Source organism: Gavia stellata, chromosome Z, assembly GCF_030936135.1.
Source record: "Gavia stellata isolate bGavSte3 chromosome Z, bGavSte3.hap2, whole genome shotgun sequence".
In the NCBI taxonomy this organism is placed as follows: Eukaryota; Metazoa; Chordata; class Aves; order Gaviiformes; family Gaviidae; genus Gavia; species Gavia stellata.
In genome coordinates this window covers 60926602-61070780 of record NC_082637.1, presented here as the reverse complement: position 1 = coordinate 61070780, position 144179 = coordinate 60926602, and the positions used below count along the sequence as shown (strand labels likewise).

The 144179-nt window shown below is 39.2% G+C and overlaps 1 protein-coding gene across 1 annotated transcript; it reads left to right on the top strand.

The window, feature by feature from the left end:
- Window positions 1–37762: 37762 nt before the first annotated feature.
- ST8SIA4 (ST8 alpha-N-acetyl-neuraminide alpha-2,8-sialyltransferase 4) lies at window positions 37763–97475 on the top strand. The gene is made up of 5 exons (XM_059833905.1): window positions 37763–37896; window positions 42608–42739; window positions 53146–53403; window positions 63033–63326; window positions 97172–97475. Exons 1-5 carry the CDS (start codon window positions 37784–37786, stop codon window positions 97452–97454), a joined length of 1080 nt encoding a protein of 359 aa, XP_059689888.1. The 5' UTR covers window positions 37763–37783; the 3' UTR covers window positions 97455–97475.
- The last annotated feature ends 46704 nt before the right edge of the window (window positions 97476–144179 follow it).

Here is a 144179-nt window from a genome sequence, read left to right as displayed (position 1 = left end):
AATGAGAGTCCAACACAAAACGTAGCCCATTTCAATTCTTTCAGCAGGACTGTAAGAAATCTTTTTAAAGCTAGAGTTTACAGAAATATTGTTGAATGAAGTACAAAGGAAGGATGGAGAAGTAAAAGTAAGTTTAGTCTTCCCATTTCTGGTTCAGTATTTATTGACTGGGTTATTTAGGGCTTATTGATGTTTTTCTTGGATAGATTACTGTATGACAACTGCCTGGAAGCCAATGAAAAAGGTTTAGGTCTATTCAGCTTCTCTTCTGACTGTTGGAAGAACTTCTGGCTATGAATAAAGTCCTATTAGATAGGGGTTAGGGTTACATGTTTTCATTTTGAGACAGGCTTTCTCTTTTCATCTGTTAGCAATTGCTTTCACTTGACATAAACCCTGACATAGTCCATGAATTACTATGTCTTTTCCCACAGATCATTTTGTTTCCCTTCTGGGATTCAAATGGAAGCTTTCTTATAGGACAGAGCTGCTAAAAGTAGTTTTAACATATTTTGTGTAATATATAAAATATGCACTCCCTTTTACAACAAGATTATGTAAAACTCAAAAAAAGTCCCCAAAATGTTTGATAAAAAAAGCCTTAACCTTCTCCTCCCCAACTCCATTCTCACCATTGCATAATATATGGTTTGTGGTTAAAACTGTTCTACAAAGGAGATTATTATAGGCACAATATGTTCACTTTAACTTGCCACTAACACAAAAATCAATCTTTCCACCCATTTCTTAAAGCTGTTCACTGTTATTTCCCAAGAAGTGTTAACACATCTGGTATCAACATCAAGCAGAAAGCACCCAGTGACAGCACGCCCTTTCAAATTACAGGTGGACCAAGATCACTCTGGTATGCCAGAGGCAAAGAAGGGCTTTTGGGTGCTATAGTTGTCTTAACTAAGGACTCTACCTGTCTTCTTATGAGCAGGCAATTAGTTGAGATAAAAACCTGAATGCTGTATGTATGCAGTGCAGACTTGAAGTCTGTGTTGCAGTCTAGTGTAGAGATGCCCCAGGTAGATTTAAACAGATTAGCACATTTTCCAGCAGCCTTCCAGCTACTTGGTATTGGCTACTTTGTTCTGCTTATCTCCAGCTGTTACACTTTATCATTGCTTCTAGTACCTAAAGAGTGCATTTGAAGCCAGTTCAGCTATCCTATACAACCAGCCAACATGCAATGTAGATACCCTATTTTTAGGTATACTGAAGTGCTGCTTTCACTCCTAAGGCTAACAAGAGCAGCAATAAACTCCATTCTTCTCTTTCCCTTCTACCATCCTTTTGTAGCTTCTGGAGACTTTTCTTCTGACAGGTACTTCTAGAAAACTTTCAGAGTGACAGCAGGTTTTATGCTGATTACTGGCAGTGTTTTCACTTCCTGTAGTCCTATAGCTCCAGCTGCTTCTGTTAAAGTTCCATCTCTGGAGAGAGAAGTTCCAGAGGACAAAAACGACCTCTATTTCATAATTTGTTTGGAAAATTATTTTTAACTACTTACTGAGACAAAAAAAATTAGTGACAGCTACCCTTCTTTATCCTAGAAGATTGCTGCAAAAGCATTTCTTAGAGGGTCTGTGATCTCCTTTACCTCTGCAAAGCATAAAAGGATTTATCAGTCTTTCAGACCTTGAAGGATATCATAAAGGAATTTAAGGCATTACTTCTGTTCAGAGAATAAAACTGTCTTAGATGCTGCCAGGTGGGCATTTAAGGGTCTGATTGATATGAAGAAATAGTAATGTATTACAATTTTTAAAGATTTTTAAAGCATTAAATTAGTCACTGTATCCTCTCCAAAGCAGGCAGACCTGTTTGGGAGATGTATCATGGGTGAAGACATCCAAGACATTACAACTATGTCTATACTAGTATGTTAAATAGCGATAGGGAAAGCTCTCAGGCAAAGGAGTTAAGGAGTCCAACCCTGTCTATTAAACTGTTAGAAAAGTCCCTGCCATTATTTATTTATTTATTTATTTATTTTGGGCCTCTTTCAGCTGGGGATTTCCCTTGTCTTTCTGTGTATGCATTAGAAGTTAGTCTGGGGTAGGAGGCCATTTTTAGTTGGCAGCTGTGACACCTTTTTAAAGACAGTTTAATAGCGCAGACACAGGTTGTTCCGTGCTAGTTGGCCTCAGTGCTAGGTGATGGTCCTGTGTTAGTTTACTAATATAGCTAGTGAGTTTCCAGCATCTTCTTGAATATCTAGCAGCAGAGCACAAATGGGTATCTTACTGCAATTTGTCACACCTTCTCAAGAGAGTACAATGGTGCAAAATTTTCTCCATAGGGTAGGATTGTCTCTGGAATTACGGAAACATCTACAGTCACAGAAAGGAAACTACACCACTTTATTCCAATGACTTGAACTAAACATTTAGTTCTTGAAAATTGGTATGCTGGTATTGTGTGATGGATGCAAAGCTAAATTAGATTCACCTTTCTACATTAGGATTACCTAGTAGCACTGAAAACAGGGCTATAGACAGGGCAAAGAATGAGAGGTGCTCAGTTTGGGTGCATTGACAGTTCAAATATGCCTGAGTCCTTTGAGAGAGGAGACGTCAGCAATGGAAGGTCCTGAGGTAATGGGGGCAACACAAGAAGAACTGACATGTCTTACTGTAAATTTCCCAGGCAGAGTAGGAGATTGCTACTGGCTGGTGCTGGTAATTTAAACACTTTGGTATGAGGCAACGGGCCTAGCCAGATTCAATTAAAAATTATCTTAATTTGAAAATATGAGAAAGCTGGACAGTTTAAGGGATGTTGTTTCAGCTGAGGGCAGACCAGTAAGGAGGCTGTTGAAAGTAAAGCCTAGATAGAATAAATATTTATTTTTAATTACAAATACTATAATATGATAAAGGAGTTAGTTATCATAAGAAAAGCTTTTTCTCTTTTCCTCATAGGAAGGTCAGTTAGTTCCTTGTAGCATTTTGGTTTGAGCACCTGGCAATCTTTATAGCAGGTTTGGGTTATCACGTGGGGAAACTGGGACAGGTGGATGAATTGTCACAGTTCCCAGAGACACTGCAATAGCTACAGAGCTGTCATCTAAACTGAAGGTGGGGTTTGTTACTACCCTGTTACTTGGACATCAACAACCAGTGCTGTATTTACTATTCCTGACAGTGCCTGCTTGAAAATGTATGCTAAACCTTGTGCCTGGCCTTTTTAGACTTCAATATAGGTTTTCTTTAGATGATTGAAGTTTGTTCACTGGACTTACAGATGCATTTCTACATATTTATTTCTGAATGTGTTTCCAAGTTGCATCTTCCCTATAATGGACCAGCATGCCCTGCTGTGCTGTGGAATACAATTATTTTCTCTTCTTGTCTGATCTTGAAATTGAATTCAGGAATATGGAGATATATTTTTCTTTATGTGTACTGGTTAATCTGCAGTATAAACCCAAAATCTTCTTTTTCTAACTCATTTGTATGTGCTTCATAAATATTACATTGCCCCCCAATTATGCACCATCCAATCTGTGGTATATTTAACATCACTATGCACAATTGTGTAGTTTTTTTCCATTTGCTGCTGTTTCTGTAAAGCTGATATTCTCAAGGATGTTTGATACTGTGATCAGTGACAGGAAAATAAACACCTTTGGAGGTTCTGGGCAAAACTGATTTTTGCCGAAGTCTGTGATACAGCAAGGAAATGAGCATTCCAAGAGCCTGCCCAAGACCCTAATGTATATACTAGCATTTAGCCTGGTTAAACCAATAGTGCTAAATAATTAGATAATTTCTTTGTATTTATGAAGAGGTAGTGGTGGGAGGAAAGCTGATTGGTTTTTATATACAATTTTGGGTGTTCAGTGATATAATCCCAGGATAAGCAGTGCATTTAGCTGCTTAAATAATTCTAATTTCAGTACGTACTCAGAATTAAGCTTGGCCTTCAGCTGTTTTCTAAGTGGTGGTCTCTTCAGTTAGTAATAGTGTTTTACCAAGTTAATATACACTTGCTGATTGGTTAAAGGGCTTAAAACTGGAGAAAAAATAATGAAAAAATGTAAATGGCTAAACACACCTCACTGTCCTTAAAAATGATTTATGCATAATACATACAGAAAATCCTGTCCTTGTGAAATGAAAAGTTTCTTCTAATCACCATCATGAAAACTGGAAAGAATTTTTTTTTTAAATCTCATCAGAGGAAATTTGAGTTCTGTTCTGAACAAATAAATGCCTTTCTAGTTTCAGAATTTGGCAAGAAATTTCTATAATCCAAATGATATTGAAAAGTATGGAAAAAAAGAAATATCTAGAAAGAGAATATTAGCTTGGAACACTACAGGTAAGAATAGCTTTTTGACTTCCAAAGTACTATCCAGATTTTAAAAACCTAGAGTAGTTGGTGAACTGAGTTGTAAACACAAAATATTGACATGCTCCACTGTTCTTGAGTAATACCACCAGAAATTTGCTGAGTAAGATACTCACCTAAGATATGAAGTTTTAGGGTAATATCTCATTTTAAAAAAAAAAAAAACATAAAGGAATGCTCTGATCCTGAGATCTGTTTTTCACATGCTTGCCAAGTTCTTCATTAATCAGTACGATTTTGATGAGAAGGCTTAAATATGTTCACTACTAGATAAACTAAGCTAGTATTTTCTGGTAGACTAGGGAAATTTGTATGAAAAGTTTGTAACCATCTCTCTTGCTGACAGGTAAGGAAGGAACCTTATAGCCACACGGTAATGTTGAGAAATCTTTGAATACCAGATTTCTGTCTCTGCATCTATAAAGCAGCAGAGTTACTAGAAAAAGCCCCAGATTTAAAGCCTTGGAGAACCACTGAATTAACTTTTTTAAAATCTATCATTATCTGCCAGCTTCTATACAAATAGTAATTTTTGGAAAACAAACAAACAGGGAAATGCATATCATTAAAAGAAAACTAAGAATTCCTACTTACATGTTCTTTATTTTTTTCAGCCAGAGCGTGAAAAGATGTATTGCAGCCAAAATAAATTTTAAAAGTCTAGGTAGCTCTACAAGGACTACAAATTAACTTATGCCTATTTAAATAATCACAGAATCATAGAATGGCTTGGTTTGGAAGGGACCTTAAATATCATCTAGTTGCAACCCCCCTGCCTTGGGCAGGGACACCTTCCACTAGACCAGCTTGCTCAAAGCCCTGTCCAACCAGGCCTTGAACCCTTCCAGGGATGGGGCATCCACTGGGCATCCTCTGGACAACCAGTTCCAGTGCCTCACCACCCTCATGGTGAAGAACTTCTTCCTTATACCTAATCTAAATCCACGCTCTTTCAGCTTAAAGCCATTACCCCGTGTCCTACCACTACACACCCCTGTAAAAAGTACCTCTCCTCTTGTAGGCCCCCTTCAGGTACTGGAAGGCTGCTGTAAGGCCTCCCCGGAGCCTTCACTTCTCCAGGCTGAACAATCCCAACTCTCTCAGCCTGTATTCATAGGAGAGGTTCTCCAGCCTTCTGATCATCTTCATGGCCCTCCTCTGAAGTCACTCCAACAGGTCCATGTCCTTCTTATGTTGGGGGCCCCAGAACTGAACGCAGTACTCCAGGTGGGGTCTCACAAGAGTGGAGTGGAGGGGGAGAATCACCTCCCTCGACCTGCTGGCCATGCTTCTGTTGATGCAGCCCAGGATATGGTTGGCTTTCTGGGCTGCAAGCGTGCACTGCCAGATCATGTCAAGCTTTTCATCAGCCAACACCCCCAAGTCCTTCTCCTCAGGGCTGCTCTCGATCCATTCTCTGCCCAGCCTGTATTTGTGCCTGGGATTGCCCTGACCCATGTGCAGGACCTTGAACTTGGCCTTGTTGAACTTCATGAGGTTTGCATGGGCCCACCACTCAAGCCTGTCACGGTCCCTATGGATGGCATCCCGTCCCTGCAGTGCGTTGACCGCAGCACACAGCTTGGTGTTGTCAGCAAACTTGCTGAGAGTGCACTCAATCGCCCTGTCCATGTCGCCGACAAAGGTGTTAAAGAGTGCTGGTCCCAATACCGAACCCTGAGGAATACCACTCGTCACTGGTCTCTACCCGGACATTGAGCCGTTGACCACAACGCTTTGAGTGACCATCCAGCCAATCCTTTATCCACCGAGTGGTCCATCCATCAAATCCATATCTCTCCAATTTAGACACAGGTGTCATATGGGACAGTGTCAAATGCTTCGCACAAGTCCAGGTAGATGATGTCAGTTGCTCTTTCCTCATCCACAAACACTGTAACCCCATCGTAGAAGGCTACCAAATTTGTCAGGCATGATTTGCCCTTAGTGAAGCCATGTTACTTCCATAACACTGGAAGAAATTTAACAAGGAAGAAATTCTTGGGTGTTGCTTTAAAGCAGTCTGCAAATATGAACTTGAGTTGAATCTTTTTATAAAGGGAAAAAAAGCCAAACAGAAGTCAATAATATTGATAAAGTAATGTGATACTTACCTTTGCTGCAATTCAGTGTGTGTTTAGCTCACAAGAGATTTTTAACCGGTGAAAGGCATGAACTGGATGGAATACAATGTGAACCTTCAATACACACTAATGCAAAGTCTGTCTGTCTTCTTTAATTAACTTTGCACCTTGAAAAACCATTCCAAGAACACTTCATCTGCTTTGTGAAACTGCAGTATTCTCAAGCTTGATTACCAAATAAGTTAATACAGAACTCTAGTTTTATTGGGTTATTTTAAATGTATTACGGTTTTCCATCAAAATAACTTCGGAAGTACCATTATACTACCAAAGGTCATTCACTTCTGTGATCTTTATGACCAGGCTGAGCAGCAGACATGCTCTCATTTACAACTGAGCACTGAAATCTCCCTAATACTTACCACTTTTTAGTCTGGTACACTCCATAGACTTCAGTGGAATAAAACTGCCATTCTAATAAATGTAGAAATGAGAGTTTACGGGGTCAGGAGTGGGGTTAAAAATGTACTCAGCATTTCATATGTAAGAAAGCTACATCTCAACTATATAAAATGTTCAATCTAAGTTACCAAAGCTAGCATCAGATCCAAGAAAAGCTGCTTAAAGTGGAACTTACAGGCAGAGCGAACATATCAAAGTATAAAATTATTGTCTTGGACACACTGATTAGCTTCTGTGGTGCTTTTGAGCATATCCTCCCCTGACTCTGGTATAATCATGTCTGTGTGATGACAGTTTCAGTAAGAGATTTTGTCAGAGTAATACTGTCAGAGCTTTGTCCCAAAAGCCAGGAGTGTCTGATTGAACTCCTCAAGGTGAGGAGGGAATTCAATCCAGATCTTCCTGTCTGGGTGAAACCTTTAAACAGTGTTGTATGAAAGGGAGTACTTTACTACAAAAAGCAGGCTACAACAGCACTGCAGAAGATCATGATTCTCCCTTTGTTCTTTGAAAGAATGGCTGGAGATACATTTATAGTGTATGCATCACAAACAGCTTCTAATTAGCAGCTCAGTGGCCTTTTTGGGGTGGCTTTTGCTTGATTTCCTTTGCTTAAATTGATCTACTATAAATAAATTCATCATTTGTTGAGCTGGAGGAAGAGGTTGTCTTCAAGGAAAGTTCATTAGAGCACCCAGCATAGAGGCTATCAGAGCCTCCATAAAAGAGGCAAAGCCTGCCCAGGAATGACCGAGATCAAGCCCACAATCCTCATTATTTGACAGTTTACATAAACACTTTTCTTGTAATTACAGCTCCTTTAGATGCTTCTCAGAAAGGATTACACCAGGAAAGGATGCCCAGTGGAAAAATGTTTCTGCCTGCTAGACTTAAAGACCTCAGCTAATAAACAATTAGCAGAGGACAAATACCTAAAGTAAACCTGTCTATTTCTCAAAAGCCAAATTATGCGTGAAAGATGCCTTTATAGCCTACTGCCATATGTTTTACCTTAATGCTTCTCAAAGCTAGCCAAAAAATGTTAACCGAAACAATTTGTTTTTCCTCAGCAAATATGATCTAAGATAATTTTGTGAAATTTTCTCAATTTTAATAAAAAAATTTCCAAGGGGACAGATTTCAAAGTTCCTATTGTAACCTTTACAGTTGACACTGAAATGTTTTGGAATTTTGTTTTGGTTTTGGTTTATTTTGAAGTATTTTGCTATTAACACTACATTGATTGAGTATATCACAAATAGGTGACTCTGAGTTCTGAAAAAGAAGTTTTTGCAGTGGGTCACACTTACATTTAAACTAACAGGGACATAATACAATATTGAAACTAATATATTATCATAGAGTCATTATAATAGTGCATATATTTTATATATGTCATTACATGATTCAATAGTTGAAACTTATTGAGTAAAATTTAAAATTTTGTATACATGCTGATCTCATAAAACATACCATACAAATATTCTGAAATAAAACAGAAATTGCAGTGTGAAAATTGTGGCTTTTAAAACTCCATTTCATGAGACATTCTTAAATGTTTGTATGTTCTTTCTCCTTTTTTCCCCCCTATGAATTATGATTTTTAATTTTATATTTGGTCCTTTCTGTGACACAATAATCTTTCTCTCTTGAGGTCTCTTTGCCTATAATTCAGAAGTTGAATATATTGAATATTGAATCTGGTTTAAAACTACTCTAAAAATAGAAAGTAGGCTATGCCATCACATTTTAAAGAAAAAGTCACTGTAGAGTATTGCTTGATATTTAGTGGGACAATATGGTGTAATCTTTTTATTTGCTTAGGCTTTCAGCTATCGAAGGTAGTGGCTGATTTAGTAAGGGATCTTTTTTTTTTTTTTACCTTGAAATTGTTGTACGGAAGGCATATTAAAAGTATTTCTATCTCTGCATTAAATTCTGTTGTTTTGCAAGAAATTTATTTTTTTCCTAAACAAATCTATTTTAATTTAAAACAAATTGCTACCTTCCTTTTCTTTCTGTCACTGTTGAATATCTTTAATTAAATTGGTCAGTAAATCCTTTTATTTAAATATAAATGAATTTGATTTTACAGCTGTGGGTAAGAAGGCTTAATTTCATCAGGTTTCTTTGGCTGAATAGGCATAGATTTATATATAATGCATGAGTTCTATTGCTTATGCATTCTCATATCTTAAAATAATTAAAAGAAACAAGCATTTTTATGGAACTAAGTACTCAGTAAATTGGGTAATCTGAATCACAATTGTGGAGTGCAGATGTGGTTGATTATATGCCTTTTCTCAAGCTGGCATGTCTTTAGTGAAATTTGTGTATTAGTTGTAGTATGCTTGCTTATTAAACAAACAGTAAATTGTTAAAAGAAAATCAATGGGATTTCAGAACTAATTTTTTGAAAATTAGGAAATAGGAGAATGAGTATTGACTATGGAAACTCAGTTAGCCTGACTGAGTGCATATATTGTATTTTCCACAGGACCTCCTATTTCATTCAGTGTTAGTAGCAGATACTGTTCACTTAATGAACTCTTGTTCAAACTATGCTCTGTGGACGATGTTAATAACTTACTTGTGAAATTGCTGTGATATTTATCCTTATGATTTCAATGCTAATTAATTATTTTCACAGCATAACTTTGCGGTGAGGGAGTGACACTAATCTCATTTTGTAGACATACCAGAATTGGCCACAACATTTATCTAGCAAGGTTGAAGTGTTAGGACCAGAGTTTTACCATACCATTGTGTACATATATTAAAAGTATAACTCCTGGTGACTTCAGCAGTGACTTCCATTAAGTGCTTGACACTGCAATCAGAGTCTGTGTATATTGGGTTTACAATCCTATTTCAAGAGCCCTCCGATCTCTTTCCTTTTCTTCTCCCCTTTCAAAAATACCCAAGGTGTCCCCCACCCTCATCCCCACCACCTGCTGTGAATGGTCTCTGGCTTGTGCTGTCTCCTTGGCTCTGACAGTCTTAGTCAACCCTTGCCAAACTCTACAAGGTATGATGCTAGCAGTCTTTTAACACATGACAGTGCTTCAGCTCATGCCATAACCCTGGGAATTTGGAAATATTTTGTACTGGCATAGCCACAGGATCTTGACTACACTTCCCAAGCAATAAGGTGGTGCTTACAGGAAGGAACCCTAGGGCCAAGGGAAGAGTAGGATCTACCGGTGTTCATTATTTTAACCAGAGCTTAGCCCTCCTCTTGTCCCATTCTCACACAAAATATTCTACTTTATTCATACCATTGTTCTATCAGCCCAGGACACACCAAATGACATAGGAGAAAAAGTTAGGGAATAAATAATGTGTTTTGCCTGTCCTAACACTATGGGAACTAAATTAAGGTGCAAGCAACTTGATGGTGATATTTCTTAGCTCTAGAGTGCCTGCCTTGGCAAAAACAACAATATTCTCTCAATAATTACACCACTATTTAAAAATTTTTGTACTGATGATGAAAATTGTCCCCTGTGACAACTGTGAGTTGAAAAACACAGCTGCTGGAAGCTGTTTCTCTGTCTGATGAAATTTTGGCCCTAACCTAACTGCTGGTTAACACAACTTTGTAAGACTATTGTAAGCTCTGGTAGCTTGATCATTCAATTAATTTTCTTTCAGAGGTAGGAATGTATCTATATTCTGATGGACTTAGACAAAAGATAACCTGCCTTATATCTTGTATTAAGCTGCTAAGAGAAAACAACACAAAAACACACCCAACCAACCCAAAAAAACCCCAACCCCAGGCAACTACTAAAAAAGCAGTTCAGAATACTTTTAACATTATTTTTGAGATGTAAAACTTACATTTACATACATAAAATGAAATGTGCAGTTAATAATACTCAGGTTTTTAAAATGTCATGTTAAATGTCATAAAATGTCATAAATCATTACTCTTCAGATTTCTGACTAGTAAACTGGAATTCTTGAATGATCTTTTATTAAAAAATCTTTGCCCTGCAACAGAGCATTGTGGACTTTGATTTCTTTATCAAGAAATAATTTCAGAGAGATTTGGACTGAATGGAAATCAAATTAAAAGTCTTTTAAATTTTTTTTTTTCTCTCTTTTCAAATACATGGTACATCACCACTGCAGGGGATCACTCTCATAGTTGCTGCAGCTGTTTCTTTGTTGTCTTTACCTCAAATGAAAGTTCATTGCAAGCCCTTTGCATTCTATAAGCATTGAAATCACTGGTTTATTTTTTAATTTGTGAAGGTGTGAGAATCAGCAAGGAAATAATAAAATAGACAGAAAATGGTTACATTGTACTCATTTTAGCATAGGAATGGAACCAAGCTTGAGCACAGGCTAAGAGATTGTAATCAGCTTTACAAAAATGAAATCTTTATGTAACTCTGAAAGTGGATATTGGCATAAGAATGGTGTCAATGTTTAACTTGGGGAGAATGTGGTTTCCTGATACTTCACTTAGTTTAAACAATTCCTTCAAACACCATAACACCATCTGCAAATAATGATGGTCTTACCTGCCTTGTTTTGGAAACTGTAAGGCTGGTGACAGCTTCAAAAGTGAGTTTCCTTCATATAAGGCAACTTGTAGCTAGTTGCATTTAAGATAATCACCCAAGCTCTTAATGAATACAGCAACACTTTTTCCCCCATTTGTGTGTTAAATTTAGTACACCTGAACTCAAACAGAAAGAAGGAAACATTTGTCAAAACCTCCAGAGAACCTTCTAATCCACAAAAGATAGGTACCTCTCCTCTTTTTAACTGAGTACAGGGAGTCACAAGGTATCTGTTTCCATTTTGGATCCAGTACTTTGCTTTTTGCAAAAAAATTAAGATACCATATATAGTTACATATACATATATATGTGTGTGTGGATGTAATTTTTATATGTATATGTATATGTATGAACATACATGCATAGCCATATAACTTTCAAGCTTCAGAGTTGGTCCAGATACAGGAACAAATCCTGCATGGTGCTGAGTTGAAAGTGCAGAAAACAGGCAGGTCATGAAAAAAGATGACACTCCAGTATCTTGCATAGGTACTTAGAACCAGATCAGATATGAGCTTAAACATGGACAAGAGATTTTGCTATGTTTGAAGGAGTTTCCTTTGGCATAGTACCATTATAGATGTTATTTTATGAATAATGTAGATGTTAACACTATAAATATTTTTCTCTGCAGTAGATTCTTCCCAAATAAGGATAATCCTTTATTTGATGTTACAGGCTTGCTTATCTTCTTACATTTTCCATTGTCATAGTTTTCTGCAGTGTCCACAGCAGGACTGGTAATTTTTTTTAATTTTAGATTTATTTATTTAATGCTGGAGTGCATTTTTACATTAGCATCATCTGTTTATTTTTAATGTAACTCTTGCACATAAATAATCTGTTGTGCAGGTAGTAAGATGAAGTTAGAGTGGTTATTGCTGGAAGAGAATATTAAGCCCTGTACAAAGTATATACAAATGTATATTGTGCAGAGTAAGATCAGATGCTCTCTGTCCTATATTTGGATAGACAGTCACCACATAGAGAGGAATCCTATTCTGAAGGTAGTAAATGAGAATTTAGTACTGACATTATTTGATAAGACTGCCCTGTGAATTGAATATAAAGCTCTAGAGCATGTTTATTCATGTCAGACTATTTGACTTGCCCCTTTCCATTCACATTTCTTGTTTTTAGTTGTCTTACTGACTATGCTTAGAGAGGCCTGCACTGACTGTGACACTGCTCCAATTCTTTTTGACAGATACAGAGCCTTCTGGGAACGGTCCTTAACACTCTTCTTAGGCCGGTCTGGCTTGATTCAGCCAGGTTTGATAAATGAGGAAACAAGTTTAGGTCTATTTTAAAACAAGTATACTCCAACACTCTGACTTTGTTGATAACTTACGCTTAGGCTGAAGGACCCTTTCATTTTAGGCTTGCCTGTTACGTGTGTGGGTAGTATATTGTCTGTTGACTCCACTAAGCTCTGTGCTTATCAGCTTTTGAAGACTTAAGATACTGCTAGTATTTCATTGTTCTACTGCGGAAGGACAAGAATTTTCATTTCTGTCCTCCACAGAATGCAGGGCTGTATTTTTTTCCTTACAGGATATTTGGAGCCTACAAAATGTGGGAATCAGGAATGCAGGATGTTCCCTCAGCTTTACAGTGAACAGAAGAACTGGCCAACCACATAACCCAGGGTAGGCTGTGTCCTGCAAAAGTGTGCTCATAGGCATCTTTGGATATTCCGGGCTGCATGGTCTAACCTAGTATTTCTCCACTATAAGCTTATGCCACATTAGAGAGGGGATTGTTGAATGAAGGAGAGGTGCAGGCATCAGAGTGAATATATATGATATTTAAAATCTTTCCTATATGTGAACAGTCTAGAGAGCTCCCTTACAAGTTCTCACCCTGGAACCACTTTTTATGAGAAAAGAGTCTAGGGTGTTGCCCCAAACTGAACAGCCAATGGCACCTCATCAATGCCACCATCTAAAGAATGAAATTAATTAAATTCATCTAATCAGTGAAATACTCAGTAACAAATTCCCAGTATCCAAAGTGGAAGAGTCACTCAAAAATAGGAAAGAAACTCAAATATGAAACTGTAAAATTATTAGACATGGTGTGTAACTCTGTTGTTTCATGAAGGCTCAGTACCAGAAGAGAAACAAAAGTGTATTCACCAACCTTAAAAAGGGCTTTAGGAGGATCATGGAGCAATACAGTGTTGAGTCTGGTTTCCATACTAGGGAAACGGCTTCAAATTATAACAAAAAAAGGAGAGTTCATTGCAATTAAGGAGGATCCAGATAATGTGCTGCTTTTATATTAAAGCAAATTTTAACATATGCATCACTAAAGCCACTTAAGAAAAAACTGACCTTTCATAGGAAAAAAAGATTATCTTCTTATGTATTAATAACCAATTAGGAGTCATTATATAGCTGGAAATGTACAGTCAGTTTTCACAAAAGGATGTTCTCTGAGGGCTGTTCCACCTGTCTCTGACATTTCAATCCACACTTTAAAGTGAATAAGATCTTTAAAGGAAGTTGAAAGTGAGCCTAGTATGGTGGGTTAGCCTTGGCTGGCAGCAAAGCACCTGCACAGATGCTTGCTCGCTCCCCAGACCCCTGCTCTGAGGGCAGGGGAGACAATAGCAAAACAGGATTGAGAAAAGTCACAAGTCAAAATAAAGAGAGGGAGATCATTTATAAATTACTGTAGAGGGCAGAATGGGCTTGACTTTGTATTTATTGCCAATACACATATTTAGTTACTGATTGGGGTATTGGGAAACATAAACAAACATAACAACACACAGGGAGAAAAAGACCTCCCATATTCTCAGGCTCAGTTTCACTCCAGAACCCTGTCAGCACCACAGGTTATACATTCAGTCTCTCCAATGAGGCCATGAGTGGTGCAGGGTGTTTAGGGTCAGGATGTAGCGGTTACTCTCTGCTGCTCTTTGTTTGTCACACTTTTCTTCTGCACTGTTGTGGGTCCTCCAGAAGCTGCAGCCCCTTTTGGGGAGCACCTGCTCTGCCATGGAGTACCTCCTCCTCTGACCATAGTGCTCCTGCCATTCTTTCTCACTCCTGCTTCATTTCCTCCTCCTGTCTTTCTCCAGTGTTTTTTGCCCTTCCTTTCATTTCAAACTTTCCACAGAGGCACCACCACCTTGGCCAAGGGGCTCAGCTGTGTACTGCAATGGGTCCACTGGAGCCATCTGGAACTGGTTGTGTCTGGAACAGGGCAGGCCCAGCCTCTTCTCACAGCAGCTACCCCTGCAGCCACCCCCTGCCAGCACCTGTGCACCTGCACTCAGTACAGGGACTAAGCCGGCAACTGCTTCAAAATTATTCACAAAAGACAAATCAAAAATCTCTACAAATGGTTGCAGGTACCAGCTGACTACAAGATAACATGGCACATGAAAAGCAGAGTTGATATATGCACAAAGCTGAACATAGGGAAAAGGACCCTGGATGCTGGTTTGACAGTGAAGAACTTCAGATTAAAGGGCATTTTTGCCAGCCAGGAATGGTAGTGGGCAGCTCAATGCTCAGTCCAAAAACCTGGGAAATGCTAGGCAAAGAATAAAGAAAAACAAAGAAGAAAACAGAAAATATCACTATTGTATTGTCACATCTTGAACACCATATACAGGCAAGCCTTGTAATCCTATTCCAAAATACTGAAGTACAAAAATACAGAGAAGGGTAACAAGGATGACTGAAGTTATGGCATAATTTTTACAGGAAAAGAAACTAAATAGGCTAGGAATCTTCAACCTGAAAAATCAAAGACAAAAGCCAGACATGATAGATCCCTGGAAAATCAGGTATGGTAAGGAGAAGATGAGTATAGACTATTCATTTCTCCTTTTAGCACAAAAACTGGCAGGCATCCACTGAAATGAGCAGGCAGCAGTTTTTTCTGGGTTTTTTTTAAGGGGAAATGCTTTTTCACGGTGTGCTTAGTATTAAACTGTGGAATTAATTTCAATAGAAGGTTGTAGAGGCCAAAAGTGTAAATGGATCTGAAAAAAAGATTAGGCAAATTAATGGAAGATAAGTCCATGGGGACTATTGAATGTAATCACCTGACTCGGGATGTCATGAAACCACTGATTCCTGGGAAGGCATGCCAGCAGATGTATCACTTCGTATTTGTCTTAGGGAGCAGGCGTTGCAGGACACTGCTGAAGGCAAGTTATTGTCCAATGGTCTGAACCAATACTACAGTCCTTAAAGTCAAAAACTGGGAGTAACCTGACCTGGTGTAATTCCATTGAAGTATATACGTACTAAAGAAAATGGTCTTTCAATTTTACCTCCTTTTCTCTATCCTTCTTCTGTTGAGAAGTTGTAGGCCTTAGTTGCGCATTTTATTTTCTTAGCTCCCCCCCCCCCGCCCCCGAAAATGCAAGAGAGGGGAGTATGAAAATCAAATTTCAGTACCCATTCCACACCTACTAGTTACTGACCAATAAACCCCTATTCTGGAAAAAGGTTCAGAGGAGCTGGGCAGGCATGATGTTGCCCATGAAGCTCAGGGAATAATGCATGGTGTGACTGACCACAGCTGTTGCAAAGAAGCTGACTTTATCTCAACACAAAGGAGACCGGAAGGTGGCCTTTGTTTTAGGTAAACAGTTATCAGCAGTTGAGTGGATCAGCTGGTGGTGTAAATGTTTCTCCCTGAGTTCACTAAAGCAGTGTGAATGTCCCACTGTCTCAGCCAGACCAGCATGGGGGGAGTGAATATGTGGTTTAGCCCAACATAGAGTATAAAAATCAGGCAACTAGCAAAGGAATTTCAAAGAGAGCAATGGGCTTGAGCTGGCTTCAACCTACATATGCCTTCCTGGTCACTGGGGACGCCCAGCATTGTTTATGGTGAGCATGTTATAGGACTGGTAATAGGAATCACATTGGTATTGTAACTGAACTGTGTATTGCAATTGCTGTATTTTGCTAAATGTAACTTACATTTGTATTGTGTTTTCAGCATATTTTTTATCATTCTGCTAAATCAGAAATACCACGTAACATCAACTATCTTCAAATAAGTAAATTTGATATTAAAGATATCCCTCCACACATGAATATCTAAAAGAACCTGGTCAGAGAGTATTGGACTCTGACAGTACTGCAAATCAACACACTTCCCTTGAAATTGCACAATTAAAATTAATGAAACTATGCTGAGGGGCCAGCCATACCTGAGGAATATTTCAAAGCTTCTGTTTGTTTCTCTATAAATGATCTGTCATGGCACATTTTAGGTCCAGTTTGTATGTGTTGGTAGATACAGTATTGACTGCAATAGTAGACTTCGGTTTATTTTTCAGTATAGAGTCTGATGGTTGATAAATGTATATTGTATAAACAAGATAGCAAAAAGGCATTTCAATCTTCTCTGCACATTCATTTTATCATTTATGGCGCAAATAAAGCTCAGCTCACCCTATCTACTTTGGACTTCTCTTCCTTGTTGTTGATTTCATAGGTTTTAGCTCTCTACATACTACTCAGCATAATGAGTTTTTCAATCCTCTCCATTCACATAGCGGCACTCCAGACACCCATAGCTTATTCTTAATAATTCCCAAATATGTCCACCCTTTTTTCTGAGTAATATCAGAGCTGATGAAATGTTAAGCTCTCTGATAGTCCTAGCATGTGTTGAAAACACATTCTTTCTACCATGTAGTATTTTCCTCTGGCAATTAGATGTCTGTTGGTGTCCTCTGGATTCCCAACTTTCATTTCCACAAGTTAATCTGGAACCAGTAATTACATTGAGAATGCATACCTTTAGTTTTGCCTTTAATTTTTAGCTTTTTGTTGACCAAACAAGTAGATGTAACCATATAAGTTGAAAACACCTGCCATTTTGTTACATTATTTACTTTTGCATAGCCCAACTAGTGTGCAGTTATTGCTGAACACGTGAACTGACTCAGCTATTGTATTCATTGGTTGCTAATACGCTGTTTCCATTGAAAAAGGCTAAGGTTATCAGTATGCCATCATTATCAAATATGCCATTGCAGCGTGATGACCAATCTGCTTGAATTTTGGTAGCACTAACACATAGACTTACGACAACAGTGAAATGCAAATTTTGATTTACAATTCAAGGTTGCATTCTTTCACCTCTAATGGTTGGCAGAGATATTAAGTACACCATGAGAGAAAGTGTAGGCATGCAAAATGTACATGTAATAGAAAAAAAGCTGTAGTCCTTCTAAAGTACATAAAGCATATATATTCTTTCCAGTCATTTGACGATTGTCTTTGTAACTGTCAGACTTTCTGTCAGTTAATGGCAGACACAAACAGTAAGAATGACAGTGGCAGCCTGCAGTTATCACCTGAGTTCTTGTTAAATTGTTCACTTACCTCTTCATTTTAACTATGCAAGCTCTATAGCTAAGACACATGAATATACAGCCACGTGCATATAGATTTTTCTCCTTGGATTACAATACCATTCCAGCCAGCTCTACAGCAAACTGGAAATTGTTTCTTGACACTAGTCTTTAGACGATAGTTTTCTGTGATAATGGAGCATGCAAAGCCAGTATATGCTTTCTTCTAAAATTACTTATCCTGTTTTGTCCTGGAAAAAACTGGGAAAATACATCCATCTTTGTGGGGGCAGTGCTCTTCTGAGGCAAATCCTGACATCAGATGCACTGCTGTTACACCTCTGGCATCCCAGCTGTGGCAATTTACATTGCAATTTCCTATTATATTTGCCATGGTTCTGCTCCCCAGTCTTGGCATTGATGCCTGCCATTTTTATAGATACAGTTATTGGTTTGAGCTTGAAAGGCTTTTTTAAGTTGATAATTGATCTCATAATTATGCCTGTTGAGTTCATAGCATCATCGATTTTATGGCTTAAAACCCAGCTTAAAACCATTAAGCTCCTAGGCCATGAGTAATTTTTCTGCTTTGGAAATTATAATTAATGTTGTTTTCTTTGAGAGAAAAACATCTTCCCATTGTAACTTCATTATTAATTTATTCTTTGTACTTTGTTTTTCATCTCCTATCTCTCTACATTCATCTACTCCAAGAAGTTTGACATATTAGTCCTTCATGTTTTCTCTCTGCCTGCATGCTTTCTGTTTCTGCAGACATTGATTTTGTGTTCCAGAAATCTATCTGTAGAGTTTGCTTCTCCTTTAGTAACTGATTCCTCAAAGGCCTTTTGTTATTAAGGCTCATCAGTCCAGCAAATTCAATGCCAATCTTTTTTTTTTAATTTCTCTGTCGTTTAATTTCTCTTAAGACAGGCTTTTGACCTTTCACTCATTCTCCTACATGGGGAATCAGTGAAATTACATCTTTTTCTCTTGCGTGCCCCTGCCAGCTCGTCATTTGTATGCATTTCCCTACCCTTATTTTATGAAAATCTATTTTGATTACTTGGAAATTTCATTTGTATGATTTCTAAACAGCCTTTCTTTCTAAAGTCTGTTAGTCTAATATATTCTAGCTTGAGACAATTTAATGTTTTCAATCATTTCAATAATTCAAAAAAAATTGTTGACCCCTGGAAAGATTTTCAGCTACTTGGATTCCCTTATGAAAACTATTTGCTAACAGAAAAATATTAGCTCTCCGGCAAAGAAATTAGCACCCTCATTTTTGGCCTAACACTAAGGAAAACTCCATTTGTAAATTACTCTGACATTGAAAGTACCTGTGAATTATCTTTTTTTATACATATATATATATATGTATTTTTTTAAACTGGACTACATCTTTCATGGAATAACAGAAACAGACTTTCAGTCTATTTCACATTGACTAAGGAACATAAGAGTATGGTATTACATAGAAGGCACTGCACAAGTCAGCAAATTTTGACTCTGTGGCACAATAATGTAATGACCAGTGTCAAATAAAGATTCCCATCACACACCACAGTAACAGTTCGAAAATGAAATTTTCTAAACTTGACTGAAGGTTTTGTTTTTTCTCTATAGAAGGAAAAAAAAGGAAAAAATAATTGTGGAAATTGCATAGAATATAACTTTCCCCCAAAAATATTTTTATTAGCTCTAGCAGTTATCACTTATCTTGCCCTGAGCTCCAGACATTAATATCTTTAATGTTCAATATGCATGTCATGCTCCTATAGTAGTAACTTTCAACTAAAGTGTAAGGACAGCATTAACTGGAACACATTAACTTTATGACACGCTGATGTATGAAAGTAAAGCAAATTTTGTCAGGACTGCATCCCCTCAAATTGCAACTCCCAAGCAGATGCTTTACGGCACACAATCTTTTTATACTTCATTGTCATGGAAGTAAATGCAGTTTCTAAAGTGAGAATTGTGTATGTGTGTGTATATATATATATATATATACATATATATAAAGGATTATTATGAAGTTTAAAATATCACTTTATAGACAGTTAGCTTGGTATGTAATAATGACAAATCTCCAGTTTTTCTAGTGTGTTCATTAGTGGCAACACTCTCACCCAATCTCAGATGTCCCTGTAACTGGAAAAAAAAAGAAAGTCTGCTAAGTATCTGCTTTATTTCAAAGACAGCTCATGCAGCAGAATAGCAAAGGTATTCTTTTTGGTTTTAATTGTTTTTTATACAATCCAGTGCTAAAGGCTTTTGTGCAGTTGGATAGGCCAAACAGCACTGGAGGCAAAGGAACCTGCCTGGAATAGGGAATGGAGATCCAAGAGACTATTTTGGATAAAATAGATGTATTCAGATTGGCTGGGCTTGGTTTTTAAAGATCTCATATTCATTGTAGGCCATTTAAAGAAAAGCTTTGTAATGGTAAAAATGGTAATTTACCAGAAAAGACAGGCTCCAGAGGTTAAATTAACCTAACTGTAAGTTTGTCCCACTTACATTATATGTTTTCTTCTGGTCCCAAGACTGTGCTTAAAATTGCTCCCCTAATACTTCAATAATGTCATAACTCCAGAAATAAATTCAGAAAAGCTGGAATTATTTTCACATTAAGGAAAGGCAAAAAAGGTCCCAGCAATCTTATGCCATCTTTAGCAGGTATGCCCTTGGAGAGCTTATTATTATAATGGCTAGGAATAATTGAGGCCCTGACAAATTCGAAAATGATCACCCTGTTTTACTCATGTTCCAGACAAAGTGATAGTATTTTAACTTTACTGCAAGAAGAAACTTACTTTGTTTTTTATCTTATTGAAAATGGACTTTGTGAAGTGCTAACTTCCTTTCTGATTCTCAGCTAAGGTTTAAAACTACCCTTTTCATTCCATTTGTCAATATTTGTACACACTGACATGTTTCCAGATTTACATGAAGAGAAGAAATGATTTACAGCATTTTTAGCACAGAAAAGAAGGAGACCTTTACAGGTCATATGGCATTAGGGATAACTTTTATTCAAAAAAATTGAAATTGCACATAATTAAGGATTTACATATAAGCTGAAGTTTATTAGTGAACTCAAGGATATATACTTCACTTTTTTTTATGTTTTATTTTTCTTCTGTTTTCTATTTGAACATCGAAGATTAAATACTGTCTGGTTGATATGACCTACCAGAAGTCTCATTAGTCCAGTGAGTTTGTGATTGAAAAATAAAATGGAATTTTTTTTTTGTAGTTACTAGACAGCTGAAGCTGATAAATGGAGAGACCTTTCTCCCTTGCCTGTTTTACTACTTTGAAGAGTAAGTCATCTGCAGACATAAATAATCTTTTTGTGTATTAGTATAAGGTTGCATTTTATTGATATGGCAATTCCTCATTATCATTCTAAAAATTAATAATATATGTATGGAAGACATATTAAAAACAGGGAGGGATGGTATTAAAGAATTCAGCAGTTCAATAAGTACATTTTTATTTTCTGTTTTTTTCCGGTCTTGACTGAAAAAAGCATTCCTGTTCAGAAAGTTGTAATGATATGAATGATTCTCTGAATTAGGTCTACAGAGGAAAAAAGCGAGAAATTGGGCAAGTAATCAATTCTAACACATTAAAAATAAAACACAATATACAATTTGACAAGAAGCCAAAATGCTTTGGTAAACATACAAAAGGACTTTATTGTTATTTTTGGCAGAAGAGTTCAAACATCTAAATATTCAAATATTATGTTTAGACTCTACCGAAATATGGAGTTACTAGGTACCTATACACTATAAAATTCACCCAGTTGTATGTTTTCTGAGTTATTACTCAGAGCTTAGGTATATTTTACGGCCAGGGTTGTAGTTCATTCGCATACTAGAAGGTGAGCTATTTCTCTTGATTTTTAGGGTCTGACACAACAGATATTCTCAGAGTATGCTTTCTTGGAAATCATTCAAATGAAATGCAGTATTGCATTTGAAGAGCATGCTATTGCAGTATTATCAACATACCCAGTCTACTTTTGTATTTTTTGCATTTTGAATTGTTACATGATGGGATTAACATAAACATAATATTTGGATTGCATTTCCTCATTAGCAGAAATTTTGCTGAAATTAAGGTGCAAGAACATAGCTTTAGAACATTATTCACACTTCAGTCTTTAATCCAGGCCCAAAAGTCCAAAGCATAGTACAGCAAGTTGAGCAGGGCTGATGAGTAGCTGCTTAGGATGGCACTAAGATAAAATCCAAGTGGAATATGAATTGGTTTTGCCCTTTGCAGATCATGTGGTAGGAGCAAGCGCAGACTGACCCAGCTTCTGTAATGTTACCTGTGTGCTTCTCTGTTTTGTCACGTTGACTTCTTGATGGATTAATTCAACAGTTTGTTAAAACTTTCCATCTAAGTAATATTGAATGTTTTTTACATATCTGCACCATGAGAGTGAATCTTGTCCTTCTTTAAGTCCTTCCAAAGTGCAGCCTTTGAAAATAATGATGTGATGACTGTAGTCTCCTGTTTATTCCAGTGTATGCATTAGATGTATTTGTTTTTCAAACACAGAATTTGATTATGGATTTTAATGCTCAAAACCCCTCCTATATTTGGCACTTCTCCTTAACCTGTATTTATTGCTATAAATATTAGACCACATATGCATCCTGTCAGTAATTTTAGATCATGACTAGAACTATGCCATTTTAAAAACAATTCCATCCGTTCTTAAATGTACCAAAAAAATAGAATGAATCCGAAGAAAGCATAGAAACATACAAATAATATCTGTAAGAATTGAACAGTATCCTAAACAGGGTACTTTTTAGTTTGAAATCCTTCCAGACTTTTTGCAATTAAAAAAGCCCTATCCAAAATACAAACAAATATTTATGAATGTAATTTCTGAAGTAATACAGGGGGAAATACAGTCCACTACATACTGCAGTGCAATGCTTGGGTCTGTCTTCTTTCATGTGCTTGCTATTTTGTAAGCATAGCCAACGGTCCTGAGAACATCCCCTAATAAAGAAAGATGAAACATGTCTGATTTTCTCTGCTGCCTGTAAAGTGTGGTGGAGCCCTCTCTGAAAAAGTGCCTCAAGCACCATATTGAGTTGCAAGAGAAGACAGCAGCTGTTGTACTGTTCATAGGCCAACTATAAACAGCAGTAAAGAACATTCTTGATATTGACACAAGAATCACTCCATACAACATGCTTGCAAGCACTGGTCAGTATATAAAATCTAACTAGAGTGTCTGATAAATGTTTACATGTCCATAAATATGCTGTTAATCTAATGCCTAAAGATAAGCAAGTGCGTCCACAAAGCCAGACAGTCATCAGGAAATTATTTCTAAAAAATCTCTTTAATATCCATTGCAGGTATGCAGGGTAGCGGTGGTATATTTTTACCTCCTTATTGTTTTATTTAAATGAATCCAATTGCTTTTACGTTGAAAAGCCTTGAGATGCTTCCCTGAGAATCTTAAAACACGAGGTGAGCAAATGGAGGTGACCAGAGTAATATTCCAACCATGCCAGCTTTCAGAGATTCACTTACTGCTCAAATAAAAATGTTACAACAAAAGTAAATCTTTGCTTTAGTATATGTAAAAATCTTACTTAGCAGGAGAATGTATGTAATTTTTTAGGTAGGCCAAAGATAACTTAGGCACATTAAAGATAATTTAATGTAGGGTATTTCCTAAAACAGAATTCCTTTTCAAATGGTGCATTGTCCTCAATCTTCTGTGTGGCAAACTGATTTAGGTCTATTAAGGGTAAAAATTATTGGCATGGACTCTGTTCTAGCAAACTACTATTTTGCCTAAAATGTGAAAATATGTTGAAGTGCTGAATGATAAAATAGCTCAGCCTACTACCAAAAAGCAAAATGCATCCAGGAAAAAGATAACTTTAAGTCTTGGCTCTGTAAAACCCTGAGAATCCTGACTGAGTCCAAAACTTCTTAAAATGGGCTCATCTGCATGCATAGTACCCTTTTAGGACGACACACATGCTTTAAATTAAGGAGAATGGGACATTTTTTTCTTAATATTTTGCAAAATTGAGATCTCCATTTTCTCATTTTGACTGGGCAGTGCCTGGTGGATAGCATTTTTTCAAGTAGTTTATCACCGTCTTTATTTGAAACCTATGTCTTGTTATTTAGTCTGTTGTAATAAAGGAGTTAATTATAAGATGTTTCCTTGTATATCTACAGTGAGTCCTGACAAACAACAGATTCTGCATCACCACCAACCTCAAATTCTTTGCCTTTTTCATCAGCAGTTTTTTTTAAATAGCACATTTTGTTAATGTTGCTGTTACTGATTGTGTGATCTATTGCCTCTTGTCCTGCATGCTTCAGCATTTTGCTTTGAGAACTGTTCCATTTATTGCACAGGCAGCTTGTTACAGTCAGTGATTTACCCTTCTATGTTTTTTTCTGTGATATCTATGTCTAATTAGGTGGAGTTTCTTTCTTCCTCTGCTTGCTAACAAGAGCATTTGTGAAGCACAGTTTTCACTGGCCCTGGAGATATTTGTTGGGATTTGCAGAGCAAGTCTCTTTCCTCACACTAATTTTTTATGTTGCCTTTTATGTCATGTGGAATGTGGTCACTGACTAACTTCTGACTGGGATATTCAAATACATATGACTTAGCTATATTGCAGGTTTGTAGAACAATGGGTCTGCAGTTTCACAGGGCATCTTGCAATTTCCCCCAAAATCAACCCTTTATGAATGGATCAAAGAATTCTTTAAATTTTGAATAACTTTTAGTCTAGCATTTTTTCTTGCTCCTGGTGCAATATATCATAGGTTCCTGAACATTTAAATGTGTAGGATTTCACACATCCTATTTCTTTACACTGTGATTTGCTTCAAGAAGAAAACAAAAGCTTTACAGTGGCTCAGACTGACAGAGGTGGGAGGAACTGTGGAGGCTTTACTTCACTTTTGCTAAGTGTTTGTTTTCTTTCCCAAATCATGTAATGGAAATGTGACATACACAAGTGATGGCAATAGGAAAAATTCTAATGTGCTCAGCTTTGTCAAATGCCTTGAGGCATAAGGTGTTACCTCTGTTACTGAAAACTATTGAATTAACCATCTACTCCTACAGATCTCCTTAGTAGCATGGTCCAGAAACTTGGTGAGAAAGGCATCCAAAAGGTTGCCTTGTTTGGGTACTGAAGGGCATCACTGGGAATTGAAGCACGTTTAAAAGATCAAGGGAGCTGAGTTTTCTTTCCCACCTTCCATTTCTTTTTAGAAGAAGGCAGAAAAAGCCTTCTCACAGCTGCTGCTGTGAGACCTCCCCTCCCATTTCAACCTCATTTAAACATCTGAGAAGACCATCTCCATAAAGGCAGGTACAGCTTCAATCAGGAACTCTCGTTTTAAAATGTTTTACTTCTCAGATACGGAAACTCTAAGGACGGGCATCATGAACAGACAAGACACGTTACAGAGAGACTGGCAGACTTCTTTCACTGCCTGAGAAAGGGAAGAGCAGCCTTGGACTGACTGCCCACAGAAGAGCATTCCCACAGGACATGTAGAAATGCAGTGGCTGGAAGGAGAGGGCAGGTAGGTAACTGTTCCAGAAGAGCTAAAAACATTGTAATTGTAAGGGGCTGACTGAAGTGGTGGCTTCAGTTAACGTTCACTCGAGACCTGAGATAGAAATCGGAGGACTGCTTTACTTAATATGAAAAGGGAACATACCAAAGTAATAGTTTTTAACTGAAAAGTAAAAAGTTACTGAAATGACAAAACAGTAAGTCTTGCAGTCTTAATTGATTAAAATGAATCCTTCCTGAGAGAGATGATAGTAGTTGGAATACAGAGCAACCCATTAGAACAAACAGACTGATGAAACCTCCTAAAACTTACTGGACCAAGAAGAAACTTGGAGATAAGAATGAACAGTGCTTTGATACAATGATTGCAAGTTCAAATTGGCTTAAACAACAGAATTCTGATCTGGAAATGTAAATATCAGAATCAAGGAGAAGATACACAGGCTGTGACAAGCCAGCAAGCCAGGGCATTACTTGGCACATGATAAGAAGGTGCAAGAAATGCAGCAGAGTTTGCATGGGCTGGTCAGTACCTATAGAGAATGTGGGTAAAGAGAAGGACAGCTGCAGAGCAAGCTGAAATGTAGTATTTTCACTTCTACTTTCATCTCCCTGGTGGAATATAAGAGTGAGCTATACTTAAACACAGGACTCTACTGTTAAGCACTATTATTCATCATTGTTATAAAAGCTTCACCTTATGAAAATGCTACTTTCACTTGAATGGTAAAGGATCAAATTCATTTTGCAGGAGTTTGAAGACATTTCCCAGCATCTAGGAAGCCATCAGTAAAGCAAAATCTAAAGCTGAAACTGAGCAAATGACACACAATTCAATTCATTAGAAAAACTTCTTATGCTGTACAGCAGACAAAGCGAAAGAAATAAGTAACGCAGTGGGTAATTGACTATATTTAGGGAGTCAGGACAAAGGAAAAAACTATTCTGTAAACAAACTCAAAGAATTGGTAGCCTGCCGGAAAAGACGTATCTACTGAGGACAAAAAAGGACAGTTTGTGTAGTGTAGGATCTGTCAGTGGCAAAAGAGGTCTGTAAACACACAACAATATTTCATCTGGAGAGAGTCCCTTTCCTCAAACTGCGTTTTGGGTTGTCCTGTAGAAAGAATTTCACAGGGGAATACAACAGAATAGTATAGCTGCGATAAAAGTTAACCTAGCAAAGAACAATGATTTTTTGCAGTAAGCCTAAGCTCATTCATCACCAACTTGCTTGCTTCCCCAGACAGTAAAAGTACAAAGTTCCCCGTAAAAAAACCATGTTTTTCTTGAAAATCATCAGCCTGAATTTTAAAATCATTGCCCTAAGAACGCTGCTTTGCAAGATGTACAGCTCAAATCTTGATAATCTGAGATGCTGCAAAAATGCTAAGAGGAGTCCTAGATGTGAGACACATCCAGCATTAAGTTGTACAAATATTCTGAGAAAGGTGCTGCTAAAGCCCATTTGCAATGGTGTGGTCAAAACAGGCTAATGCATCACAGGTGCTTACGAAAGCTGAGTGTCAATATACTGATACTGAGAGATACTCCCATATTATACTATAAAATCTGTAAGCCATTGATTTTTGGGAAGCAAGTGCCACCTGGAATTCATCATAAATGAGTTGCCATATAGTTATTGCCAAAAGGGCTTCCTAAGCCCTTCCTCATCATGAGAACACAGAATATTTCTGCACTCTGTACCAGAGCTTGGGCTGGTAGGACCTGACTCCAGAGCAATTTCCAGTCACAGCCAGGGGAGGATTAACATAGTACACTGCAGCTCTCTTCTGTCCCTTCTTCTCTTTGCTTGGTGTTTTTTTGTTTTGAGGCAAGGTCATGGAGAGGAAGCACAGACCTAGACGTGGCACATCTGTGCTCTGCACTGTGGAAATTCTCCACTGAGAGCACACAACCAGACTACAGCACTTTGCGGTAGCTGAGCAAAATAATTTCAAATTACCTGTTTCTGGGCACAAATCTATATTAATCATACACTTTTGTCTAGAAAGATTTTCCCACTCTCCAGTCAGCCAAAATAGACGTGTAAAAATAAGTTCTCAAAATTCTGCCCAGGTAGGTGGTGATATCCTGTTCAAGCACTTCAGACTCAGATTTGTCTCCTCCTCTGTAATTAGACAATCTTTACATCTTGTGACTTACAGCCCTTTACATGTGTGTGTGTATGTATATTCCTTTCCTTCACATGTTATTTTATTTCAGTCAGGGCTTAACCAGTGATTTCAAAACCAAACAATCTTTTTGCTTTAATGTTAAAATTCACAGTCTTTGATAATTTTGGTAAATCAAATTTACTTTCCACAGCATTTCTCTGAACTTTAAAAATAGTTTTTGTGCTATTTATTTCCATCAAAAATAGTTATTTTTGATTTTGTGATGTAATTTCCTTTAAAGAACACTAAAGTATAAAGTATTCTAAGCAAAAATAAAAAGTTCTATTCCTTTTATTTAATGCAAGTCATATTTTTAAAAGTCAAAAAAAAGTCTCTGAAGCTGATACAGTGCTTATAGTAACTCAACTGAAAAAGTCTTAACGTTGACAAGCTTCTAAAGGGCTTCTATAACTATGACTGTTTAAGATTTTGTATGCTTTTCCTGAGTCATCAAAATATGGAAAAAAATTATTTCCCTCTCTGCTGTCTTTGAGCAGACTGCAAGTAATATGATTAGATTATTAATGCAATTTCTATTGGACACATTTGTACTTCTTGGGATTTTTTAAACTTTTTAGCCTAAGAGATAATATTTAATGAAATACACATAAACTTAGGGAATATCTTTCTTGATATGTTCTTGTTACAGTTAGTGGTTTCCTATTTTGAGTATAGGACTGGAAGGTAGGAGAGCTGAAGTGATATCTCAACCCTGCTGAAGTAAATCAAAATTCTAGTGTCTACTTCAGCAGAGTCAGAAACTCAACCTTAGATCTGCTTCACATGCCTGCCGACTGTCCTGGGTTACATATGGGCAACCCCATTTCCGTGTGGGTTTTTCTTACCCTGGTTGGTGCCAGTGTCTTCTGTGTGGACTGTAATTTCTGAGGTGGGCTTTCCCATGGGAATTCAAATACGTAGAACCCTGATCACCTGTGACTGCAATACCAAATCCTAGTTAGAAATAATATGGAAAAAAAATAAATGCTATTACTGTGTTTTAGAGAATTACTTGCCCTGAAGAGGCTATTGGCTAAAGATCTTACTTGGAATGTGATAGACTGGGGTTTTTTCCTCTCTTAAGCACTAGGCAATGGTGTGAGCCTCTTTCTCTCACTCATACTGTAAAACTGTCATTGAAAACTGTCATTAAAAATGAACTTGATCGTAGCAGCGCAGGCTGAGAGTACAGCTTCACAAACAAGTTACCACAGCAGAGGGTATACTGTGAACTTAGAGCATCTGTTTGTTGTTATACAGTAACAGTATGCATGCATGCTTTTGTCTACAACAAATATGAGATCATGCTGAGGTAGCTTAACTGTCAACAAACAGGGTTTCCTTGCTCATCTGACCATAAAAGCTCTATAAGCTGCTGATGAAGACAGCCAAAAACCTTCTCTGACAGGGATTTGAGTTCAAATCCTTTGTATGCCAGGTGAGTACAGAACAGGCTAAACTACTGGTAGGTCTGACCTCTTCCACTGACCAGAAATTCAGTTTTGGACATGGAGAACATCTTCTTTTGTTGAAACTTACAAAGACACCACAAAATTGTTGTTGAGTTACAGTTTTCCAATTAGAAAAAAAAGGGAAAAAAATTCACAACAAACTGTAGGCTTGATCTCAGCAAATGCCTTAAAGTGTTACTGTCAAAGAGATAAGTAAGAAAATACAGCTGAAGGCATATGGGAAGCTCTTTTTTGTGACTTTATTTAACATAAAGCAATAAAAGTCAGGCAATTTTGTAGTATCTATCTATATACCATTTAACAACCAATAAATTAAGCAAAATTAAAAAGAGCAGTAGTAAAAATGGGAATTAGTTGCCAAAGAGTAAATGGCTCCTGCTGTGGTTTGAATTCAGACAAAAAGCTTCTTTCCCCACGTCCAAATCTAGGTGGGTATCCTGCTGGGAACTATTAGTAAAATGATGGTTCTCACTGGGAGGCCATTCACAGTTATTAAAATATAGTAGAACCTCACAAATCCACCATATAGCTCCTCAGAAAATCTCTTTCCTGTTCTCAGTCATGGAAAATTCAGGCAGTAATCTCTCAGAATTGTATTTTCACTACAATGTGTTTAGGAAATATATTACTCTGCATGCAGTAACCACTTACGAAGTGTTATAAATAAATGAAACTAAAACATAGCCTTTCACGTAAGGAAAAAGTAATTTCATGTTGTATCTCCCTCGCTTTTATAACTGTGATTACTCACTTGGAAAAAAAAAATCAACATGCAAGTGCTACATTAACAGGTGTAAAACAAGTATTATTATGCCTTTCAGATACTTCCTAAACTTCATTTCTGCAGTAATAACTGAAGAGTAGTCTGGTAGCAGGTGTGCTGACAACTACAATTAATCACGCTGTTCCCTGCGTTGTGTTTGTCTACTGCCTCTTAGCAGAAAGCAGGACTTAAAATTTCAGGCAGACCCAGTCAACATTGCTTCTGAATATGTGCCTTGGTGCTGTATTTTGTGCATGGGTCTGGGCTGTGCAGAGACCTTAATTCACCTTGCTGTGATTCCAGGTTTTTCAGCTCTAGAAGCTTGCCTAAAGCATAGAAGAACAAAAGAGAAAGTTTGAGCTTGTTCTAAACCAACCTGGACTTTTTGTGCTATGTTGAATGAGTATGCAAGAACAGAGATGATCTGCCTGACTCTGATCTCACTTCCTATCTTGGGCGGCCTACTGGAAACAGCATAGGAACAACATAGGGCAGACAGTTTGGGGTCTTCCTGTTGTCCTATGTAGTAAGGGACTCCACTGGGATCACTGATATGAGGCCATCTAAAAACAGAACTGACTCAATGCAGATGAGTTAAGCTTAACCCTCACCATAACCCCTAATCCCAACCCTAACACTAACCTGTAACCCCTAGCCTCCTAACCATAACCCTAAACTGTAATGACCATAACCCTAATTCTAATGACCCTCACCCCTAACTCTAGCCATAAACCCTAACACCAAACCCTGACCTCTCACCCTAAACCTAACCCTTAACCCTAACCCTTAAGAGAAGCCACTTTGGACGAAGGTTTCACTGCAGGCATGAGCAAGCACAAAAAATCAGGACTAACCCAATGCTGATGTATAGCCATGATCTTTCTTCACCTCCCCTTCTGCAATGTGGACAGCTCAATTAAAATCACAAGAAGGTGTTCATAGTCCTTTGAAACTCTTAGTAATTTCCCATGACTCATAAGGAAAGTCTTGACGGAGCTAGCCAGTAGTAAAGGTCTTCTTGATTAACTCCCAGCAGTCTTACCTGGGAATACTTAAATGATTAAGCTTAACTTCAGAGTCTGAAGGAAAAGATGCCTTGTTGCCCTTATGAAGAGAGGAGTTGGAGGTTTGGTGTAATCAGAAAGAGGAGTGCTTTCTGGAGTTGTAATAATTTATCTAGTTATGTTTTGGTTTTTTTGTCATTCACAGATCATTAAACTGTAAGGATGAAAATATGGCCAGAAATTTTCTTGACTTTCCTTTATTTGACCAAAAAGAAACTTTTAAGTAAAGAGCAGTCTCCTAGCTGAACGATGCTTGATGTTCTAGAAAGATAAATTCTTCGTTCAGACTCCAAAATAGAATTGTATCTGAACAGTGAAGTGAACTTAGGGCTTGAACACAGGCTCAGGCACATTTAAGCAAGGGAGACAACTGTTTTGTTCTCACAGGAAGGACAAATCAAGACAAAAGGCAGACAAAACTGTATGCATTTCTTACGTCAGCTTCTTCAGTAGGCCTGAGTTAGGCATGCTCCTCCATTAAAGTAGTTTCTTGTACCTTCTCTAGACTCTCAACTTTTTCTCCCATTTCTTTTGTTGGACCAGATACAGCTGTTTCCCTCTCTGCCAGTTCCCAAATCATTAATCCCTTTATCCCCATCCTTATTCTATATCTACTTCCTCTTCTCTCCTCTTCTTTAGTTTCCCAGTGTTCTCTAATTCTTATTTATGTTTCCTTATTTTTTCTGTTCATCACAATTATAAAAAACCCTAAAGGCAGACTATCTTGAGTCTCACTGAAAAAATATGGGAAGTAGTAGAGCTCATGATTATCAAAATTTACACACACAGCTTCCAGGAATGTGATAGCCATTTTGAGGTTAAGGCATAGTAGTTTATAGCCATTTTGAATTAGCAGAAAATTTGCATATTTATAACCAATGTCTATGGGAAATTTGCAATATCCCATGTCACAAAAGTAAGGAAGAGATCACGACAACTGACAATGTCTTCTTTTAGGTTGGCCTCTATCTGCATGATCACTCTCCTTGAAATGTTAATACATTTTGTATTTAATGCTACATAAAAGTGTGCCTGGATCAGAGAAGTCTGCAATGCAATAACCACAACAGTGTGTGCCCCTAAACTAAACATCGTTCCTTGCTGTTACACTACAACTTCATCTGGGGACCTCTGTACTGGATAAATACATTACTGCACAAAAGAAAGTAAAACAGAGACTATGGCTTCATTGGGATTTCGTTCCAACGCTTTCCAAGGAATTGCTGTAGCATTTCTTCTAGAGAAAAAGACGTTCTCTTCCTATCACACACACAAAGAAACTGCTGAGAGATTCATGTAAGCTTATTGCAACTGCCTTCACATCATTGATCCTGTGGTTGTTCTGCAAGGCGATTGCAAACACTAAGTCATAATTGCATGCTAGTCACAAAAACAGAAGGGGAGGTGAATCTGGATTCTGACCTGCTTTTTCTGTCTCTGAACATCAAGAGAAATTTAAGCACTACCAACCGAAACCTTGAGTCCTATACAGTGGAATACCTATACAAAAATGCGGTTCACTACAGCATCTTTAATTCTCCTGCCTATAGAAAAGCCGTTGCATTATAAAGCTCATGTGTTTGAAATGCTGCTATTTGCAATGCTAGTAATGCTAAAAATGTAATACAGGACCATACTTCTACTACAATAGCAAGTAGTTTATATTTCAAAGAGGAAGACACATTAACTAAAGTATGTATGGATGATGACAAATAGAATCATAGAAGATATTCAAGATTTGGCTGTAAGAATACTTCTGCAAAGTATTATTGTTCTGTACACATTAACGTTAAGCAAACAATGGGGATGTCTGGTGTCTTTGATGAGTCATCAATGAAAACATTGAAGGGTATTGATGTCTTCATGAAAACAGATCTAAGTTTCAGTAGTACCTAAAAATTTCTCAAAGAAACATTCATTGTTTTAATTGATGTTTCTTTTTTACAACAGAATTTGAACAGTTAATAGTGTTAAACACATTGCATAGGACTAAATCAGAGTTAAAGGTGTTAAGCAAATGCAAGAATGAAGCCACACCTATTCCTGAAACAGAAGCATGTACAAACACATGACCTTTCAATTTCTGTTAAAAGTTATTGTATAGGAATCAGAAAGCTCTACTTACTGTAAATTGAGCAGATTTACATTAAAATTATATATTACAAAAAATAGTTAGAAGGCACCTGAAAAAGTTACCTCATCCATCCTTCTACCTTGAGTGGAGATTTGTATAACTTGGTCCTAAAGACATCCAGTGATGGAAATGCTACAGCTTCCCCAGGCAAACTCTTATAGTGTTTCTGTACCCTCAGTGATAACAAGAACAGAATTAAGTCAGAAGACATTTCTGGGCACCCACACACAACATGTAACACTCTTAATGCAAAAGGGACTTCATATGGTAAAATGTTTTAACAAATGTAAATGTTTCAAGTGTCTAGCTACTTTCTTCAGCATGAAATACAGCCTTTCAAGAACTCTTTGCTGTAGGAACTAATTAGCACTCTGAAATTTGAAATGCTTAAATGCATGATTATTTGTATTATTCACATTTTTGCTCTTCCAGTAGTCTTCATGAAAGAAATTTTACTGTCATCACCAGCTGCCATGAAATAGGATTAACTGAACATGTTTCTGGGTTCACAGAGCTAAACTATTCCTTTAATTCATATAAAATAAACCATACTATTTGATGTAAACCCTGTTCATTATTTAAACGTCATTAGATTGTATGAAAAAGAGGAAATAATTTCAAGGCACAATTCAGATAGCTTGTTAGAGTTATTAAGTAATGTTGATGATACTGATAATGTTGATTAAAGAAAGGTAATTAAAGGAATTTGTGAAGTACTAGATATGAATGTTTACGTTCTCTATACAGTAAACTCATCTTGTGTTATAATAAACTTTCTCATTGCAGATGAAATGCACCACCTGGCTCAAGTATGTTATATATATGCTACATACCTATATACTATATGCATCTGCCTGTTACTTGAGTACGTCAGAGCGATAAAGAATAAGAGTATATTAGGAGGGAAACCTGGTCAGAACAGCTATGAGAGGGGTCTTCCTCACTGTAGTCACAGCTGTAAGGCTATTTTTGAAACAGATCAGGACTGATTTGGGAGAGCACTGAACAAGTTGGCAACTTGCCCTGGATCAACTTTTAAGCAACTCCTGTGACTCTGAGACCCTGCTACACAGATAACCTCAGAGCTTAGAATACGATGTGCAGAAGGTGAAGATGGTGAATAACTGCAGGATCAGATCAATGGAGATGATAGCTGGCGGAGCTGCCAACAGCAGAAGTTGTCAAGAACAGGTTAGATGATATGGGTCAGGCACATGAGTGATACCACAAATCCTGCCTTGTGACAGGGGATGCATTGGGTTACCTCTCAGGATCCCATAGTCCTCTTCTGATCCAGCAGTGTTTTTTCATCCCACGTGCATGGGAACAGCCTGAATTTTCAGGAAAATGGCCACAGATTATTAATGTGTGCTTCTGGAGAAGCATGTGTTTCTCCCTATTTTACTCAAGTGCAAAGTGACAGTTTTACATTTTAATAACTGAATAAAAGTTTTTGAGTCTTGATGGTTTAGAGCTTGTAGTTAACAGTGTTAGACAGGTTCCTCAAAAGTGCTGGGAGCATCATAGAGCACATGCTGGTACTGCCGATGGTATTTAAAACCACATAGACATAAAAAAATCCTGAAAGTTTCCACTTGCCTGGATGAGGCTGCTGTGGCTACCTGTACATAGAGTCAGTTTGGAGGCAACTTTTTTGGCCGCTTGGCGTGATGGAGGTCAGTTTCAATCAGACTGGTTGCAAGCAGACTGAGCACAGAGAGAAAAGTGCACTGCTGGGCAAGGCACCTAATGACACGCATGAAACAACAGTCGGTACCGAGCCCACGATCAGGACGGTTTTCTGAGATGAATAACTCAATAACAACTAGTTTGTTATTAAGCAGGCTTTCTTTAATACAGCACTGGGCAGCACCGGCGATTGGTCCACCACGAGTGCTCCAATGGGTTAGCAAAGCACCTCAGTTCATATACAGAAAAATCATACATATTCATCAGATTTCTAAAAAGGGCAGTCGTATGTGGATGAGTTCCCGGAACTCATTTGCATAGTCCAAGCATGCACAGTAAAATAAGGGTTAGGGTCTTTTCACCCTCCGGTGGTGGTCGTTCAGTCTTCCTCACACTGTCCGCTAGTTGAACTTCGGGTTCCTTTGTCCATACATGGTCATGAAATTGGCTCATCCATCCTTTGGCCTCGGAATGTTACAAAAGGGTCAGTTTGAACTAGTTCTTTGGCACTTACCTTGACACAAAGGTCCTGAGTCCCTGTTACCAGTGATATACTCAGGAGGCATATGAGCTACCTCAAGGCCCATTTGATCTTGTCAGGAAGCGAGTTACACAACTTGAAACATCCTATTATCAACTCTGCTCAGCAAATAACAAAAACTATGCAAGTAAAGCTTCTATGTATCACAGTAGGGTCTCAGCCAGGGACCTTCAGTGATTGAACCCTTCATTCACGTGTCACCATCAGTCCTCTAGTCTCTTAGATGCAAGCAGGGATTCCTTGTGTGGGGTGAGGATTAGTCCATATGAAGCAGCAGGGGAGCTGGATTTTAAGCTTCAGGGGGAAGGAAGCGCAGTGGAAGGTGGGGAAGAAGAAGACGAAGGCACACTACTTTCTGAATGTGCACATGGCCTGGCACAAAACCAAGAGCTGCTGTGGCTAACTGACATTGTAAGCTGCCATTGGTAGTTGTGGGTGAAGCAGAGTAAAACCACCACTGAAGGTGGGTGAATTTGGGATCCTCGGTATACATTTTCAGTACCTGTTGCTGATGAACCCATCTAACTGTAAAAATAGTCTAACATACAAATACAATATGGCATATAAAAAAGAGTATTACAGGTGTTCAACAGGGCTGACAAGACTGCTGGAATCCTAACTTTTAAGCTGAAAAAGTGATGCAGTTTTTACAACAGTATTAAATAGGGTATTGCATTGAATCCACTTTTTTTCTAGAAGAGACTGTCTGACATGATTTATACCAAGTGAAATTTGAAGTTCACGCTCACAGACAGAATGGTTTTCTATCCTTTTACTGCTGATGCTATTTAAAGGTCACTTTCTGAGACTAGGTTATCAGAGCCACAGCAGAGAAGAGCACAGAAAACACAGCTTGATCTGGCTTGTGTGTAAGGAAATTGCAAAGTTTCCATTCCATTCCTCTGAGGCTGAATTAAACAAAATTGATTTTTAGAACACAGCAACTATTAGCAGCCCTGGCATTCTCAAGGATTTCTCTAACCTTTCTTCACTTTTAATGCCTGTGAGGGAATACGCTCTCGGGAAAGAAAAATCCATGCTTATCTCCAAATTTGCTTGCATCTTGCTGTGAAGTACGTTACCAAACAATTCTGGAGACAGCCTATCAGATCAAACAGATCCAGGGAAGGTTCTGTCATCCCATGAGCTCCTGCTCTTAAGTTAGGAGGAGTCACACTAGATTTGTCACAAATCCTTTGTGGATCCCCGTGGGAGAAGAGTGATGTTGGTGTTGAAGCCTGCTCCATAAATGCAAACTTAAGGGCTGTGGGCAGATCCCTGTCACACAGAATGAGGATTGTCCAGGACAGCCCAGTCACGTTGAACAGGGCAAAATAATACTGAGAAAAGTGGGTATAGATCATGATTTATTTTTCATGTTGCGTTATGCATTGTAAAGGGGTTTTTGTGTTTTGCTTTGGGGTTTTTTGTGCATTTCAGAGAAACCGTCCGAGCAGAAGCAGGGAAGTTACTGCCATGTTGAGACCGTCTAGCTGAAACAGGACGCCGGGCAGCGGGGGTTGGGTGGTGGACTTGGCCAGGCTCCGGGGCTAACCTCCCGTCGGGGGCGTGCAGAGGCCCTTCCCTTCCCCTCCCTTCCCCCCACCCCCCGCCGTCTGCCCCTGGGGCCGGGGAGGCTGCCAAGGCGGAGGTCGGAGACTGGCAAAAACCTCCAATGCCCTTTTCAAGATCCTACCGCCCATCGGGGTAGAGGGGAGAAAAAAAAAAAAAGAGATTAACAAAACCCTTATCCTTCTCAGAAGAGGAAGCGTATCGTTTCTTTTTAGTGGCACTGCGCTGGCGGTCTTTTTCTCAAACTATCTGAAACCCAAAAGGCAACGGGGCCCAACACGCTTCAGGGGAGAGAGACACCCCCTCCCCAAACACAGCAGGGCTACAAAAAGGGGGCCTCCACCCTCGGCCCAGCGGCTGCCGCCCGCGCACCCCGACCCCGCGACGCGCACCCCGACCCCGCGACGCGCACCCGCCGCCGCTCCGAGCTGGGGCTCGCCGCTGCCTGCGGCCGGGCGCCGAGTGCCCGCCCCCGCGCGGCGCCCATTGGCCGCGCTCCGCCCGCCACCGCCCCGCCGCGGGGAGGGAGGCGCCAGCGTCGCCGCCGGGCCGTCTCCGCCGCGGTCAGAACGGGTGCGCAGTGGGGCCGGAGCCGGAGCGAGAGCGGAGCGGCAACGAGAGGAGCGCGGCTCGGCTCGGCTCGGCGGGCGCGCAGCGGCGGCGCCACGGGCCCACGGGCTTGTCCCCCCCGCCGAGGAGAGCGAGCCGCCGCCTGCGAGCCCGGCTCCTGGGCAGGGAAGGACAGGGTGAAAGAAAGACAAACTAAACGCCAAACAACCCTCAGCGTCTGCGCCCGCCTGGTTTTTATTTTTTTTTTCCTTCAATTATTTCGGAAAAAACATTACTGTGGTTTTGGCAATTTGTGCCGCGTGTGGAGTTGTTTTCCGCACACCCCTGACAAACAAAGGAAAAGGGGGAGGGGGACCGCGTTTCGCAGAAGACATGCGTTCAGTCAGGAAGAGGTGGACTGTGTGCACGATAAGTCTCCTCCTCATCTTTTATAAGACGAAAGAAATAGCGCGGACCGAGGAGCGCCAGGAGGCACCGCTGGCCGGGTAATTGCGGAGCGCCGTGCCGTGCCGGGAGGGCTCTCTGAGGGGGCGGCGGGGCCATGTCGCTGCCTGAGGTGCTCCTCGCGGCCGCACCCGGGTCTTCGGGTCACGCGGGGCCCCCGGGCCGTGACCTGCTCACAACGCAAAGTGGCACTCTGGCTGCTCGGCGCAGGGAAGGGGGGGGGGGGGGGGGGGGGGGCGTGTGCGGGGCGGGGGTACCGCTGCGGGACGGGTTGCTAGCGGGTTTGGCTGGCGGAGCTCAGCGGCTGCGGGCGAGGCGGGCGGGAACGGGTGGGAGGTTGCCCGGCGCGGGGGTTGCGGCTGGTTATGCACCCCCAGACCCGGTGATAGGGCGCGCCGGGTAAGTTCACCTGCCTGCGGCCGTTGCCGAGGGCCGGGGTGGCTGGAGGTGGTGGCGGCGGCCGCCGGAGCGCGTTGTGCCTCGTTTCCTGCTTTGGGAGCCCTTCAGAGGCGCGCCTGCCAGGGTGCGCGGCCGCTGGCAGCTGCGGGTGGCCCCTGCCTCCGTCCTTGAAGTTTGCCTGGGAGCTGTGCTTAACTTCGCTGCTCCTGGGTGATGCTGGCTCTTGAGAGTGTGAGGGACATCCCCCTAAGCTCCCGCGGCTCCTCCGCCGGAAGCTCTGGTCCCTCGCCGAGACCCTCTGTTACATATTTTCTCTCTCCTGCCTGTCTTCGGTTGAAAATAAAAGGTGAACAGTCCCTTGCTTCCCTTGCCATTTTTCTGTTTGCACCTCAGCTTTCTCTTTGTCGTGCATTGTGGTTGTGTACGTGCATGCCTGTATTCCTCATTTTTCTCCCAATGTGCAGTTAGCCTATGAGGATGTTGGGTTTTCAACGAAGCCTGTTTCTCTTTGGAGGGGTACAATTTTTTGTTTTGACAGGAGGGATGCATAAATTACATGGTGACATAGTAAAATCCGCAAAGGTCGGGAAGGGGCTCACACTTCGTTTGCTTGTGCAGATCGCCTCGGGGGGAGGTACATTCACAGCAGATCTTCGTCCTTTGGTGTAAGCCCTTGCCTTAATTTGAGGAGGAGGCATAAGGAGGTTGTAAGTGCCCGTACGGCCCTGGAGGAAGCTGGGGCAATTACAACCTACTTAAGTCTCCCCTTTGCCCGCGCGGTCCCCAGAGTTAAGGCAGAAGGTGCCTCCCTTTTCCCCGGCCCTTGCCCAGGCAGGCCGGTGCAGGAGCGGGGCGCAGGCAGCTGAACACAGCTGGACACAGCTGCGTGGCGTGGCACCTCACGGGAGCAGGGGGTGGCCTGGCCTGTGTGTGTGTGTCTAGTTGATGATGTGATGTTTGCTTCCCTTGGTGTTAAAGATTTTCACAACTTACTGGTAACTTTCCCTCTTGTTCAGCCTGGGTGTAAGCCCAGTTTCTGCCACAATGCTGTGGTATCTGCATGCTTATGAGATGTACAGTAGTTTAAAATATCTGGGTTGTAGGTGTGCAAAAATACGTGTGAAAACAAATGTGTGAGGGAGAATCAGCATTAGAGATACCCATGTTTCTTAATATGTACTCCTTCCTGTCAGACTAGAGGTAGCTGCTAAAATGATTCAGAAATTAGTCACTAGGTACAATCCATATACATTTGAAAAAAGCCCCCTCCAGCTTATGGTACATCGTTTGACACAATTTAAAAGGTACTAAAATTAACTGATGATTTAATATTAAATGAAAGAAAATAAGTGTATTTGGTCATAAATATGTATGCCTTAACAACACTTTAAAATATAACCTTAAGGTACTTCTGCCACGTCATTTAGTGATACCTCTACTTCTTCGGTATCAGTGAGCCTTCTTGTACAGTATGGTGCTACTCACTTTGGCTAAGGATACTGGCACATAGTTTCTTTTCCCAGCCTGTCGTCCCATCCATTACTTTACGAAGCAGGAAAAAAACCCCTAAGTGTACTTCTGGTATCTGCTGCCACTATTGATGTTACACTTGCCTTTCTCCTGAAGGAAAGGCTCATGCCATTTGTTTATTTTTGACTGGCCACATGGGAAAGCAAAGTCAGTTTTCCATGGGATGTTTTACTTCCAGAAGTACCAGTAAATGCAAAACTGTGAATGCACAAGGTAGCCCATTTTATGGTTATTAGTGACACTGCAGGTAAATCCCAGACCTTCGAAAAGGGACTATGTGCAATTCCAAAGTATGTGATAAACCTTAAATCGTCCGTGTTCTCATAGCAAAGTTTGCTAGGACAATAATTGCGAAAGCGTGCCCTTCTTTAACTGGACAGTAATGTCTCTTTAAAGGTGAAGCAAGTAGTGAAACACCCATATTATGTGGAATGCAGTATTTCTTAAACAGTGTTATCTTCTACTGATATGGAATATGCTTGAAGACAGTTATTTATATCTAATGAACTGTTTTCAGGAGAAGAGATAGTCTTATTGTATTGGTCTGATTGCTCACCAAGGCAAGGTAATTCAGAGTGAAGGTTGACACTGTCAGCCACAAGTTGCTGTCACACTATGGCAGCTGTTTCATTTACATCAGAGAGGATTTGCAGTGATTCTAGAAGATACAAAGTAGCCCAAATTTATTTCATAGTTGTTTACACAAAGAATTTTCTGGAGTAAATTCAGCTTTTTATGTATTAGTTTATTTAATATTAGTTTAAGTGAAAATTAAATAAAACAGTACCAATAGAAGGGAGACGAGCATGTAAATGAACACCTTTGTGGTCATAGTAGAACTTTAACACAAAGTGCTTAGGGCCTTCTTTTAGCTCATGAGAACATAATTTAACATTATTTTACTGTACAATCTGTATAGCTTACTGCAGATGTAAATTGTGAGTATGGAAGACAACCGCATTTCAAATGCTATGGTGCTTTAGGTGTTGGCAACATATTTTGTTGCTAAGTTTTGTCACCTGTGTCACTGTTAAAAGTGTTTACTAGATAATGTTTAACCCAGCATAAACTGGAGACATCTCTGAAGTACTTTTAGACTGAGTACTTTACCTGGATATATTTTGGTAATTTTCCTTTAGATGCATACACTCAATGCATCTAGAAAATACATGCAGGAAAATATGTGTAATAAATATATTTACAACCATTATGGAAAAACTTTGGGAGATAAACCATTTTAAAATAGCAAAATGTATTAATTGCATCCTGGTTATTGACTTTCAGGACTTCTGCAGCATCCTCCCATGCCCTCAAGTTAGTGTGATTTGGGTAATTTGCATACAGATCTTACACCTACACGATTACTTAAAGTTGTAGGTTTTTCGGTAGGTGGCACTCTTACCTATGAGTCAGTGCAATGTCAGTGCTGCAGCGTGTTGGCATAGAGGGGATGAGGGAGGGAGAGCGTTGATAGTAATCGATGTTTTTGGCGAAGTGTATAATACTGGTTTATTAGTTACAGGGGCTTTTGCAATCATAGCACTTTTTGCAAATGACTACATGTTACCAGTTTTATGAATTTAGCTTAATTAATGTGCTGTTGCAGGTTAGTTTAAGTTTAGTCTGCTATATAATTTACCAAATATTAATACTTCATATATATACTTCAGTAATGTTGCTGTAGCTCTTGCTAAGGGCCAGGGTCCAATTGTTTTAAGAACTTACAGCCACAGGAAAACAAGAGTCAGCGATTCACTAGAAAGCTTACAGTCTCACATCTTTTCCATTTTGTTGGTTGAATGGCTAGCGGTCAAAAGTTCTGTTTGCAAGCTAAGTGAAGTTACTGTTATTGGCAGTATTTCAGAGTGTGAAGAGATTTCTGTATATTACTGTTGTATATACTTCTGACATACAAGATATGCTACATGGTAGAATGTTATATCCAACAACTTTGATATATTTATGATTAACAGCTATGTTTGAACTCAGCTGAACATTGCTCTGGCACCTAAATGGAAACAGTATAGAAGATAATGGAAACATATGGAGATAAAAACAGATTTTAGACATGACACCTTAAGTTGTGCTTGCAGTGTTTTAGCTTCTCTGTTACATTTGTGTGACCCTGTTGGCTAATATCTTTGCAACTGGTACATTTTGATACCTCATCAGTTGTTCAGTGGTCATCACCCACTGCTTACTATGTTTTTTAATTTTTTTTAAGGTTACCTTACCAAAATTTATGAATATGAAAAGATTGATGAAGAGGATAAGACAACCGGGGTTGTTTGAACATGTTCATACAAAAGTTATAGGAACTCTTGGAAAATTTTGGGGTTTGTGTGCTGTTAAACTCCAGAATTTGATGCATGAAAGTCTTTTAGTACAGGAGGCAAAGGGAGTCTATTAGACCATCATTGTAGAACATGAGCAGTTGCTGGGGCAAGGCTTGAAAGTTAACGCTTAATTCTTAGTTTAGTACTGGAAATTTGGAACGTAGACGTGCAGAATCTCCCTCACAAACATACTGGGGTTTGGTCCAGGTTCACAATTTGGAGTTTATTGTAATTTTTTTATTATGCCTATTTCATGACAAATACAAACATATTTAAGCTCTTAAATGGCATATTCAAGTATTAGATATAGGTGTCCCATAGATTTCTCAAAGGAAATTTGCTTTGGCAAGCAGAATAAGTCTGAAGGGGAGATGACTGCTTCTTTTTGTTGTGAATAAAAGGAAGCATCACTGGTGTTTGTGACATAAATGACTTAAAACTAGAGTTAGCCTTGATACAATTGTGTCTTTTCTATATTTCATTGCAGAGATGGTGAACTGAGTTTGAGCAGAACAATGGTCAATAGCTCTGATAAAATAATACGAAAGGGTGGCTCCTCAATCTTCCAGCATGCTGTAGAAGGTTGGAAGATCAATTCTTCTTTGGTACTGGAAATAAGGTGAGTGTCTTAAATAAAAACCAGTTAATTTCATATTACCTATAATTCTTCTGGTCTGGAAAACAGTCATTTGATTTAGAGTTGCAGGTGGATGTTTTATAACTGTACATATTTAGCATGCAGTGTTAAATGCAACTAAATTACATTAGACTCCAAAGTCAAGTCATCCTTCATAAGAATAAATAAAATGTTTTCATCTGTCTGTGTCAGCCAGACCTGTACAGTTGATATCTACATTATGCATGTCCACATTTGAGCTGGCTGTCTAGAATTCTCTTGCAGTCAGTGGTGAGAAGTTGGCACTTTTAGGACATGATTTCCTCTAATCCTAAAGGTCTGAAATAAGACAGATGGAAGTATTCTGAACATACCAATTTTTCTCCCTTAACTACAAAGGGAGCTTAGGCAGACAACTTAGATGTAGGAATCAAGAGCTAGGACATCAGGTACTGCAAATCCAACCCTGTCTGTGGCTGGTCCAAGTCACAGGGTCAGGCATTGACCATACCCATATCTTACAGAGTCTTCTTTCCTGAAGTCAGAGATGCCAAAAAGAGCCTTAGGCTCATGCTGAATGGGGGAAATACAGGAGCAGAGTTAAAGTGAGTGGTAGTTCTGATGCATCTTAGTAGTTACAGTGGGTCTACTCAACTTGAGGCCTGAGAGAAGAGAAAGCGGAAGCCTCTTAGTGTGTTGGATTGTCATCTTATCTTCCCTGTCTTAATCAGGAAGGTGGCCAGTAAGAGAAATGTATGGAGCCTGGATTGGCAGTATGGAGGGCTAGGAGTGTCGCATTCTGTGAAAATTTATAGAAAATAACTATTTTTAGCAGCAACCACATAGCAGAGTAGACTTGATTTTCTGAATATTAAGATGTTGAATAGGAATTTTATCTAATTAAAATGTGGTTTCTGTGTCATTTCCTTTTCTACTTTTTTTTTTTTTTAGTTAAAAGACAGCCTACAAAACCCTTAAACAGGCAATGTTTCCATTTATGAAAGCATGGTTTCTCAGAATGAGGAACTTAGGGGGTTTTTTAATGACCGCTATTTTATGTCCCTAATTCTAAAACATGCAGAAGAGATGAATAGTTCAGAAATGTACGAAGCTGTAGTAAAGGACTGATGTTCTGGAAATCTTATGCTATGATGGACATGGCACAGCCCCACTGCAAAAGCTGAGGAACAGCATCAGGGATGGAAAGGGTGGCAGAATTTGGGTAGGCAGCAAATTAATACTCTGAAGCCTGTAGCTGTGTCTCAGCTGCCTGGCAAGTGCTCTGGAGCATTGTGGAGTCCTCACTCCCTGACTGCCTAGGCTAAGGGACCCTCGGGCACTCAGCTGCTCCCCAGGCACCTGGGTTTCCTACTGGTGAAGACCTGGTGGTCACCCTAAAATGCAGCTGAGGTGCAGCTCAAGAATGGGGTTTCTTCCAGGACCGTCTGTTCAGATGCAGCCTGGTCAAACGACCAGTGTATGGTTGTGCCGTAAAGGCTAAGTTCTGCTTGAAGGTAGTCTAGGAAAGATAACCAGATTTTTTATATCAGTAATAGTATTTAAAATTTATATGCATATAACTGACTATTTAAGATAGAGAAATATTGAGTAAGTTCAGTAGAATTTCAAATCATAGGTTATGGATCTGACAATTAGGAGAAAATAGCACACTGTTTTACTTGTGAAGTAAACTGATTTCAAAGCTATTGAGTGACTATAAGTAGAGACAGATAATTCTTTTCAGTCATTTCATTGAAAAATTAAGTGTCATTTTTCAGAACGATTTAAAACCTTGCTGCTCAAGCCAAACAACAGGTAAAAATGCTACAATAACTTTTGGATTAAAATTAAGAGAGAAAATGATGCTTGGGTTATGCTAATTTTTCACCTGTTTTAGAAGCAAAATACATCATTCAGACAAAGAGGTAGAACAGTGGAGAATGCTTTAGATTTTCTTAAGCCTGTTATTACATGTGTATCATCTCAATCTACTAAAATCATGAGTTTCAAAATCAGTTTTTTCCTTATTGTTGGCGGGGAGGGAGAGTTATCTCATTTTACAAATTACTAATGTGCTATTAAGCATCATGATGTGATTATGTAGTGTTTTTTAAACATTGTACAGTGAAGGATGTTTTTTTGTCTAAGTAGTACTGTGAAGAAAAACATGTATTTTGTACACTGGTTTAAGCAGTAAAGGTTCCACTTTATCAGCATAAGGATTTTCTGTACAGTAGAGAGCATACAGCTGAGGTTATTTAGAGGTCCACATTGCTTGTCTTGTTTTGAGATGAAATAGCTACCATCATGAACACCGGGGCAGAGAGCAGGTGTTTTCACTGAACCAGTAAAAGATTTTAGATTAATGTGACTTAGGGCCAAAATTTGACATAAACTGTATGAAAGGAGTATGAAAAAAACATATGACTGGCTACCAGCCAGTCATAATCTTTCTAGAAGTACTTTTTTGCTAATGTGCATAGCATATTCAGTTACGGTACTCAGTGGTGAGGGAGGGAAGTTTGGCATGCTTTTCCTTGAGGAAAGCCATGTGCAGCCCCTTATGATACATGTTCCACTCTGATGCTGACTAAACGATGTGTATTCTTCTTTCACTTTTACAGGCGGTTTGCTATGCAACTTTCTTCCCTGTCACAGCAGTAAGAAGCATCTTAGCCGTAAATATTTTTACACTTGCAGATCTATCAGGACTAACTTCAAATATGTCTAGCAATCTTCTAGAGTGTTTTCATAGTTAAACTAACTGTTCAGTCCTCCAAAGTACATTACATGCACTGTGTAGACTGTGAAGATGATTCATACGTGATTATTGAAACTGTTAATGTGAACAGTGGTGGTCTTGTGGTGTGAGGTTGTCCATAGCAAATAACGGTAAGAGAGAAACAAACAAACAAAAAAAAGCTAGTGCCTGTTGAATAATGTATAAAAAGTTCCCAGTTCTTAGTAATGGAGAAATAATTTGTGAAACCATTACTGCACAGCATGAAGACATTTCATAGAACTTACAATCACCCATAAATGGCAGCTACTTTTGTTTCATACATCAGCTTGACACACACATTAGCAATTTTAAAACGTAGAAAGTATTTGATAGTGAGTTTTGCTCTGTGTGAGGACTGTTGATCAATGGTATGTCTGGACCTAGTTGGCTGGCAGCTGGAATATTATGCTTTGCCATTTTCTTTGTTGACCATGGGCATCATCTCTGGCCATCTTATTTTTGCTCAGGTTAGTGACCAGTCTATCAGCTTTAAAGGTCCTATGAATTCTTGGCAAGGCTGGACTCAGATAGGAGTCAGTGGGTGAAAAAGCTCCTTTATTGGGACCCCGTGGGAGGATGAAAAGCTTCCATTGGGTTTCTGGTGTCACAGGATGCTCTCTGGGACTTTGCAGCCAGAAGAGGCAGTCTAGGGAGTGTAGCAGCTCTTTTGGGAGGGTAGCAGCCCTTTGGAGATGTTAAGCAGGCATTAGAAAAAAGAGCTAGACTTTCTGTAATTGAGATATAAATGATGGGTATTATTAATTACTTGAGATGGTAGCAAATTTGCTGCCTTGCCAATCATGATTGCTCTAGTGGGAGAGTGATTTTTCTCAACTGATGTTACTTTGTGATTGCTGACAACTTCTTTAAAGAATAATTCCTGTGCCTGAAGGAAGAAGGCTGCTTGCTTGGCTCCCCTTCTGTCTGCATGATTTCAGTTATGAAGAAGTGAGAGAATCCACCTTCTGCATGGTTTTGCGTCTTAAGTCCTTTCTACTCTCTGTAGCTGTGAAGGTTTTCCAGTTAAGGAAATCAGGAAATTTCAGTTGTATTGAAGGCCATACTTTCAGAAAGGAGAGATGTGGCTGAGATGGTACAAATCTATCTGTCGAAGCCTTCCATCCACGCAGGACTGATGTCAGCACATCTGTGACCTGTGTGAAGTGAACTACAGTCTGATGTCTTAGTGTGTGACTTTCTTCTTCCACTTACTTTTGATTAAATATGGGCATTTGTGTTGGAAGGAGCAGATGAAGGTTTTGAATTGCAGGAAGGCAAAATGAAAAAAAACCCAGTGTGTTGAGGATGTATTTATCTCTTTGCAATGTAACAGAGAACTTGATGAGTGGAAATTTCCTGTCAGAAAAGTGTGAGAACTTGTAAGATGTTAACGGCATCATAAAAAAAAAAGTGCAACTTCCTCCTTAGAAAGGTTCAGATTATTATCATTGTTTATCTTTCAAGTTAATATGAAACAGCTATGGTAAGTCCCTGAAGTGCAAGCAGTAAATACTGAACTGACAGTGGAGCTCTGTAGCTTTTGAAGCAACATTTTGGGGCCAGTTGTGCTGCTTCCTTCAGATCTTCTGTGTCTCTAAGGCATGCAAACTGGGGCTTTCTAGTCTGGTTTAGTCATAATAAACCTTAAGGGATTTTTGCCTCCTTAGAACCTTGCCTCAACTGAAAAGTCAGTGTTCACTTGTCAGTTGATGTGATTAACTCCTTTGACTCCTTTCTTCTGACTCTAACTTGCTTAAATTCATAAAAAGTTGACATATGGCTGGCCTTCATATGGTAAGCAGTAGTTTGGTCACACTCTAGAAGCCCTCTCTTCCTTTTGCAGGCCCACTGAAGATTTGTGCCTGATTAGTATGTGGTTCAGCTACCGAAGTGACCTTTCTGGTCAAGGGAGAGTGGAGTGCCCTGAAGGGCACAAGGAGGGCTAGAATTGAGACAGCAACTTTCACGTAATATGGTGCTTCTGTTTGTGTGGTCCTCGATGGGCTGGGGAATGCCAGGAACCTTTCCACAGTTAGTTGCAGTTAGGCATGTTTTTAACAAATCCAAATCTTAGATAATTTTCAAAATTAAGTAGAAGAAAGTGAATGAGAATCTGCAGTAACTTCAGTGGGGTGGGAGTCTCTTGGGGATGAGATGTCACTGGACATTAACTAATTATGTATCAAAAGGATTTTGTATGTTTTGTTTGTTTTCTGAAAAAAAAGGCAAAAAAAAAAGTACCAAATGAGTCCAAAAAAGTCTAAAACTTGAAGACTCTTCAATTTAAAAGAGATCTAAAGTCAGCACTTAAGCTGTTTAGTTACTGTCAAAGTGGTCAAGACAGTATTTAGAAATTGAAATACTTATTTATGGTCAGATGCCTTACAAAGCAAATAAAAATATTTGGATATAAATAACCATTGGCCTTTCAGTAATAAACAGCTCTTTAGAAAAATAAAAAAATAATCTTTTGTTTTGGTAGCATGTGAAAAATCCTCCCTGTAGTTGCATGAAGTGCACATTCAGAAACATAGAGCTTAACTGTTAGACCTGTGTTTAAAACTCCTAAACTGGTCTGAATTTATTAGAAATCTGTGATCAATTTGCATAGAGAGAGCACAAAAAGGAAGTAGGGAAAAGGAAAGATAATTAATCAAACTAAACTATTCTTTTTTCCCTTACTCAAACATACTCAAACACAGTTTCGTCTTAAGTACCTGTTTCTCTTTCAGCGCTAGAGGCGAGCAGAGAGTTGGAGAGCGCTACGCCTTTGCGACAGGAGTATTTTTAGTGTTATTTAATTAAAAAACAAAACAAGAACAAACTGTGTGGTAACACAAGCTCACAGCCTGCCCCTGTAGATGGCTGCAGCTCCTGTTGGTCTCCTGAGAAGGCAGCAGGGACTGCGAGTGTTTGCACTGTGTTAGGTTTAGCTTTAGTCTGACTGAAAGGAAGTTTCAAGAAAATCTCTTCAAGGAAAGCAGCATTAACTGGCAAAAAGTATGCTTTACCTAGGTCGTAGTCCTTGGTGATTTCAAAGGCTGAGAGCCGCCCTCTGCCTTCCAGCTGGCAAGTGTGAAGCAGCGTGAGGACTTGCTAGGGTTAGAGTAGAATCATTGGAAAATCAAGTTGTTTAGACCTGTGTGAATCAGTCAGAGAAAGTCTGCAGGAGAGCAACAAGAGGGGTCAGAGCTCTACAACACATGACCCGTGCAGTTGAAAAATAAAAGTTTAAAAAAAAGGTTGGATGGCTTCTTAGCCTCAGGTAATTGAAGGCTATTGCAGTGAGTAAGGAATAGTCTGTCCTCCACACACAAGGTATAAGGAACAAGAAAAAGCTTCAGTTGCTGTGGGAAAGATCCAAGCTAGCACGAGGAATATGGTGCTGCTGGTGAGGCTAGGGAAGCACTGATGTAGACTGTGTGGGGAGTTTGCCAAGTCCCCACCACAGGAAGTTGTTAGGAATATATTAGATAAGCATGGGCTGGGGGTGACATAGATAAAAGCACATCTTCAGTGGGACTACAGTATGGACTAGATAATCACTTTGTCTGTTTCCATAATGTGGTTGCTGGTGAGCTAGCCCAGCTTCCCGGGTACTGAGGATGCACTTCAGGGGCTTTCCTTCATGGCTGGGGTCCAGACAAGTCCAGATGCCCCAGCAGCAAGGATTCCTGGCACTGCCTTGCTTGAAAGGAATTATTTTCCCAGGAAAAGTGTTGGAGGTCATATTTTAGTGTGACAATGTCTAAAAATATAAATCTATTTGTAATCTTGAAAGTCACATGTTTAACTGATTTATTTTCTTCCCTTAATCCACGCAATTCTGAGACAGATGAGGGAGAGTTTGCTGTTATATAATAGTTGTGTAGTACAAAGACAACAGTACAAAATAAAACTAGAAAAATGCACTTCAGTAGGAAAATGTCACCATGTTGCCTCAGAGCAATACATATTTATATAATTTGGAAAGCTATTCAGAGACAATGCTGTCTGTTACGTGTACTTATCAGATAACCAGGAGTTGTAGTTAGTATTTAAATATAATGAACATCTGTTTCTGGTTATCAGAGAAAAACCCTAGGTCAACCACAGATTGTGACACCATGTTTCTGTGAGTAATGTAAACATGTTACGAACAGCTGCTTAGCTTCAGATAAGAGCAAGGCACATCTGCCTCACCTGCCCACGAAGGCTCAGGCCACACCCCAGATACAGTTTTATTCATCAAAACAAAATTGAAGACTTGAAGACTGCCTCACATGTTTCTTTACACATCTTAGCTTAAGGTTGCAGAACACCTTTGCTTCAGGTTTACTAAAAAGCATGCTGTTTTTTCCTTTTCTCTAATTGAGCTTACTTTTGAATTTTATATGCATCTGGATGTGGATTAACACTTATTTTAAATTATTTTGTCATGTCTGTTTAATCAGAATAACCTTGTTGTGCTATTTTCAGTGCTCTTTGTGGGACAGAACAGAGGTTTAAACAAGTTCTTATTATTAGCCAGCATCAGGACTGACGGAGACACTCATGTATGTACTTTCAGTTTTTGTCATTGTAGTAAATTTTGTTCTCTTAGCACTTACATGAAAATGGGAAGTACTACTGTCTTCATGGTACAGATGAGTCAGTAGCACAGAGGAACTTAAAACAATAGTATGAATATCTGCATTCTTAATCATATTTCTGTCAGTATTAAAAGATATCTGGACACAGATGAATCAATTAAAATATTTTAATGTTAGCATTATTACACATCTCTTATACAGGGATTCTTAGGTGTACTGTAATACCTGTGCATACATTCAATTGAATATGCTACTAACAACTTCAGATAAGAAAACTTTTTAAAATATGTGAGAAGATACTACGATTCAGTGACTTTTGCCCATCTCAAAATTTTATTAAAAAATAAATTCCTTACACATTTTGGAAATTCCAGCTTTGTTAAATAAGTGGTTGATTATCTGAGTCTAATTCAGGTCCACTTGAAACCCTTTGTAGGACTTCTGTGAGCATATGTAAGCACATAGATAGATAGATAAATAAGCTTTGACTGTAAGTAACCAAATTAATAATGGAAGCCAAGGTGCTTTTATTTTTTTGACACTGTTTGCATAACTTCACTGCTTTCCTCTTATGTTTTAAAATAATACACAAGATACCTTATTCATGCACATGTTGCTACTAGAAACAATATTAGGCCCTTCATTCTAGGTATCAGGGATGGGCGCTTTAAATTATGAAAGCACATCTTCTGGTGATCACATGTGACTTTTTTTAGTCAGAGCCCTAGGTTTCTGTACATTTCACACAATTTCTTTTCCTTGAGACTCATTTGTGGTCACCCCTTCTCATGGTGGAGTACAGGTGAAGTGAGTGGATAGCTTCGCTGATGCTATTGGTAACTTTTGATGCATTCGTCTTGTCCTTTACAGCCACAGCTCTGGTAGGTCTGTTCTAGGGTAATGAATTTTAGTAATTTTTAATACTGCTAGATTGGACAATTCTTTCTTTCTTGCTCCTTTTCATTTTGTAGCAATTTCTATATCTGTTGCAGAGTACCCACAATATGAAGCTTATGAAACCCATGGAGATTTTAAGTCCATTCAGCTTACAGGCTGAAGTGGAGTCTTCATCTTCCTTTTACAGATATACCTTGCCTGGCCTTACCAACAGCTTTAGACACTCAGGATTTTAACATTGTCTATCCTGCTCTGTTACTCTGAGTCCCTCGTATGCCTCCGCACAAGCTGTCTTTGCTCTGATGTTGCTTCATTCATACATGACAGCTGTACAGCTATAACAGACAGCCCAAGACTTTTTTTCTTCGTCCTAGTTTAAGAAATGAGAGAAAACACTTGAAAAAATATTTTTAGCATGTTTCACTTCCCCTGTGGATTTTAAGGTCAGTTCCAGAGTGAGTATTTTGTATCACTGGTTGCAAGTTTCAGACATGCTCTTCCCTCTTGAGGCAGTGATACAAGATGGCTGGTGAGCATGGTGTTCCGATAGTTCATCCCTTTTCACTTGAGGGGGATTATTTCTCCTTTATGTCTCTTAGTGGGTGTTGCAACTGCTCGAGTGGCATCTCTAGTTATCTTTTCCTGTTTTGATCTGCTCTGAGGAAGTTCTGTTCTGAAAACTTATTACATAAAAATAGCATTCTCTTACTCAACAAAATGTCTATTCTGTTTTAAATTCCACCTTACCTGCTGACAGCAGTGGAAAATATAAAGTTACTGCTTTTCTTCTTGTCTTGTTAGAGTTGCAGAGGCAAAAGTTTGTTTGAATTAGCATGTGGTGAACACTCTGCCCCAGCTCAGCACTCTGCGTCTGTTCCATGAGTGTATTGTACTTAAGTATGTGCTTAATTTCACATGTGATCTTTACGCCTTTTCACAAATGTACATACTTTGCAAAGCAGGGATGGACACAAGCTTGTAAGTCTTTGCTCATTTGCAATCCTGAGCTGCTAGTGGCTCCTGCATCTCTGGCCTGGAGTCCTTTTCAGCTTCTTAGACCAAGGATAAATGTGTACTGAAAACTGCTCAATACTGCCAGTGCACGTATCAGTCATTACACAGCTGGAGTCATTAAAAGTGTCTTTTTTGAATTTATGTATTGAAAGTGTGTCAGTTTTTAGACACCTGCCCCCACCCCTGTGAGCAGGTACAATTACCATGACTTAACTTCTTCAGCTGACATTTAAGCAGACATTCTTCACCTGTTACTTGCTGTGGACTGGGAGTATACAACTGTTTAATTACCATAGTTCACTTGACCCGTGGTAGCTTGTTAAACCCTCATATCTTGATCATGTATGTCTGAACCGTGCTAACGGTTTAAACAATTAATTGCAGAGAAGCAAGATAAAGGATTGGACTAACCTGATTTAAAGTGATGGTAGAGTTCAAAAGTGTTTCTATGAGTTCAGCTAACAGCTTGACTAGACCTTGAGCTGCAGTAGTTTAATTTGCAGTATGTTTTTAAGCTGATTTTGTTTAAATTGGTACAAAAGACTGTGGGTGTTCTTACTTCAAGTTAATTAGGATAACTTTGGCTGAACTTCAGTTAATTAGGAGCAAGTTTATGCTAAACTGAATATGTTGTTCTTATGGTGAAATAAGAATCTGTAAGAAAATATGGCTATTCCTGAACCAAGCTGATTTGTGAGAGATGAGATTGTAGTAAAGCGTTTATTTCTTAAGTCATAAATAGTCATATATTTAACTATGTTTCTATGATGTTTCTATGAAAACAAACTGCTCTGGTCCCTTTTCAAATATGTGTTTATTCCAAAGTTTTGTAAAATACTGAAAAATAGTATGCCTTCTAATTTCCAAAGTCATCTTCCCTTGTTCTCTCAGTGCCTTTGTCTATAGGAAGTCATTAAGCTCTTTCACTGTAGTACTTATGTGTTAGATTGTAACCAAGATTTGAACTCTGTCCTAACAGCTTTGCTGTAACTCCATCCTAGAGCATGGGAAATGACCCTAGTCTCTCTGACACTATCTACCCTCCTCTTTACATCGTATGCTCTGTACAGTCTATATACTATCAGATAAACTCCATGCGAGCAGTGAGTATTGGGTTTTATCTATGCATTTTTCTGTCAACCCAGAAAGAACATTCTTCGATTCCTGGATGCTGAAAGAGATGTCTCAGTGGTCAAAAGCAGCTTCAAGCCAGGAGATGTAATCCATTATGTACTGGACAGACGTCGTACCCTAAACATTTCTCAGGATTTGCACAGCCTTCTTCCTGAAGTTTCCCCAATGAAGAATCGCCGATTTAAAACCTGTGCAGTTGTTGGGAATTCTGGCATCCTTCTGGACAGTGGGTGTGGAAAAGAGATTGATAGCCATGACTTTGTAATCAGGTGAGTCTTCATCTGCTGTTGAAGATACAGCCTGCTATGTTTCTTGGACAAAAGCTGGGAGAAATGTTTTAATCTGAGATACAGATTTCAGGCATTATCTGAAATTGATCTGAAACAGTATCATTCACTGTGTGATTTCCCAAATTTAAATACAAGCCCATATTGTTGACAAGAAGATTATTTTTACAGTGAGAATAAAACAAGGGCCAGATGAGAGAGGTTTGTGCTACTTATTTTTGCTGTTTGTTGTTTTTATTCCAGACAAAATAAATACTCTCACTGAGACCTTGGTAGAATAAATGCAGAATGTGTTCTCTTTCAAAAATATTCTTTCTTAGCTCTTGTTCAATAAAGATGGCCTATTGTAAATTACTGCATCACTTATATGCAGCATGGGGTAAAATTTCAGTGTGGTGTATTGATGTTGAACCAGATCACTGCTATTAAGGTAACTGGAAGTCACACTTCTAAATCCCTTCACATTGCTTTAAAAATATATCCCTGCAGTTTGGGTAAAATGTTGATACGCTTCACTCTTTATTCATTCTTCAAAACATGCACAATAGAATACCTTTGGACTTCACATAGCAATAGGAAATAAAAAGGAATAGCTGGCCTCATTTGACAGCCTGACATTATATGGATATAGAGAAGATGGGGCAAGAGGTAGGTCCTTTTGCTTTGGAAGCAGAAGTTTCTATTGGTTTGGTTTGAGAAGGGTGAAAGGGCAGAAAACAGCAGGGCAGTGATAGAGAACAATATAGAAATAGTTGTCATTGCGTGTTATTTGCTTTTTCTTTTCTCACCTTGAAGAAAGATGGTGGCAAAAAAATATCAGAAGGATATGGAAAAGTTACAGTTTTTCAGTACGTAAATCAAAACAGGGATATACACATGAAAGTTGTCTTTTATTTGAAAGGTGTACTAGCAAGTGGCAACTGAAACAATAACACACCACTCTTTCATTTTCCTTATTTGTTTTGCTTGTACCACTATAGTCTTTCAAATTAGCATCCTTATTGCAGAAGGAATCAAAAAATAAATACCACATTTTTAAACCACATTTAGGCTATGGCATGCTTTTGTACTTTCTCAGGGATTAAATATGATTCATTTAACAGGACTACAGAGAAATTTAGATCCTAGATTTTCTAGATGAAAATTTTCTTTCAGAAGGCAAGGTACATACTTTTACTTAAATCATATGCTGAATTTATTTGAAGTCATTTCCATGCTCTTCCCCATGTTTTAACTAGGGGGAAACTAGGTGATGATATCTGATAGGAGATTTTAACTAATTCAAGCCATGTGGAGTAAAGATAATATTCTTAGATTTGTGTATGAATAAAAGAATGGTGAAGCTTAATAGGAACATCAGGAAGTTACTGTTATTTAGACTGGAGAAACATCTCTCATATGCTGTATGACTAGTAAAGTGATCAGTGTAACAACTAGTCTGATGATATTGTGATAATAATCTTTGTAAGGTTCTGGGAGTAGAATACTTGACCTTGCAGCCTATAGAGAATTTTAATACAGTGAATGTTTTGGATTTACAAATCAAAGTTAAAACATTTTAGAAGTTCACAGATTGTCTCATAGGTTAAACCATATGATAGTTATTTATGTATGTCTGGATGGGTGCATAGGTACATAGCACCTGTTTAAAGTAAATAGCGATGAATTTATTTGTATTCCAAGTTAAAGAGAAAGGCAAAGCATTCTTCAGTTAGTTTCCTACGTTCCTCTTCTTCCATTTAAAAAAAGTTGTATGCAACATGATATGTAATCACATGATGTAATGGAACAGGCATACATACCACTTACCTCTATTTCTATTAGGATTCTGGTATTAAAAAGTACCGTGACACACTGTTACTCTCTTAGCTTTCAGCTGATTACTCTAAAAGTAAAATGCACTCATTCTACTCACCACCTGACGTTGTTCTGAAAAGCAGTTGCTGTATGTACTGTACGCAGCTAGGTGCATAGGCTGATTAACAAAATTTTTGCAGAAACTGATGCTGAGTTATGTAGCATTATGCCTACGTGCTGCGACAAGTGTGTCATACTATTTCGGTTAAATATATTATCCAGTTGATTTTGATAGTACTGTATGTTCTTTTTGAGATCTGAAGCAATAGTGTGTGTTTTCGAGAGTTGTTTCTTAGTGCAACAGTTGAATGTTAGATCTAACACCAACATTACCATTAATTTAATGATAAAACTGATCATGAAGATCTGTGAAAGTGAAGAGGACACAACAGACATCCAGCAGTATTTGCATTACAGTACAGTAAACGCAATATCCTGAATTTTAATGTTCCTATGAAGGTGGTATGAAGATGTTAGTAATAACTGATGAAGACACAGAATATACGCTTTATTAAGGGTAAAGAAGAATGTCAGTACCTTAATTAATTTAAGGCTGATAGTATCTGTCAATGTCTTTGAAAGTCAGCCAAAGTTACTAATAACTGTCCATCTTCCTTTGAGATATTCCAGTATATTCAGTGCTTTCTATATAACAATGTCTCTCAAAGAACATTGATCCAACAGAGTCACAGGACAATTAGAATACTTCTATTATGAAAAATGTTTAATAATAGGCACCTAAACTAGAGTCAAATAGTAACCATGCCTGCAAGCCAACATATAATTCTGTCAGCAATTTTTACAAGTGAAACAATATAATTCTTCTTTAGACATCTCTGAAAGTGCATAAATAAGGATCATTTTTGCAAGCAAGGTAATATCTTGTCAGCATAAGCAGATTTACAGTATTTACTGAACATTTTAAAGTGGCCTGGTTTTAATTACTTGATCACATAAGGCCTCATTTTGTTCTCACAGCATCAGAAACCAACGGTCTAGGGACATATCTTCTGCTAAGATAAAATGGATTAGTTCCACAAGTTTAGTGAAGTCATGCCTATTTTGACATAGAAAATGTGACCCATGTAGTTAGAAGGCTAAGGAAACAGCAGTAAGAAGTGACTTCTGTAAACCCATATACAAATGATCAAAGATTCCAAGGTGGTTTCTTAAATAAATAGGTGTCCTATGAGCATCCAAATGCAGAACACATAGGGTTAGCCTGACTCTTTCTATAATTGCCGTGAGATAAAAGGATAAAATTCTTTTAAAGTTGCTTACTCCTATTGTTGAGCTTTTAATTTAGTCGTTTTCTGAACAGTTTCAAATGCAGGAGAGCTTCACTGATCCATTTGTTCATTGACCAAGTGTTTTGATTAAGAGGTGTGACAACGTTCAGAACAGTCTTAGTCTAAACATTGCCTTTTTTGCTGTTCTCTTTTTGAATGTTCAAACTACTGCTTTTTTCTACATTCCAAACTCACAACCCCAAAGTGCTTCTCAAAAACAATGAAAAAAATCATTTTTCCTGAATTTATTGCAAGGATAGTAACATTTTGTAACCCTTTCTGTCCCAAAGGTGTTGCAGAACTCTTCTGAAGTTTTCTATATCAGAATAGTAAGACTTCTGTAGCATTTTGATAATTGCTCTATAGAATATGCCCTTCTTAGACTTAGCCCTTAGGAATGTGTAAAGGTATTTTCACATAAAAAGGCAAAGATAGAAGTATTCAGGAAACTACTAAGTAGGTTTTCTTACATTAAAATAGCATTCTCAATGTAAGAGAGAGAATTAAAAAAAAATTTTTTTTTTCCATATGCAACAAACTTTCAGTGATAGAAATTCCTTTCTTTATTTTGGTGTCAAAGTAATGGTATTGGAAAGCATAGTAAGACTCTGTAATTCATGGGTAATGTTGCGCCAAGGACTCACAATAAAGAACTAAATGTATTTTGCCACTGTTTCTAAAATACCACTTAGACCTTTTCTGCCACTTCACTCTGCTGTGTCAATTGAGGATAACTTGCATTTTAGTCATTGGTGTTTAGGAAGATGCTAGGAAGAAAGTAGTTAATGATTATCACTATAGGTTCTAGTTTGGGCAACAAGATCTAAAGAAGATGATGTTACAAAAACACATCTTCTAACTAAAGTAAAATCAGTCATAAATTCAGGATTCTTGTGGACTTGTGTTATAAAAGGGGTATCAGGTCAGTAATGGTATATTTTACGTGGCGTATCTTAAGACAGCTGTGATTCCTGTGTGTGAATAGAATCCATAATTATTCTGTACCTGAGGTTCTACACAGCTTGCAGGTCTCATGAGACATTCTCTACTGTGCCATACAGAGGATAAGGACTGGGATGAAGTGAGATATGTCAGGGGATTTCCTGCTAATCCACATGCTTGTAGTTAATTTGAAGCAATTTTAGTTTTATCAGGAGCCAAACAAGTACACAGAACATGTGACAACCCATACATTTTACTAATCGTTAGATTCAGCAGGGGGAAATAGGAGGTTTGTGCATTTTTTTTGTAAATCTCCCTTTTTTGGGTGTATGTGTATGTGAAAGTTATCACAGTGCTGCTGCACACCTTTATTTGAAGAACCGGGTGAAATGATGTGTTACAAACACTCAGGTATTAGGGTGATGTGCTTCCTGCAAGTAGACTGGGTAGAGGATGCTCTAACCCTTAGGTTGTCTGTTGCCTTGAACTTAACTTTTTTTTTCCTCCTGTGTGCTTGAGCCTTGAATTTTACTTTCACATCCAAGTGTTTCTTACAATGTCAAGAATCTTTGAATTCAAGATTCCGTTTTTGATTCTTGCAGGAATCTGGATATGAACCTGAATATAAAAGCTTGCAGGCTGTTCAGAAAAGACTGTATGTTATTGATACTACTTTAGCTAATGCCTTATGTTTCAGAGAGGTTTAATGTTAAGACTTCCAGCAACAATCTAATTTTCATTTTTTGGCTTCTCAGAGTGTATGTGGTTAATTTTGTGTGATGGGTATTTTTGGCTTTGCTCTACAAGGAGAAGATATTAATGAAACAAAGCATGTTTTTACAGCACTTTTGTGCAGCTTGGGCTTTAGAGTGGTTTCTAAATATTTATTTCAACCTGTAAAACTGGAGTGCACAGATTGTTAAAGGATTAACAAGTGTACAGATTCATGGCCAATTCTTGCATTATTACTGTGTGAAGAATATTCTTTTGGTTCTCATTGTCAAATAAAATGGAAATATTGATCAAGCAAATTTTTTACTCAAGCAAATTTTTATGGCTTTTATTTAAAGTTATCTTGAAAAAGAATACTGATATATGTGGCCTATGGATATTATGTATTGGGCATTTACATGCATATACATGAGCTGTATGTTTATTAGTGACCAAGCAAACTCACCTGAGTCTCTGTGAAATAACTGACTTCTCATTTGAGTGTATTTTTGTGAATATGATCTCATTATTTTATTTGTTAAGCTCTGCTCTCTAAAAGACTAAGTATGTTATGGATGGGTTTGGGCCATAGAAGCATCACAGCAAACACAAGGTTAATTACTTTGATCTCAGTGTGGTATAGCAGCACTTAACTCCATTCTTCAGTCTTTTCTCATGGCATGCAAGTCCAGCCATTGACAGTTCTTTTTTCCCCACACTTTTTCATAATATATCCCTCTGTAACTAATATATGCAACAGACAGTTACGGAAGAAACAGGTTTTCAATCACTGAGAGTTTCTGGTCTGTGTATCTTAGTATCCCAGTTATTCTACAGATACCCAAATACCATGTGATATTTCAGACATAAACTAATTTTTCCCGTTTACCCCAGATCTCTTTATGGTGATAGCATTGCAGTGCATGTTCCTGTTGAAAATGTTCTGCTATCACACTGAAAGCTCATGTGTGGGAACCTCTGCATTGGGCTCAGGAGAAGGAGCTTTACAAACCTTTATATAATGTGATGTATATTCTCAATGCTGATATTTACAGCTGTTTGCTTAATTGCTCAAGTCAATCTTCAGTGCTATGTGTGACTGTTACCTGTTCTCATATTCTCAGTGTTAGTAAACTCGTAGCAAGTTTGTCCTGCTAGGCTTTGACCTGCCAGGCCACTTACTTGCAGGCTGACTTAACATGAAGGCAATATTGACGTTTTTTCAGAATGAATGGAAGATGGTGGTATGTTGCAGAAAATGGTGTTTGGGAGTAAAATTTTAAGCAATCGTATAGTTGCAAGGTATCAATAATGTTGCTTTTGAGAGAGAGGAAACTCAGTAAATTACAGTCTTCTATTTATTCTTCCTGCTGGATTTGATATAGAAATGACAACTTTAAAAAAAAAAAAAAGATGAGGTTTTATTTGTTGTGTACAAATTCCTAGGCATGTAGTGGTAAAGCTCATGGTGCAGAGTCCCCTTCACCTCATCACTTTTGTGGATATATTCAGCATTCTGTGCCTTACAACAAATGAGCTAAAATTAAAGAATGTAACAAGGGAAGGGTATTGCATTGCCTATTTCAAAGTTGTTCAGTTAATAGGCTTCTTAATTTGACTTAAAAGAAAATAAGTGTATGTTTATGTGTGTCTCTGAATACAAAGTTTTCTTGAAAGAATCCTGAGAATTGATGGGAGAACATTGACATCTGCTAACAAAATAAACTTAAAAATTCCAACAACTGTATGAAACTGTGGCATAGCATAAAGATGCATTAGAGGTTAAGATGAAAGCTCTGAAACCGGTAACAAAAGCTATTTAAATACACTCAGGTCTATATGCAAATACACAATGGCTAGTTTTATTAGCCCTGAAACATACCTTTCTATAAAATTTTCTTGAACTCATCTGGAAATATAAATTATCTGGTACTAGCAGTTTAGGGCAAGTGTTACAGTTCATCACTAGCACATAAACTCTTGAACTCATATGGAAACACTTCTGACATAACCTCTCCATTTACTCCCTGCTGAAGAATGTGCTGATTTTAATTGATGGGTGTTAGCAGGTGTTGTATACCTTTCACCTTCGTGGATAAATATAGAGCAAATATTCAATATTGACACTTCTAATTTAATGAACACTAGAATCATTCTTTGAAGAAAGTAACCTCTAAGAAAATGAGAAGTGCCTTAATGAGGGTAATATTTTTTTATAACTTGGTCAACTACAACTACTTTAGTAATGTGTATTTCCTTAGCAGATGTAGAAATTTGTGTAGAGCTTGTCTTACATTCGCATTCTACTAAAACAACAATCTTAGCAGTGTACTGCTAACAGCATCTAGTTACTTCTTTGAAAACAGCCTTTCAAAGTGCAGATGTGCTTATCACATTATTTCAAACTTCAGCACTGCAACTAATCCATATTTATATAACTGAATTTTTAGAAGATCAAAGGTTAAGAGGTGCTCAGCATTTGGAAAGCAAAATGCCTTACCTGCTTCTAATATTATAATCAGGTGTCTAATTTGAGACATTAAAGCTTGAAAAATGTGACTGATATTCTAAACAACTGTTCATAGACAACTGCATTGTTACTGAGTTTATTTGAAATGCTCATTACTTTCTAAAGTTATACTTGAAAAATCTTAATACGCATTATGTTAAGAACCTATACTGCTTATGCTGTACACCTTTCTAAAATATTGTATTTGATATTAAGTATACTACTGATGAAGCAGTAATGACATGCAAGATAGGTAAACCTTGTATTTGGTATGCCTGTGATGATTTTTTTCAGGATATAGGTGAAATTACATTTATATACTTGTTTCAAACTGCATATACTTTTAAGATTTAGGCACTGATGCTGTTGACAGATCAGAAAGGAGCTGTCAAAAGCAAAAATCATATTAGAACCATAAGGCCTATGTTATACATGCACACTTTTCATGTGGCATACAGCTTTTTAAACAAGGTAGTGTTGGTACATAGGTGCTTGTCAAAGTTGGACACAGAGCAGGATTTGCAATGTCAAGCTCTGTCTTATGGTTGTAAGTAATAGATGTCATCATGTACATATATGTGTGACTACTGAAAAAAATCTTGCAATGCAAGAATCCTTCATTATTTTCTGCAGTCTGTCCTTAAAAGAGGTATTTTCAAGAGCAGCAGTAATTCAGTAAATTTGATTGGTTGATTTTAAGTCTTTGCTTTGATTTATTTTTTTTATTTTTAGATTTTATGCAGCACCAAACTTTTGACAATTCCAGATTACAGGTTCATGCATTAAGGTTTTTAGAAACAATTTCCAAAGACCATATTGAAATCAGTGGGAGTTTTTCTTGTGCCCTAACTACCATTTTCTAAAAGATACTACTCTTAGCAGACTGTAATACGTGCAGATGGTTTGTGGAATAGATGTATAAAGATACTGAAGAATGTAAATCCGTTTCCTGAGAAAGCTTGTATCTGCCCACATGTCATCAGAAACTTGGACAGCTTTATCTCTTAAGAATATATAGGCTTTACGATCTTCAGAACATTTCTTTCTGAAGAAGATAGGACCACTTCTGTAGTTGATAATTACAGAATTAAAATTATGTTCTGAGGAATTAGTATTATCAGTCAGGACTAGGTCATCATTTGTTGCTAATGAATATTGCCCTGCTGACTTCAGTTATTTTTATATGACATTGGAGATCTGGCTATTAGATGCTAGGGGATAAGCTTAAGTAGAAAGTTTACTGTATCAGAAAAGAATTGCAGAACTAATAGAATACTATTTAAATTAGAAATATAATAACATGCAAATGTTTTGAAGGACTTAGTTCGAACATTGCTTCTTAGCTTCCTTCACCTCAACATAGCAGTTTTTTAAATTGTGAAAATATCATTGTGTCAAGATACTTATTTGGGGCATACCAGCTACAGGCTAATTAACTGAGGATGTTGTGGAGGTGATTTGTTTCAGTCAGATCATGCTGGTCACTGACATCACAATTTCTGAACTACATTTTGTCACCTGCATTCAACGCTGCCTATGGAGAATGCTGCCTATATATACATTTATATAACTGAGGTAAAAAACTATGCTGAACAAAGGCCTGATGAGACCTTTTTCTCAAGCCTAGAAAAAAGTACAAAGCTACTGCACAATTAAACAAGGTTTGAAAATGAGACATCAAGGAAACTGGAAAGATTAATACTTTTCTCCAAAAATTTCTTTTCTAAATGAAATGAAAATACTAAATTTCAAAACATCTGATGAGCTGCAATGGTAATACCAAAAACCAAAAACACCAAAAACTCACTTAACATGGGGTGAAGTTCATTTGTAAATCATATTTAAATACTGTATTGTAAACAAAAATGCAATGACTGACCTGTATAAATTATACCTTAATTGGCTGGCATGGCTTCCTTTAAGAGTGTGAGCTGTTGGTAACATGATGACAAATGAACACTAATGAAAGATAATAGGTGTTAGAAAGCATACTTTTCTTCATAAGTGCTACTCTATTTGTCAATGCATTTTAAAGCATGATGACATGGTTTTCAAATGTACAAAGAATTTTTTTTTTCTCACAGCATTATGTATATGTAATGTTTTTAAGAAATTTGTCTAATGAGTGTCCAAGTTGGGTAAAATGCTACATGTTATCCCACCTATTATCACTTGTATTTTTTTCTCACATTAAATTGAAATGGGCTTGCATGTTCATTTTCAGCTTTCCCTTCATGCATACGTTTTTCTGAGTTAATGTTTCATATGTATTTTCATTTTTCCATTAATTTCTTCCTCTTCAGGTGCAATCTAGCTCCTGTGGTCGAGTTTGCTGCCGATGTGGGAACTAAATCTGATTTTATTACCATGAACCCATCAGTTGTACAAAGAGCATTTGGAGGCTTTCGGAATGAGAGTGACAGAGAAAAATTTGTGCATAGACTATCCATGCTGAATGACAGTGTCCTTTGGATCCCTGCTTTCATGGTCAAAGGCGGAGAGAAGCATGTGGAGTGGGTTAATGCATTAATCCTTAAGAATAAATTGAAAGTGCGAACGGCCTATCCATCACTGAGACTTATTCATGCTGTCAGAGGGTAAGTGTCTGGAAAAAACTGGTCTGTCCTTGGCACAATGAAGCTTATAACTAGAATCCCTAGCAGGCAGGAAAAACTGCAAGTAAAATGTTAAAAGGAGTATGATATTCCTATTATTGTTGTAATGGATTGCATTTGTGATAAAATAAGTTTGTTTGGTAATAAATGTCATTCACTCATTTAGCCTGCAAACAACTGAAATGCATTAGCACAATAACTTTTCACTTTCACCTTCATGTACAAAAATTTTTTATGATCATTATAAATTAATGAAAAAATAGTCTGAATTCAAAAGATATCTGTGAGTGATCAGATCAGAGGACAATGAAAGTGCTACATGTCTTTTAGGCAAGACTATGGAGATAAAAAATACAATTTAAATAGCATAGGGCGTCGGGTAACAACCACATTAATAATGAAGTCTGGCAGATCTGAAAATAATGAGCTCCTTCCTAAAATGTCTAGGATTTTGTAGCAATCTTTCTCCTCTTGAATTTGGCCAGATGCTTGGGTAATTCAAAAACATTGATCAGAATCACTGAAAACATTAACGTAACCAGTTGTTAAAAAAAAAATACATCCATGCTTTGTGCAGAGACTTTTTTTTTCAACCCCATAATTAAACAAGACTGTTAGATGAAGGCTTCAATGTCTTTGTCACTACAAGCAAGACTATATAGGGCTATGCATGAAAAACATTCAGAAGATTATGGTAGTGCAATATCTGTTTGTGCAGTGAATTGTGACAGTATGATAATATTCAGCTTGAGTTCCTTGAACTGTGCTGTTCGAGGGGTTTTGGGAGATGCCTTAAAGTATTAGTATTGGCTTGTACATCAGTTACTGATTATGTATCTGCATAAAAAGTTGTTTCAGTTACAACAGCAGAGATAAGATCAGAGGGGATGTTTGAACTGTTAGCCCAATCCAGTATGAGAGTATGAGAATAAAGCTTAGAAATATGTTGTCCTTCAGGATATTAGGACTTTTGAATATGCTTTTCTCCTCTGCTACATCTCAAATAGATTAACTGCTCTGTTCTTCATGCAGTACACTTCTGGCACTGGAAAAAATAATCTGATCCCTTTGGAATTTGGAAATCCTTTGGAAATCCTTTAATTTTTTACTGAGTTGCTCAGTTTCCGTAGTTGTTTGGATAGGTGTTTTATTATACAGTTACACTTTAGCTATTTATGGGCCTTGATTGTGTTGAATTTTCAAGTATTTGAAATACCTATAACACATGGATAGGTGTAGTGGGTTTTGCATGTGTGCATAAATCTGAATAAATAAGATTACTTCCAGTTTACAAACAGCTGTTCCCATTTCCATCTGCTAAATCTGGGCAAAATTATCAAATGTGAATGGTAATTCAGAATGTGCAGTCTTTCAGTTGGCCAACTTGAAGGTCCTTTATGGGGCTTGGTCTTAAAAAAGAATTAGCACCTACATTGTCTCTCTGAAGGAAAGGCAACAAAAGCTCTGTCATCAGAATTGGTGTTGAAAATTTAGACTATACTGTATTTTGGTTTATACCTAACAGTGTCATCTGATGTGACTGCACAAATTTGTCAAGTTGTTGAATCTGTGCTCTAAACCTTAAGTCCTTCACTTCAAACCTTGTTGTTTAATCACCTCACCTTCCCTTTTTTGTTCTTGTGGGAAATACTGGATATCATCATGTATTCTTTACTGTTCTTTTTTATAATTTAAGTAACAACAAAACAAGCGAAATTTATCTTTGCTCTAACTCTCTTGAGTTTATGAAGTGAGGTGCATGAGGTGAATATGTCTTCGTGAGTCAAGTTTGGCAGTAATACAGTTAGCAGTAATGCATTTGGAACAAATATTCTTTAGATTTCTTAGAAGGCAGTCTTAAAGCATCAGCCCATAATAATGAGATTTGTATTACAGCAAAGTTAAGTAACTTAAGACAAGGTATCGTCTGTTTACAGGTTGAATTACATCTCTTTAAGATCTGTTAGTTTTATATGTGAAAATGAATACCATAGTAGTATGAGAAATTAATAAGCAAAAACTTCCTAAATTAAAATGTGCCTGAGCTAAAAAATATTTTCTACAAATAAGTAAAGTAACTTGAAAAATAAAGTAAAATTTAAAGCTGCATAACCTGATTATCAAATCGGTCCATTTTGAGCAGTAATACTTGGGAAAGTTTAAGCAAGTTACAACTGCTAACTTCAGTTTGAAACTAATGGACAGCTAAGTCTGCTGCCATTTAAAACAGTGTGTGCAACTTACATACTTAGTTTTAAGGAAAATCTTCATAATACTGTATTCTAGCTATTGTGCTCGTGTTTATTTCAAATTCAGTGTAAACTGACGATTTATGACCCTCTGAAGAGATACTACCTAAGAGGAACTCCTATGAAACACTCATTGTCTTATGAATCTGAACTGGTTTTGTGTATTTGTTTTGATACATTTGATATATTTGTTTGTATATTTGATGCTTTTGCAAGCTCTCTGCTTGCAAGTTTAAGTGTTTGTGACCATGTTAACAGTGATGGCCTAGTGGAGACCTGTGGTGCTGCAAAACAGAAAGGCTAAAATAAACATATTGTGAAGATTGCTGTTAGTTGAATGAGAAGCGAAAACAGGAAATCTACCCACAAAACCTACATGTTAAAACACACAGTAAGACCTGTGCAGAGCATCTAATCCCCTTCATAGGGTGACTGAGCATATGTGCAAGACTGTGAGAATGCTAGACTTATGGGATGTCTTTCAACCTCTTAAGCCATAAAAGGGAGATAGAGTTTGATTTATTGATGAAGACATGATAAGGAAAGCTGAACTTCAAGAAGCGGTTTTTGTAGACTGTTGTACTTTACACAAGGAAACTACTTACATCTGCAGCCTTTGTTTTGTAGACTGTGAGCATTCTCAAATAGTTGTACTTTCGTGCTCGATTGTAGCTCAGTGATTTTCATTAAAGGCTACAAAAGTGTAGAGCAGGTAAGGGAATGTAGCATTTGCAATCACTGTTCTGTATTAATATTTGTAACATCCCCAAACTCTTCTTAACCTCCACACAAGTAAGTATTCGCTTCTTTTGTTTCCAGTTTCCTTGATAATTCCAAAGCATTCTGGCTTTACTCTTTATTTGAGTATCCATATTTTGCATTAAATTATAATTTATATGAAGGTAGGTAGAGGTGTTTTAAATTAGACTTTAATGATAGCAGAATCAGTGAGGAGTCAGTGTGGGTCTTATGTTGCTTTTTGTGTCTTGAAACCCTCCCACTTCATAATGACTTAAACATTGTTAGACCATGCCGAAGACATAATACCAGGAGGGTCTACTGAAGAAAGCATATTCTTATGGAAATGAAGGTGCAATTTTATGTTTAGTAACCTAAAAGATTCCATTAAGCTGTTTCCAAAGACTTATGCACCCATGCTGGTTTTCCTATACCACAGATACACCTGTGGATGTGGTATACCACAGAGCTATACCAGACCCGTATCATTCAGCTGGCTGAAACGAGGCTTTTATTTGAAACTGTAACGTATGATATTGCAATTACAGGTCTTCATAATCTAAAAATACAAAACACTCTGATACAGGCCTGAAAACTGCCGAGAAAGAGAAGATGTCTATCCTAAAAAGTTACAATTATAAAGTCTTCCTGTTTTTTAGAAGAACAAATTCCCAGTCTAAATTTAAATTGATATCAAAAGTTCTGTGATTTAATGCACCTAAAATTTTATTTAAAATATGGGAATGCAGTGTATCATGGGCTGAATCATTTAGTAACTAATAATCAATAAAGTTCATAATTCCAACCTAACAAATTAAGTGCTAATAGAGACATTTAATGCTGACTGGTGCAGGCTGATGGCCACAAGGTTTGGAAAGTATTGTGTCTATTCCTTTTTGTGTGTATCACACTGCCAATTTGTTCAGGCAAATTAGGTTTTTCCTTCATCAGTCTTTAAAGCGTAAGGCACAGGCAGTTTCTAAAGGCAGAACATTAACTTTCTTAGACTTCTGTTCTGATCTAGTGAGGCCAAATTCTGTGTTCCTATGTCCTGTTTTATGTAATAACAGGGCAGTTTTGCTGCAATCACATACAGCACTGAAATTCTCTCTCCTCTTTTCCCTTCTTTTCTAATGAAAGAAACTTTCTGAGCAGCACATAGGATTTCGGAGTTGTTCTTGATCAGATAGTAAGATAATTACTGCGTTCTGAGATAATTTTAAAAAACTTTATTTTTTTCCTGTCCATTTGTGCACTTTTTGGGTCATAAAAAAGGTAATGTGGTGTTGGAAAAAGAAATTGCTTTTTTGCAGAATTCATGCCTTATTAAACTTCTGTGAGTGATGGACACTCCTCTAAGATCTCAGAGAGATTCGAAGTTTTGAGAACAGGTTATGTAAATACTAAGTCCAACATGATAAGTACTTTTTTAATCATTAGCGTATCTTAAATGGCTGTTGGATTCAGATTTTTTAATTCAGTATATTTAGATCAAGTGATAATTTATTTTCTCTATTTCGCTTTTGTACTTCTTGATCAAGTTTGTATCTCAAGTCAGAATATTGGATCTGGAAAGTTATTTGGGGGCAGTTGCACCCCACCCAGTTCACAAAGTGTTTCTAAAAGCTCTTTTATGGAACTTTTAATGTAATTGTGCACACATTATTGACAAAATAATTGAGGTAATCAATACGTAACAGAGTTCAAGATGGAACTAGAATCTATAAATGAAGAGCTTAACTGATTAAAAGGATTTATTTGCTCTCTAACACCACTACCAGGAAGGTTAATGATAAAGTAATTATAATAAGCAAACCACACAACTTTTTCTTTTGAATTAAATTTAACAACAAATTTCAGAAACTTTTATTTATTAATATGCCTAAGATTTAATGCTGAACTCTCTTATTAGGATCTTTTTTTAATATTTTCCAAGTGAGATGATGCTCTTTGAGGTGCAGACAGTGTCTGTATAGACTCTGATCTCAGTAGCAGAGCTCTAATGGAATATGCATTAAACAGCAGGCAAACAGTAACTGCGCCTGCTGGGATTAGAGTCCAGATCTTGTTGTTTACTTCCAATGGTGGCAGACAACCAAACCTGAAAGCAGGATCAGCAGATGCTTTCTGCTATGGATCCTGCCTTGCAGTTCCCTGGAGAGAATAGAGAGGGCTCCTGAGACTAAGTATGTTGTTGGTTCATTAGGTGGAGGCCAGAGTTAACTTCCAGAGCCTTGCGCAGCTGTTCATTTCCTACTTCTGCTGGTGAATATCTGAAGACATCCGCTGAAGAGGCAGAACCTCACCCCCCCCACCCCACCAAGCAATACGGTCTTTTACAATACAGTAGTTTTCTGAGAAGTTTTTTCTCATGATTCCTCTCCCAACTCCACAACACAAAGTTCTCACACTCATCTTCATGTGTAAGAATGTTTTCTTGGCTTTTTTTCCTATTGGAACCATCCCAAGAGCTATTAGTCACTCAGCAGCAACATCGCTGAAATTGCTTCACATAAGATTCCTTCCCATCTTTTGGGTATGGAACAATCATGTGGATATCCTGTGGGATATCTGTGCTCAACTTATTTCCTCCTTGCTGCTGCCAGCAAAAGAGCGGTATTGGAGTTGATCCTGCATTAAACATGGCAAAATTCCCACTGAAATCTCTGTGTTTTGCCTGTGTAAAGCGTATGCTGTGCCTATTTATGGTCACTTTTCAGTGCAGAGTCTTTTTTCCTTTATTAGTGAAAGCAAACAGCTGCTGTTTGAACATAGTGACCCTTTACACAATTTCACCACGGCTGCAGAGTCCTTTGCTGTGGGAATTACAGAAAAAATACTTTGAGAAACTCAAACATGCAAAAATCAAATAGTTCTCCAGCAGCTCTGTGCTAATAAAGAAACAATTGCTGGGAGCAATCTGTATTTTAAACACTTCTGTTTCTTTTCTTACTGTTAACAGGCTTTACATTTTTCTTTACTGCCAAAATATGTTCTCAAGAAAAGACATAATGGAGTACATGGATGAATAAATAATCACTGCAGAAAACAAAAGATTAAAAAAATGGCCATTAAGCTAAAGATACAATAATATACTCAATATAAAACAACCATGTCTTTTGCATCATGTCATACAAATACTCAAAATATTAGGAAAAAAATTCACACATTTCCCTACTGTTTGGTGGAGTACAATCCTGTTTTTCATATATGTGGATGTTAAAATAGGAGTTCTGTATTACAGTACCCTTGTGCCCTTCTGTAACGCATCAATAGAGCTGGGTTTGTTTGTTAAGTTTTACAAACAAATGGGATGCCAGGTAGTTTGGATTTTCAGAACTTACTCTATTGTGTGATGTCGTTCCTCAGATCCTGGGATCCTGTCCTAATAGGACAGCAGGAGGTAATGCTCCCGTTCCTGGAGACACTCCGGGGTTGATCTTTCAGCCCGTCAGCTAATTACCAGGGCTGCAGGGTCCATGCACCCCATGAGGGTGCCTCCTCATCTGGTTCAGAGTTTCTCAGGATGAACTTTTATTTCATTTGCACAAGATCTCCTATTTTATTGTGTTTCAGGAAGATTTAGCAAGATCTCTCAAGAGATATATCACTTTTTGAGAAAAAGGAGAGCTTTTTCAATGGGGCCAAACACAGTTGAAGTAGAGGAGGACACAAGGGGGAAACTGAATGTGCACTAAACTGTCTGCTTTTTATATTTTTCATCGCCTGATCCATTCTGCAAAGTAGACCATGAAAAGCCTGGTCATGATTATAGGGAGAGAAGTATTATTTTTGTTTACCTTTTGATAATAAAATTCTGTGAGTTTTTGGTTTGGGCTTTTTTTTCATCCCTTTTACTGTGGCAACTGCTTTGTTCTTGATTATCAGCAATGTATATACTTAAGACTTGTAAAACTTACTCCTTTAGGGTTGAATTTCAGGTTTCAGTTAGAAGAGAGCAACAGAATTGGTCATAAGAAAAATAGTAAATAGCCCATTTTTGAGTTTTGCTACTTAATCTATCACGAGCAACAGCACCGTACCTAATGCTAATGACTGTTAGCAGCTAAGCAGGGAATAAATAACACATAGTTTATTCATACAGTGTGTTTGCAGATTTATATTTATTTTGAAAACTATTTTGCTACTGTATTATTATTATTTCTCAGGTTTAGGCTTTGTTTTGTTTTATCTTCACTTGCATAAAATCTATTAATTTCTGTGTTTCTGAAAACTATAAAAATGTGCAAAATTAATTAACTCTCCTTTGGCCATATCATACTCCTGTAACAAAAATTGTAGCTGTGCAGCTGAGAAGCAAACCAGAAACAGTTTTTTTATAGTCTGTCTTTGAGGAGCAAAGTCCAGAAAGGACTGGAGTCTATAGAGAGTCATGTTGGGCAGATAGTATTAATAGGGTGGGGAGTAGCTTCTCTCTTTTTTTTGAAACATGACGTTAGCTATCTGTTGATTCTGAATGATACATGTGTGTATAAGGAATTTGTCAGATTTCCTTCCTTCTTTAAAGTAATGTTTCTGAGGTAAAACTTACAATAATAACAATTCTGCTATTTTTTGTTTTGATTGTAATGCCTGACGGGAGATTTCAAAGATCTGTGCATTTAGCTTTGATGTTACTGAGCTTTTGTGATGAGGAGCTGTTGTAACAGCCAGTAACAGATTTCTTCAAATGCTTAGTTAATTACTGAGGTAACATGGACATAAGAAAACAGAGCTATAGCTTTGTATGCTATGTGGTATAGCATTTCCCGTTGGTTAGTTCAGGTCAGCTGTCCTAGCTGTCCCTTCACAGCTTTTTGCCCACTACCATCTGGCTAAAAATGCCTTTGCATCTGAACTTTTCAGTAGAATTGGAGTGTTGTTACGATACCATGACAAATTCTACTAGTTCTAAATACATTGATTAATCTTCTTTCCAAATTGATCCCTTCGTCTGCCAATTTAAAAAAAAAAAATAGTTACAAAAAGAAAATTTAACAGACTTCAGCTTTTTTTTTTTCCCTCTTTTGGTCTTTGTTACATGTTTTCGGGGGTGGTGGGGGTTACGGGGACAAAACAAAAAGCCCAAACCAAACCAAAAGAGAGCTGATACACATACCTGTGATTGTTCCTTTTGTAATTCTTCTGTATTACACATCTAGCTGCCACACTGGTGTTAACAGAGCTAGATCAAGAACAGACTATGGCATTTCTTTCTGCACAGGTGACCGCAACAGATGAAAGATGATGCCACAAACAGCCCAGTCCTTCAGTGAAATGGTACACTGGGACAATCCACCTTCAGTGGTGTCAGTATAGGAAGGAGCAGTTTGGCTTAGTATCTTCTGTAGCCTCCCTTTTTAGTACACATGAGTTTCTTCAAGAATGCTTTAATGGGTTTGTTTGAGGTTCGTATATGGAGAAAAGACTGAAGTCCTTCAAGTCAGAAGCACTGAGTAGCATTTAGGCATTTTATGTCTGAAGCTACCAAACGCCAAGACTAATGGCAACCTTCCTTCTAAACACAGCTTGTGGGGAAGCAGTCCGTCTCTTCCTTTTACACAAGGAGTCCAGGGTTTAGAGTATTTCTCCCTTGTGGAGGAGAAAAGCTCCTGTTCATTCCTCTTCTGAGGTGTACTGGGTCTGGCTGGGACGGAGTTAACTTTCTTCATGGCAACGCTGTGCCAAAGTACAGGTACTGTGTTTTGGATTTGTGGGTAAAACAGTGTTGGTAACACACCAATGTTCTGGCTGTTGCTGAACAGTGCTTGCACAGTCTCAAAGCATTCTCTGTGTCTCACTGTACCCCCACCAGTGAGTAAGCTGATAGTGGGCAAAAAGGTGGGAAGAGACACAGCCAGGACAGCTGACCTGAACTGATCAAAGGAAAATGCCATACAATATAGTGTCATGCTCAGCAAGCAATAAAATTGCGGTAGTGGAAGAAGGGGAGGGTTGTCTTCCAAGGTAGCCATTGCTGAGAGATGAGGTTGACCTTGGTCTGCTTGTGGGTGGTATTGAGCGACTGCCTTTTTTCCCTCTCTTTCATTCACCTAGTAAGCTGTCCTTATCTTGATCTGTGAGTTTACTTGCTTTTGCTCTTCCTGTTCTCTCCCCCGTCCCACTGAGGAGCGAGCATGGACCGAGAGAGCAGCTGTGTGGGTGCTTGGCTGCTGGCCAGGGTCAACCCACTATGTGAGGGAAGGAGTTTGTGTATTTGCTACACCAGCCAAGTATAGGCTTTTCAGAGACTAAGGGAAGCCTACTGGCCTGTTCCAATTTGCATCAAAGAATTAAAGAGACAGAGTTAGAAAGTGAGAAAAAGGGTGAGATGGCTATATTTCAGACGCTTGGGAGATAAAAGAGGCCAGGTAGTTAGGTCAGCGTCGTGCATGTTGATGTTTGAAGCACAGAACATGTTTTGAAAGAAAATAACTGATTGATGAGGTGACAGGTCTGGATTCTGCTTCTTTGGTGTTAAAAGGCACACCACAGTTGAGTTAGATGCTAGGTGCCTGTGTTTTGGATGGAATGAGATTTAAATCTCTCACCAGTCCTCATTTCCTTCGCAGGCTGGACTGAAGTCTCTGTCCCACTGTGCATTCTATCTTATGGATCTCCTTCAGCAGAGGTTGTTCTGTGAATCCTATTCTTAGGCATCCTGCTGTCCTTATGCTCATGTGTAGACATAAGTACATCTCTATACATGTATGGGAGATTAACATTGTGCGTGGATTCACATTATTAACAGGATAAGGTTGCTGTATTGAAGTAGTTTTTTGAGATTTGTCCTTTAGTCTTCAACAAGTGAATTAATGGGCCACAGGAAAAATTAAGAAAATAACTGCTACTTCTAAATTGTAAAAAATAATTACTTTTATTCCTAGCTTTTTTTAAAAACAGTATTTCTGTACTGAAATAATAGTTGATATGCCTCATAAGCACTGTGGAGACAACTTACTTACATTTTCCATTCTGTATTTAGTGGGAACAAGAGTCATCGTTCGCATTTTTTGAAGCATATATTTAGTGAAGTAGTCAAACAAAATTGACTTAGAGAAAGTTATTGCTAGAACTTGCCTTTCGTTTTAAACTAAGTTGTACTTTTTGGCTAGCAGTAGGATATGGGGGAATTTCCAACCAGAATGAGTAATCATTTTCTCTTACAAAGAAGAGCTGTAAGAGGATCTGAGGTAAGACCCTACTGAGAACAAGTACAACTGCTGGTTTCAGAACATTTTGGAGGCTCATGAGGGGTTTTTTTATTTTTATTTTTTCCATTTCAGTATAGATGTGGGCACACTCACCAGAAGGGTTGGCAGAGAGGAAGTAGTGGGTGTCTCAGAGTCATACTGAAACCAACAGGTGGCACAGCTTATGCTTATATCAAAATCTTCAGCTTCAAATGAAACGTAACATACTGAAGGGCTAAGAGGGCAGTATCCTCCTGTTTGTTCCAGACTGCTCCTACAACGTAAAATCCATCTGTGGGCTTTGCAGGCTGTTGGAAAGGTTCATGTTTGGCATGAACTTCCCAGATGAGGCCTTTCTCACCTTTAGTCTGTAAGGGACAGAGTATAGAAGAAGATGCAAGAGAAAGAAGGTAGACTACAGAACATAGCTTTCAATGACAAGAAGCTGTTAGAAACTAATCTCAGTGTTCCTTTTAATCTTCCTTTGCAAAGATAGCAGTCATTTCAAAATCTCTAATGTGAAACTCTGAGGGATGATAAAAACAGGATCGAGGAGAGAACCCCTCCCTCAATGCTGCAGTGTGTTCTTCTCTCTGAACAGTGAGGTACACATGCCTGGACCAGACGGAAAGCTGCACGGCTGCATCATGACACCTCACAAGTGTAGCTGTAAGTCATGCAGTGGAGACTGCGTGCCAAGGAGATGGTGCAGCATGGCCTACTATAGGAGACTGCTGTAAGCTGGCACTGGAAACAAAACACCTGTAGACCACTGATGGCAACTGAGATTTCCACTGCCTGCAAGGGGTTTGTCGTGGGTTTTCATAGAGGAATTGATTCGCTGTAGTTCTGAGTCCCCAGGGGCATTTCACAGTGGGAGCATATCCACAGAGATTATGCTGGCTGGCTGCGGAGTCAATTAGAAGGTGAACTGAATGAATTCTGGGGAGAGAGAAGGATGGGTTTGAGAGGATACGGGTAGAAGATTTGGCTGATGCATTTGGAAATCTCAACTCTCTGATGTTACTAGTGAGCATCTGTCCTTTTCCTACTGAATCCATTTAGAGAGCAGTAGGCTCTTCACAGACAACGGTAATGCAGAAAGGCTGTTGTAGAGCATAAAATTTGCCTAAGATCTCCGGGTTTTAACTCATGAGATTGCTAAGCCATTGTTGCTATTTTGGTACAATGATCATCCTCTGAAACAGGTGAAAGAGAGGAGGAAATCTGTCTTTCTGTTTTTGTTTTCAATTTCTATAAACTTGTTTGTAATATGTAATGCAAGTTCCCCACACAAAATGCTTGGGAAATGTGCCAGCGTGCAAACACACTTCATTTCTATAACATTGTTGACTTGAAGTTAAGTAGCTTGAATTCGGACTGAAGATCTTACTTCAAATTACAATTAATTATATAGCTTAGTAAAGCCACTGGCAATATACCATGACTTTTAGTATAATACTAAGTAACAGTAAGACAGTTCAGTTTTTGCTTAAAGGCTTTCATCAAGAAAGTGACAAGTATTTCCCTTCCTTCTAAGGAATTTTTTAAAATAAATTTATGCAGCCTTTTTTCTTTTTTTTGTTTTTTTTTTTTTTTTATTGTAATCTTACAGTTTAGTGAACTGGCTAGCTGATTTGTTTCAGAATTATCATAATTCCTTTTTTTCTTTATTTGATTTATAAGAGCAGTAATAACAGTAGACACCTACCTGCTGGATGCCTCTATTGATATATTTTAAAGTACATGAAGCCCACAGAAAGAAAATAATAAAACAAGTTATATAATGGAGAGGATAGATCTCTAAATTTTTTTGGCAAATACTAGCCAATCATGACAAAGTCTTTTGTCATATTTCTCTATACTCCTTTCTGAAATATGTAGTAGAAAAGAGAAATTGATGCAGAAGGCTGTCATATCAGCAAATCTTGGAGGCAGGCAAGCTAAAGACCAGAAGTCTTTCTGGAGGAAAAACATCCATTAATGTCCTTACTTGAAAACCACAGGAATTTCTGTTGGGAAGTTACTGATTGTAAAATCAGTAGTGGGATCTGCAGCCTTTCACATAGGTATCATACATTTGTTTCTGACCAAGTGTAGCAGTGACTGAAGATAGTTTTTTCTTGATCTATTGCATGTCCTTGTGAAACCAGTTGGTGGGTTTGGCAGAACTCCAGTCATATCTCATTGCTGCTAATTGGCATTTTGGTTGGCATTGTTTGCAGTGAAGTTAGAGCGTAACAGGATGTGAAAAGTGAGCAACAGTTGTTCTTTAAAGACGCTGGTCTTTAGGCATGGCAGCATGTGGACTCCTGTGTATTGTTTAAGTGTGCTTTTCATATTTAATGGACTTTGTAAGGCAATCTCTCACTTTTAAGCTCTAAGTTGTGATGCAGCAAATTGTTTCTGTTCAGTCATGTTCTTCAACACATGCTTGCACATGCTGTGAATGCTTTTTAATTGTTTAAAGGTTTTGTGGAATCTTGATCCTATGGAGTAACTTCTGCCTCCTTATTTTACTGAAGTATTTTACTATTATTTATATGAAGCCTGGCTCTTCTGGTTGGTTGATTCAATGACAGCTGTGGGATTTATTATGGTAAAATCAATAGCTTTTATATCTGATTAATCTGCTCTGGTTCATTGCATTGATCAAATTTAAGGGCCTGTAATGGATCTTTTATATAATAATCTCAAAAAGGGAGATTTCAGATTGTATTTATTAAATCAAAAGAGGTCAGATTTTCTTCTGTATAATCGAAGTTAGTCTAACCGGTAATACAGCATTGAACATGTTGTTTTACTGTATATATCGAAAGCTGATATTAGACATTATTGACTTCAGCCTTCAAGGGGAGTCGGGCACAAGCTGAAAGCAGTTTTAACCTGTTTATCAGTCCAATGAGCAAAAAGCATCCTGAACATATTAAGTTCACAGGCTACATTTTTCAACATCAGTTTCAGCATCAGTGCCATTAATTAAATGCTCCATGGTACAGGGCATAGTCCTTATCCTGGGATCATCTTTATAAATTTCCCCCTATTGCAGGGACACAGAATATAATATTTTACAGCAGGGAACAGAATGTCCCATAGTTGTGTCATTTTGTCTTTCTTAGGGTAGGTTTAATAGTTGATATAAGATGTTAGAAAATGGTCTCTCAAGAATACAGACCTGTGAAATAGTTGTTCTGGGGGACAAATAAATTATTCCAGGGTTTTCTGAAGTGGCAAAGACAGAATTTAACAATTTGAGTAGGTCCTTCCATTATTGTGTCCATAATTCCTTGATATACATAGTGGACACACTGCATTTTATTCTTATTCCTCATATATTTGGTTTTTTATTTTCTGAACATGACAGCATTTGCATTGTTTTGAGAAGAGAGAAAATTAGTTAGTTAGGATTTTTCCTGTTACAGAAATATGTTTATTGGGCATTAGCCTAGGAACAGATACATCAGTAGGAAAGACTAGATCTAATGGTGAAAGCTAGAATTAGTGCAAGTTATTAACTTCAATTACACCACTCCAGTAACATTCTGTTGCAATTTTCATAGGAAAAATGCTAATCAATTGTAAGTTGTAGTATGATTTCATAAAATATTAAGAATTCCATAGGTTTTTGAAATGCATATGTTATAGATTTAAGCCAAAGTTACCTGTGTGTTTCAAAGAACTTGGCAATGTCCACCAGTCTGCTGCACGTTACTATTACTATAACTTTGCAGTAAGATTACATTGTTCTTTTTCCCTTACTAGCCTTAGCTGAATTGTCATCTTCGTTCAAACAAAAAATTTTTCCCTGTTCTTAATTTGACATGGCTTTCCAAGAGAAGCATTGGATTTGTGGTTGAAGAGTCTGATCCAATGAGTCCCATTCTTGCATTGTTACATCCACTCAGTTTGCCCATTTTTGACATGGGAGATAGCTTTGCACACGGTAATTTTTAATGAACGTTTTGTCATGCCCTCACCAATCCCCAGAAAAAGTCAGGGCACAGTTTGATAAAGCATGTAAGTTCAAGATTAACATCAACATGTAGTTATGTTGTATTATATATTATTTCAATGACATGAGTATGTATTATTTCAGTTGAAACTAAAATTCAAAATTACTTAACTTCTCTCATAGGTGAAATACAATCTGTGTAATTGCCATCATCTAACAGATACTTAATAGTCATCCAATAGGAAAATTACCATTTTGCATTTATTAGAGGATTCTTTATTACTGTGTAGGACATGGGTCAAATTAATTTCTTAGCTGTCGTATCTTTGCTGACCCAAGCCATTATCAAGTTTTCCTACTAAGGAACTGCTTCAGTAGCCTTTCTGAGGCTTGAATAGTTACTCTGAGACATAGGAATAAAGGCTCTTTCAGGAAGGGAATATGGCTGATAGAAAGCAGGCTGCTTATTTATCATTCTGCCCAATCTCCGCCTGTTAAAACTGCCCCTCTGTGAAATTGGATGCTCTCTTGGGTTCTGATTTCTCAGTTTTAGGTCCAGCAATAGGAGAGGTCCCAGTGTGGGCTTGTGTCTTCACCTTTCAGCTGGAGGCTGACCTCTGGTATCAACCCTGTCGATGCCACAGACCAAACTTCTGCCTAGGAAGCTAGCCCGCCATCACAATTGGTCTGTATCAACCCCTAGGTCCATGAAATGTGCCAGCAGCAGGGAGCAGCGGTGCTGTCTCTTGTGCCAGCCCTGAATGGGAAGGGAGCCCCAGAAGATGAATGGAGAGGAAAGGAAGGTTTTCCAGCAGGGGTTACTGCTCAGGGCAGACCTTTTCCTTCAGCAGAGGAGTGAGTTCTGCTTCAAAAACAGTCACAGCATGACTGTAAGTCAAAATATAAGCTTAGGCTGTAAGCGTCCTAAAACCTGGAAAATCTCGGTGAAGTAAAATACCTGTTTTCTATGACTGCCTTCTCATTTTGCTGTTAGGAAATGCTGTTTTTTCTATACGCTACACATTTTCCTTTGTCTGTCACTTTTCCATACTTTCCTTCTGTTTTGCTTTATTTCCCCCACCTCTACATATGTTTCTGTGTGTGAAAGAGTATGGTAGGTAGTCTTATTTTACTGAATAGAAAATTAGTGTGAAGGCAAAGGTAGTTCCTTCTCTAAAACCAATAAAATATTCTTGTGCCATCTCCAATCTTATGATGATTTTTCTTTTCCTTCCATTCATGCCTTTGCTTTATCACTTCTGTTTAATCCAAACTAATGCCAATAATCTTTTTAGAGAAGGAAATAAGTAATATTTACAATATATATGAGAGGAAGAAAATAAATTAACTCCCTCTAAAACATACTTACATTTCTAGTCCCATTTACTTAAAATGCAATTGCTTTCTTTTGCTTACTTTTGTAAGTTTTTGTTAGGATTGGGCCCAGTGTGCTTTCCAGAATGGAAATCCAACACTACTTTTCCTGCCAAAGTTTTTCATTTGCACTGTCAGCACGCTTAACTTTTGTAAACATTATTTACTTGTGTTGAACTGTTGATTGAGTAATGGAGATGGTAGTGGCGCTCCAATCTTTAGTCTCTCAAGATTTGTATAGAAGTCTGATTTGGTTAACCAGTTACAATGAGTTTAGAGGTGTTTACATATTCCTTAGTGTATGTTTAAACAAAAAGGAAAACTTCACAGCTCAGGACTATTTAAAGTCACTGATCTGAAGTGTGTTCATCTGGAATAGCAGAGACATGCTCTAACTGAGGCACACCAGCACAACTGTGTGGGCAAAGCAGGACAGCGCCAGCTTAGCATATTCACTGGTCATGAGCATTAGCATTAACTCAAATTCTCTGAATGCATTGCTGTCTCCAGTCATGAGTAACAGAGGACTGTTGCTGTTATCACTAGCTATTACGTAGGTCTGTAAGACTGTGTGATAGAAGCATCCTTCCCATCAATAAACTGTCTCACTCAGAAAAGCTTTGCTGGGTATTTTGCACCTTCCCTTTTGGTCATAAAAGACAGCCAGGTAGTGAAAGCTTGGACTTTCACACAAACCTGCAGAGCATAGAAAGGATTGAGCTGAACCATCTTCTAGATTATACACTGACTAATTGTTTATGAAGTTCCAACCAGGTATTTATTTCCAATTGTGTTGTAGGAAATTGGGAGATGATTGTGTAACAGAGGGTATAGCATTAATGAAAAGGTGTCATGAGGAAAGATCCCTGTTAGATTATACGGATGAAACCCAAGCCCTAGTGAAACAAACCAGAATATACCTATGAACTTCCATATAACTGAGATGGCACCTTTTGCTCTAACCTGGTCTTTATAGGGTTAGTATTTGGAGCAGGAATAAAGTTGAGGTGAAGAAATAAAAAGCTTGTTAAATCAGTATATTGACAAGTCACAGAAAAGTTTTGAACGGGAACATCCATCAGTCAGCTTGTATCTGTGTTTTGAAGCTATACACATCGGAAAATATTTTCTCTTCTGTGAATTCATGCAGAAAGAATGAAACAAAGGAAAAAGGAGGACTATCAAATTATGGCAAATAGTTGCATGGGTTTGGTATTTAACTTGTCTGTTCTATGTTTTTGCCTAGTTAATCAAATGCTTTTTCTTTTGTGCTGTTTTCTCATCATTGCTAATGTACGTTGCTACAAACTTTTGTTTCATACTCGTTTAGATTTGACTGTTTATGAATCATCTAAACACAACTCCCATCTGCCATTTCAAATCCTCATAAATTCATATATGTGCTTTTTGATCACCATTTTTACATCTAAGGTTCACTCCGTTCAAGTGTTCTCCATAATTTTTTAAGGTTTTACCTTAGCCCTTAGTATTTCCATGTGTTTAAACAGTTCCATCGGGCAAGAGTAAAATATATGAAAAAATAGTCCTCTTAACTATTGGAAGTGTAAGGGAAAAAAAAGCCCATTAATGCCAGCAGCTTTTAACCAAGGTATAATAAAAATAATTTATTTGATGCAGGTTCTGTTTATGTTAATCAAAAATATTTTGATTTGAACTTATAGACTGACACATTGACTTTTATCTTGTAAGTGTGAAGGTAATCCATTCATTTATAATGGGGGGGAGTAAAACAGAAAGGAAATTGAGCCAACCATATCCTGGGCTGCATCAAAAGAAGCATGGCCAGCAGGTCAAGGGAGGTGATGCTCCCCCTCTACTCCACTACAGTGAGATCCCATCTGGAGTACTGTGCCCCGCTGTCGGGCGCAAGTACAAGAAACACAGGGACCTGTTGGAGTGGGTCCAGAGAAGGGCCATGAAAATGGTCAGAGGGCTGGAACTTTCCTCTCCTATGAGGAAAGGCTGAGAGAGTTGGGGTTGTTCAGCCTGTACAAGAGAAGGCTTTGGGGAGATCCTATTGCAGCCTTTCAATGTATGAAGGGTGCTTATAAGAAAGGTGGAGAGAGACTTTTTACCAAGGCCTCTAGTGAGAGGACACAGGACAATGGTTTTGAACTGAAAGAAGATCAGTTTAGATTAGACAGAAGGCAGAGTTTTTTTTATGATGAGAGTGGTGAGACACTGGAACAGGTTTCCCAGAGAAGTTGTGGTTGACCCATCATTGGAAGTGTTCAAGGTCAGGTTGGATCGGTCTTTGAGCAACCTGATATAGTGAAAGATGTCCCTGCCCACAGCAGGGGGAGTTGTAGTAGGTGATCTTTAAAGGTCCCTCCCAATCCAAATGATTCTGTGATTCTGTAATTCATAGAATTCTGTACTTTGCCCCATTATCTGTATTGCAGGAATATATTATTGTCTAGGAGGCTCAGGGGAGACCTTATTGCTCTCTACAACTACCTGAAAGGGGGTGGTAGAGAGGTGGGTGCTGGTCTCTTCTCCCAAGCAACAAGTGATAGGACAAGAGGAAATGGCCTCAACTTGCACCAGGGGAGGTTTAGATTGGATATTAGGAGAAAATTCTTCACTGAAAGGGTTGTCAGACATTGGCATGGGCTGCCCAGGGAGGTGGTTGAGTCTCATCATCCCTAGAGGTATTTAAAAGATGTGTGGATGAGGCGCTTTGGGACATGGTTTAGTGGTGGACTTGGCAGGGTTAGGTTTATGGTTGGACTTGATGATCTTTAAGGTCTTTTCCAACCTAAACGATTCTATGATTCTAAGTGTGTCACAGAAGTAAGGTAGAAGGGGAACACCTCACTGAGAGATACATCTATTTCTGCCAGACCTCAGGAAGGAGCTGATTTGTCAGAAAGAAAAAACATTCTCAAGAAGATTATCTATTAGCTTTCTTAGTCTATAAAATGTACTCTAAGTCTATTCTAGTGCACCTTTGCTATGACCTGTGTGTATCTATCTAGTGCACCTGTGATCTCTAAATAAATTATTTATAACTGACTTCTTTTAAGATGAAGATAGGTTTCATTCTTAAAAATTGTTTTGTGCATGAGTTGAGGGAACAACACTTTTCAGCAGAGGCATGTACTGTCCTAGAACGAGTGTCAGCTGATGACTTCCAGGACTCTGAAGCAAGGGTAAGTGTTTAAGTCATTATGCAACAGAAGACTAAACACGTTTACTGTCAAAGATTCAGCTCTTTTTTGGTATAAGTGGATTCCTCAGGGCTTAAATGACTTAAAAAAAATATATTTATGGATATTCTTTGCGATTTCCAGTAGCTGCGTAAGTAAGTAGCCTCTACTCTCCCTTTCTCTCCTGTAGTGTATCACAAATAATATTTCTAACTACCCAAGCAACAGATAGGTATTCCTGAGGTGTTTTGAGAGCTGGAGGAAGATAACGGCAAACTCAGCATGCTTTGAGCAGTAGGGAATACTGACTGGTGGTAGGTGGGTACAGAGATCATCATGACTTGTTACAGAAGTAACAACTGCAAGTAGAGCTCAGATGGTGTGGCCTGAGAGAGTGAGTCATTTAGGTGGCTTAAAAGTTACAGTGAAGAGAGAAGTGATTGAAGTGACTTCCCAGAAGCTTGAATGCTTTGAGAAAGGAGGTGCAAAGGAGCTGTGAAAAGCCCCATTCAGGTTTTTCTGTGAGAATGCTGAGCAATTAAGCACAGCCTGAAGACTAACGTGTCCCATAGGTGTCAGCAAAAGGTTTGATCAGCAAACTTATTTTAAAAGTTGTCATGAATGCGACTTGCATTGTGAGAAAAGCATGAAAGTAAAGTAAGAGAAGATGCATCTTCCCACACCGCTGAAAAAATATCGTGTGGCTAATCGTAGATGACAGTGAATACATGATCTGGAAGACCAATGACAAGCAGGAGAAAAAGCCATTCTACCAAAAAAAAAAACCAAATGTGACCTTGGCTTCTGGAAGCTATTAAAGGAATGTTGAATGGCCCAAAGCTTAGGACCTGAGGAATTCTAATACAGGTTCTCAGATGCACAAAAGAACTTGTTAAGTAGGTCTTAAAAATAATATGTCAACATTAGAAGATGTGCATGCATTCCAGCCTACCCAGTAAGGCTATGAGAAGGTGGTTATTGTGAAGTGAGTGGAGGAAATGTGGATATGATGAATCTTCCTACCAGTAATTAGTTTGGACTAGATCAAGCCCAGACTGATAATAATAGTGTTGTCCCACAAGTGGGGTCGTTTACCTGGTGTGCGATACGCCAATTTACACCCACAGAGCAGAAGTATCTTATTTCATATCTGCACAGAGATGGGTGCTAGGTGATACCTCCACAAAGCCAGCACACTTGCTTGAAATTGCGGCATGTATTTAAACAGTTAACCGTGTTAGTTAGGCCTACTGTTCACACCCCTGAGCTAGCTATTGGTTAGTTTCTTTCTTACTTCATCTTAAACATACAGCTCTCTTTTAATTCACTACAGCATGCTTGAAGAGTAGGGGGCTTATTTGGGTTGGGGGCTTTATCCAGGTAGGAGGTGTGGTTTTCACATTATAATGAGACAGCTCATCCTCAGGGCACCAGTTTGGCTTTGTTACCTGGTATGTAAATAACACCAGTTCTCCAGGATGTGTATCAGTTGTTATACCCTTCATCCTTCCTAAAATCCTATCTATCTGGGGTGTCTTATGTAGGTACATTTTATCTTAAGGTAAGCAATATCAACATAACCTAAACCAATCAGTCATCGATAGCATTGTGTTATAAACAGTTTCATTCTGCAAGCTTCTCTAGTGTTCTTTATTTGCAACCTGTTTCTCCAGTTAAGATAATCTTTATCACAATACATTTAAAATGACTTTGTTCCATTGCTTTGATTTTGGTCTTCATTGTCCTGAAAAATAAGTAGCTGTTTCCTAGAGGATATTCTGCATCAAAACTACTATTTCACTGTCTCACATGCAAACACACACATGCACACTATTACTCCTTTTTTTTCTTTTTCTCCATTATTTACTTACTTTGTTCTTCATAATGACAACCAAAGCATGACAATGGCAAGTCAGGTCTAGCTATTGTGCTAACATCAGATTTGCAGTCATTCTTTCCTCATGAGTGCTAAACCTAGCCTATGCTACTAGGCAAGGGTTGGCACCTTTTCTCGTGATCTCGCTTCTTGACAGATATGTAGTGTCTGAGAATCAAAGGGCATCGCTTTCAGTATTAGAAACAAAGCGCTGTTGCTTTTTCAAGTACATTAGGCCAGTTTTCATGAGAGACATTAAAGAATTGCTCAAACATCCTAATAGCAGTCTTCAGGAAATATCTTGGAGTCTGTTTCTATTACCTTTTAAGTCAATAGTTGTCATTGGGTGTCTCTACATTAGTGTTTTCAGGTTGTGTAAGAAGGCATTTTTTAAGTAAATGTCCTGCTCGTTCTCTTTTACAGTTCTTTATGTCATGAAAGGGTATTAAAGCACGATTCTCAGATTAAAATAAACTGGGGCATTCCTGTGGCTCACCAAGTACACCCCAACTCAGTCTGTGGTGGAAAAAAAAAATGTAATGGTTATGGTGTGGACATCCTGTACTTAGAACCATCTGCCTTACCCTACAGAGGACCTCCTAATGGTCCCCACTGCTTGCTAATGTAGCCCCTAGTCACTGACTCCAGGGAGAGCAAAAATCCAGGTAACTTTCTTTGGGAACATTTTAAGTACTCTTTCGCCCAGCCCACTCTGCTTTTGAGTAGTGGCACAACTGTGGAGTATAGCAAGGCAGATATAATTCTAAAAAACAATTTTTCACCTTGTATTGTAATATTGATTATGTTGTAGAAATAAACATAATGCATACTAAAGACAAAACAGTTTCCCCATCCCAAAAAAAGAAAGCAAGCCTTGCTCTACACTTCCATAGTTATGATCAATTTTAAGGATGGATTCTGGTATGAGGCATTCTGAGACCATGTGATTTGGCAGAAACTGTTGACTAAAAAATTTTAATAAGATCTTTGGTACAGGACAATATTCTGTAATTTTACTTTTGCAAGTGTTTAAACTCACTTAGGTTTTTTTAACGTTTGATGCTGAAGTATTTATCCCTCAGTTAGTATCTGACTTGAGAGACATTCTCTGTATATCAGGGAATACTCACATAACAGTTTAAAATATTTTATCAAGAAATCTCTTCTAGCAAGCTAATTGCCATAGCATTTTCAGATTGAAGCTAGTTCAAAACATTTAACAGGTCAGTAGCATGTAAATAACACTTAAATTCAGAGTGAATCAGTTTCCTCCTGTGTAATCTCCTTGGTAATCCCATGACTCGTATCTTTAAACAAGTTATTTTTGAACACGGTTTTATCAGTGTGTAAGTCAATTTAGCCACTTGAGAGTTACTTGTACAAAGGGTTACAGGGGTGGACCTTCACTGATACTGTCCCTTGAAAGCAATAAGTATGTATTTTCAAAAGGGCTATTGATGTACATGCAAAATAGATTTAGAAGTGCAGTAAACAATTTTATTTTTTGTTCTCGGAGTACTGGTACTCAGCTAGTGTCAAAATAATGTTAATGATAGTACCTCTGTGAATCGCCAAATAAGTTATATTGCCAGTTTGATCATTATTATATTGTTCATGGAATGAAAGCAAAACATTTTCAATCACACCTTGGCTGTCTTTTGAAAAAAAGACATTACTTTCTGACTTTGACATGTTTAGTGTTTTGGAAGCTGCATCAATTCTCCTTTCACAGAAGCACTTGGAGACATTTTGTCTTAGTGCTGTTTGTAACTTACTATTGCAAAAGAAAAGATATACGGGCCTGGGGTAGTATCTCTGCTCTCCTGTTGCTTTCACTTAGCCTAAAGATTGAAATTTAATGTAAGATACTACTTTAAAGTCTGGTTCTTTATGGACCTCTGGAAAAGGTTAGTACACTATTAACTATTTACACTGATGGCAACTGTTCTCATCAGTGAAATCTAAAATGAACTAGCTGTTAAATCATTGTTTTCTTTCCCACGTACAGTCTTTTTCAAGATAATCTCAATTGCTTTTTAAAAATACACATAGGTAAGTATTCCAGCAGTTTCTGTGGGTTAATTGCAGAATTAATTGGATCATGTTGTCTTGAGTAGCAGTATATGTGTATTGTTTATTGCTTAAATTTGGTTTAATTTTCTGTAAGGTTTGGAAGTCCAGTTGCTTTAAGTCTTTTCTGCAGGGGTTTACCATCTGCTGCTGGAATAAACCAAGCGAGGCTCAACTTCTTAAATAAGGAGGGTATTTCTAATAAAAACCTTGACATTTCTTTGAAATTTTAGACCATCTATTAGAAAGTTTTTCCTTTTTGACAAGGAGTCACTGTCCTACTTACTCCAGTAGGTTTTGAATGGCTTTATATCCATCTGTGTACATAGGCATTAACCAATATCACAGCTACAGTGTACCTCATAACAGTGTAAAAATAAAAAAGCAGTTACCGAAGTTTCATGGCTAAGTGAAGACAATGATTTGGCATCAGTTGAAATACAATTTGTGCAAGCACTTTTGTGTACATGCATAAGTGTTTAGGAAAACAGCTTGGATTTTTCTAAATTTAGAATTTTGGTCATACAGTTTAACTTTTGTTCATGTTCTGGAATGCCTTGGTCATGACAGCAGTGAGCAGGGTGCTAGGTACCTCAGTGCTAAGCTTTGCAGAAGGGTGGAGAGTGTGACCTTCTCACAGCCTTGTAAGAAAAGCTTGGTCTTGTAGGTTTGCTCTGAGGAGGTCCTGTGCCTGTTAAAAATCAGTTTTCACACAAATGCACTGCTATATTCTTCCAGAAGTTACTTAAGCAGATGGGAGATGATGGCTCTCATTCTCCTTTTGTACTGCAGCACAGGGTACGTAGCACCTGCAAAGGCTTAAACTTTCCTCCTCCCCCCTCTGACCAGACTGAGGCCCATGTTTTCTGCAGTCACACTGCCTCGTATCTGTTGGGTGCTTTTCTGGGGTAAGGGATGTCATCTGTCTGTCCTGCTGCAATGCTTCTACTTTAAAATCAGAAAATACGTGGGCAATTTTGAAAGTTCTTGTTTATGAAGGAAGAATCATGGGCGTTTTATATTTTGAAACTAATGGTGGTTTAACATAAAAAGCTGTTGTCATCAAGGAGTGAAGCATGGGTCTTTCCCTTTGGGTCAATGCTTTTATCAAATGGTTGAAGAGGTTTATTCATCCTGTGATTTCCTTCTAAACCTAGGTCAATAATTTTATTTTTTTAGATGAAAACTGAAGGACCTTGTGTGTGTTCAAATAAAAGTATTCTGATAGCTTGGAAATACTACAGAAGTGGGACAGAAGTTGAGGCACGTTCCCAATCTTAAACATATCCTGTTAATTAGTCTTGAAGGCTTTCTGTTTCATATATAGGCCTTACTGCACCATCCCTCCAAATATTTCATGGAGCATGTGGCTTATGGCTCTGGAGGATTCCAGCTGTTACACCAAAACCTTTTTGTGTATGAGAAAAGAGTTCATAGGCTTGACTGGTTTTAACTTTAGCAAGCGTTTCTTAGTTAACTGGCAACAGAAGGGCATTGTTATGCTATATATTGATACTTCTTTATCCTTAGCAGATCGTTTTCCTATTGAGGTGTTTTTCCAAAAATTTATTAAAGCTGCTTTGGGAGCAGATCATGCTAGAGTAATGGTACAAAGCAGAATAGTCTCCTACACCAGGGAAGCTGAACCATTTTATTTTAAGACAGGTAAAAGGAGGTTTAATGTACTCTTCATTATTTTACCATAGCCAGTAAAGACTATGCTCACAGTGGTTAAAATTCTCTGCAATGGTGGTATCACTGAATGGCAGCCTGCTGGCCATGTTCTCATTTAGCTGTGGTAAAGCAAGGTACATAACATGACGGCGTTCACTGTTGATATAACTGGTCTTTTCTTCCTCTTTCTAAGGAAGATTGCCAGGCAGAGTCCAAAGTCTCAAGTGGTCCTTGAAATCTGCTTTATAAGCAAGAATTGAAGGGGTAAAGTAAAAAAACCCCAAACAAAAAACAACCCTTAACATTAATGTAGTGAATAAATTTGCTAAAAAGCAAATGACAATTTGGGGAGTGTTTCAGCTCTTCATAAAGTGCAGTATTCCTTTTAATGAAATAGATATTGTGTATAATATTTCAAAATATTTCACATTGAAAACTGTAAAGTAGGTCTTATGCAAATACTCGGCAGTGTTCCTGTGCTGGCTGTCACACTCTCAGTGTTATTCACAGAATCACAGAATCATTAATGTTGGAAAAAACCTGTAAAATCATCAAGTCCAACCATCAGCTAACACCACCATGCCCAATAAACCATGTCCCACAATGCCTCGTCCACATTTTCCTTGAACACCTCCAGGGATGGTGACTCCACCACTTCCTTGGGCAGCCTGTTCCAGTGTCTCACCAGTCTCTCAGGAAAGAAACTTTTTCTAATATCCAGTCTAAACCTCCCCTGGTCCAACTTGAGGCCATTTCTTCTTGTCCTGTCACTTGGGACAAGAGGGCAACGCCCACCTCTCTGCAACCCCCTTCCAGGTAATTGTAGAGAGCGATGAGGTCTCCCCTCAGCCTCCTCTTCTCCAGTCTGAACAACCCCAGTTCCCTCAGCCGCTCCTCATAAGACTTGTGCTCCAGACCCCTCACCAGCTTCGTCGCCCTTCTCTGGACACGCTCCAGCACCTCAACGTCCTTCTTGTAATGAGGGGCCCAAAACTAAACACAGTATTCAGGGTGCGGCCTCACCAGTGCTGAGAACAGGGGCACCATCACCTCCCTACTCCTGCTGGCCACACTGTTTCCGATACAGGCCAGGATGCCGTTGGCCTTCTTGGCCACCTGGGCACACTGCTGGCTCATATTCAGCTGGCTGTCAACCAACACCCCCAGGTCCTTTTCTGCACGGCAGCTTTCCAACCACTCATCCCCAAGCCTGTGGTGTTGCATGGGGTTGTTGTAACCAAAGTGCAGGACCCGGCACTTGGCCTTGTTGAACCTCATCCAATTGGCCTGGGCCCATCGATCCAGCCTGTCCAGATCCCTCTGCAGAGCCTTCCGACCCTCGAGCAGATCAACACTCCCATCCAACTTTGTGTCATCTGCAAACTTGCTGAGGGAGTACTCGATCCCCTCATCCAGATCATCGATAAATATACTAAACAAGACCCATCCCAAAACTGAGCCCTGGGGGACTCTGCTTGTGACTGGCCTCCAACTGGATTTCGCTCCATTCACCACGACTCTCTGGGCTTGGCCGTCCAGCCAGTTATTGTTCACACTTTAATTCTTTCACACTCTAGATTCCTTGTGCAGTCTTCTGTCCAAGGCATATCTCAGTAAGAAAAGGATGAATAATGCATTTTTAATTAATACATTCACATAAATTGAGAGGGTCAGTTGAAGGGTTGTTCATATCATTGATGTGATTAATCCCACTGAAGACATGAAAGCACTAGCTTTATTCTTTCTGGGTTTTGAGGAAGCTGTTTTAGCTAATACCTTCTAGAGAAAGCAGACACTGGGTTCAAGAACATAAAAGTGGTTGTTTAAGTAGATACCTCCCTAGCCTGTGGTCTTACCGGTGCCAGGTGCCAGCACAGATGCTTAGTAGAAAAGTTAGAGGAAATGTCAAGCATTTACCCTGTGATATGTGCTCCCTTGACCAGCAGCTTAGCAAAGCCTTGAGAAGGAGCTTCATCTTTGCTGCTGTGTTTGTGAACTTGAACAATTTGTATCTTTTTAGTCAGTTGGCCGTTATCATCCAAGACATAGTGTTGCAATGAATTCCACTGTCCAATGGTGTGTTGTATGAGAAGGTACTTGCATTTGTTTGTTTTAGACCTACCACTGAATAACTCCACCAGGTCCACAGATTTCATGTTACAGTGCTTGTGTTAAAGTAGTAATTAAATCCCCATTTGCGTTGTTTAAACACTACATAATTTTGGAGCTTTCTGCCCTATGTCTGCTTAGTTGTCTCTTTTTCAAGCTACTCTGTTTACTCTTTCCTCATACAGAAGTTACTTTATTCTTCTGATAACGTATGTTGCTTTTCTCTGTGTCTTGTCCTGTTCTACAGTATTTTTTGAGAGAGTGTAATCGAGAAAATATACATCGTCTAGCATCTCCCACTGATACAGACAGTCTTTAATAAGTCTGAAATGTTTTGTCTTCTTTCTCACAATCTTTGTTTTCCTACCTTACTTCTTATTAATGCTAATATTTTACCTTTTCAAATACTATATAAGATTTCTTAGAAAGCTCTTTTAAAAAATATTCTTTCCATGTAATGACTGTAGAAGGAACAGAATTTCAGTGATAGGCAAGTGTGTATGAGTGGGTTTACTTGGAGATCAGCTTGCCTGTCAATGAACAGAGCTTGGTATGTATAATCTTTTGGAGCTATTCAGGGTTGTAACATACATGGTTCTTCTCATTCAATCCTGTCCAGAGAAAGGAGTTAAAAATCTTTGCCTCAGTCTTTAACAGCCAGACCAGGTATCCTCAGGGAATCCAGCTCCCTGAGCTGGAAGACAAGGATGGAGAGCAAAATAAACTCGCCGTAATTCAGTAGGAAGCAGTTAATGACCTGCTGTGCCACCTGGACACTCACAAGTCTATGGGGCGTGATGGGATCCACCCAAGGATACTGAGGGAGCTGGTGGAGGAGCTTGCCAAGCCGCTCTCCATCATTTATCAACAGTTCTGGTTAACGGGGGAGGTCCCGGACGACTGGAGGCTTGCCAACGTGATGGCCATCTACAAGAAGAGCCAGAAGGAGGATCCAGGGAACTACAGGCCTGTCAGCCTGACCTCGGTGCCGGGAAAGATTATGGAGAGGTTCATCCTGACGGCGCTCACCAGGCATGTGAAGGACAACCAAGGGATCAGGCCCAGCCAGCACGGGTTCATGAAAGGCAGGTCCTGCTTGACCAACGTGATCTCATTCTATGACCAGGTGACCCGCCAAGTGGATGAGGGAAAGGCTGTCGATGTTATCTACCTGGACTTTAGTAAAGCCTTCGACATGGTCTCCCACAGCATTCTCCTGGAGAATCTGGCGAATCGTGGCTTAGACAGGTGCCCTCTTCACTGGGTGAAAAACTGGCTGGATGGCCGAGCCCAGAGAGTCGTGGTGAATGGAGTTAAAGCCAGTCGGTGGCTGGTCACAAGTGGAGTCCCCCAGGGCTCAGTTTTGGGGCTGGTCTTGTTTAATGCATTTATGGATGATCTGGATATGGGGATAGAGTGCTCCCTCAGCAAGTTTGCAGATGACACCAAGTTGGGCAGGAGTGTTGATCTACTTGAGGGTAGGAAGGCTCTGCAGAGGGATCTGGACAGGCTGGATCGATGGGCCCAGGCCAATTGGATGAGGTTCGACAAGGCCAAGTGCCGGGTCCTGCACTTTGGTTACAACAACCCCATGCAACACCACAGGCTTGGGGATGAGTGGCTGGAAAGCTGCCCTGCAGAAAAGGATCTGGGGGTGTTGATTGACAGCCGGCTGAATACGAGCCAGCAGTGTGCCCAGGTGGCCAAGAAGGCCAACAGCATCCTGGCCTGTATCAGAAATAATGTGGCCAGCAGGAGCAGGGAGGTGATGGTGCCCCTGTTCTCAGCACTGGTGAGGCCGCACCCTGAATACTGTGTTTAGTTTTGGGCCCCTCATTACAAGAAGGACGTTGAGGTGCTGGAGCATGTCCAGAGAAGGGTGACAAAGCTGTTGAGGGGTCTGGAGCACAAGTCTTATGAGGAGCGACTGAGGGAACTGGGGTTGTTCAGTCTGGAGAAGAGGAGGCTGAGGGGAGACCTTATTTGCTCACTACAATTACCTGGAGACCTTATTTGCTCACTACAATTACCTGGAAGGGGGTTGCAGAGAGGTGGGTGTTGGTCTCTTAGCAAACATGTTACAGTAAAAGTAGCTGTAGTTTGCCCCGTTGACTCGTATGCAGTTTATGACCAGTTCTAACCTCCACATGCATCTCCTTAAGAGGATTTTGCCAGCCTTTGCAGGCAATTCTCTGCATAACTTACATTTCCTGTTTGTTAAATTGTATAATTTTTTTTTTCCTCAAATCTGTTAGGCTTATTTTGTATTTTCAGTCTTATCCTCTACTTTCCACCCGTGGTATGTGCAACTTTCTATTGATGTAGAACTACTGATGGCTACCGATTATAGTTTTCAAACTAATTTTTCTCCTAGATAGTAGGAAACTGTAATATTTTACTACAAAGTCATGGTGTTTATCTTGCTTATAGTAGTACGAAAATAAGCTTCCACAAGAAAATGTGAAAATCTTTTCATTTGTATCAGTAGCAATTAGAATTTATTGTTTGTTGTCAGTGTGAAAAAGAAAAGAACATGATTTTACCTTACAAAGATAAGCCCCTTTTAAAAGGTACTTGCTTCACAAAGAGACAGTTGTGCACGTAGTAATAAGTTTAGTAATAACTAAGCATTTTATAAACATCCAATACTTTGTGTATGAGGAGAGAGCACTGGATGTCGTATATCTCAGTGGTAGCGAGGCTTTTGGCACTGTCTCCCACAATGTTCTTGCATCAAGGTTAGGATATTGTGGTCTGGATGACTGGACAACTAGATGGGTCAAAGTCTAGCTGGATTACTGGGCTGGACGCATAGGCCAACAGGAGCCTTATGAAATTGAGCAAGGACAAATGTGGAGTCCTGTACCTGGGAAGGGGTAACCCTTTTAGCAGTATAGTCTTGGGGCTGACTGAGTGGCTGAGATCAGCTGTGCTGGAAGGAACCTGGGCATCTTGGCAGGCAGCCAGAAGAGCACAAGCCATCAGTCCTCCATGACAGCAAAGGGCCAAAAACATCTAGGGCTATATTGACAGGGGTGTGGCTGTTCAAGTGAGGAAAGTGATTGCCTCCCTCTACTCAGCACTTTATTAGACTACATCTGGAGCACTGTGCCCAGTTTTGGGGCCCCCTAATACAAGAAAGATACTGGCCAACTGGTGCAAGTTGAGCTGGGGGCTACAGAAGTGGCTGGGCTGGAGCGCCAGTGCTGTCAGCATTGGCTGAGGGACCCTACTTTGAGAAAGAGGTTGGACTAGAGATCTGCTGACGTCCCTTCCACCCTGAATGATCCTGTGGTTCTGGTAGAAGTCATTACTGAGATGCTTAGATTTTATACCCATGTCTCAATTTAAAATGAAATTATTTTATCAAACAAATAAGTCTTTCTCCTTTACCCTAGTTTTTATTATTATCTTAGTAAAGATAAAGAAGACTCTGTCAAAAATTACATTTTTACATACAGAATATTAAACCATGCAAGTCTTATATTCATGGTGTGGAACTACATGTAAGAACTAGGTTTTGGTAAGATAATAGCATCAAAAATGAAGGAAAACCCATTTTCTATAAGCCTAAAGCATCAGAAAGTATTAAAACAAGGCTGGCACAAATCCGTTATTGACAATGCTTATTTCCAGTCTTAACAGAAATACTGAAAGATGACTGATTATTTTCACTTTTATACGTAACATACAGTGAAACATGCAGGAAATCACTGTCCAAGGCAGGTAAAAAGGTCTTGGAGGCAAAGATGCTTGGATTTGGGATGAGTTGCTAAGGTGAAAAAAGACAGGATGCTATCAGAAGAAAGGAGTAGGAGCGGAAGGGCATAGACAGAAGAACTGGTACCTGCTTGAGCATACCTTCTTTTCATGGGAGAGAGAGTTTTAGCAGTCCCTGCTATGAGCAGGGTGTCCTTTAATCTTATGGTGTATTGTGCTATTTTTAGTTACTGGTTGCAATCCTGATAATTATTAAGTGTAATTTTATAAAAATCAAATACATGAACCTGTCTAAATTAATTAAGTACTGAGCCGGCCTTCCTTTCATTTCAGATAGTTCAACATACTCTCTATTCTCGCCTGGGGGTTTTTTGTGTTTAGTGGTGCTGTGTTTTTTGTTTACCACTGGAGGTTTATTTTTAACTTCTGAGTGTTAAGCTGAAAGTCATGATATATTGCCAGTGTCTTTACTAAGTTACTGTCAGCCGTGTAATTAAAACTAATTTGAAGTGGGATCTGTTTGAATTCAAGCTACTCAACTTCAAGTCATCATTGTTATAGAAATGAAGTATGTTTACATGTTGGCACATGTCAATAAATGTAGTCTGCTTTACAGCATGGTCCCACAGAGGAGTTGTTTTATCACAGCTATCAAGAGAACAAGTGACTGGAGCACTATAGTGGTGCACTGTGTGAATGTAGCTTTCCACTTACAGGATTAATAGTGATGTTTAAATAGCAGAATCCATTTTCTAACATGGCAAGATGCACCTATTTGTTTTTCAATTAAACTTACTTTTCTATCCAGCCTGAAAATCAGCAATTGATCATGGGTGAAGATCTAGAGATTAGTTATGAGAAACAAGAGGTTCTCTTTTGGATCTGTGCTACGTTGCTTCCCTCACATTGTAATCTTAGTTATACAGAAAATGAGTGCATCCCAGATAAAAAGGTAAGAAGGGTATCTTTAGACTTGAAGTTGAAACTCCAGAAACTGAAAGCAGGTGCAAAAATGGTCATTGGTTAAAGCATTTACAACATCAATCAATCTCTAAAAATCAGCCTTAACCAAGTTTCATATTAGAGTATCTACTTGAGTGACTAAGAAGATGACACATATATTTCAGGACCAAAATCACAAAGACTACTTATGCCACACAATGAATTTTACCAATTCAAGCAGAGTTTGGGAGCCAGAGATTTGCAGAAATCAAATGATCTGCAGTAAGCTTTAGCCTGGAGCACTGAATGCCTCTGGTCCATTCATTGCATTACTTGTCGTTTTTTCATCTGAAGTAGAATTGATACCAAGTTACAAAACTTTGATAGTACAGAGTGCGGATATGTTTTTCATTTTTAAGAGAAACCAAACAGTTAAACTTCTCTTTTGTATGATACCTGAATATGACAAGCAGACAAAAAGATTTGCTTTTATATTCTAAAATTGTGAGAGGCTCTTTATTACATCTTAGTCCTTCATTACATACTTACTCCTGGTAAGAAGATGTAGTGTCCTTTTCAAATATTTAGATCCACCTGTTTACTATTAATTTCATTTTCTGCCATGATCATCCTATTTCTGGAATGGTGAAATTCAGCTGGGATGATAGCAGTTGTGCCGTGTAGTAGCAGATGCATCAGGTTTGATTGCTATTTGGCTAGAGACACTCATGTAGATGGCTCGCTGCATGTGATTAGAGTGGGTACTGATTTTTGAATAGACAAATACCAGTTTCTACAAAAATTAAATAATTAGCTTTCACTTTTAATCTTTTTTTGCTGTGTCTGTGATATGAAGTGCGAAAAGTGGTCAGATTTGTTTCTTCAATAACTTTTCTATAAGCAAACATTTAAAAAAACTCTTTTAGAACTGGAGTCTCTCCTTTGGCTTGTCTTGTTTTAGAATGTTGCAGTTTCTCAGAGTAGGAAGCAAACTACTTAGCATCGTATCTCAGAAACCTCTGTCTGAAAACTCAGGTTTATGAAAACAGTGAAAAAATGATATGCAATACATTTGTTATTTGTACATGTAACCATTCCCCATTACATTTGATTCTTAAATATGCTTTTTACTATCGTGTTTTTTTCAGTCAAACAAAATTCTGAGTCATTCCCTCTGTTGGCTTTGGAGAAGCAATCACTCAGCCTAGAACCGCTTCCTACTTGCAGAGTCCCTCAGCTTTCAAAACAGGAACTGAGGGCAATGCAAATAAAATGTATCTTTGTCATGCATATGTACCTGTGATTCAAAGACATCAGCCTTTAGGCCTTACGGTTTTGATAGAGTGAAACTGAAAAGGCCAGTTTCAGTGGGATCATTATTTTTAATGTTGCACAGCATCTGATGCTTTTAAGACACTTCAAGCTTTGATTAAAGACATGTTTTTGCTATCCTGTCTCATAGTGGTGGGTGGGATGTTCCTTCTGCTACACTGATAAATACCTTTAAAGCAATCTCGTTGTATACTCAGAGTTCCAACCTTACTGTAACCCTGTTGAGCAGAAAGCTACCTCTGGTGTGATGAGGCTTATTTCCCTTCGCCCCCCGTCTAGGCTACGGTAGAAACAATTTATAGCCTACAACTAACGAAGAATATAGTAATACAATGCAATGATTCAGGTTTGTGTGGTAACACAATATAACAACTTGCTTCCCTCTCTTACTTGCAGCCACTTTTTCCCACAGTTTGACCAGTATAACTGTGTGCGTGGCTGCTGTTTATCTGAACCAGCAGAATGACCAGATTTAAGTTTCTAAATACCCTTTTTTATTTCTATACAGTAGCAAACTTTATATTGAATCAGGCTTGGGAGAAGCCTTTTACCAGTAACAGGCTGGCACTATTTTAATGAAGTTTTGGTTTTAAAGATTGGGGATGTAAAACAATGTCGGTGGCAGATTTTAAAGGTACCAATGTGAGGTACGTGCTGGAATCCAGTTCAGTTACCATGTTCATTCTGCACCTACCCACCATTTGCCTCTTTGAAAACTCTCTGCAGCTTCTAAACCCACAACCAGACATGTTGTTACTGGCTTAGGAAGACTGTTCCATAGCTTCAGTTGGATCTGTGTACTATTGAGTACAAAACAAAAACTTTTCAAAAGTATTAGTGTCAGATTTTGCTTTTCTGGAGACTGCCGTTAGCAAGCAGGAAGCTTTACGTGCTTAGTCACAAGTGAAGTAATTAAAGCTTCACTTCTGTTTACTTCTGAAGGTTACATTCTTAACATGTTATGGTTATTATTTCCATTTCCTTTCTGTTTAGACAAGCAATCTGTGAGGTAATCACTAGGCCAATGAAATAGTCAGTGCACGGCTGACTTGATGAGGTGAATTGAATACTGCAAGAGGTCAAAGTTTATAGCAAAAGACTGTTCCCTGATCTGGCTGAGGAGGTTAACTGCAGTTTTCTAGCGTTTGGAGGTATCATGACTTCTTGTTAGGGTTAAAGCCTGAGCTAAGAACCTTAGCTGGCCAGCTTTTCTTCAACACTGCATTAAATAACATCTAACTTCTCTTCTTCCAGTGGAAAAAAGGTGTGCCCAAAACTGTGTCATCGTTTATGATCTCCATTTAGAGACAAGAAGGAAACTGTTGCTTTTTTATAGTGTAAAATGATAATAGGTAAAATAAATTTACAGGATTTATTCACTTGAAGTTGTATGAGGGTTTCTTAATGTACTTTTTCTTTCTTTTCCAGCTATTGGCTGACAAACAAGGTCCACATTAAACGACCCAGCACTGGTCTCCTCATGTATACGCTTGCCACCAGATTCTGTGATGAAATTCATCTGTATGGATTTTGGCCATTCCCAAAGGATTTACATGGAAAGCCAGTCAAGTATCATTATTATGATGATCTGAAGTATCGGTACTTTTCTAATGCCAGTCCTCATAGGATGCCATTAGAGTTTAAAACGTTGTATGTATTACATAACAGAGGAGCACTTAAATTAACAACAGGGAAATGCGTACAGCAATAAAGCACATGTAAAGTACAATAAGAAGTACAGAATACACACTTCATCATAAAGATGTTGTGGAATGGCAGTGTGATCCCAGTGAGGATATGTTTCAATACCCACTAAGCCATCAGAAAAAGGAATTTTATGAGAAGTACATAACCAGCTATTATACCTGTAAAGTGCTATATTACTAAGCTATCTTGACTGCAAGGGTTCAAGTGCCATTTTCACTAAGGACAAAGCTTGAATGTATATTCAGTAGTGTTTACAGGATCCAGTGACACGTTCATCATGAATTAAAGAAGAAAAATATAGCCTGCTTACTGCTGACTTGCCACTGTGGTCAGACAGCCCACAGAAGAAATCTCCAGTGGATGGAATATTTTCTTGAGCAAATACACCAGGCTTTCACAGGAAATATCATGATGGAATCAAGTAGTGAAAGTGAAGTCCCTAAGATCAAACAAATGAGTAAATGCCTTCAGTCAGAGGACTGTTTCTGATCTTGTATTATAACCTCAGCTTTTGTTGCTGTTTTTCTTACTGCTGTTGATTGGGTTCTGTTGCTTTTGGGTATTGGAGCCCTTAAAGCATTTTGAGGATGTTATGAATAATTAAAAGTATATATCTTACGGAATTGTCTTAGGAAAAAACCTCATAAAGTTGGGAGGATGGAGGGAAACATTGAATATTTTATCAATTGTTATTGCGTTGTATTGTGCTGTCAAACAACCCTTAACATCCCAATTGTTTTTCTAGCTACCACTGTCAATACCCACTACATGGAACCACTCAGAGGTCATTTTGATCCAGTTTAAAAGAATTTTTCTGTTGTGGTCAGATTTGAAGACATACAAGAAGGTGCCCTTATTTTTGGTACCAAAGATTACTCTTATACACATTTTTTCCTTTCCTTGGAGAAATGGTGTAGATTTAGTATGATGTTTCTTTACTGCTGAGGGGAACATATTCTTTATGTTACTTAAATTTTTGAATTAGGCATCTCAAAGCAAAGCCTCTTTACTGACTTTGCATATAGAATTTAATTCTTCAGAAAAATCTGCAGGAGTAAAGAAATTATTTCATGCATTCAAATATATATATTCAATTTTTATTCCTGATTGAAAGTAAACCACAAAGTCTAAAGAACTCAGGTGACATTGGAACACATCTAAAGAAAAAAAAAGCCCTAGCCAATTAAATGGAAAATAACTGTAGATCAAACAGTTCTTTTAAAACTTAAATTTCTAATGGTGTTGGATGATATCTCTCTTTAATATACCTCTTTTGTATCAGTTTGATGTTCTGATTTGTAATTAATTGACTGAAATAACACAGAGCTGCATTATCTCACAGGATTCTTCTGAGCATCAGTCTTGTTTACCGACAAAACCAAGAAATTTTTTACTCTTCTTTCAAACAAGAGAACAAGAAATTACAGGAGGGTAGGACAGGGTGGTGTGTCAAAACCTGTCTGCATATGATATGTTTTATCACTAATGGAGCAGGTAAATGAAGAACATGGTTCTACCATTTTCATGTCAGGCTAGGCTGAAGAGGAGGCATACAGATACAATGTACAGGTATTTTCTTGTTATGTTTTCAGCTCTTCGTTAGGTCCTCATCTAACATATGATATTCAGTGTATCTATTGAATTCTGGAAAAGCGTGAGCAATTTCATATGTAGCACAACACTCTCAAACATTTACTAGTTAAAAGTGCCATTTATTACCCATTTTTCCTCTGAAGTTCACATGTATTTCATCATGCATGACTAGAGGTCTGTGATTGTGCAAATTTAGTAGCTAAACCTCTGCCTTGCAAACAGTTTTGCCAGAAGTTGATGGGAAGTAGAAAGTCATTCTGCTGTATCTAAGACACAGTGGCATTTTTCCGTATTCAGCAGTCTTTCCTACCCAGGGCAGTTTGCCTTGGCTGTATGCTAAGGTGTGGGATGTGGTCCTAACATGCTCGCCACTGAAACCAAGGCATCGCGAGGAACTAAACAGCAATACAGACTGGAATGTGTTTAATTTGTTGTTGATAAGCCGGAGGGTGTTATTTGTACACTGTGTAAGCTTGCAGTTTAAGACAAGGTTATTTCCTTGTTGAAAGGTAGGCATATTCCTGTTCTTTCTGTTAGGGTTTTGCTGTTGTTGATCTTTTAAAATATATTTCATATACATTGACAGAATTTCTCTTGAGGTAAAGAATACATAGGTGCCAGTCTCACAGAAACTCAGAGAACCATCTGTTTATCTTTTTTTCTGGTAATGTCTTCTCTTCCTTTCTCTAGTGTCAGGACATCAACAAAAAGAGGATTCAAGTAGACTAAAATATTAACTGACAAGTGATTTTTTTTCACTTCAGGGAAGGTTTTAATACACTGATTGATTATTTCTCTGAGAGCAAAGTAGAGGGAGACACTAATTCCTATGGTAGTAAAAAAAAATTACATGTGTAATTGAATAAGTGAAAACAATGGGACATAAATAGGAAGGTAGATGAGAAAGTTTGTCTTTAGAAGTCAGCAGATAAAGAAAAATTTGGCCTGAGCCTATTTTGCAAGCTTCACATTTGATTCTCTGAGTAAGTTAACTTTAGTACACAAGCCATGGAGTCCAAATTTTTACCCTAGCACTAAGTCTGATAGAACAGGGTGATACAGGGCAAGGTTTCTCTGACTTGGTTTGGCACAAGACATGACAGTAGCACCTACTTCCAGGACAACAGAGTTTGACCATACCTTCTCGAAACTGGGCCTTAACGTCATCTCCTGCAGGCTTTCCACCTTCAATACTGCACACTTCTGGCACCATGAGCCATGGTCTTACGGGTTTCTACTGTCACCCACACTCATCCTTGTCATAGCACCTTCCCCTCAAATTGGCACCCAAGTGTGTCTCCCTACCAAAAGCATACGACTGCTCACTAACCCGTCTCCTGTCACACCTGCCTCAGCTTTATCCTGAGCTGAAGCATAATGTATTGAGTGGTAGGTTTCAAACCATCCTCTGAGGCAAGTAGCAGTTGTAGTCTTTGACCGTGCAGCACTGGGAGTCAGTTTACTTTATTGCTCTTGTGTAAGGTCTGTGTCCATGAGGAGCGCAAAGCTTCTGGGTCTCCCTGGTGTGCAGTTCGTTGCGCTGCAAATTGTCTGTTTTGAGGTGGTTTGTGACCACCTGTTGCTGGTTACTCTAGGGTGACCTGAGGTGGGACATGCCCAGAGCTTTTCCTCTTAGGTTATGTGGCCTTGGTTGTTAGCCCTCTCACTCCTGGGAAGCTGTAGCAGTGGACTGATTGCAGACACACTTTCTTACTTTTCCAGTATGCCTCCTGGCTGGCTCTGTATTGCCCTGGGGCTCTTTGTGCATTTCTATTGAGACACCACAGGTCACAAATGAAAAAAACGGATTACTTCCAGTGTGACTCTTTATTCCTGTAGGTGACCTGGGGCATAGCCCCAAAGGCTTAGCTGCTGTATAGGGACTCCACGGTGGAATAAATTTCACCTTGTCGTCCTTCATTGGGCACCAGTCAACAGCTCAAGCCTCCGTAGCTGCCTTGGATGATTTCTGTTGTTTATATGCATTCACACCTCAGATAGACAGGCTTTATTATAATTACCACTTTTATCATCCAACACTATCAAAAAATAATACGAGGTAGATAAAGGTTAAAAAGAAGGATCCCTAATACTGTAATGATACCTGCCCTGGTGAGGAACAACTGAGGAATGCCATCAGTTAAGTGTTTCTCAAATTTATCCTCGCATCAGTCATATCAATTGCCAGCTGTGGTTCCTAAACGTATGTTAAAAGTAAGAACTGGGAGCTACATCAAGACAGCAGACAGTGTATATTTTTCCAAATCTTATGGCAGCTTTACACTGAACAACTTGATTTTATTCAGATAAATTTATTGTAAACTGTTTATTAACATACATGTTAATGTTTCTGTGGCAGAGAGTCTTTCATATTTCATAAAAATAATAGATAAATATATTTGATTGTTAAGTTTTCAGCTTTGGGACAGTTCTCTCTCCCACAGCTCTGGCCACTCTCCAGATATAAGATCTATTGAACCTTTCAAACCTTGGCTGGTTTACACAATCTGATGTGTAATAAAGACTGTACCATTCTTCTTTTTAAACAATATAATCAACATGTGCTTGAGGTCAGCACCTGTTCTCTAATCGACTGCAATTTGAAGAAAAACAGGTGTGGGTTCAGTACCTTTTTTTAGTGTTTGATCTAGCAAAGTGCTGAGCACTCTTTACAGTGACTTTCCTGGGAGAGGCATGCCCAGGATTTAGATGGGGATCTAGATTAGCATATTTCAGGATATAACTCTGAAATTGCACATTATTTATTTTTAAGAGCACTGTTACTTTATGTAGGGAAAAGCACAATTGTTCTAAATGTAGATAAAATAAGGAAGAGCGTTTACAGAGAACTTAATTCCTGCACAGTACTATTGCTACTGAACATATATAATAGAATTTCTGTGTTTTAAAGTATTGATATGTATTCTGTCAGGATTGTCATGTTTGACACTGTTAATATTATTTCAAGTACAGCTATGGGGATTGTTTTTTATTTGTATAACTGTAAAATAAAGAAGTTTTTTCATTTTTTCTGCTATATTCTGTTCCATATTCCTTTGTAACACAGTTGTGATAGTATTTTTCAATTATGTGCTAATTATAAGTATATGTGGAAAGACAGCGTCTGCTCCTTTAAGGTGTCTAGTCAAGGACTTTCTCAACACAAAAGGGGATATTAAGAAAAGGAGGAAGCCATAAAGAAGAACACAGAGAGACACAAACCTGACCGACAAATGATAAAGGAGGCAGCAATGAGAATCAAAACTGATCAGTCACACTAACTTGTGAGGATATGTGGAGTGTAGGAATGTTTATTCCAGTAAGATTATCCTATTGAGGACCTTGTCAAATGGGATACTAAGGAAAAGGGGGAAGCAATAAAGTATATGGAGACACAAACCTGATGGGCAAATCATAATGGAGACAAAGACAAGAAGCCAACCTCGTCAGTCACACTAACTGAACAGCTATCAAGAAACTGGAGGCAAAAGGGACTTTGCAACTGGTAAGGATGCAGACCTGAGGGCCTGCGATGTTGGAGGGAAGTTGGTGGGATGGTGCAAACTGATGAGGCAATGTGCAGGGGAGGAAGAAAAGAGGGATAGACAGAAGGGCTGGTCATGTGTAAACCAGGGCTGGTCAGTACGCTTGTCTGGCTGAGCCCTGAGCCTGATTCCTGCAATCTAGCCTAACTCTCCATTAAATCTTTTCTTAACTACCTCTCTGCGTAATCTCACTCTCTATCCTGTGCGTGTGCGTGCTGCAAGGACTCGGTGCCAGCTGCTGGGGGACCATTGCGAGAGGACTGAGTGCCAGCTGCTGGAGTCAGACTGCGGTGTTGTCTACTGGAGCGAGTCTAGGGCCTCAGTCATTCTCTACAACTACCTGAAAGGAGGTTGTAGCGAGGTGGGTGTTGGTCTTTTTTCCCGAGTAACAAGTGATAGGATGAGAGGAAATGGCCTCAAGTTGTGCCAGGGGAGGTTTAGATTGGATATTAGGAAAAATTTCTTAACCAAATGGATTATCAAGCATTGGAACAGGCTGCCCAGGGAAGTGGTTGAGTCACCATCCCTGGAGGTATTTAAAAGACCTGTGGATGAGGCGCTTTGGGACGTGGTTTAGTGGTGGACTTGGCAGGGTTAGGTTTATGGTTGGACTTGATGATCTTAAAGGTCTTTTCCAACCCAAAAGATTCTATGATTCTATGATTCAGTGCCAGCAGCTGGAGCAAGTGGGGGTCTTTAACCTCCAGCCTGTGGGGTTGGAATGGTGTGTGTTCCCAAAACCAGCTGCTGGGGGTCACCAGCATGAGTGAGGCGAGTGAGGGGCTCAGTGGCAGTGGCTGGAGGAGGACCACAGATCACAACCCGTGTGCCTGGTTCCGGCTGCTGGGAGGAGGGTGTCTGTATCCTCCCAAACCTGGTGTGTGTGGGTAATCACCAGCAAACTTCAAGCTGGACCAGCCGGCGAGTAGGAGACCCTGGGTTGGGGCAAGGGTCTCAGGCAGGCGGAGGGTCTGTGCTGGTGTGCCGAGTGGCACCCGCAAGTGTGGGGTGCTGTGGGGCGAGTGCGTGAGTGCTGTGTGTCTGCAGCGAACATTGAGCTGGACCAGGTGGCCAGGCAGTGGGGCAGACAAGGGGGCCCAGGATTGGGGCAGGGGTGCCGGACAGGCAGAGGAGCCATGCTGGTACTTGGGGCATCCATGAACGTGCATGTGCTTGTGAACCTGGAGAGTGTCCCGTGTGTGCTGCACTAGTGACCTTCTGCCTCTGCCAGCCCAGGAGGAGCAGGGGGCTGGGCTGTCTGCCCCTGTGTTTGTGTGAGTCCTCTGACAGAGTGCTGTCAGAGTGCCTCGTCTGTGGCAGTGCAAGTGAATGGCCACGTTCGTGTCCTCTATGTGTGTGTGTCCGTTTTCCTCCGTCTGTGTCACAGGGACATGGCGCTCAGCTTCACTTCTGCAAATGGGAAAGCAGCAGCCACATCCCTCAGCCTGGGCAGAGACCCTGGAGCACTGCGCACCAGGCTGGGCTCCATCAGCCGGGCAGGAGAGGTCCTGGCCTGAAGCGGCTGGAGGAGGTGGCCGCTCATAATGCCCCATTAATACAATCTATTATAAAATGTTTGAAGTGGTTCACGTGAGAGCAAAACTTACCCAGTGAGGGCCAGAATTAATCTCTGTATGCACTTCAGAATGTAAAAGAAAATTTAAAAATAGCTTGTACAAACCATATACAATACTGCAAAAAACACACTCTATGCTTTAAAGCCTATTAAATCAATCAGTATCATGTTTCGATCAGTAACAGATTTCTAAACCTTTACCAGCCATGCTGCAAAAGCAAATACACACTCCACCCTGGCTATAGAAAGTAGAAAAAACCCCAACCTTTTCCATAATGAATTTGATGTTTTTATTCTATAATTGCAGATTCAGCCTTCACACACTGTTGGAGCTTGTGTGTATTGAAAATACTATGACAGTCAACATTTTGCTGAGCTGTGTTCCTTTTCATGGCACAGGCGGAAAAGGCCATTATTTTGCTGAATCTTGCTTATAGCACTGTAATATTAATTAGATTATTTTAAATTACTATCCATTTTTATCGGAAAAGTACTGTCTTTTGACTACTTACTACAGCAAAAATTAAGCATATAATTCATAATCAGTAACTGTGTCCATGAAAAATTCTTGTACTGCAATGAAGACCTGCTTACACTGGCAATATTCAGCTGTGTTTTCTCCTGCAGCCTTTAACAGTGGCCTTGTAAGCCCCACCTTTCTGTATTCAGTTTATGCCTACTTACCTTCTGTTTGTCTTTTCTATTCCAACATAAATACATATATAAATCAAGGAAGTGTTTTCATGATTTTCTTATTGCAAAACTTTCAAGATATTTGATGTGATTCAAGTGCTGCTTCTAATCCTTAAGAAACCTGATTAACAATATGAAAGACTGCTTCTCAAAGGAGTATTGCCAAAGGAAGTGTAATTTCCACTTCCAGTTTAGTTGTCACTTTATGGCACTCGGGTGATAACAGAGCTAGCCAACTGCACAGGTAGCTAGTTGGCACAGCAGAGAGGCTGTGGTCTCAAAGAAAAAGAATACTTCTTTTGTGGAGACTAAAATGTAGTCCAAGGGAAGTGCAATGGGAAACATAAAATTACAAAGATGGAACAAGAAGGGTCTGCTTTAAAGGAGACATCATTGCTTGAGTCTTAGTGCTCTTTGATTGTTTTAGAGCAAACAGGAAACATCTCTCCTTAAAAGGTTTCTGTTGATTACAAGTCAGCCTCTCAGTCTCCTCACAATCATTCCATGTTCTCTAGACTGTTGTATACATACTCTGGGTATTTTCACCTTTTCCACTCATTTTACATTGCCATAATTTGAGTGGAAATAGTGGCGTTGATTCTATTTTGTTCAGAGTGTGTTTAAAATAAAATGGTATTTAGTGTTTTGAAAGAGCCTATAGACACATGTCAGATATTATCTGTACATCAAAGACTCAGAGGAGAATTACAATCTTCACTCTGTTGCTATTAAAGCTACTGTCTAGAGTCAGGTGGGAAGTTTTATTCCCTTTCTCCTCTACGGACTAGCATCTTTTGTGGTGCACCAAGGAGCATCCTCTGTTGAAGAGCCAGGGGGCATCTCATGACTCTTCTCCATTCTGAGAGGCAGTGTGAAGACTGAATTTCTATCCCAGAGTGGAAAATGCAGATACCTGCCCAAAATACAACTCTGGGAAAGCACAGGCAAATGTTACAAACCAAAATATTTCCAGTCAGGAATGGCAAACTGCTGCACTAGGACTACAAACTACATGTATGGACATTTCCAAATATAATGTAAAAAAATTTCAGTCTCTCAGCTCTTTATTTGCTCCAGAGAAAAATAAATATCAAAATAGTTTATTTTGCCTAAGTGATAGCATTTTTTGAGTGTGTATCTGTGGATGAACTCAGATTTTTGTGTTTCATAAAACAATCCTTCCAGAATAGCTTAAATGGGACTATTGTATTTCTCCTTAGAACTAGACTAGGATTTTTTTCTTCTGTTTACTGTGCTTGAACAGCTCTGAGTGTTAATATTATGTCAATGTGTAGATAATATACAGAGAACAATTATGTGTCTACTGAAGTAAAGTTCAATTCCTGCCTTTAAACATAGTCCCCCTTCTCGAGGACACGAAAGGCATTCCTGGAAATCCCCCTGCTAAAAGAAAGCCTATTAACACACTGGGATGCTATCCAGGAATTAAGCCCCAGACCAATATAAAGCTGGAAATGTAATTAGTTCCAACATCAGAATGGAGAGTCAGCCAAGGCCTTGACTGTCTGAAAATACGCTCTATACATAGAAGGAATCCTTCCAAATAGTCACTGTCATTGTTAATGTATATTTCTAGCAAGTGCTTTAGGAAGATATATGGTTTTTGTAGTTGGCCTTCTTGCCTCAAGTTATCAAGTAATCAGTCAATTTCTGAAATCCTGACAAAGGGAAGTCACTCTCACAAAGTGTTTCACTAATACAGGAGGGCTGTAACAGACTGTTTCCCTGGATGGTAGCAGGTAGGTAGGCACAGGTTCTGTATTTACTGGTGCATACCTTTTTTCAAATAGCACCTTAACAAAAAAAAACTTCTTGATGAGCTAGCTGTTGCTATCCAGGTAGTGTTTCTAAGACTTGTTTTGCTTCCTTATTACCTCACAAATACTATTCCCAGTAGCTTCTGTTCCTCTCAGAGATTGACAGCTGCTATTAAATCCAACTAATCTGCCTGCTTTTGCTATCATGTTTCTCAGACTCACCTTCATGACTCAGCAGCTGTTCTGGAGCATTCAAATCTTTGTCTCCATCCATTGCTTTGTTGCACTAACAAAAAACATCTTCAGGTCCAGTAAGTTCAAGAACAGTGACTGAGCAGCTGGTTCCCACATTGTTTTCCTGTATAATCCTCTGACTGCAGGAAAGCAAGAGTCAAAGTGAAGGTTAATGGCATTGTGGTAGTATGAAGATAGCAGGAAAGAAAACAGTAGCAAAGTAAGAGCAGATGTTTTCTTCTGAACCTCCGACTAAACATCCATTTGCTTTCCAAGCTCTCTGTTCTTACTCTTGCTGAATCATTGGCAAGTGCAAGCTGACTTCTAAATCTGTGTGTGAAGAGAGACTATTTCAAGCCTGAGGCAGTGTTATGTAGCAATGCACCAGCCTGGAAGAAGAATAGCTATTGTAGTATGGTACTCTGGGTGGATGAATTGCTTCTTTTAGAAGAGGGATCGAGTAGCCTGGGCAGTGCATCATGGTAATGCTCTCTGCTCTGCTTCTAAAGCACATAGAAAAGTGCTGTGTTACACGCAAACAGCATTCAGTGCTATAGTAACTCTAACTCTGTTCATCAAACAAGTCATCCTATGAGCAGTACAGCGTGTAAAGCCTTATTTACACAAAGTTATGTCCTGAAGTAACCTCAGCTCCTCCCATGCCAGCTGCATCACTGCTTTTACACCTTCCACCTTTCCACTTCCAGTGTCTTCCAGGGTCTTCTCACTGAGCTACTTCCTCTTCCAATAATCCCACATCCCTCCAATATCCACTGTTGCAGCATGGGACAGAGGACCTATTTTGAAAAGGCAGGAGAAGCTCACAAGCCAAGCAAGTAAAGGTGCCTATGATGCCAGTTTGCAGCTATGCAAGGGCTAATGTGCCCATGCCAATAAACCTGTATCCCGTCTAGGGAGGTGGCTGTTGCTTCTGAGGGACTGCAGAGTGCTACTTCTCTTTCCTGCAGCAGCAAAGTGGTGTTCACTCTCCCTCTCCTTGTAACCTACTGATTTCCAAAAAGTTATAGGAATTTCAAGTATCTAAGACAGCTACTTTTCTAGAAAATTCAGCTGAATTTGATCAAGCGATTAGTACAGAATCACAGAATCACTTTTCTTTGAAAGGGCCTCTTGAGATCATCCAGTCCAAATCCTGCTGCTCAAGCTGGTTCAGCTAGACCACTTTACCCAGAACCATGTCCAGTTAGGTTTTGAAAACCTCCAGTGACGGAGACTCCACAACCTCTCTGGTCAGCCTGGTCCTGTATTTGACCACCCTCACAGTAAAAAAAGCATGTTCTTGTGTTCATATGGAATTTCCAGTTTTTAATTTGTGCTCATTGCCTCTTGTCCTGTCAGCGAGCACTACTGAGAAGAGTCTGACTCCTGCTTCATTCCCAGCCATCAGGTATTTATACACATTGTTGAGACCTCCCTGAGCCTTCTCCAGGCTGAACAGTCCCAGGTCTTCCAGTGAAAGTGCTTCGGTCCCTTAATCTTCTTCGCGGGCTTGTGCTGGACACATTGGATAAGTTGCTAGGATCAACTGACAGTCAAGCAATGGCATCATATAAACCTTACTGCCTTACCAAACCAGGCTGAAGTGAGCTGTAGGTAAAGACAGAGCTATGTGACTATAGATAGGATGGAAAAATAGCTGAAAAAAATTCAGGTATTTATATTCTCAATAAAAGTAAACCTTAGTTCCCAGTCTCTACTATTACTGCTAGTGTTTAAAGCCCCCTCAGTGGGGGTATCAGTTGTGAAAGAAAGGCAGATGAGTAGAAATCCAGTCCATATTCTCTCCCTTTCATTTTTAGTGGCTTCTTATCTGGAACATAAGACAAAGTTTGGAAAGATGGTGCGGAATTCCTGATAAGGAAAGTAACTTGCTTTTCAAGAACTATATGAGAGTTACCATACAGCCCAGGAGAATTGTTTTTCTAGACTCTTGTGACTGACTAGACCAGGTAATATTTGTATGGCCTTACCATGGCTTCTGGCTTGAGCAGATCTTTAGGTGACTGTTGAAGAAAGTGACTCTAGACACACTTGTGTATTGGTTACTTTCATATTTTGAAAAGGGTGTCAATTAATGGAAAATCTATTAAAAAAATATGGCTTTGTTTTGATCTTTATTTTTAGAGCTAAATAGACCAATACGTCTCGAAACTGGCTTGCAGGCAAACACTTATGCTGAGAAAAGATGATTGGATTTTCTCCAATTTGCTGTTAAAACCAGTTATAAGAAAAAGAGAACTTTGTGGTTTGAAAACTAGTAGTTCTCTAAAAGTAGGAATCTCTGTATCCTGTTTATTTGTGGGCTTATTTGAAAAGCACATAGCACTAGAATATGTGTTTGTAATCATTTGGCATAGAAATAGTTTGCATAAAGTATATTTCTTAGCAATTGCTTGACTTTTTTTTAAGTAATATACAGCAAAGTGTTGATAAATTTCAGTTTCAGTTCAGTTGCTGCCAGTAAACAGAAAGACAGAAAAGAAGTAGCTAAGTTAAGACAAATGTCCTGTTGTTTTTATATAGTACACATCTAAATGGGGTCTTGGTCACTAAGCAAAGGATCTAATCTGCTATAGCAATACTTCTAGCTAATTAGTTTATAATGGAAAGTTTGAGGAGGGTCCTCTGACTTCATTGTGGGGGTTTTTTTTGCTAATAACACTGTACTGTTTTAATGAATGAGTTTTCTTCCTCAGAGTGTTCTTGTTTGCTTGCTTCTTTGATAATTGTAACAGAACATATAAGGTCTATATCCCATATATACCCACCAACATTAAGAGGAAAATTAGCAGAAAATTTGTAAGCTGGAAAAACACCTGTGTGCAGCCAATCTTTTTTCACAGGGCAATCAGTCCATCCTCACCAGGTCACCTGTCCAGGTCCTCAGCTCCACCTTGCTAGGCAGGAGAGCATAGTAACATGAAAATTCTGTAACTTGGGGGCAAGAAGTCAGTAACTGTGAGCAATGCACCATTAGAATCATAGAATCATAGAATCGTTTAGGTTGGAAAAGACCTTTAAGATCATTAAGTCCAACTGTAAACCTAACACTGCCAAGTCCACCACTAAACTGTGTCCTTAAGTGCCATATCTACACATCTTTTAAATACCTCCAGGGATGGTGACTCAACCACTTCCCAGGGCAGCCTGTTCCAGTGCTTGGTAACCTTTTTGGTGAAGAAATTTTTCCTAATATCCAATCTAAACCTCCCGACACAGTTTCCTACTTGCAGGTCAAAATAATGGAAAGGAAGGTTAGACATACAGGCAGTGCGAAAGAAATAGCAGAAGATCTATGAAAAATGGCTTAGTTGTTATTTATATCAGTCTTTGGATTTCACAGGAGGTGACAGTACCCTCTGGCAGAACACAGTATGGCAGCACTGTGGCTCTGAAAAAATCTCTGATTTGCAATAGCACTGTTCTGCTTAGCTGTTGAAGAGAAGCATGCAGATTCTAATTTAAAGCAATTCTTCTTGAGTTGCCTTGACAAAAGAGTAAATATTTTACAAAGTAGGATAGATAAAACATGCAAATACATATTTACTTAATTCATGAAGTATAGAAACATTGCTGACTATCCAAATCAGGTAAATGCATTTGAAGCAATAAAGCTAATCAACAAAATTTTTAAGCAAACTTCTAATTTGCAAAAGGCAAAACCTGTTACTTTTGAATGCAGAATGCATTGTAAATCAAGAAAGACCAATAATACATGTGGCTTCAGACTAAGCTCGTTAATAAGGTAAAAATCAGAACTATGGATTTTTCTCTTGCTTATGGCTGTTGAAGTAGATGATGATGCAGCTGGCAAAGAGCTCTCCTGAATACTTTTCTTTTCCTTCTCTTATGATGGAGACACAATCTAAAGTGAGGAGACCAGGTAGAAAATAGATGCATATTACACAGACAGCAGAGCAAAAAATGCGTCAGGTAAGTGTGATTACTTTAGACTATCAACGTACGTATGAGGCCAGCTTACTTTCTGATAATGTTGTAGGCAGGATTGCTGTCACACAATCTCTTACACTTAAGTAATATGGAAGACAATTACACTTCTGTTGCTTGACTTAGATGAAGTCCTCAGAGTCACCTGAGTCACTGTCTTGGCTTATACTACAGTACAACATATAAAATATGTGCAAAGAAGTGGTTTAGATTTTAGCTGTTTGAAAATGCATTGCTTTTGGTGAAACCAGATTTTCCTCAGTACTTAAAGTAGTTTTCAGTGTATCATTTCACACACAACCCCCCCAAATATTTAGTGTGGCTATTTGAAAAACATACTTTGTTTTCAAATTTGATTTGGGCCAATAGTATATTTACAGCTTCTCTCTGGTGGTACGTAGGATAAATTTAAATATTTCCTTACAGCAGAAATTTATCAACCAGAGACAGTGAAATTAGAGCGTGTTCACTGTTGTGTCTGCTTTGTTGCAGCCAGCTTAAAGTGTGGATGGGTAGCAGATGCAGCAAGAGCAAGGTGACCAAGCAGTGGTGTTTGACACATGTTGTGAATAGCTAATATTTGCATAAATTAGTTTTATTGAAGCATAGAGATTTCGTTGCCTTAAGAAAGGCATTCTGGAATAAAGACTGAAACCACTGGCAGAAATAAGTACATGAAAGGAAACTCAGTCCAGAACAGCTATCAGTAATAATGAGGTAATGGACAAATTATGAGGACCGTAAACATAACAAGAGGGAGAGGCAGTGTGTGTTTAGAAAGCTGATGTACATGATGTGACCCTGTTGCTGATGCTGTGTAAGCAGGAGTGTGGTCAGCTGTGCACATGTCCTCTTCCAGAGCCTGGGGCAGTCCTGCTCTGTGAACCTCCTCGCAGCTGCGTGGCAAGGGATAGGGTTGCAGCTGCTGCTGGTCAGTTTTGGTCTGAGGGGTTTCATGGGGGGAGTGACAATGGGGTGGCTTTTTAAAGTGCTTCTATCAAATACCATCTGGGTGAGTGTGTTTCAGAGTAGCGGCACAATAAAGCCATTCACATTATTTAAGATTCTTAGGCTGGTCGAATCTTAAGCTGTTTAAATGAGGTTCATCAATGCAGAAGATTTATAAACAATTCTGGTTTTACTTTCAGTTTACTGGTCCTTGAACACTTACACTAATTACAACTCATAATGCTACACAGATCTATTGAAATGAAAGAGCAAGAACACTTTTTTCTGTGCGGTAGCTAGCATTGACAAAGCACAGTGGTGATTCTATTCATATATTACATATATTACTGCTTGTTGTCAGTCATTCCTTTCTTTTTTTTTTTTTTTTTTTTTTTTTACAAAACCTATCTTTTAGGCTTAAGCAACAGCTAGGATTAAAACTAATGAGTGAGTTCCGGAGCAGGCACCTCTGTGTCACTGCGGATTGCTGTCAGGCTTTCCGCTTACCTTAAAAGCTTTCCTGCAGCAAGCCAGGAATTAGGAGTTAGAGGCAGCTGATAGCTAAATTATTTTCTGATGCTATGTGTGCTAAACAGCGGAAAAGCAAAGGATTATTTGTGTTTTCTTCTACCGGTATGAAAAACCAGCAGGATGCAGAAACAATCAAGAGGAGATAACATCTAGTATATACAGATACATGGAGAAAAGTGCCAGGAGCTAAAGGTGGGAAAAAGTTTTGGAAAGGAATCAGTGGCCAGAACTGAAGCCAGACAAATTCCAGCAGGAAAGAAGTGATACCATTTTAGCAGGGAGGGCAGTTAAGTAGTTTGACATACACTAGGGATGCATAAATGTGGTAGCTGAGAAGAGCAAGACATCTCTGGAGGAAGTACCTTCCTGAACCTACTAGAGAGAAAAGAAGAACTAATGCAAGGTCTAAAGGCCTGAAACAAGGCCTTTGCTTTTACTTTTTTCTACTTTTTGCTTTACAGAAATGACTGCAAGACTTCCTTCTTTTAAGGAGATAAAAAGTTTCTGGTTGGAGCATTGTACGAACATGTGGGCTGATGAAGGGATGCCTTCGGTAGCGTTAGTCCGGGGAAGAAGGAGCTATTAAGTTGGCAGGAACTTTGGGAGCTTCCTGTTTTCAAAAGAACCAGGTAAGCCTTCAGCGCTGCACCCACCCTTGCCGGCACAGGCAGGACCTGTGTGGGAGCACCTGCAGGCTGCACCCAAGAGTAACAGCAGTTCAGTCAGCATTGCCTGACAGTTCCCCGGTGTTCCTGCGGGAGGGTGAACGGGTGCAGCCGAGACAGCTAGCAGCCACCTCACCAAGGAAGAGGGCTCTAAAGGAGATGCAGGTTCACTTTAGGAGCATGGAACTCCGTGTTACCTGGAAATGCCTGTCAGCCCCTTTATCTAGCCCGAGTTGGTTTTTGTCTGGTATTAAGCCAACGGATGTATGTTTACTGGGAGAGGAAAATCAGCTTGTTCACCACCAGGGATTTTAGTTCATTTTCCCATGGTTCTGGACAAGGGTGTAAGCAAAATTGAAATTTAAGAAAGAAAAACTCCTTTAAGTTTAAGGCCATTGTCTTTGCCTCTGTAACATTCTAGCAAAAGGCTTAGGTAAGCCTGTAGTGGCTTCTCCCTTTCTTGTGATCTTTTCTGGAATATGATTTTTATATAATGAAGCATTATAGAAATAATTCAGAAAACTGTTAACCAAAAGCACTTCTAGTCTTGCCTGCTTTGTCAAACAGTTCACTGCCTATGGCACAAAGTTTCATACACAGACTTGAAATACAAGAGATGATGCTGAAGCTATTTTATATTACCACAGTACTGCCAAAAGCTTTGAGGGGGAAAGGAGTTAAATGAATTTTTCTTGAGAACAGTTTGGATGTCTGTAGCAGTCTGACAGGAAATAAATGTGACAGAAAATCAGTCTTCCTTCCCTAGGTACATTTTTAACAGATCCTGGATATTATGTAATATTGAGACTGATAGGTTCAGTGACAAAAAACTTTTGCCTGATGGCAATGGCATTTTTGGCTATAAGCGTTGGGACAAAAAAAAAAAAAAAAGAGAAAAAAGAACTGAATCAGTGGGCTAGAGATACGAACATACTTCAAAAGGAAAAAGCATTTCCAAACAATGATCATTAAAGCATATTTCAGTCCACATTAACCTGCTTTAGATCCCAACATACTAAATCAGCCATTTATCAGCCAGGTCACTTGCCAATGCTGTACAAAAAGCACTGGATTACATTGTGCTGACTGTTTGACCAGCTCTCCATTCTGCTTGTCTGTCTTTTACTCCCACAGAAAAAAAAATTGCCTATTTCAGTGCTCAAAGTAAGCTTATGATCAGATCATGAGTGTGAGGAGAAAGCAAACCAATGTCAGTGCTCATAACTAGAACATATGATAGACATAATTTTAATTTACCGGCTCTAAGAAGGTCGCTTTTAGCATTAACTCAAACGTTTCTTGATAGACAGTAAAAAAAAAGAATACTACAGTATATATGGAAACATGAAAAAATTAAGTCTTGGCAATGATTGGGGCTTCCCACAAAAATTTTTTTGCCTTTGTTTGCCTGTGTAGCTCCCAATTCACAGCAGGATGTCATGCCAGTGTTTGAGGGGAGGTGTGCTGGCCAAGACCTTTGGTCAGCTGTCTCAGCAGAGGTAGGGGATTGAGACCTATAAGGCAGCAAAGTTGCAGGGATTGTTGGTGCTCTAGAAACCAGGGAAGCACCTGAGAATACTCACATAGGAATTACGGTTTCTTCTGCCCAGAAAAGTAGCAAGATCTGTAGACCAACTAACGTGCATCTATGCCAATGCAACAAACAGGAGGAGGTGGAAGCCATTGTCCAGCGGGAAAACTATGATATAGTGGCCATCATGGAAATGTGGTGGGACGACTCGCACAACTGGAGTGCTCTACTGGATGGCTACAAACTCTTCAGAAGGGACAGGCAAGGCAGGGGAGGCGGTGGGGTAGCCCTGTATGTCAAGGAGTTTTTTGACTTGTCTAGAGGTTAACGATGGTGACAATAGGGTTCAGTGTCTGTGGGTAAGAATCAGGGGGTAGGCCAACAAGGCAGATACCATGGTGGGAGTCTGTTACAGACAACCCAATCAGGATGAGGAGACAGACGAAATATTGTATAAGCAGCTGGGAGAAGTCTCATGATTGCTATCCTTGTTCTCGTGGGGACTTCAACTTACCAGATGTCTGCTGGAAATACAATACAGCAGAGAGGAAACAGTCCAGGAAGTTCCTGGAGTGTGTGGAAGATAACGTCCTGACACAGCTGGTGAGTGAGCCAACGAGGGAAGGTGCCCGCTGGGCCTGTTGTTTGTGAACAGAGAAGGCCTTGTGGGGGATGTGACGGTGAGAGGCCGTCTTGGGCACAGTGATCATGAAATGGTAGAGTTTTCGATTGTCAGAGAAGTAAGGAGGGGACACTTAACAGAACTGCTACCCTGGACTTTGGCCTGTTTAGGAGCCTGGTGGACAGAGTCCCTTGGGAGGCAGTCCTGAAGGGCAAAGGAGTCCAGGAAGGCTGGACACTCTTCAAGAAGGAAGTCTTAAAGGCGTAGGAGCAGGCCATCCCCATGTGCTGGAAGATGAGCTGGTGGGGAAGAAGAGCATCCTGGCTGAACGGAGAGCTTTGGATGGAACTCTGGAAAAAGAAGAGAGTTTATGACCTCTGGAAGAAGGGGCAGGCAACTCAGGAGGACTACAAGGATGTTGTGAGTTTTTGCAGGGAGAAAATTAGAAGGGCCAAAGCCCAACTAGAACTTAACTTGGCGACTGCTGTAAAAGAGAAGAAAAAAAGTTTCTATAAATACATTAGCAACAAAAGGAGGGCTAAGGAGAATCTTCATCCTTTACTGGACATGGTGGGGGAAACATAGTGACAAAACAAAAGGAAAAGGCTGAGGTATTTAATTCTTTCTTTGCCTCAGTCTTTAATAGTAAGACTAGTCGGTCTCTGGGTACCCAGCCCCCTGAGATGGAAGATAGGGTCAGGGAGCAGAATGAAGCACAATCCAAGGGGAAATGGTTAGCGACCTGTTACACCACTTAGACACCCACAAGTCTATGGGACTGCATGGGATCCATCCAAGGGTACTGAGGGAGCTGGCAGAAGATCTCACCAAGCCACTTTCCATCATCTACCAGCAGTCCTGGCTAACCAGTGAGGTCCCAGCAGACTGGAGCTTAGCAAGTGTGACATCCATCTTCAGGAAGGGCCAGAAGGAGGATTGGGGGAACTACAGGCCTGTCAGCCTGACCTTGATGCCAGGGAAGATTATGGAGCAGATCATCTTGAGTGCCATTACGCGGCACATACAGAACAACCAGGTGATCAGGCCCAGTCAGCACGGGTTTATGAAAGGCAGGTCCTGCCTGACTAACCTGATCTCCTCCTATGACAAAGTGATCTGCTTAGTGGATGAGGGAAAGGCTGTGGATATAGTCTACCTGGACTTTAGTAAAGCCTTTGACACTGTTTACCACAACATTCTCCTGGAGAAACCGACTGCTCATGGCTTGGACAGGTGTACTCTTCACTGGGTAAAAACTAGCTGGACGGCCGGGCCCAAAGGGTTGTGGTGAATGGAGTTAAGTCTAGTTGGCTGCCAGTCACAAGCGGTGTTCCCCAGGGCTCAGTTTTGGGGCCAGGTTTGTTTAATATCTTAATCAATGATCTGGACGAGTGGATCAAGTGCACCATCAGTAAATTAGCAGGCAACACCACGTTGGACAGGTGTGTTGATCTCCTTGAGGGTAGGAAAGCTCTGCAGAGGGATCTGGACAGGCTTGATGGGCTGAGACCAATTGTCGCTCAATAAGGCCAAGTGCCGGCTCCTGCACTTGAGTCACAACAACCCCCTGCAATGCTACAGGCTTGGGGAAGAGTGGCTGGAAAGCTCCCCCGTAGAAAAGGACCTGGGAGTGTTGAATGACAGCCAGCTGCATATGAGCCAGCAGTGTGCCCAGGTGGCCAAGAAGGCCAACGGCATCCTGGCCTGTATCAGAAACAGTGTGGCCAGCAGGAGCAGGGAGGTGATCGTGCCCCTGTACTTGGCGCTGGTGAGGCCGCACCTCGAATACTGTGTTCAGTTTTGGGCCCCTCACTACAAGAAAGACATTGAGGTGCTGCAGTGTGTCCAGAGAAGGGCGACGAAGCCGGTGAGGGGTCTGGAGCACAAGTCTTATGAGGAGCGGCTGAGGGAGCTGGGGTTGTTTAGCCTGGGGGAGAGGAGGCTGATGAGAGACCTCATCGCTCTCTACAATTACCTGAAAGGAGGCTGTAGAGAGGTGGGTGTTGGTCTCTTTTCCCAAGTGACAAGTGATAGGATGAGACGAAATGGCCGCAAGTTGTGCCAGGGGAAGTGTAGACTGGATATTAGGAAAAATTCCTTCACTGAAAGGGGTGTCAGACATTGGAACAGGCTGCCTGGGGAGGTGGTTGAGTCACTATCCCTGTGGGTGTTAAAAAGATGTGCTTTAGTGGTGGACTTGGCAGTGTTAGGTTAATGGTTAGACTTGATGATCTTAAAGGTCTTTTCCAACCTAAATGATTCTATGATTCTAAAAAAAGGTTGCTCTGCCATACAAACAAAAATAATAGAACAAATTAGCCATAGACAGCTGGTCAGTTAGAGAATTGCTGTCACAGCAAAACCAGGCAGAACAAAACTGCAGGCAGTTCAAGAAAACTCTGACAGAGAAAGCAAGTGACAAGCTTCAGTCCTTGCAGACTCAGTACAAAATGTATGGACTGTTACTAGCAATGGCAATAGGGTTTTACAGGGCTACATGGTTACATGCAGGACCAGTAGTGAGCATGGCCATGAGCTTAACAGCAGCCTATGGAATCCCACCTCTAATGTACTGCTGACCTAATATTTGTGGAATGGTTTATCTTCCTTTTTTCCCAGAAATTTCATCTTAGAACTGGTAAAACAAGTAATCTGAATGCCTTTTCTAAACTGTATTTGTAGAAATCAATGCGGGGTGGGTAGGGGAAGGGAGTATAGCATATTAATTTAGTGGCAAATTTCCAATAAAACTGTATTAAGAAAAATTTCTGGACCAAAGATGTTATTATGTTGATGATTATTTTTTACATGTAAGACAACATTTCTCATGTTGCGTTAAACTTTGGTTAAGAGAGGCCAGAGTAAATGTTCTTGACTTTGTAAAACACCTTTAATCATGAAATACAGAATTTTTGATTGAACAACCACTTTAAGATGACTACTGACGCTGAAAGGCAGACTGAAGATAAAGGGTAAAAAAAGAAAATGGAACCACAAATGAGCAGATGTAGCATTTCTTAATTAGGGATTTCACAACTGTTAGGACCACTTACTAGTTTTTAAAGCCGTTTCCACACTCAAACAAGGCTTGAGCATCATTATAGAGTGCTCAGGAAGCATACTTATTCAATTTGTTCTTAATTTGCATATGTATACATAAGAGCAAAAGTGGTTTTGTTGTTGGGTTTTTTACAACCATGTCTGTCATATGAAGAAAAAATGGGTAGGCAATTCTGTTACTTTTCAGTCGCCAAGTTCTTGCCCTTTCTTTTAGGTAGTTGTCCAAAGTCCTCAGGCAATGGTCTCCTTGTGAGCTTATACCCTTGTAAACTAGATTTACTACAGAGCACAGGATATTGAGCATTATTATTGTGCAGAAGTTACTGGAAGTTAAGGACTAATGTTTTAAAGCATCTGGTTACTGCTTTGGAGTAACTTGCGTTGCCTAACAGGACACTGCTTGGATGGGTGTCTGACGTGGTCTGTGATGCAGTTCTAGATGTACATACCCAATAATGATTCTAGCCAGAGAGGTAAATCAGAGGAGGTGTAGGTGACTGTATTGTTGAAAGAAGAGCCCTGGCAACCTGGGACAGCAGAAGCTCTACAAGAGCTATTAACTCTAGTTAGCAAAGTACCACTATGAAGTTTATCCTGTTGCCCGAGAAATGACGGAACATCTTTTCGAAGGTAATACTTAATACTCAGAAGTCAATAAAATCTTCATCAATCCTTTTGACTTACCCAGATATTAGGGCAGGATTAGCTGGTCAAAGTTGATTTTCAATTTTCACACTCCTTATATTCAAAATAATGTAAGCCTACACAAAAGATTTGTTCAGTGAAAGTGCAATTTATTAAGCCATCCATTTATCTGGCAAATATATGTGAAGTAAGAAATTATGGCAGGCTCATGTCTCTCTCTTAGTTGTATGAAGTAAGAAATTAATGTAACCTTTTTGGCATTCTCCAAATGTATGGCTCAGTCCCCTTTTTTTGTGTACCTCATGCTTTTAAAACAAATTGTCTCTTGTAGTTATCACAGTTAAACAGCAGAGAAAAACAGCAAAGTTGTTCATCACTTCCTGAGAATGAGATGTGTCCATAATGTAAAACCTGTTTATCTTTGTTCAGGTGTAAAGTTACAGTCACTTTTATATTAATCCCTAGGGTTCTATATTTTCTTTCTTTTTTTCTTTCAAGTGTTATCACTTCACATGTATACTTGTCTAGAGCAGTGAATAGTCACATTTATTTTCCCCAGAAAAACATGTCAATCATAACAAGACTACATGAGGTTTAGAAGGATCCCATAGGCCTTAGCAAAGTCTATTCCATTTCACTCATAAAGTGAAAGTTTGTGCTAAACTAATATTAAGAAAACTTTTGATGTTCAGGCAGACATGTGGAAGTTGTATACTCCAGATATTCAAAATAAAATGTTCTCAAACTGACCAGTCACAGAAGTTTAGCATTCAAGATGAAACAGTTTCAAAGGCTGTGCTTTTCAGAATTTGGTAGGTGAGGCATTTCTGGATGAAAAATACTGATTTTGCAAAATCCCTCATGCTGAAAATCCTAGAATAGAGGCAACCATAATCTTTAGTCATTTAGAAAAATCATCACCGTTATCAAATTTTTTTTAACATCATACCTTTTTAAAAATGAGAATGAATAATGGTAGTTAATATTTTTTCCAAATAGCTTTGAGTTCTTGCATCTTGAGAGACCTGTGAGAAACACGGTGTGCTGTGTCTCGCTCCTGTGATGTGCTGAGCATTGACAACTTACAAGATCTTCTACAGCGGGTAAAAGCTTTCAGCACCAGGTGAATTAAATTTGTAAGGTGGGAAAGCTTCACAAAGAGAATGAACTGCAGTAATACACAGGTAGCAAATATGAGAGAAACTCAAGGAATGACTTCATTGGAGATTGCAGCCTGCTTTCTGAGCGCACTGAATGTAAGTCAGCTTTGAGCGTAAACCTATTTTATTGCATTAGCTTAAATCTATTGGTACACTAATATCTTCTGCCTCTTAGAAGAATTAATTAACTTAGTTTCAAGACATGCTAACAGAACTAAACACATTTTGATTTTTCTGCAGGCTCCTTCTGCTTAGCTCAAAATACATGCAAAACAATCTTTCATATGATCATGTCCTCAGATATTGTTTCACAGAAGAAAGCTGATGAAGTTTTAGTTCAAAGGGACTGTAAGGATCTCAGAAAAGTCTGTATACTCATTTATTTCTATCTATGTCTGTAATCAGATTAAATTAACATCTGCTGAGTAGGATCCCATTACTGACAGGGAATTATTTTACCCTGTGAAAATGCAGAGTTATATGTGGAGACATAAGAGTATATTTTGTACTGCTTGTGTGCAAAAAAATAAATAATCTTCTATATAAAGGTAGTTGATATTTGGAAACCATGTACTCAAGGATGGTGGCATTATTCTTATACAATTATAGATAAGGGAAACGAAACAAGAATATTGTCACAGCGTAGGACCAGAATGCAGCACCAAATCCTTTAGTTCTTCAGCAGTCAAACTCCACTTAGCTGAAGGTGGAGACCTTTTATAGTGAGAAGGTGACATATTGTAGGCAAAATCTTGAGCACTTATGTACTCTGCAACTTATGTACCCTGCAACTTATGTACTGAAATGCCTAAAAATTACATGCTTGATCCTGAGACCATGATCCAAAGCATGGAAATTTACTGCCTACCTCTGTGTTATGCCAACAATAGTGCCCAAGAAGCATCTGAGCAGCAAGCCACTTAGTTACTCAAGTAGTAACTGAGTAACTAACTTGCAGTAACTCAAGTTACTACACTGAATGAAGCTCTCTTCAAGGCCTCATTTGCCCTAGTCCTTTACCCCTCTACTTTTCCAGTGTTTGGATATCGTCCTCTGACCCAAGTCCTACTCCCTGCAGACAAAAAGGACCAAGCAGATTTATTTAAGCTATCATTAACATGTTTTCCCAGTGTGTGCTCAGCTGCAGAACAAAACATCTCCAGAGATGTCTAAGCACTATGTATTCTATTTGTTAAGCAGTATGGATCAGTACTCAGTAGGAAGGTAAGATGCAGTGAGTTGTTTTTGGCTGGAGTGTGTTTTGATTTTTAGCTTCAGACAATTAAATTCAAGTCTTGCATTCCTGTCCACCTTCTGGGAAGGATTTAACAGAGACCTTGTCAATAGAGATACGTATGAGCTTGCTGATAGAGAAGTGCTCATAGTAGCAATATTTAGTGTAAAATATCTTCAGACAGTTGGATGTAACACACTTCCTCCTGTTGCAGTAGTTCATTCCTGTGGCAGTACAGCTACCCTGCTTCAGGATTGTAAACATATATTCTGGCCATTTATGTGTATGTTAGGTAAAGTCTGTGTACTTTTAATATATAGGATTTTTTTCAGGTTTTAGGACAGAACTGACTTTTAGTACAAGCTATGTAAAATACCAATTGACTAATTTATTTAAATATTTCAAATCCAATGGAAAGGGAGCTCCTTACTGAAGTGCTACTTAAACTAAAGCTTGGTTTTTCATAACTGTAAAATATCAGCTTCTCCAGCATGCTTCTCATTTGGCTGAGTATTTAAAGAACAAAGTAACAAACCAGTACCCAGTACTTAACTAAATACCAAAAAGAGGTGGGGTGTGAGGTGTGTTTGTGTGTCTTATTAAAAATGTGATTGTAAAATCTCACTTTATACGTAAGTAAGTAAGGGAAGCTGGAGGGGGGAAAGATGTACATGTTTGATTGTTTTTTCAAGAAGCAATGCAACCCTACAAGCAAAAGGCAAAAATAAAGTCCTTATGTGTTACATATATTTTTATCATTTATCACTGAGGAAACTGTAACTTCTTCTTTTATTCTGAAGATCTTAAAAAAAAGAGCAAACTACTTAATGAGTCTCTCATCTAAAATGATATTTTGTGCTTTTAGATCCACAACCTTTGTCCTTGAAAAGCAGATAACATTCATATTGTCATTTTTCTAACTCATTCTTTTATATCACTAAGTGAATGTGATCATAATTGGCCTGCATATACCTTTTTTCTCCAAAACTATTCAGCTATTTCATACCACTTTTCTGTAAATGTGTTTTGTCAGTTTTTCTATAAAATATGTATGGAGTGTTTATGCAAATTTTCAGAAGGCAATAACTTTCAAATATATAATTTAATAGGACAGGAGCAGATCTGGCATCTTTAGTTTGTTTGCTAAAAGAGAGAACTGCAAAGTTGGATTTGTCCATCTCTGTGTTCTGTGATCCATGGAGTGGCCCCATAGCAATATTAAAGTAGTCTTCAAGCTCAGTTGAGCTAAGCTGAAGTGGCCTTGAGAGATCCGTCAGTCACTGAACTGTTACAGGAGAAGAAATCCTGTGATCTGTGGTCACTCTGTCTGCAGGAAACTGCCTGGGAATCACTGTGAAGAACCCAGCACCTGATTTTTTTTTTCTGATATCAGTCAAATGTAATAGAGAGCTATAAATAAACTTTTGGTAGAGGTAGCTGCATGCAGAAACGTAGGCAAATCCTAGCAAAATCCTTGATCCCTCTATGCACGGTGTGAATTACTTTGGATGTGGATGCACCTACAGAGACAGGGCTTGACACTGATAAACTGAGAGGGCTAGTATCTTCTGTAAAGTGCCTGGATGAGGACTGCAGGACTAAACATTGGTGGCATTAAATACCCTCAGTCTAACATGGTGCTTGGCAGACGAGTGTGTAATCAGTTTATACACCACAGGCATTCATGCAGTTTTTAAAATAACCATATTTTCTAGTAAGAATTACAGGAATGCATGATGACTTCATGCTTCTTATTGCTTGAGTGAAAATACTTAATTCTTAGCAACCGTTTTGAAAAATTTACATTCTTCCTGACTGGAAATTTGGCTGAAATAATATATAGAAAAAAAGATGAAAGGTTAATCCCATGTGGGCTTTATTTTGTCCTTTAAGTTTTCTTGATCAGCATGATGCAAGATCCGAGTGATAGGATGCTGTCATAGGCCCTAATGTACCACCACACCCTTTTCCTTTCCCCTACCAGTAACATAGAGAAGTGGAAGTTAAAGCAATGCTGAGCTCATAAGCTACAGCCAGCAAACTGAGCTTTACTGCCCAAGAAATGTGTCTCTTGCATCCTGGCCACTTCAGGAGCTACTGTGATGGATTGACATGGAGAGCAGTAAGTAGCACAGTTGTATTCGGGAAGACTTCTTCCCAGAACAGCCTGTGCACCAGTTTACGAAGATGAGGGAAAGTGATCATGCATATTGGTAGAGAAACTGTCCTATTTTAATCCTCTACTAACCATGTTCTGACATGGGAATGGGTCAAAGCAGAATATGAACCCTTTATCATTTTCAGCATGTTTTGCCTGCCTTTTTGCTTGCAGCCTAGTAAATATTGTAAGATGAGATCAGAGAAATCCTTTAGAAAAGAGTATGCAAATCACATTAATGAAAATTATTGAATAGACATTTAATTTAGGGTCACCTGCTCAGAGCTAGTGACAGCTCACCAGGAAGTGCTCAACAATCCTTCACACCTCTGTTGCTCACCTGCAGGTTGTCCAGTTGTTCTGGCAGAGGTTTTTAATTCCATGTTGATCACATTTTTTGGACCTCCATTCATATTACTGCACATTGTGTGCTGCAAAGCACCATCAGGAATGAATTTGTTCTGCTGGGAGTCAGTAGTTCGCATCTCAGAAAAATGTCTGTGATTAGCCAAATCAAACTCTTTCAAAGACAGCAGCCATAGCCCAGCTGAAGTGCTGCAGCTGATGTCACCCTATTGAAACACTGTCTTCATTTTAATCAGTGGCTAGAAGAGTTTATTTTATTTAGTGCACACAGTGTATATAATGAACTGCCTCTTGCAGTCTGAAACTTTGGGAGGTGACAAATGGGGGGGGTGGGCTGGAAGTTTGTCTGTGGGGATTTTTTTTTTTTTTTGCTTGCTTGCTTGTTGGTTGCTTCTGTACTCCAGTTCAAATGATAATAAACCTGCTGATTCTTTGCATCCCAGCTTAATACTGAATGACCCTCAGATACATTTGTATCTGTACATTGTACATTGAAATATTGCTTTTGAGCTTAGTGCATCACAGCGCCTGAGGGAGCAAAACCCAAATAGCTACTCACCATTTCACAGCAGAAGTTCTGGCAGAGAGATTAAGCTCCGTGTCTGTTGCATTTGGACTCACTGACCTGCATACTGGTAGAAATGCATTTTTGGAAGTAATCTGATATCACAGCTTTGCACTACTCTAGTCCAAATCTACTAGCCTCTGACAGGGCAGACGAGTTCCCTTGACAGGACCTTGCAGTTGGTACAAGGGTTGTGATTATAGCTGGTTGGCACTGATGGCAAAAACGGAAAAGTTTTGATTTTGAGAGAGTTTTTAAAAATGAAGGTGAAATCCAATTTAGCAAGAAAAGGAAAAGTTATGATAAGAAAACAAAGCTTATTTTTCTTCAGAAGTTATGTTTACTTTTCATCAGATGTCAGAAATCATTCTCGGTCATAATAAGATAAAGCAAAAATGAGTTGTCTCTTGTCCTCTTTTTCTCACACACACTTTCTCTCTACCCATCCTAATTCTTCTTTTTCTCTCTCCCCTCTCCCTCTTTCTTTCCCTCTTTTCTCTCTTTCACGCTGCCTCTCTCACTCTATTTGTCACTCCCTTTCTCGCTCACACACCCTCAGTCTCTGACCAGCCTCCCTCATGCCCTGCCTCTCTCCCCACCCCTGGCCCCACTTCCTTCTCTCTCTCTCACTGCCTTGGAAATAGATTTTCTCTGGATGCTTTTCTCCCCCCAGTTCCAAATTCTTGATCATAGGGATCAATATCTCTCCTTTTCCTCCACCCCCCGAACTTAAAATAAGAAAGCTTAGTTTTTTTTAAATCCTTCCTGTCTCCCAGCCCCTCAAAAACTTGATGTATGGATTTTGTTAGGGAAATCATAAGCATAGTAAACATACAGACTTAGCTGTGGTAAAACAAGCAAAACAAAAATCCTGGGATATTGAAAAAGAATGAATTGCAATTTTTACATGTATAACACTCCAGTCTCGATTTTCTAATCCACTATTCATTATTCTTTTACTTGCCTACAACTAGATGGTATTTGCAGAAAAGTATGCTGCTTTGCAGCTGAGTGTCTCAGCTGAGACTGGGCTATATGAATAGCAGCTAATTTGGATGTTCAGTCCTTGGCATCTGATGATTTGGTTTCTGCTTCTTGAAGTTTGGTCAATTAAGAATGTAGAAAGCCCACTCTTGGATCTCCTTGCTGTGTCCCTGAGTTCATGACATTGATTAAATCTTATTTGATAAGAAGTTTTCAAATATATATACATGAGAACAAATTCCTAATATTCACTTACAATACCTGTAAAAGTCTCTTATATTTTAAAAATGACACTTGCATTTCTTGTGTCTTCAGCTCAATCCCTTGTGAATGGAAGATATTTTAAATAGCTCATGCAAAAGTAATGAAATGGAAAATTCACCTAATAAAGATGCTTTTTTTACCCCTTAGTTTAAGGTAAATGATATTTACAAAGTAAACAGTTTGGACTTAGCCTCCCTCTTTGTTAGAACAAATTAATCTCTTTCTGTGGCATAATTGCAAACCAGACTGTATTGAAATGATAGTGTGAGCTCTAAGAAACAAAGCAAAACTCCAGATTCTTCTAAAAATAACAGCTCTTAGTTTTGCTATTATTGTTGTCCAGAGAATGCCATGAATTGAAAAACTATTCTGCCAATATACATAGACAACTATTTTCTTGTCTACAAGCTTTAACTAATGACCCATGCAAAGAAGCTATAATTGACTCTTGTTTAGTTAGACATGCAGGTGATGTAATGCAAGGACAGTCTGTGATTATGTATTAATTTTTTTTTTCCTAATTGTTTATGTAAAATTCTTGTGCTTCTTTGCCTTATCCATCTCTCTCCTTTCCTCCTTTCTTTTCTTTTTCTTTCTTCCTTCCTTCCTTTCTTTCTTTCTTTCTTACTTTCTTTCTCTTTCTTTCTTTTTCTTTCTCTTTCTCTCTCTTTCTGCCTGTCTGTCTTTCTCTGTTACTCTCTTTTACTTTTTACATGTTTGATTTTTCTTTAAAGAAATCTTCCTGGCAATGAGTTATGGTTTAGGGGGAAAAATGAAAATGTTCAGGTTCTATCTTTTTCTTTCTTTACTAAAGAGTATATAAAAAAGAATAAATCATTCTTCAGCCCAATTTTACTTACTGGCTGCAATGGTAGAGAAGTAACAGTAATGTAAAAATTAAGTCTTGAACAGTCATTTCTGTCAGATGATGATATATTAAACCTCCAGTTGTGTCTGTTCTCCTTTACTTGTTTATGACTAGTTCAGCCTTGCAACCAAGTATATTGCTTTCTCAGCTGCGTATTCAGCGGAGGTTTCTCTGTGGGAATGCCAACTAATCTTGATGTTTGCTCCTACTGATGATCTGATTTCAGCTGGTTTACACAGATTTGGCTTGGGATCATTTAACTTTTGCTGAGGAGTTGTAATGAACATTGGGATTTAAGGAACAAGCTGAAGTATGATTAAAGGGAACAAGCTGTTTGGGAAGAAGAGGGATCCTGCATCTCACTGCTAGACAATCCAAAGGGAAAAAGTGGCCATCAGTCAAAGCATCAGCCAAATGGCCATCAGGACACTGATAGCAGAAGTGGAAAAGGGCTCTTAAGAGCTGGCTTGAGAAACACTTTTCTTTCAGCACAAATTATTTATGTCATCCAACTCACTCACTACTATAAAGAATAAAGCAGGTAGCAAGCATGTCTAGGAAGCAGGTTGCAAGCGTCAGACTTGACACCTCAATAGCTAGTGTATATTGATCCATATTGCACTGCTATAATCTAGAATGGTATATAATTGGGATGCTGTTTGGCACTTTACTTATGTAACCAGAAACACAGCAGCTATGTCACACATCTAAGAAAGTGCTTTAAGTGATCCCTGCCTAATCACAGGCTCCTACTGTGGATTGTCTGGAGATTGATAATATGCAGTTCCAGATACTTTAAAAATCATTGCCTGTGGGAAATGTGTTTTTCTTCACTAAGACTGAACATGGTTGATTATAATGTCAGAAGAAATGGAGTTTCTAAGAGGCCAAGGGAAGGTAAAAAAATATAGCAGGGACCATATCACACAACAACAGAATGAGGAAGTAGCAGTATATAATGGAAGCTCTTCCCTTTCCTTCAGAATTACTGTGTGCACAAGCCGAAACAGATGGAGGGGGAACGAAAGGACCTTTCTTCAGATGAACAGCAGCATTGCAAACTGCATGTGTGAGAAGGAAAATACGTTTACCCTCACAGTACTAAAAACCTTTCTACAGACACTCTCTGAAGTCTCCAAAGCTTTTTAACACATCTGCAGCAAAACAGAGGTCATCATCACCTTGACCTCACCTTGTATAAAAAAAAAAAAATTAAACAAAGCTTCAGAAACCTTTCAGAAACCTTTAACAAATTTCATATAATCCTTATTTGTTCACAAGCTGTTGCATTTTATTCACACATGGATAGGCAGCAAACATGTTCAAAAGCAGACAGTACAAACAAAAACTTAAAAACAGTAGCATTTACTTTCCACTCCAAGAATCCTTATGTTTTCTGTATCCAATTACATAAATTAAGGTCACTTCAACTACAGTACGTTAGATGACTGAGAAATTCTCAGGCAGGGAGAAGTTGTTAGAATAGTATTCAGAATAAAAATCTGGTTGATTCAAAAGCTTATGATCTTACCAAAATGAGCCTTTACATTGTTTTATGTATAGATATGCATACATATGTATGTGTATATTTTAAAGACAGTACTGGTTTGAACATCATAAAGCTGTACATAGACTAAAAAGACATGAGAGTGGCTTGCCAGTGATGAGCTTTCCTATTTATACTTTGTCGGCTCAGCTGTTGGTTATATATGCATGCATTTATTACTGTAACAGAGACTTGTACAAGGAGCTGTAACCAGAGAGATTAACATTTAAAGTGAGACTGTTCCATTTCTGTAGATTTACAGACCCTCAAAATCTAGAAATAACACACTTTTAAATATTGAATGTGATCAGGACAAATGGCTGTCTAGACAGGAAGTATGTTATTCTACAATCCCCTGGCATGGATGCCTCAGAGCTTAGCTTTGGATATGAAGGGTATAGGTACCTCCCAAAACAGAGTTAAGCTGGAATAGGATTAAACCTTAACTGACAGGCCTCTAAAGCATTGACATTCCAAGGAAAAAGGGAAAGTTGTGGGGAACTGGAAGATGTCCACTCCCTGTGAGTGCAGAGTTTTATTTCTCTACCCTTACCATGGCAAATGATGATGGGACCAAGTGGCGTCTGTGTGCTTTGATGGCCCACTGTTTCTTCATTCTTTTTATCCATCACCCCTTGACTGGGTTTCTGAGGTCTGCTTTTCTGGTTTTTCTCCTACCCACCTGTTACGGAGTCACAGGACTCCCTGACAGTACGTACAGGATGACTAAGAAGATATTTGATGTTCTTTAACTTCAGGAAACTGACATACTATCCTGCTGGTGTTAGTCTGTTTCAGATCAGGTTCTCTAAAACATAGAAGAGCCTTTAAAGAATTTTCTATTTTGAGCTCAGAAGTTCTTAATTTTGCTAATTCCCAACTGACATGGAATTAGTTTCTTGCTTTACTAATTGCCAATGTGCACTTGCACCTATTTTGTTTCATGGGTTTAGAACACATACATACATACATATAGATAGATACATACTTATAAAACACTAAAATTTTTAAGTAAAATGTGTATATATTAAATGAACATATATATATATATATAAAAAACCTAACTGAATTGCATGGATTTTTAGTTACTTACAAAGTGGTGCCAATTCATTGCTTTGGTTTATGTGTTCTCAGTTAATTAATCCCATTTTTTTGCCCTGTAAGTTCTATCTTCCTTTCTTCCTCGGGGGTGTGGAACCCCTAATGTGTAGATTGAGATGAAAAAGGAAGCCTTTTATGATACTGGCTGTTAGACGGCAGATACTTCATTAGCTGGGCATTGTCTACAGCACTGTTAATCATTACTAGGGCAATTATTCTAATTTTAGCAAGCATGTCCCTTGTTAGTTAAGTGGCCGCTTCTTTCTGGCATATTTACTCAACACAGAGCAGTCCTTCAGCCTGGGTATGTTCCTAGAGCTCTGTGAACTTTGCTGAAAAAACAGATGATTTACGCCAGCTGAGGTTATTGCCTCCATATGTACTCTCCCACTGACACACTGCACCTCATTTCATTTTTTGTCCTGTTTGACTCTCCTCCAACAGAAGACAAAGACATAATGAAAGGGAGAAGTCAACAGTTTCAGATCAGACTGCAAAAGACTTTCCACATTAATATATAGGAGAAATGAAAGTCTCACTCCCTCTTTCACTTCCTGGACCAGTGCTTCGCTGAACGATGTGGAAACACCAGTGTGAGGGAAGAGTGGTTTCATGCAATGCAAGAGTTTGCATTTGGAAATTTCATCTGATATTTAAAACACATCTTAGGGTGAGATCACTGTTGTTTTTTTTTTTTGTCTTGAGCTTGCAAAAATTGTTCTAATTTAAGTCTGTGGGGCTTGAGAAAACTTTCGAAATGTGCTGTGCTGTAGCAGTAGTAGAACTTCTGCAGGGTTCATATCAGCATGTGTAAAGTTGCCCAAAGGTCCTGTAAATTTGGCTTCTCAGTAGGAGTGATCTTAGGTCTAACTAAAATTGGTTAAGAAAAGTTAGCTAACTGAGAATTCTTCAGCATATTTAAAAAAACCTAATTGATGTTTTTTGGGTAGAACTTGACATTGCTTCCTAAATTTAGAAGGTAAAAGTAAAGGACAGGTGGCCTTACTTTGAAAAGATGAAAAGGTATTTTAAAACAGTATATCTTTCAGGTTAAAACTTAATCAGATCAGTAGCTGTAGGTCCAGCAAAGAAAACTCTGTCTCTCCTCACAAAATAAAAATTTATATTTTGTGCTGAAGAATAGTAAGAATGAAGAAAATTCCTACAGTTTATGATCTAGTCTTGGCAGAGGTAGAATACACATGTTCTACACTGTGAAATATTGATTAAAACTATGGAGTAAAATGGTTATTTGGATGAAAAGTGGTATAGAAGCACTATAACAACTACTTAAAGAAAACTCTTAAAAACAGCCTCTATTATTATTTTCACATGTACTTAGTGTTGCAAAATCAAATATACCTTGTCTAAAGAAGGTATTTTGGATCTTACTTTACAAGCTGTGTTACTACAACTATGCTAGCTTACATGAATAGGGCTTTCTGTGTGTAAAATTAAACCATGCAAACTGTTTCTTAAGTTATTGCTTAACTGATACCTAAGAAATGTATATTAATGAGTGAGAGATGTGTTGTCAAGAATTACTTTTATCTGATCAAATAAAGAAAATTACTTCTGCTTCCTCAAAGTAACCAAGAGAGGTCATGATTACATTTAAATTTGTTTGGGTAGTGGAAATGTAAGTGAAAATATGAGGAGTTTAAGGGGGGAAAAAAAAAGAAAAAAATTAGTCATTTGATCACTGAACATACAAAGAACAAGAAAGGAAATTAGGCACGTTAAGCATCAGGAAGAGGAGAGGGATGATGACATTAATGCTGTGCTTGTGAGGACATCTTTCCAGATGTTGTTCACAGCATCTTTGAAACAGTTTTTGCTGATAGAAGCAAGAGGCAATCAGAACAAATAGTGGAAAGAAGTGATCCTTGGGCTATGCCTATATAATTTAAGATCAAACTGTTACCCTATTCATGCTATTACAGCAAAACTATTGAATATCTATTTTGTTTCAAAGAATTCTGTGGAAGTGCCCAAGGAGAAAAAAACCTGATGGCTCAGCTGTGAAGTTAGGTATTCATAAATACCAAATGCTTCCTTCAGCATCCACTTCATAATGGAAGACTTTGCTGTCCTGTCAGTCTAAAAGCAAGTAAAAAGTCAGAAATTTTTCTTACAGTACCAACCCCAGAACCAAGTATCCAAAGGAGAACCATGTTTGGAGATACTACATGAAAGTGATGCCATGTGGTATCTGAAATGGCAGCTTTTGACCCCTGCTCACTGTAGAGGCAGGGAGCTTTTGATCCCAGCTTATTGTTTTCGGGATGAGTCTTTCAGTGACATGGTCTATTTTTTGTTCTGCTTTGGATGTCATACTAACTATGACAAAGACTACTGCATCCATCATCTATGCTTGTTCCTAGATATGTGCCAAGATACCGTACAAACTAAAGGATGATTCTTTTATTCTTCATAACTTTTTGTTTACTTATTACTACTGTCCATAATTTTATAGTGTGATTGAAATTCTATTAAAATATTAGTGTGTCCATTGATATCTTTCTAGAAATTACTAACTTAGTCACTGTTCACCATGAGCTTTGAGCATATACATAAAACTAGTTCACCATGAAAACAAAGAGTGATCATTGCAAGACATTCCATATCCCAAGAGAACATTTAGGCGGGATAAGAGTTAGCTGTACCTGTTGCTTGGAAAATAGAATGCTAAAATTGTGCAGTTGCAGCCTTATGTTGATGTCAAGCCCTGTCCTTCTGATATCTGAGGTTACTGTTTCAGAGGGCTCACACTAAGTTAGATAACATATGGATTTCCAGGAATTGAGTTAGTTGATTCATTCCAGGTTGTTATTCATATATTGGTATATTGATATGATTGCAAGATTAAGAGACAGTATTGTTCCATTTTAGTTTATTAGTTAATTCACTAGGATTTCAAGCTGTACACACAAAAATATGTAGTCAATTTTCGGAAGAACAAACAAAAAATACATAGCTATCTTTATCTACAGGCTACAAGAAAGATTTAAGACTATTAGGTGATTTGTTCCATTTGTAAGACACTCTATCTGGCTTTCAAATTCACGTTGTTGTCATTCTCAATTTACTATTAATTTCACCACATACTCTAATATTAATTTTAGGTCCTTTTCTCCACTACTTAGCACCTTGGCTGAACAAGTTATTTATAAAGTGTGCTTTATCTTTTTATCTGAGATTTTAAATAACTTCCAGATACATATGCTTGTCATCTAAAATGTTTATAAGAAGATGAAGATTTAAAAGTTATCTATCCTGTGCCATACATACTGTTGACAGTTCATGTAACAGTGGAATTAAGCTTGGAGTTTTTGGTTCCAAAACTAAACAATTCTTTCTTTTGAGCTTAAACAGAATAATTCGTAGCTGTTAGAAATATGGAGGTTTATAGCCTCTAAAAGGCATGAAGATAGCGGATCTCAGGAAAAAATCAAATGTCTAGTAAATATCATTTTAGTGTATACTGTTGTCAATAAAACAAATGTAAGATCCAGAATGATAGATTTAGATAAATAAAAAGATGTTGCTTATTTGTAGTGGCTCCATTATCTGAATGAAAGTTTGAGTTGAAACCTTTAGGATCTCAAAGCTTAAGACAGTGTTTAAATGAGACACCAGGTCATTGGCTTTGGAAGGATGTAGTACATACATAGATTGATGTATCCTGCTGTAATATAAGTGGAACAAGTCTCCAGGCAAGGAAAACTGGCATTGTTTGAAGAGAGTATCTGCAGCAGGAACTGCGAAGGTGGGAGGAAGGTGCTGAGAAGTAGTCAAGTACTGCATGTCAGATACATCGCAGAAGTATAAAGATATATCCCTGGGGGCTGGAAAGCCACTATAGTTGATTTGCAAGAATGAAAAGGTGAAGACAAGGACACAGATTATCAAAAATCCAAAATGAAACAAACCCTCGAAGTCCCCAAAAATGCCAACCAAAAGATTTAAATAACAACAGATATAAGACCAAATAAATTTGTCTCAGACTTATGTAGCCTCAATTCCTTTGAAATACCCCAGCCTAGTGCTTCCTATTGGGTGGCCTGGGCCCTTCAGGGGCTTCTAGCAACATGAAATCCTAAAACCAGAGAATTTTGGTCATCTGCATCTGGGTCATTATTGTCATGAATGTAAGGAATTACAAAAGGACAGGGGATGAGGAAAGTGCTTCATCTATTAGGCATTACTGATATTCGTGGTATCCTCCAAATCCTTATGATGTAATAACTGCGTACACTTAAAAGTTTACCAGATGTGTCCCTGGAAGTGCAAAAGTAATCTGTCTTTGTGTCATCTTGTTGAGCTCAATGAAATAGGGATAACTAGGGAAGAAGAGCAAGTAGTAGAATAGCCACAAGAATATAACTATTACCTTATTAGTTAACATTTATATTACCCTAAAGCTCAGTTCTGAAACAGCTTTGTGGCCTACTGAGCTTGCAAAATCCACAATAAGCATACCTAATATGAAGAGCTTTGTGCTGTGTAAAATTCAATAGAAGTAGGCAGTAATGCTAAGGGCTCTGAGCATTTTGTTGTTGATTTTGTATGTATCCTTATGTGTTTAGTAATAAGCAAAACAAGCAAAATTATGAAAACTCCTGAAATGTACTTCGGAGCTTGGTCTGCAACCCATAAAGGTACTGCATTAAGGTTAAGATTTAGTCAGAAAACTATTTTTCCTCATGAAAGGAAATTGGAAAAAATCTTAACATGAAAAAAAAAAGTATCAGTCTTCCCTGTGTCTGAAAAATCTGCTGAATCTGACAGAGCCAGTCTCTTTTAAGTATTTGAACAAAGTTGAACAAATCCAATCAATGGATTATAAGAAATGCCGTACACTCTAACTCATATTTCTGTTATAAATTTGGGTACAATGATTTAACTGAGGACATTCAGTGAGCTTTATTGCTGATGCGCATGTATTCCGTCAGGGATAAAGTTACATTACATGGGTTAAACCAATCTAACACGCTTTCCCGCAGCAGCGATCTGTTAGATGAGCTCAGGTATTGTAATTTCCTCTTGCTATATGTAATCTTCTGGGGTATATTCCTTGTTTCTGTATGCTGCAGAGAGCGAGCTGTTCTGATCTCTTGCTGGTAGACTGTGGAAGAACAACTGTCTCTCCTGGAAACACAGTGGGAGTTCAGGCAAGGCACTAGAAAATATTGGTTTGGTCTTGCATTTTCTTTGCAAAATATGCAGTTCAATCCATAAAGCACATTTACCAAACGGTATGTGGCTGAGAGGGACAACCAGTTAACCATCCTGGTTAACTCTGCAAAGAAGAGACATCTGTTTACCCAAGCTGGTAAATGGAAGAGGTGGATTACAGAAACAGCATTTGCTGTCTAAGACACGGAGTATCTCACAAGACCAGTACAGTCCTCCCTCCAGCATTTTAGAGGAATATATACATTTTTAGGCTTGTCAAATATTGTAAATTCTTTTATCCTGTTTTGAACCTTTTTTTTAACCTTTGACCTTTTCGCATGTAAATGTTTGTGATAGAGTAGATTTCTTATTGCAGTTCTCCTTTTTGCCAGCAGATATACATTCTGCTGTTCCCCAGCATGGGTGAAAGCAGAAACAATCTCAGCTCTTGCATAAGCTGTCCACAAGATACTCTATTCCATCCTGAGGAAAGCGAGCCTCACATATGTGCCTTCAATCTCACATATATCACTGTCGTTGGTACTGTGAGAAGGAAAATGTCATACCAGATCTGACAGCCCAAGAGAGTTGAAGTTGCTGCAGCTCCATGTTTTAATTTTGCACACAGAGAAGATACGGATGACTGCATTATTCAGGTGCATGGCATGGCCAAGTGTACTGACCAGTGAACTATTTACACACAACTGACCCTTTTTATCACCTTAATCCTCTATTTTCCCACTCTTGTTCATGCCAAATCACTTAAATCCATCCCTTTCCCTGCGTGTGGTTCCTGCCCTCCACATCCCATAAGTAGTCTTGTCCCAAAATGCTCTTCCTCTGCATGCCGTAATGTGTCCCATTTCCATTAAGCAGTGACCATTCAGTCTGAAAGGTGGTCTGGGGTTGACTCATCCTGAAGGGTTTCATGCCTGGACAATGCAAAGAGGCTTTCCTGGGACAGCTCTGGGAGGGGCCAAAACAGGGTGTACCTTCTGAGTCCTTAGCTTGGGTTCCCACCTGTGTTTGTGCCTCTGGGCTCTTCTAGGCTTGTGAAGTTGGGCATTTGATGGGCTGATGAGTCCTGTGATGTGCCTGGAGTAGGCAAGACAGGGTGTTCTTGGGCTGCCACACCTGCTGTTGTTTCTCTGTGCTCCTCTGTGGGTGTGCAGATGAGCTTTTCTCACATAACCTAACATTCCCACACTTAAAGGTACAGCTAGAGAGGACCACACCATCCTCTCTCTCTTTGCACAACACTTGAAGACATCTGTTTCATCTCCTGGGAGAGCTGTGCTCCCAGAGCAGAAGACTTAGTGCTGCTGCCAGGTACCTTCTAAGGGGGCTTGCAGGTCTATGTGGCTCCATTGTGCTGAGTCTTACAGTCCCTTCCCCATGAACGGAACTGCAGCATCGAAGTTGCTGCATGTTTCAAGGTAACTCTACTCAGCTGGAGAGAAGTGTACCACTTACGTACACTATAGACTCCCTTGGGGTCCATTCCCACCTCACCTTTCCAGCCTTCCCATAGCAAGGGTTACTGACCAGCTGCATCTTGAAAATAAAATCACAAAATTGGGAAGATTTCATGGCACTGTATGTCAGCCAAGGGTAACAGTACACCAGGTTTAAAGGGACTTTGCTGGAAGCCATATTCCCCTAGCATAAATTCTGCACTTGTCACTAAGCCTGCCTCCCTCCTTCCTTCTTCTACGAGCTGACCCAGCAGGCAGAATCTCATACACCAGGAAAGAAAGAAGTTGAGAAGTCCACCCATCAGTATATATCTATACCTATCTATCTGCAGTTATATATGTATATATAGGAGGTGAATTTTTCAGATCAGAGAAAATCCAAGAATCCTGAAGGACTGAGAATATAGTTGACACTTCTGGTTTCAATATAGAAAATGTCTCTTACACAATGAAACTCTGGAATAAACTAAAAGACATTTCTCACATGAAATTTCTGATCATGTTGTGATTGTTTGATAGTTGTTCTGATTTTGGCATTCTATGTATTATTATTTATATGATAATATCAACAAAGTGACAGTGGCCAGAAGATTCAAAACAGAAAAAGAAGTACCATTTTGGAAACAATGGCAGTTTCAACATTAGCAAAATGTTTCAGCTTGTTATTTGAGTTACTGTTTTTACTGAAAAGACATCATTGTTGTTGCTTGCAGACAGCTCTAGTCATTGCAAGAAAGATCCAATTAAATGAAAATGTTAGCGCACGTGTTCCTTGACTGACAATCTGTTACATTTTAAGTTTAAGAAATAAAAATAGAAAAGATAACATACAGGATTCATTCCTGATAGTTCTGTCTGTTATTTTAATTATATGAATATTTATTTTCCAGAGAACCAGGTTTTAAAAGCTTTCATCTAAGAGAAACATAATAAAAAAGATTTAATGACTCCAAAGAATTAGAGTTTGTTTTAAGGGCTTTTTAAAACAAAATTCCCTTTGGTGTTGCTCCTCTGGCTTATGGTTTTAAAGCTATGTGTTTCTAACTGCAGTGATACCCACTAGTGATAGTCAGGGAAGACTAATATAGTCTTAGGCCATATTATTATATTTGCATCTAGGAAAAAACATAAAAAAGACTAGAAGTACTCCTTAGATGTCTTGTTACATGTTTTATTCTGACTGTCTTGGAGAAATAATGTTTAAACATGACTGTTTTTCATTGTTGCCACAGTAGCCAAGGACCCAAATTTTGTGGACACAAGATCTATCTTGGCATGGATTCCAGTATATTTGGTTAAATGTTGTACTTTACATTTCTGGAACATGATTTCTTTTTTGAGGCAGACCATGAAATGGTTCTGAACATCAAACTCAGCGACAAGGGTTTTGTTGACATATCCTTTGAATGAGAAAAATGAAAATCATAGATATTGTAAGAATATAAAAGAGGACAATGACATCAGTAGGACTTTGTGGAGAGCCTGATCAGTGCTCTTTGCACCCACAAATCAGTCCAGCTGTCATCCTGCTCTCTTCTGCTCTATGCTCTCAGAGTATTTTGTTATTCAGGATGACAACATTGCTTGTAATGTTATCCATAAAACTACTGACTATACAGGAATAAAGTGTAGTATTTGGGGAACTAAAATAACATCAGATGGCCTTTATTATTTATGGTTATTGTGCCTTTATTGTAATGATGTGGGTGGGTGCTACTGAAACGTCCCTGTCCATCTCATAGACTTTACGTAGGAGATGAATGAAGAAAATTGAAGCACACACTTGCATTTCTACCACTGTTGTGAAGCTATCATGAAGAAAGCCTAATGTATTATTTTCAGTCCTGCTTTAGTTCTGATTATTTCTGGGTTTTGTGCAAAAAATTCCTAATGTAGAACACAAAGAGTCATGGAAGGAGAGACAGGAGCTATCTGGCTGCCATTACCATAGTATTCACAGTAATGTTAGCTCTTGCAAATTTTTTCATAGGCCCATAATATAGTCTATAATCAGCTCCAAATGTGATTCCTGGATTGTAACTTCCACATGGATCACTGGGAAATAGGGAAATCTGACTCCTATGAGGCCAGTTACTAAAGTCTCTTATTTCTTGGGTGAGTCTCTTACTTCTGCATTGATAGGCAGAAGACCAGCAAGACCTTCTCATGTAAATGTGTTTTAAATCGAAGTACCAATGCTGCTTTGTTATGCGGTGAAACCAAAACATACTAAATGTCAGATAGTATGTCCAATGGAGTGGGATCTTCACTGCATATCAGGGTGGGAAGAAAATATTGCCTGTGAAGCTCAAACAATTTTAGATGGGGCAAAGGTCCTAGACAATTACCATCTTTGGGAATGCTCAAAACAGAGTTGTCAGCATCCAAGTCACTTTTGGCATTAAAGTTTGAATGGGTAGGTAAGCAGTAAAGACATTTGGATACCTTCTTGTAAGCCCAAAAACCTGGCAGACATTTACATTATTTTATTTTAATGCTCTTCTAGTTTTAGGTCTATATATGGTATGCACTGTGGCTGTGTTTGTGATATGTAAGTGGGATTGTTTTAGATTTTGCCAGGTGCTTTTAAAAAAATATAAACTAATACAAGAAAATTATCAGAAAATAACTTTAGCAAGGGAGACTATGTTTTTAAAAAGTCCCACCAACAATTATGAGATGAAAACAATGTAATAAACCCCACCCTGTTAAACTGACTTCGACTTCCATGACTGTAATATTTATGTTCTACTAGGTATTTCTCCTGTGTTATGCTGGGCAGAAGACCCATGACCTTACACCTCAGTCAAACTGCCCTATAAAATATTTAATTATGGGTAGTATTTCTTTCTGGGCTTTCAGAGCCCTTGAAGTCTTTTGGGAATGCACTAAAATCTTAATGTTGATCTCAGAGACCCTGGATAAATCTCAAGTAATGTCCTTGAAAGAAGTGATGTTACTCTGAGCTTACAAATTTACGAGTGACCTATCATGGAATGTAGTAGCACTATCACCAGAAACTAGCAGTTTCTCATTATCTAACCCTGAAACAGAGGTCTGCTTCAAAATACATATTCTCCATTAGCATACTCACTTACCATTTTAATGCTTTAAAATTCTTTGGAGCATGCCGTCCCATTTAAAGAGCAGCATACCTGAGAGAAAACCTCTACTGCAGGCTCCACCTTTGTTGTTGAGCAGGTATTGGAAAAAGCACATGAAATTCAAGTACTGTGAAGAATTTTACCAAACATAGAAGGATTCGTGTCATCTCAGATGAATATTATGAATATTTTAATATAAGGACTTTGCATTGCAGGATCCTGATCTCTTCTCAAGCCATTAGCTCATAAGCTGTCTGAATTCCTCAGGAGTTTAGATCATCAACCCATTTTTATTTGTATTCAAGAGCTGAAGATAAATAAGTGAGAAATACTGGTCTTGTGGAAGAGATTCTTCTTGTTTATTAGCTATTCAGAGAAAAAATATCATGGTAAGGAAACACTGTAAGAATTATTTTTTAAAAAAGTTGTATATTGGAAACAAAAAATTGGAGTTACTTCATAGCTTCTACAAAAAATAGAAAAGAAAAATTTAATTTGGAGATAATACAAAACTGTTATAAAAGCTTATTTATCACAAAGGATAAAAGAACTAGTGAAGCTTTAAAAATGGTAATTAAAATAGCTGATGTGTGTCTAATGCATTTCCTCAGTGTCTTCTAGGATCAGATCATGATAATGTATGTTTAACTTTTTCTTACATTTTATTGAAATTGTTCCTGCTAAAACTCCTATCTTAGTGGTTTGTCAATATCCTTATATGATAGCTGTACTTGGAGCATAAAAGCAGCAGTATGTTGTCCATTGAAAATTCAGTGTGTGAACGCACAATAATTGAGCCCTCAGCTTTAGTGTTCTGCTGTGGTGTGTTGACCTTGGCTGGATGCCAGGGGCCACCAAGCCGCTCTATCACTCCCCTCCTCAGCAGGACATGCGGGAAGAAGATAACATGAATAAGAGGAGATATGTTTCTGTACCAAGAACTTCTGAAGTGGCTCGAACTCCCTCATATGCTGCTAGTATCTCTTTTTCTGTTGGGGTATAGTGGGCTTCTGATACTCGATACCCCTGGCTCCAAAACCCTAATGGTGACCTCGGGTTTCTCCTGATGTTTTCTGCCAGAGAATCCAGGTGAGACCATGGTCCCCACATGCAGTGTAGAGTACATTTTGCACAGCTGGTCCTGTCCGAACAGGCCCAAGAGCTACTGCACGAGCCATTTCCTATTTGATCTGCTCAAAGGCTTGCTGTTGCTCAAGGCCCCACTCAAAATAGTTCTTCTTTCAGGTTACTCAATAGAGAGGGTTCACAAGCTGACTATAACTTGGAATATGTATTCTCCAGAACCCCATGAGGCTTTCGAAAGCTTGTTTCCTTGTTAGGTGGTGGAGACATAGTTGCTATATTATTGACAACATCCATAGGCACATGACAGCGTCCATCCTGCCATTTTATTCCCAAGAACTGAATGTCCTGTGCAGGTCCCTTGACCTTGCTTTTCTTTATGGTGAAACCAACTTCCAGAAGAATCTGAATTGTTCTTTTTCCCTTCTCAAACATTTCTTCTGCCTTGTTGCCCCACATGATGATGTCGTCGATGTATTGTACATGTTCAGGGGCATCACCCTTTTCCAGTGCAGTTTGGATTAATCCATGACAAATGATGGGGCGGTGCTTCCACCCCTGGGGCAGTCGATTCCAGGTGTATTGGACGCCCCTCCATGTGAAAGCAAACTGTGGCCTGCATTCTGCTGCCAAAGGAATTGAGAAAAATGCCAGGTTATAGGGTTTAACATCGCAATGAACTCCTCCCCTTGCTCCTAGCCTGGCTAGCAACAAGGGGTTCTTGCTATAGTAATTCCCATAACATGCTACTCAAATCCCGGGTTACAACAATTTAAAGGTGTTTCCATTACAGTCTCCACCCCTGGTCCCTTTGCACCAGACCATGGGGTTTAACATTGCAATGAACTCCTCCCCTTGCCCCTGATGTAGCTTGCACTTACCCACAGACTGCAGTTCCTTAGGGGAGTACCTGCTCCAAGTGGAGCCTTATCTGTGCGCCACAGTCTCTTCAGGGGTATAGCTGCTGCGGCAGAGAGCTATCCACAGCCACAGTCGCTTTGAGGTGCACCTGTTCCAGCGTGGCCTTACCAATGGGTCACAATGCCTTCAGAGATACATCTGCCCCAGCATGGCCTTACCCACAGCCACAGTCCCTTCAGAAGTAAACCTGCTCCAGCATGGCCTTACTTATGGCTGCAGTCCTTCGAGGGGTGTACCTGCTTTGTCATGGGCTTATCCGTGGCCACATGCTTTGAGGTGCTCCAGCATGACCTCATGTACAGCCACTGATGCTTCCAGGTGTACCTGCTGCACATGGACTTATCCACAGCCAGAGATGCTTCGAGGTGTACCTTCTCCTGTGTGGGCTTATCCTTGGTCCACAGTCCCTTCAGAGGTATACCTGCTGCGGCACAGACAAAACCACAGCCAGAGACGCTTTGAGATGTACCTGCTCTGATGCGGACTTATTCACGGCCACAGACGCTTCAGGGTGTCCTGCTCCCACATGGGCCCGTCCACAGGTCACAGTCCCTTTGACTCTAGTTCACACTGGAGTTCCAGACTATCCAGTACAGCAGCACAGAAACAGCAGCGATGCCCTGGCCATCTGCCAGCCCAGGCGCATGGCCATTGCTGTTATCAAAATGTTCCCAGGCACAGCAGAATAAAACGATAAGAAGTATGGTAGTACAGCCAGTACAGGCAGTACAGTAAAAGTGAGAAAACTCATGGGTTGAGACAAAGACAGTTTAATAAGTAAAACAAAGGCCATGCATGCAAGCAAAGCAAAACAAGGAATTCGTTCACCACTTCCCATGGGCAGGCAGGTGTTCAGCCATCTCCAGGAAAGCAGGGCTCCATCAAGCGTAACGGTTACTTGGGAAGACAAACGCCATCACTCCGAATGTCCCTCCCCTTCCTTCTTCTTCCCCCAGCTTTATATGCTGAGCATGACGTCATATGGTGTGGGGGATGTCAGTTAAGGTCAGCTGTCCCAGCTGTGTTCCCTCCCAACTTCTTGTGCACCCCCAGCCTACTTGCTGGTGGGGTGGTGTGAGAAGCAGAAAGGCCTTGACTCTGTGTAAGCCCTGCTCAGCAGGAACTAAAACATCCCTGTGTATCAACACTGTTTCCAGGACAATTCCAAAACATAGCCCCATACTAGCTACTATGAAGAAAATTAACTCTACCCCAGCCAAAACCAGCACAGTTGGCAATGTCAATTGTAGCATACCACTTGGCCGCCTTTGACTCCAGTTCATAATGTAGCTCTAACATGTCTGGTACAGCAGCACTCAGTGGTGGCGTCACTTTGTTCAGACCATGATAGTCTATTGTTAACCTCCACCCTCCATCGGACTTTTGCACTGGCCATATGGGACTACTACAAGGTGAGTGAGTCTTGCTGATAACTCCTTGGCTCTCTAGTTGATGAATCAGCTCATGGATGGGAGACAGGGAGTCTCGGTTTGTGAGATATTGCCACCGGTGCACTGTCCTGCTAGCAGCTGGCACCTGCTGTTCTTCAACTCAGAGCAATCTCACAACGAAGGAATCTTCTGTGAGGCCAGGCAGGGTAGATAGCTGTTTGATTTTCTTTGTGTTCACAGTGGCTATGCCAAAAGCCCATTGGTACCCCTTTGGGTCCTTGCAGTACCCTCTCCTGAGTAGTCTATGCCAAGGATACAACGGGCCTCTGGGCCGGTCACAGTGGGGTTCTTTTTCCCACTTGTCCCCTGTTAAGCTCACCTCAGCCTCCAGTACAGACAATTCTTGGCATCCTCCTGTCACTCCAGAGGTCCAGATGGGTTCTGTGCCCCCATACCCTGATGGCACCAGCGTATACTGTGCACCGGTGTCTACCAAAGCCTTATACTTCTGTGGGTCTGATGTGCCAGGCCATTGAATCCACACAGTCCAGTATACCTGGTTGTCCCTTTCCTCCTCCTGGCCAAAGGCAGGGACCTTCTATTCCTGTTATTTGTCAGATTATTCACTGTCTGACCCTTGCCATGCCAGACCCGAATTTCCCTTACCAGGATCAAGGGACATGATCTCAGTCCTTCTGTGTCTGGGAGGTTGCTGATTGCCTTCATGTGTGTCTCCAGCAACTATGCTGACAGCCTTTTTGGGTGGCCCCTTCTTAAAAGCTGTCTTGTCTCAGTTCACGTACATGGGGCTTCCAGCTTAAAGGTGGGTTCACCACCCACTTCCTCATGTCTTCCCCCTGGTCACGCAGGAAGAACCAGAGTGCGCCAAGCAGTATGCACCTGGGGCTCGCTTTCCCTCTGACTGGGGCAGGAGAGGACTGATTTCTTGGGGTGCCCCTGACAGCCAAGGCATTGTCCCATGGGGATCAGGAAGTCCAGAGATTTTCTTCAAAGTTTTGGAGCCGAGAAGACACTCTCTCCACAGTTGGTGTATCCATACCTGGGGAATACATTGCTGCCAAGCAATATGATGCTGGAGCACTTGAAATCAACTTCCTCCACATGGCCTGTGTGCACAGGACATCCTCTGGATCTTTGGAGACCTCACCATCATCCAGATCACTGTAGATGACTTCCAGTACCGCTAATTCTCTCAGGTATCGGATGTCTTCATCTGCAGTAGTCCACTTTCCTAGGGAGTTCACAAGATCTTTCTTGATTGGATATCTTGCCCTCACACTTGAGAGGAGCTGTCTCCAGAGACTGCAGATTGCTGCCTCTTTTCCAATTCCTCTCTCAATTCCTCCTTTTCTAGCAAGGGATCCCAGCTGTTGCGCTTCCTTACCTTCCAGTTGCTGACTGTCAGCCCCATTATCCCAGCATCAGAGCAACCAGGGAGCAATCCTCTCATCTGGTGGGCGGCTGTAATCTTTCCGCATGTCTCGAAGTTCTGATGAGGTCAGGGACTGGGTAGTTCCCACTTCCTGTCTGAATTCTCTCACTTCTTCCTCCAGTTTCTTTGTTGACGGACCAGCTTCTTGATCAAACCTTTCCTTTTCTTCCTTTTCCCTTACTAATTGATGATATGGACCCTTTGTTCTCCTTGTCCACTGTTTCTTTTTCACCACTGGGGCAATTACTGTAGTTGTTGTTGTTTGGGTCCCTATCTCAACCATGGTGTCCTCAGACGTAGTTTGGGTCTCTGCCTCAACCACAGTCCTCTGAGAGCACTGAATGGCATAAGCCAGGCCCCAGGACAGTGCTAGAAGCTGTTGGTTTTCATTGGGGTAGACAAGGCACCCTTCTATCATGTGGCATGTCAGTTTGCCAGGGTTGCTTGCCTGTTGAGCTGTAAAGTCCCAGGCTATGGGAGGTGATAAC

What these genes read in the sequence shown, in the direction of transcription:
- ST8SIA4 (XM_059833905.1), top strand. Translation starts at nt 37,784, where the DNA reads ATGCGTTCAGTCAGGAAGAGGTGGACTGTGTGCACGATAAGTCTCCTC. An exon ending in CAGGAGGCACCGCTGGCCGG is followed by an intron (nt 37,897 to 42,607) that starts GTAATTGCGGAG and finishes ATTTCATTGCAG; the next exon opens with AGATGGTGAACTGAGTTTGA. An exon ending in TCTTTGGTACTGGAAATAAG is followed by an intron (nt 42,740 to 53,145) that starts GTGAGTGTCTTA and finishes CTGTCAACCCAG; the next exon opens with AAAGAACATTCTTCGATTCC.